General features: G+C 46.8%; 2 protein-coding genes across 2 annotated transcripts; one reads left to right on the forward strand and one right to left on the reverse strand.

The window, feature by feature from the left end:
• The first annotated feature begins 17690 nt into the window (after positions 1 to 17690).
• On the forward strand, positions 17691 to 24727 carry LOC130132877 (kelch-like protein 10). The gene is made up of 4 exons (XM_056301885.1): positions 17691 to 18125; positions 20327 to 20944; positions 22244 to 22393; positions 24356 to 24727. The coding sequence occupies exons 1-4, from the start codon at positions 17706 to 17708 to the stop codon at positions 24725 to 24727; spliced, it is 1560 nt and encodes a 519-aa protein (XP_056157860.1). The 5' UTR covers positions 17691 to 17705.
• An 8936-nt stretch (positions 24728 to 33663) lies between these two features.
• LOC130107697 (protein TASOR-like) lies at positions 33664 to 110523 on the reverse strand. The gene is made up of 21 exons (XM_056274413.1): positions 110275 to 110523; positions 89750 to 89895; positions 89322 to 89414; positions 82460 to 82532; positions 78294 to 78385; positions 73650 to 73784; positions 72830 to 72960; positions 72642 to 72673; positions 72342 to 72447; positions 71136 to 71239; positions 69170 to 69273; positions 67923 to 67995; positions 66617 to 66691; positions 63826 to 64013; positions 59722 to 60024; positions 58009 to 58195; positions 52884 to 53038; positions 46598 to 46745; positions 45968 to 46393; positions 41491 to 42580; positions 33664 to 33721 (listed from the first exon to the last, which is right to left on the reverse strand). Exons 1-20 carry the CDS (start codon positions 110450 to 110452, stop codon positions 41967 to 41969), a joined length of 3363 nt encoding a protein of 1120 aa, XP_056130388.1. The 5' UTR covers positions 110453 to 110523; the 3' UTR covers positions 33664 to 33721; positions 41491 to 41966.
• Between the last annotated feature and the right edge of the window lie 33656 nt (positions 110524 to 144179).

The following is a 144179-nucleotide window of genomic DNA, read 5'->3' on the forward strand; positions in this document are numbered from 1 at the left end:
GCCGGCATCAGTTGTTACCTCCTGCCTTAGTGATTTGAGTTTGTTCATGGCCCTGGTAAAATCTCCCCCTGGGTTCGTATTATTGGGAATATAAGCACAACACTGATACCCAAACATCTCACACACACCTCCTGTGCTGGCTAAAATCCAGTTCAGTGCTTGTCTGTTTTGCCAAGCCATTCTGCTTGTCGTATGCAACTGTGTTCCTAAGGCTTCTAATGCTGCGTGGGTATAGTTTATAAACCTTTGGCGATTATAGTAGATGTCATTGGTCAAGTTGACGTTCTTATTTACAGCAACCCACCAGAAAATGGATGCTATTCCCACTCCAGCACCATCCCTGGCCTTGTAATCATTGGGGAGCTCTCTTGGAATCCCTACTGAATCTAGCTGTACAGCATCGTCCTCAGTGTACACCCTCAGCGTATGTCTTCTGAGGTGCGTTGGCATTTGGCCTGGGGGGCTGAGCATACCAGGGGTCAACTTCTGGGCCCCATATGAATAACAATACTACTTGTACTAATTGTACTCTTGCGCAGAGTCCACTCGGTTCCTCAGGTAGAGTCGCCCGCAGCCTGGATCCCCCGCAGATCCAAAAATAATTGGCCACTGTTTCAGTTTGATCTAAGTAAGGCTCGAGTAGCGGGAGCACTAGACTACGCGTGGAACAATTTCCTGGAATATAATTAGTATGGGTTGCTGCTCTCTGATAGGTTGCTCTGTCTTGAGTATCGCTTTGGAATGTAGTGTCCTTCATGAGGTGCCAGGTTACTTGACACCCACCTTTGAATTGCCCTAAGTCGTGTTGCCCTCCTGTTTAATGAAAACATTGGAAGTCTTGGTCCCCGGTCTCGTCAGATCCAACTATGGCCGGAGTCGATGAAGCAGCAATCATTGGCAACGCTGTCTTCGGGAGGGGGGCGGAGTCGGCTTATGTTCATCATATGAATGCGTCTCTGTGTGTGTGGGGAAAAAGCAGTGGTTCGGTCTGGATTCGCCTTGTCACGAAAGCGACGAGGCATCTCCTTCGAGACTGCCGGCCGGAGAGATGCAGCTGCGAACGCATGCAGTACGAGGGTGGATGTCTGAACTAAAATAGGGATCGACTGGCCACTAAATTGGGAGGAAAAAAAAGGGAAAAATCAGAAATAAAAATGATGAAAAAAAAAAAAAACCTCAACTCAGACACACTCTGGGATCTACTGGTGGTGCAGCTGTCATCTCCTGAGATCAGGGGGTATGACCCAACCAGTGCTGCTGATCCGTGGCACCAAGACTCTGTCAGGAGCAGGAGGCCAGACTTCATGGACGGTGCAGAGAGAGCGGCTGCTGTAGAGTGAGAAGAAGTCTGGGACTAGGGACGGGCATGTGGAGCACTCATACTTGTAACATTTTATCTTTTAACCATTGACTGATTTTACATAAAATATTTTTGCCTGAAATCTGCACATTTTGAAAAGCTCTTATTCAACACAATACCTTATTCTCTCATTGATATGTACTGAAAACGTTTCTATGGCACAAAAAAGGTTACTAATTATTTAGGCCGGTAAAAAATATGCTAGATTTTTTCATCTACCAGTCCCCTTGGCCGGTAAGGCAAAAAGTTAATTTCGGACCCTGCATGAAACCATACTGCTGCTCGCTGATCATCACCTCACCTAGCTTCTATTACTCTTTCCCATATCTTCATGCTGTGGCTGATCAACTTTACACCTCTGTAGTTGCTACAGTTCTGCACATCACCCTTGTGCTTGAAAATCGGTACCGGTATGCTTCTTCTCCGCTCCTCAGGCATCCTCTCGACTGACCCTTATAAACAATACAGTTGCATAACGAACGAAACCAACAATCAGTTTCATATGTAAATAGGCGTGACCGTTAACTAGAGTTTCACTGGTCATGTGTACTATTCCCAGAGGACTGGGGAATGTTCGCAATCACAGCGTTGTAAGAAGGCGACAGATGTAGTCTTGGGCCCGGCCCCTCGGTTCAAGGATGGTTGTTCCCTCTTCACATAGATGGCCCCTTTCACTCCCCGTTCAATGTTAGTTGTGTGTAACATGGGCAACAACCCGTCCCCTATGTTAAGAGGGAACGACCATCGCTGAACCGAGAGTGGGGGGGGGGGGCCCTAAGAGTACATCTGTCGCCATTTTACAAAGCTGTGACTGCAACTCTTCCCCAATCCTCTGTGAATAGTACACATGACCACTGTAACTCTAGTTAATGGTCACACCCATATTTGCATATGAAACTGATCACTGCTTTCAGTCGTGAAGTCACTGTATTGTTTATAAGGGTGGGGGTACCTGCAGTCACTGTATTGTTTATAAGGGTGGGGGTACCTGCAGTCACTGTATTGTTTATAAGGGTGGGGGTACCTGCAGTCACTGCATTGTTTATAAGGGTGGGGGTACCTTGCAGTCACTGCATTGTTTATAAGGGTGGGGGTACCTTGCAGTCACTGCATTGTTTATAAGGGTGGGGGTACCTTGCAGTCACTGTATTGTTTATAAGGGTGGGGGTACCTGCAGTCACTGCATTGTTTATAAGGGTGGGGGTACCTGCAGTCACTGTATTGTTTATAAGGGTGGGGGTACCTGCAGTCACTGTATTGTTTATAAGGGTGGGGGTACCTGCAGTCACTGCATTGTTTATAAGGGTGGGGGTACCTTGCAGTCACTGCATTGTTTATAAGGGTGGGGGTACCTGCAGTCACTGTATTGTTTATAAGGGTGGGGGTACCTGCAGTCACTGTATTGTTTATAAGGGTGGGGGTACCTACATATATTCCCTCCTGTGCTAAATAGCAATAAACTTTATTCATATCGCCCCTTTCTAAACAGCGTTACAAGGCGCCTAAACAGCTGTTCTGGGGGGTTGGGGTTCGGGTCTGAGGGGGGAACTTGTGGGTGGTACACAAAGATACTTGGAGGCCAACTTGCTCAGTGGTGGAAAGTGGATCTTGTGCATGCAGCTTCCACCGGGGCCAGGGGATCTTCTCCATCGATGGCAGGGGTCATCAGGTAACTATTCAACTCAGCCTCCACGACATCTCCAGGTTGCACATGCAGAGAAGGAGATGCCACACTGGTCTTGAAAAAGCTGCCGGGAGACTTCGTCGCCTTTTCTGCAGAGCGCTTCGCACTTTGAGGCTTCAAAACGTTTTCAGTACGCGACCTCTTCTGCCAGATTAAAACAAATAATAAATAACAGCCATTAGTCTTGCAATGAGGTATATGATATATAATATGTGTGTGTGTGTGTGTGTGTGTGTGTGTAAGAATAACATTGTCAGTATCATGTTCAAAAACATTAGGTAACACTTTAGTATGGGGAACGTAGTTACCATTAATTAGGTGCTTATTAGCATGCAAATTAGCAACATATTGGCTCTTAATTGGTCATTATTACGTACTCATTTATGCCTTCTTCTGCATGGCCTTATTATACAACCAGTAAGCCATTAACTATGACTTTTCCCTCTATAACCTCAGAAGTATTGCTTATTAGTAGTACCATCTCACTATGCTTTGCTTAGTATGGACTTTATAAGGTGGTAGTACCACAAGAAGAGTTATTCTCCCTTACTAACACTTAATGAATATGGTCTGTTCTTACATAACAACACACACAACTACACGTGTTCATAGTGTTAAATTACTCTAAATTAAGGTTTTGTTACTTAGAATATGTTCCCCATACTAAAGTGACATCTTGATGATTACTAATTCACTAGTAATTAAGTTTTTCTTACTTAGAATATGTTCCCCATACTAAAGTGACATCTTGATCATTACTAATTCACTAGTAATTAAGGTTTTGTTACTTAGAATATGTTCCCCATACTAAAGTGACATCTTGATCATTACTAATTCACTAGTAATTAAGGTTTTGTTACTTAGAATATGTTCCCCATAATAAAGTGACATCTTGATCATTACTAATTCACTAGTAATTAAGTTTTTCTTACTTAGAATATGTTCCCCATACTAAAGTGACATCTTGATCATTACTAATTCACTAGTAATTAAGGTTTTGTTACTTAGAATATGTTCCCCATACTAAAGTGACATCTTGATCATTACTAATTCACTAGTAATTAAGGTTTTGTTACTTAGAATATGTTCCCCATACTAAAGTGACATCCTGATCATTACTAATTCACTAGTAATTAAGTTTTTGTTACTTAGAATATGTTCCCCATACTAAAGTGACATCTTGATCATTACTAATTCACTAGTAATTAAGTTTTGTTACTTAGAATATGTTCCCCATACTAAAGTGACATCTTGATCATTACTAATTCACTAGTAATTAAGTTTTTGTTACTTAGAATATGTTCCCCATACTAAAGTGACATCCTGATCATTACTAATTCACTAGTAATTAAGTTTTGTTACTTAGAATATGTTCCCCATACTAAAGTGACATCTTGATCATTACTAATTCACTAGTAATTAAGTTTTGTTACTTAGAATATGTTCCCCATACTAAAGTGTTACCAAACATTAGTATTATCCATTACCCCAACTGTTTATCCTGATCTCTGGGTCACGGGGATGCTGGAGCCTATCCCAGCAGTCATTGGGCGGCAGGTGGGGAGACACCCTGGACAGGCTGCCAGGGCAATTTATCATTAGTATTATTAGTATTATTCTTATTAGTAGTAGTAGTAGTAGTATTAGACATTATCTTAATTTGGTTATTGCTGACTGTTCCATTTCAGTCTTCAGTCGGGTCTCAATGGTACGGAAGTGGTCTGCACTAAAGTACTGTGTTCTGAACCTCGGGTCCACAAATGACGCGGCGTCCAAAAACTCCGTGGTGTCAGGGTCTCTACATTGTCATTGAGGTATGCAAGGACCTTGGTTTTAATCGACCTAGACAGGTCAGTGTCCTCATCACCATCAGCCAGGACTGATGTGGCCAGAAGATGGACACCTGGCTTGGGGTAGGAGATGCTGACGTACTCCTCTCCAGAAAGAGCATCAGCAAGTTCCTGCAGAGGATGTGGCGCCTTGTTAATGGACTCTAACACGTCAATATCCTGCCAAGCCCGGATGAGGGGGTGTGCATTTCCATCGCCTGACAACAGTGGTGGATCTAGAGATTTTTTCCTTGGGTGGCAAAGGGGTGGCAAGACTGAGTCCCAGAGGTGGCAGCTGCCACCCCTTGCCACCCTGTAGATCCGCGCCTGTGAGGGGGAGGGGGATTCTAAATCGGCGACTTCTGTTTGAGATGAGTTTGGGGCGGGTCTCATCGACCTTCACCATGCATGTACATAAAATATACTTAAAAAACATATTATCTGATTTATAAATGGGGTGGCAACAGGGGTGGCAAGACTGTGTCCCAGAGGTGGCAGCTGCCACCCCTTGCCGCCCTGTAGATCCTCCCCTGCCTGACAATACCTGGGACATGGCCTTGGTCTGTTCAAGCACTCCTGTAATCATCATTTCTTTGGATCCCCACCTTGTTGGGCACTCAGTTGTGAGGCTGTGCTCAGGAAGAGCTCCCTCTGTGTCTCAGTCATTGCTGCCTTCTTCTTCTTCCAACCGTGGGGGAGGTGCCCCACCAGCTTCTTGCACAGCCCTGTTGCTCTTGACACTCATTTTCCATCGCATTTTCTGAAAGACATTTAAAAAGATTTAAATTAGTGTCCTTCATACAGTGTAAGCTGAGAGTTATTAGGGTATCACAAGCATACACACACACACAGGAAACAACTTACCAATGGCAAGTTGTAACACTGGACAACTCAGATTTTGCTTCCTGAACACTTTTGGGTGTAATTTAGGAATTTTGGGCTGCTGATCATGAAAATCACCTTAACATTTTCCCATCACATACCGGTTTGTAGAGATAACCTATTTTTGTGATTTCTCATCATATTTTAAGTCTACTAGTATCTACTACTACTACTACTACTTTCGGCTGCTCCCGTTAGGGGTCGCCACAGCGGATCGTCCGGTCTTATTTATGATCCGCATATTTGATTTGGCAAAAATTTTACGCCCTTCCTGACGCAACCCTCCCCATTTGTCCGGGCTTGGGACCGGCACTAAGGATGCACTGGCTTGTGCGTCCTCAGTGGCTGGGTTTTTAAGTCTACTAGTATACTGCCCACAAAGCAAGCTGTTTTGGTCAGTCCAAGCCTGCCTGGGTACTCGTACCCTTACCCACTCGCACCCTCGCACACTCAGTGTAGGTGCTATGCCGATGTTGTCTTCGGCATGCCTGGGCATACTGAGTCAGGTTAGATGTCTTCTGCAGGCCTGGCATGCTGAGTCAGGTTAGATGCTGTCTTCGGTAGGCCTGGGCATACTGAGTCAGGTTAGATGCTGTCTTCGGCAGGCCTGGGCATGCTGAGTCAGGTTAGATGTTGTCTTCGGTAGGCCTGGGCATGCGGAGTCAGGTTAGATGTTGTCTTCGGTAGGCCTGGGCATACTGAGTCAGGTTAGATGCTGTCTTCGGCAGGCCTGGGCATGCTGAGTCAGGTTAGATGTTGTCTTCGGTAGGCCTGGGCATGCTGAGTCAGGTTAGATGTTGTCTTCGGCAGGCCTGGGCATGCTGAGTCAGGTTAGATGCTGTCTTCGGCAGGCCTGGGCATGCTGAGTCAGGTTAGATGTTGTCTTCGGTAGGCCTGGGCATGCGGAGTCAGGTTAGATGTTGTCTTCGGCAGGCCTGGGCATACTGAGTCAGGTTAGGTGTTGTCTTCAGCAGGCCTGGGCATACTGAGTCAGGTTAGATGCTGTCTTCGGCAGGCCTGGGCATACTGAGTCAGGTTAGGTGTTGTCTTCGGCAGGCCTGGGCATGCTGAGTCAGGTTAGATGCTGTCTTCGGCAGGCCTGGGCATGCTGAGTCAGGTTAGATGTTGTCTTCTGCAGGCCTGGGCATGCTGAGTCAAGTTAGATGTTGTCTTCGGCAGGCCTGGGCATACTGAGTCAGGTTAGATGTCTTCGGTAGGCCTGGGCATACTGAGTCAGGTTAGATGCTGTCTTCGGCAGGCCTGGGCATGCTGAGTTAGGTTAGATGTTGTCTTCAGTAGGCCTGGGCATGCGGAGTCAGGTTAGATGTTGTCTTCTGCAGGCCTGGGCATGCTGAGTCAGGTTAGATGTTGTCTTCTGCAGGCCTGGGCATGCTGAGTCAGGTTAGATGCTGTCTTCGGTAGGCCTGGGCATACTGAGTCAGGTTAGATGTCTTCGGTAGGCCTGGGCATGCTGAGTCAGGTTAGATGTTGTCTTCGGTAGACCTGGGCATGCTGAGTCAGGTTAGATGCTGTCTTCAGCAGGCCTGGGCATGCTGAGTCAGGTTAGATGTTGTCTTCTGCAGGCCTGGGCATGCTGAGTCAGGTTAGATGTTGTCTTCTGCAGGCCTGGGCATGCTGAGTCAGGTTAGATGTTGTCTTCTGCAGGCCTGGGCATGCTGAGTCAGGTTAGATGTTGTCTTCGGCAGGCCTGGGCATGCTGAGTCAGGTTAGATGCTGTCTTCTGCAGGCCTGGGCATACTGAGTCAGGTTAGATGCTGTCTTCTGCAGGCCTGGGCATACTGAGTCAGGTTAGATGCTGTCTTCTGCAGGCCTGGGCATGCTGAGTCAGGTTAGATGCTGTCTTCGGCATACCTGGGCATACTGAGTCAGGTTAGATGCTGTCTTCGGCAGGCCTGGGCATACTGAGTCAGGTTAGATGCTTTCTTCTGCAGGCCTGGGCATACTGAGTAAGGTTAGATGCTGTCTTCTGCAGGCCTGGGCATGCTGAGTCAGGTTAGATGCTGTCTTCAGCAGGCCTGGGCATGCTGAGTCAGGTTAGATGTTGTCTTCGGCAGGCCTGGGCATGCCATGCTGAGACAGGTTAGATGTCTTCGGTAGGCCTGGGCATGCTGAGTCAGGTTAGATGCTGTCTTCGGTAGGCCTGGCCATGCTGAGTCAGGTTAGATGTCTTCGGTAGACCTGGGCATGCTGAGTCAGGTTAGATGCTGTCTTCGGTAGGCCTGGCCATGCTGAGTCAGGTTAGATGCTGTCTTCGGTAGACCTGGGCATGCTGAGTCAGGTTAGATGTTGTCTTCGGCAGGCCTGGGCATGCCATGCTGAGACAGGTTAGATGTCTTCGGTAGGCCTGGCCATGCTGAGTCAGGTTAGATGTCTTCGGTAGGCCTGGCCATGCTGAGTCAGGTTAGATGCTGTCTTCGGTAGACCTGGGCATGCTGAGTCAGGTTAGATGTCTTCGGTAGACCTGGGCATGCTGAGTCAGGTTAGATGCTGTCTTCGGTAGGCCTGGCCATGCTGAGTCAGGTTAGATGCTGTCTTCGGTAGGCCTGGCCATGCTGAGTCAGGTTAGATGCTGTCTTCGGTAGACCTGGGCATGCTGAGTCAGGTTAGATGCTGACAGACAGGCTATAAAAGCTGCTCACATTCACACGCATGATGATGCACATGTTCTTCAGGCAATAGCATAGTCAGTATACTTAACAACAGGATTTATTTTGTCTTCAGGAAGATTGAATACAGCAGAAATGTCTTGTCAAGGGCATTCGGATGGCGTAGCAGTCTATTCCATTGCCTACCAACACGGGGATCGCCGGTTCGAATCCCCGCGTTACCTCCGGCTTGGTAAGGCATCCCTTCAGACACAATTGGCCATATCTGCGGGTGGGAACCCGGATGTGGGTATGCATCCTGGTCGCTGAGCTGGCACCCCCTCTGGTTGGTCGAGGCGCCTGTTCAGGGGGGAGGGGGAACTGGGGGGAATAGCATGATCCTCCGACGTGCTACGTCCCCCTGGTGAAACGCCTCACTGTCAGGTGAAAAGAAGCAGCTGGCGACTCCAAATGTATCAAAGGAGGCATGTTGTAGTCTGCAGCCCCCCCCCCCCCCCCGGATCGGCAGAGGTGGTGGAGCAGCGACCGAGAGGGTTTGGAAGAGTGGGGTAATTGGCCAAGTACAATTGGGGAGAAAAAGGGAGAAAAAGCCCCGCCCCCCAAAAAAGAAATGTCTCGTCAATGTCACAACAGCTGGAATTAAGGAGAAATTAAGGAGATCAGACAGGTAAGATGGGGCAAGGCCCTTTTAGGGTTTTATAAGTCAGCAGAAGCACCTTGAAGATGATCCAACATGATAGGAAGCCAATGAAGGAGGCAAGAATTGGCGTAATATGGTCAAATTACATATGCGTGAATGACAGGGAGGACAGCGGAATGGTGAGGATGCAAGAAGTAAAGGTGATGAAGGTGGATGAGTTGAAATACTTGGGGTCAACTGTCCAAAGTAACGGGGAGTGCAGAAGAGAGGAGTGTCAGGAGTGATGTGTGACAGAAGGGTACCAGCAAGAGTTAAAGGGAAGGTTTACAAGATGGTAGTGAGACCAGCTATGTTGTATGGTTTGGAGACAGTGGTACTGATGAAAAGACAGGAGGTGGAGGTGGAGGTGGCAGAGATGAAGATGATAAGATTTCCATTGGGAGTGATGAAGAAGGACAGGATTAGGAACGAGTATATTAGAGGGACAACTCAGGTTGGACGGTTTGGAGACAAAGCAAGAGAGACAAGATTGAGATGGTTTGGACATGTGTGGAGGAGAGATGCTGGGTATACTGGGAGAAGGATGCTGAATATGGAGCTGCCAGGGAAGAGGAGAAGAGGAAGGTCAAAGAGGAGGTTTATGGATGTGGTGAGGGAGGATATGCAGGTGGCTGGTGTGACAGAGGAAGATGCAGAGGACAGGAAGAGATGGAAACGGATGATCCGCTGTGGCGCCCCCTAAAGGCAGCACCAAAAGGTAGAAGTAGCAGTAGTAGTAGTAACAGTAACAGCAGTAGTAGTATTAGTAACAGTAGTAGTAGTAACAGTAGTAGTAACAGTAGTAGTAGTAGTAGTAACAGTAGTAGTAGTAGTAGTAGTAACAGTAGTAGCAGTAACAGTAGTGGTGGTAGTAGTAGTAGTAGTAACAGCAGTAGTAGCGGTAGTAGTAGTAGTAACATTAGTAGTAGCAGTACTACTAACAGTAGTAGCAGTAGTAGTAGTAACAGTAACAGCAGTAGTAGTAGTAGCAGTAGTAACAGTAGTAGTAGTAGTCGTAGTAAAGGTGGTAGTAGTCGTAGTAGTAGTAACAGTAGTAGTAGTAGTAGTAGTAGTAACAGCAGCAGTAGTAGTAGTAGTAGTAGTAGTAACAGTAGTAATAGTAGTAGTAGTAGTAGTAACAGTAGTGGTAGTAGTGGTGGTAGTAGTAGTAGTAACAGCAGTAGTAGCTGCAGTAGTAGTAGTAGTAGTAGTAACAGTAGTAGTAGTAGTAACATTAGTAGTAGCAGTACTACTAACAGTAGTAGCAGCAGTAGTAGTAATAGTAGTAGTAGTCGTAGTAAAGGTGGTAGTAGTCGTAGTGGTAGTAACAGTAGTAGTAGTAGTAGTAGTAACGGCAGTAGTAGCAGTAGTAGTAGTAGTAGTAGTAGCAGTGGTAGTAGTAGTGGTAGTAGTGGTAGTGGTAGTAGTAGTAGTAGTGGTAGTAGTGGTAGTAGTAGTAGCAGCAGTAGTAGTGGTAGTAGTGGTAGTAGCAGTAGTAGTAGTAGTAGTAGTAACGATAGTAGTAGCAGTAGTAGTAGTGGTAGTAGTAGTAGTGGTAGTGGTAGTAGTGGTAGTAGTGGTAGTAGTAGTGGTAGTAGTAGTGGTGGTAGTAGTAGTGGTAGTGGTAGTAGTGGTAGTAGTGGTAGTAGTAGTGGTAGTAGCAGTAGTGGTAGTAGTATTAGTAGTAGTAGTGGTAGTAGTAGTAGTAGTAGTAGTGGTAGTAGTGGTGGTAGTAGTAGTAGTAGTAGTAGTGGTAGTAGTAGTAGTAGTAGTGGTGGTGGTAGTAGTAGTAGTGGTGGTAGTAGTAGTAGTAGTACTAGTAGTAGTAGTGGTGGTAGTAGTAGTAGTAGTAGTGGTAGTAGTGGTAGTAGCAGTAGTAGTAGTAGTAGTGGTAGTAGTAGTAGTAGTAGTAGTGGTAGTAGTAGTAGTAGTAGTAGTGGTAGTAGTAGTAGTAGTAGTGGTGGTAGTAGTAGTAGTGGTAGTAGTAGTAGTAGTAGTGGTAGTAGTAGTAGTAGTGGTAGTAGTGGTAGTAGCAGTAGTAGTGGTAGTAGTGGTATTAGTGGTAGTGGTAGTAGTAGTAGTAGTGGTAGTAGTGGTAGTAGTAGTAGTGGTAGTAGTGGTAGTAGTAGTGGTAGTAGTGGTAGTAGTGGTAGTAGTAGTGGTAGTAGTGGTAGTAGTAGTAGTAGTAGTGGTAGTAGTAGTGGTAGTAGTAGTGGTAGTAGTAGCAGTAGTAGTGGTAGTAGTAGTAGTAGTGGTAGTAGTGGTAGTAGTAGTAGTAGTAGTGGTAGTAGTAGTAGTGGTAATAGTAGTAGTGGTAGTAGTGGTAGTAGTAGTAGTAGTAGTGGTAGTAGTGGTAGTAGTAGTAGTAGTAGTGGTAGTAGTAGTAGTAGTAGTAGTAGTGGTAGTAGTGGTAGTAGTAGTAGTAGTGGTAGTAGTAGTAGTGGTAGTAGTAGTAGTGGTAGTAGTGGTAGTAGTAGTAGTAGTAGTGGTAGTAGTAGTAGTAGTAGTAGTGGTAGTAGTAGCAGTAGTAGTGGTAGTAGTAGTGGTAGTAGTGGTAGTAGTAGTGGTAGTAGTAGTGGTAGTAGTGGTAGTAGTAGTAGTGGTAGTAGTAGTAGCAGCAGTAGTAGTGGTAGTAGTGGTAGTAGCAGTAGTAGTAGTAGTAATAGTAACGATAGTAGTAGCAGTAGTAGTAGTGGTAGTAGTAGTAGTGGTAGTAGTGGTAGTAGTAGTGGTAGTAGTAGTGGTGGTAGTAGTAACAGTAGTAGTAGTAGCATTAGTGGTAGTAGTAGTAGTAGTAGTAGTGGTAGTAGTAGTAGTAGTAGTGGTAGTAGTGGTGGTAGTAGTAGTAGTAGTAGTAGTAGTGGTAGTAGTAGTAGTAGTAGTGGTGGTGGTAGTAGTAGTAGTGGTGGTAGTAGTAGTAGTAGTACTAGTAGTAGTAGTGGTGGTAGTAGTAGTAGTAGTAGTGGTAGTAGTGGTAGTAGCAGTAGTAGTGGTAGTAGTAGTAGTAGTAGTAGCGGTAGTAGTAGTAGTAGTAGTAGTGGTATTAGTAGTAGTAGTAGTAGTAGTGGTCGTAGTAGTAGTAGTAGTAGTGGTGGTAGTAGTAGAAGTGGTAGTAGTAGTAGTAGTAGTGGTAGTAGCAGTAGTAGTGGTAGTAGTGGTAGTAGTGGTAGTGGTAGTAGTAGTGGTAGTAGTAGTAGTGGCAGTAGTGGTAGTAGTAGTAGTGGTAGTAGTGGTAGTAGTAGTGGTAGTAGTGGTAGTAGTAGTGGTAGTAGTGGTAGTAGTAGTAGTAGTAGTAGTAGTGGTAGTAGTAGTGGTAGTAGTAGTAGTAGTAGTAGTGGTAGTAGTAGCAGTAGTAGTGGTAGTAGTAGTAGTAGTGGTAGTAGTGGTAGTAGTAGTAGTAGTAGTGGTAGTAGTAGTAGTGGTAGTAGTAGTAGTGGTAGTAGTGGTAGTAGTAGTAGTGGTAGTAGTGGTAGTAGTAGTAGTAGTAGTAGTGGTAGTAGTGGTAGTAGTAGTAGTAGTAGTGGTAGTAGTAGTAGTAGTAGTAGTAGTGGTAGTAGTGGTAGTAGTAGTAGTGGTAGTAGTAGTAGTGATAGTAGTAGTAGTAGTGGTAGTAGTGGTAGTAGTAGTAGTAGTAGTAGTGGTGGTAGTAGTAGTAGTAGTAGTAGTGGTAGTAGTGGTAGTAGTAGTAGTGGTAGTAGTAGTAGTGATAGTAGTAGTAGTAGTGGTAGTAGTGGTAGTAGTAGTAGTAGTAGTAGTGGTGGTAGTAGTAGTAGTAGTGGTAGTAGTGGTAGTAGTAGTGGCAGTAGTGGCAGTAGTGGTAGTAGTAGTAGTGGTAGTAGTGGTAGTAGTAGTAGTAGTGGTAGTAGTAGTAGTAGTAGTAGTAGTAGTGGTGGCAGTAGTGGCAGTAGTGGTAGTAGTAGTAGTAGTGGTAGTAGTGGTAGTAGTAGTGGTAGTAGTGGTAGTAGTAGTAGTAGTAGTGGTGGTAGTAGTAGTAGTAGTGGCAGTAGTGGCAGTAGTGGTAGTAGTAGTAGTGGTAGTAGTGGTAGTAGTGGTAGTAGTAGTAGTGGTAGTAGTAGTAGTAGTAGTAGTGGTGGCAGTAGTGGCAGTAGTGGTAGTAGTAGTAGTAGTGGTAGTAGTGGTAGTAGTAGTAGTAGTAGTGGTAGTAGTAGCAGTAGTAGTGGTAGTAGTAGTGGTAGTAGTGGTAGTAGTAGTGGTAGTAGTGGTAGGAGTAGTAGTAGTGGTAGTAGTGGTAGTAGTGGTAGGAGTAGTAGTAGTAGTAGTAGTGGTAGTAGTAGTAGTGGTAGTAGTGGTAGTAGTAGTAGTAGTGGTGGTAGTAGTAGTAGTAGTGGTAGTAGTGGTAGTAGTAGTAGTGGTAGTAGTGGTAGTAGTTAGGATTACAGCTGCAGCATTCTGAACCATGTGAACTGACCACTCAAGTTGACCTGACAAGTTATATTTTATATGCTGATATTTTTCAGGCATCATTAAAGCCAGGTGGGTTGTGTAGGGGGTCAAAAGTCTCAAACAGGTTCAACATTTACAGTGAAATTACTTTCTCTCTAAATCTTTGCTGTAACGCGGTCATCTGTCAATCTCGGCGAGCTCAAACATTCTAGAATTCTACAAACATTCTAGAATTCCGGCTAAAAAGATATAAGCGGCTGAATCTCAGATCGTCTCAGTTCATCTGGAGAGCTGTCCGGGTAAGAAGCCAACACGGTTTGAGACTGGCGGAGAGCAAAATGAGCACCATGACGCTGTTTGAGGAGTTGCGACTGGAAGGAAAACTGTGTGACGCTGTCATCAGAATCGACGAGGTGGAGTTCAACATCCACAAGATCGTTCTCTGCCGCTGTAGTGAATACTTTAGGTGAGTTCAGGCCGTCTTGGTGAGGGCCAAGCCTCTCGTGACAAGACATTAAAAAAATCACCAACTAAAACCAACTGAATCTAAAAACATCCTCAAATAGGCCCGAGAATCTCTTTAATCTCATAAACTGGTCTGACAAAACTATAAATATATCGATGACCGTTACTGATGTGGCACTTTGATGAAACTAGCTTAGAGAATGCTGAAAACTGAATGGAAATGAAACAACTGACATCGATCAATAACACAGACACACAAAATAACGGGACAAACCAACACAAGTCCTGTAAGATAAATAACAAAAAAGGTAAGGCTCAAATTAACCAAAGACAACAATTTCACAAGAGCCTCATGAGAAAATACATGACCAGGAAGTGGTTTTAAAGGTGGACTTGTTTGGGTGGACCTGAGCTCTTCGGGTAAATCCCTCCAAAGCCACGACGGCAAAACCCTCAACACTTCACTTTCAGTCTGGGCCATGGAAAAGCCACAGGGCCTTGCCGGGACATTTTTAAGAGGTGAACTAAGAGATCACGAACTCAGAGGTAATGGGGGCTATGCCGTGAAAAGGTTTGCAAATTGAAAATAAGAGACATGGACTCTAAAATACAGCAAAATGACTTCATTGTACTGCACCTGCACCGGCACAGTACCTGTACGGGTGACAATAAAGAAAATAAAAATAAAATAAAACGGTACATGGTGAAAAAGGGGAATATAGTCCCTCTCTTCACTTGGTTGAAGGCCTTGCTGCTCGGCCGCTCTCCTCTTTTTAGTTTAGGTAGGTTACCAGAGGGGGGAAAGTACATGTAAAATTAAACTAACTTTTGCAGCGTCCCAAAAGTGAAAACAATGCAAATGCACACAGTTTTAATATGTTATTCATTCAGTTCTTGGAGGGAGCTTGTACATAATATATAATGTACCAGGGGAGGAGAGCAGGAGCTTTACACAATCTGGCTAGAAATGCTAGAAATGTGCTGTAACAGAGTGAGAAAGTACATTAAGTCAAACAATTCTTTTTATATATATATAAACTTAGCACAAAAAGTAAGGAAATGTGTGTTTGGTAGATTATTTCTTTGTTGTAACAATGTTTCTTGGCAATAAATCTTATATCAGGCAGCTGATTGTCAGCACCTGGGGGACCAGAAGCTCAAAACAAGAGTCGATAACAACAGCAAAATAAGCTGTTTGGCATTGGCAGGAAAGATTTGGCAAATTTTTCATGGGTGCAACCCACATGCTCATACTCATACTCAGCTCTGCTGCTCATCCCACAAGTGCATGTTCCTTACACATGTGGCCCCATTTAAAAGGGAAATAAACAGGCTTTCCAATGGTATAAGATTTACTGCCAAGAAGCATTGTTCCAACAAAGAAATACTCTACCAAACACACATTTCCTTACTTTTTGTGCTAAGTATATATATATATATATATATATATATATATATATATATATATCTTGAAGCCGTTAAATTTGGTCATTGGCACACAGAAACATTAATTATTCAACCACCTGGCATATTCAACCAACAGTAAAATGTGCAATCTGTGTCTAACTGAAAAATATTTTATCATTTGCAAACCACAAATGTCCACACTGAATAATAGGAATGAGTTGGCCAGCAGTTGCAGACATAGATATAAGCACATATTTTGTAATTACAAATAAATCAGCACAATAGAGAAATACCAACCGCCCATTGGGCCATTACCAATCACGACTTTTTTAATTTTTGAATGTTGCACCTCTCCCTTCCCCATTGGACGATGTGCATGTGATGTGCATGATGAGGCAGTAAATTGCATGTTCTCTCATCGTAGCGTTATCGACAGCTGATGATTGCTTATGGCATGAAACAGGATTGTACTGTCTCATAAAGAATTTACCTGACTCACTGGATCATATATATATATATATATATATATATATATATATATATATATATATATATCCCTCCTCACCCCTTTTCAGGTGGTGTGTGTCTTCCTCAAGCTCGGGTCCTCTACCAGAGGCCTGGCAGTTTGAGGGTTCTGTGCAGTATCTTAGCTGTCCCTAGGACTGCACTCTTCTGGACAGAGACCTCAGATATTGTTCCTGGAATCTGCTGGAGCCACTCTCCCAGTTTGGGGGTTACAGCCCCTAGCGCAACTGTTACCAGTGGGACTACCGTGGATTTCACCTTCCACATCCGATCTAGTTCTTCTTCCAGCCCTTGGTATTTCTCTAGCTTCTCATGCTCTTTCTTCCTGGTGTTGCCCTCGCGCAGGATTGCTACATCCATCACTACTGCTGTCTTCTGTTCCTTGTTAACCACCACAATGTCTGGTTGGTTAGCCAGCACCTGCTTGTCAGCTGGAACTTGAAGTCCCACAGGATCTTAGCTCTGCCATTCTCAACCACCTTTGGCAGTGTCTCCCATTTGCACCTGGGGACTTCCAGCCTGTATTCAGTACAGATGTTCCTGTACACTATCCCAGCCCCTGGATTATGCCTTTCAGTGTACACTTTCCCAGCTAGCATTTTACACCCTGCTACTAAGTGCTGGACTGTCTCAGGGGCATCTTTGCACAGCCTGCATCTTGGGTCTTGTCTGGTGCGGTAGACCCCTGCCTCAACCAAACTGGTCCTGAGTGCCTGTTCTTGTGCTGCTACGGTCAGAGCCTCTGTGCTGTCCTTCAGTCCAGCCTTTTCTAGCCACTGGTAGGATTTCGCAATATCAGCCAAGTCTTCTATCTGTCGTATACACGTCCTCTGTGTGGAGTTTGCATGTTCTCCCCGTGTCTGCATGGGTTTCCTCCAGGTGCTCCAGTTTCCTCCCACAGTCCAAACACATGTAGGTCAGGTGAATCAGCCGTACTGAATTGTCCCTAGGTGTAAATGAATGTGTGTGTGTGTGTGTGTGTGTGTGTGTGTGTGTGTGTGTGTGTGTGTGTGTGTGTGTGTGTGTGTGTGTGTGTGTGTGTGTGTGTGTGTGTGTGTCGGCCCTGTGATGGAATGGGGGGCCTGTACAGAGGGGGGCTCCCTGCCTGCCACCCAATGACTGCTGGGATAGGCTCCAGCATCCCCGCGACCCCGGTTGGAATAAGCGGCTTGGATAATGGATGGATGGATGGATATATATATGCGTATCTTGTCAGTGTGCATAGTCAACCCGTGTATGTGAATGTGTGTGAATGTGATTTTGGCTGTGGACACGTGTGTTGGCGTGTGCTCATGAGTGTGACTACATGAGGTGACCATGTAGCACTAGCACTGTGGACTAACATGTTAGCACTCCAGCAGTGAGGCTTATGGGCCAACCCTGGTGTTGTTGGTGTTGCTGAGAGCATAACTGGCAGCACTGGGTGGGGGGCCGGCAAGTTGAAATGTGACCATTTTAATGGTGGCACAGCTGGTAGGTGGAAAGAAGTGGTTGTTGGCTACACATATTGAAGGACACATATGGAGTCCAAACCCTCTGCAACCAACAGAGGGGTAGTGCCTTAAGGACAATAGGAACTGGACATGGAGACTGGAAAAGGGGAGACAAAGTAGTATGCATACATGATGAGTACATGTGTATATTTCTGTAAGTTTGAGTATCTGCATGTGTGCTAAATGCGTTGATGTAAATATATGTGTGTGCTTATCTAATTGTGGGTGTTTGTACAGATCTGGACATCTAACTGTACACGTCTGATTTCTATCTGCACAGAATTCTCTTCACAAGTGACTGGAGTGTCCCAGAGAGGCAGGTCTATAGCTCACTTGACATCTCTCCAGAGATGATGCACCTCATCATACAGTACGCATACACGGACTCTGTGCCAGTAACAGTGTCCAATGTAGAGGAGCTGCTGGTGACTGCAGACCACTTCAGAGTGACGGGCCTCATACGCGGCTGCTGTGACTTCCTACAAGACCAGCTGTGTCTGGAGAACTGCGTTGGCATCTGGAGACTGACAGACTTCTACTACTGCCCCGATCTGAAGCAAAAAGCCTTCCGCTTCATCCTACATCACTTTGAGGAGATGGTTCAGGTCTCTGAGGAGTTCCTGGAGCTCCCCTTGTCCCAGCTGGCGGAGATCCTGGAGCAGGATGAGCTCAATGTCAAAAAGGAGAGCGCCGTGTTTGAGGTCATCCTCCGCTGGATTGCTCACATGCCAGAGGAGCGCAAAGGAGAAATCTCTGTGCTGCTGCCCAAGGTAAGGAGAAGGGAGGGCAAACCGGCTGCAGCGTCCCCAGTTTACATTTACCCGCCTGATGCTGCGCTCACATAGGCTGCACAAAAACAGCCATTCTGGCTGCTATTGCAGAGGTCTGTCACCAGCAGTGGCAGGTGATGATGGCATATGGCAGAGGTGGGATCAAGTCAAAATTAAGTCTCCAAGTCTCAAGCCTTGGCAGTAACGTCCCAAGTTCTAAACCATGAGTTTCAAGTCACAAGTCATTATGTAAACCATGAGTTTCAAGTCACAAGTCATTATGTAAACCATGAGTTTCAAGTCACAAGTCATTATGTAAACTATGAGTTTCAAGTCAAAAGTCATTATGTAAACTATGAGTTTCAAGTCACAAGTCATTATGTAAACCATGAGTTTCAAGTCACAAGTCATTATGTGCTCTTGTCAAATTTACTGCCATTTCAGAATATTAACAACAGACTGATAAATTTACATAAACCATGGGGTTTTTAATTGGTTTTTATTACGGGTTGATTCAAAGTTGATTGGGCGGCATGGTGGCGCAGTGGTTATCGCGGTCGCCTCACAGCAAGAAGGGCCTGGGTTCGAGCCCCGGGGTAGTCCAACCTTGGGGGGGGTCGTCCCGGGTCATCCTCTGTGTGGAGTTTGCATGTTCTCCCCGTGCCTGCGTGGGTTTCCTCCGGGTGCTCCGGTCTCCTCCCACAGTCCAAACACATGTAGGTCAGGGGAATCAGCCGTACTACATTGTCCCTAGGTGTGAATGTGTGTGATGGCCTGGCGGTCTGTCCAGGGTGTCTCCCCGCCTGCCGCCCAATGACTGCTGGGATAGGCTCCAGTGTCCCTGCGGCCCTGAGTAAGGATAAGTGGTTTGGATAATGGATGGATGACTCAAAGTGGATCTGTAATTGTGAAAATGAGGAGTTGATTGGCTGCACACTTGTTAAAAGCATTTTATCTTTGGGCTTGTAGGAGGCACCAAGAATTTCAAGTTAGGAGGTTCAATTCCAAGTCATGAGTTACAGGTGTTAAAGTCAAGGTCAAGTCATAAGTCTTTTTCAGTTTTGTCCAGTCTAAATTCATCATATTTGTGACATGACTCACACACAAGTCATGTGACTTGGGTCCACACCTCTGGTATATGGACAAACATTACCGTGGTGATGAGGCCCAAATACTGGAGAAGGGTTATATGTCACTGAGTCACAAGTAAACGTGAGGCTCATATATATTTATATACTATTTCTATATATTTCTGTACTATCAGTGTGACTGGACATACTGTCATTAACTGAAACAAGAAACCACTAGCTTGGAACGTTAAGGTCAGTGCTCATCAGCCTCCAAGCATCCTTTCTTTTTGTTACGTGTCATGAAAACCAGTGTCCACGTGGCGTGGCGGTCTATTCCATTGACCACCAACACAGGGAGCTCAGGTTCGAATCCCCGCGTTACCTCCGGCTTGGTCGGGCGTCCCTACAGACACAACTGGCCGTGTCTGTGGGCGGGAAGCCGGATGTGGGTATGTGTCCTGGTCGCTGCACTAGCGCCTCCTCTGGTCGGTCGGGGCGCCTGTTCAGGGGGGATGGGGAACTGGGGGGAATAGTGTGATCCTCCCACGCGCTACGTCCCCCTGGTGAAACTCCTCACTGTCAGGTGAAAAGAGGCGGCTGGTGACTCCACATGTATGGGAGGAGGCATGTGGTAGTCTACAGCCCTCCCTGGATCAGCAGAGGGGGTGGAGGAGAGACCAGGACGGTTCAGAAGAGTGGGGTAATTAGCCAGGTAAAAGCTCATGAGAATCTATCAACGTTTTTTTATATAAAGAACTGGGTGCAGTTGGGCCGAGAGCACAAGTCGTGCCGTGTCCATTTCCGTGTCAAACGAAGAAGAAACAACATCCGGTTTGTCTCCCCACCACCGCACAAAGCTAAAAGATGAGACAACTGAACTTTTGATGGGAGTTGTGGTGCACGGTATTCAACACTGGCGGTGGCAGAACTTTCCGTCGCCGTCTCATTGAAAAACGTGGAATATTGGGTTTTCCACTGTGCACCGTCTCCATGGGAACGCAGCACGAGGTGTTTAGCTGAGAGGACAACATGCAGGGGACGTGACGGCACCTTAAACTGCAACACCGACCACCACCACCTGCGACAGAGGTCTGTTCAGGCCATCTCAGCCTCCTTGTTTTCTGTATCCAGGTCCGTCTGGCTTTGCTGACGCCTGACTATTTCATGGCCAACGTCAACAACAACGAGCTGCTGAAGGAAAGCCGCGACTGCAAGCTCATCATCACCAGCGCGCTGAAGGCCATGTACGACCTCAACCTGAACAGACCATCCGACGGCAACCTCCAAAACCCGCTGTCTCGCCCACGCCTCCCCTATGCCCTCCTGTTCGCCATAGGAGGCTGGAGTGACGGAGGCCCGACCAATGGCATCGAGGTGTACGACACCCGAACGGACCATTGGGTCAATGTCACGCACAACGAGGAGAGTCCTCGCGCATACCACGCTGCAGCGTTCCTCAACGGGGTCATCTACTGTATCGGCGGCTTCAACGGCGCCGACTACTTCAACAGCGTGCGCAAGTTCGACCTGGCCACCCGCACCTGGCACGAGGCGGCGCCCATGCATTCACCCCGCTGCTACGTCAGCGTGACCGTGCTGGACGGCTGCATCTACGCCATGGGAGGCTTTAACGGACGCTCGCGGCTCCTGAGCGCCGAGCGCTACGAGCCGGACACCAACCAGTGGACCGTCATCGCGCCCATGCACGAGCAGCGGAGCGACGCCGGCGCTACGACACTCGGCGGCAAGGTAAGCAGGCCACAGCAGCCAACATGCAGAATGGGGCATCTGAGCCGTATCTGTAGCTCTGGATGGTGGTGGCTACCAGGGCCAAGAAGTCTGGCTGTGAATGAAGCAGTCCGAGCCGGTCCGAACCCCTCACCCGCTGTGTTCTTCTGGTACTTGCTTGGGCACCACATTAAAAAGGTGCTTTTATTATATTTGAAAGCACGGACAGATCCCTAGTCCACAGGGCCCCTGGGGCCTGAGAAGCTCACACCCTCCACCCCAGACCGAACAATGCATACACCATGTAAAAGTAGTGCACACACCAGCCAACTACCCGTCCACTTGCATTTATAAGGATCTTCATCAGGAGAGACGGTGGTTGACTGGAAAACACATCTTATAAAACGTACCAATAACTGCAGCACTCAGGGTCTGACCCGGGAGAAGCTGGACCAATGTCCTTAAGGCCCCCCCAGACCTTAGGGCCTCTGGTTCTGGGCCCCGATAGGCCCTTTTGGGGATCCATATCTGTTTAAAAGTTCCAAAGTGTAGATACGTGTAAAGGTATGATCATCAAGGAAGGAAGTTCGGGGGTTCTCGGTAAAATTCCCCAACATAAAAGGTTTAAAATGGGCGTCCGGGTGGTGTAGCGGTCTATTCCGGTGCCTACCAACACGGGGGTCGTCAGATTGAATCCCCGCGTTACCTCCGGCTTAGTCGGGTGTCCCTACAGAAGACACAATTGTCCGTGTCCTCTGGTCGGTCGGGGCACCAGTTCGGGGTGGGGAGGGGGAACTGGGGGCAATAGCGTGATCCTCCCACGCACTAGCTCCCCCTGGCGAAACTCCTCACCGTCAGGTGAAAAGAAGCGGCTGGTGACTCCACATGTATGGGAGGAGGCATGCGGTAGTCTGCAGCCCTCCCCGGATCGGCAGAGGGGGGTGGAGCAGAGACCGGGACGGCTTGGAAGAGCGGGGTAATTGGCCGGGTACAACTGGGGAGAAAAAGTGGGGGAAATAAATAAATAAATAAAGGGTTTAAAATGTGATCAGACGTGGGAGATAGAAAATAAGAGGAATTTTGGTGGGGGGGGGGTTTGCGCTCCCCTTTGTTTCCTTTACATAAACCTAAATAGAAGGTTTAGTCAGCAGTCACACGCTGACCGAGGTCAACACGCCAGCCTCGACAGCAGCATGTCCACACCACGTGGCCGTCGTCTCTCTCCTTCCTGGCGAAGCTTTGTGCAGATCCGGTCAGGGTGTGTCGCACTAAACAGTGAAACGTCCAACCAGCGGGTGTTGCTGTGGTTACTCTCTCTAGGTGTACATCTGCGGGGGCTTCACGGGTAACGACTGCCTGCAGACAGCAGAGTGCTACGACCCCGAGGCCGACCAGTGGAGTCTGACATCGCCCATGAGCAGCAGGCGCAGCGGCGTTGGAACCGTCACCTATGGCGGACGGGTCTTTGCGGTGAGCTGCAGGCTACAACTACACACCAGTATTACTAGTACTAGTACTACTATGAACACTGCAGTATCACTATTACTAGCAGTGCTATGAACACTACAGTATTACTATAGCTAGCACTACTATGAACACTGCAGTATTACTATTACTAGTACTACTATGAACACTGCAGTATCACTATTACTAGCAGTACTATGAACACTGCAATATTACTATTACTAGCACTACTATGAACACTGCAGTATTACTATCAACACTGCAGTATCACTATTACTAGCAGTGCTATGAACACTGCAATATCACTATCACTAGCACTACCACTACAGTATTACTAGTACTAGTACTACTATGAACAATAAAGTATTACTATTACTAGCACTACTATGAACACTGCAGTATTACTATTAGTAGCACTACTGTGAACACTACAGTACTACTATTACTAGTACTACTATGAACACTGCAGTATTACTATTACTAGCACTACTGTGAACACTACAGTATTACTATTACTAGTACTACTATGAACACTACAATATCACTATCACTAGGACTACCACTACAGTATTACTAGTACTAGTACTACTATGAACAATAAAGTATTACTATTACTAGCACTACTATGAACACTGCAGTATTACTATTACTAGCACTACTGTGAACACTACAGTATTACTATTACTAGCACTACTATGAACACTACAATATCACTAGCACTACCACTACAGTATTACTAGTACTACTATGAACACTACAGTATTACTATTACTACTATGAACACTACAGTATTACTATTACTAGCACTACTATGAACACTGCAGTATTACTATTACTAGCACTACTATGAAAACTGCAGTATTAATATTACTAATACTACTATGAACACTGCAGTATTACTATTACTAGCACTACTATGAACACTGCAGTATTACTATTACTAGCACTACTAGGGGCTTCCTTCACCCCTCCTTCAAACCATCTATCTTCTCTGTCCAAAATGTGTACGTTGCTGTCCTGGAAGGAGTGTGTCTAGATGGACTGCTGAGTCTTGTCCTGAGGAGTTTGGCCTTCTGTGTTGGACCATCCGTCTGCGTAGTGGTTGACGGATTCCACTTGGTTCAGCTGCTTTGGACATTAGTACAAGCCCTCCCAGAACTCGTGGAGATTGCGTTGCAGTGTCTGCAGTTCGGGAAGAAAGAGAAAGACTTATCATGAAAGTCTTTTTTTCCCTCCCTTATCTGGGCGATTTTCAACCAGACTGACACGGAACAGGACTTGACGCTGATTGGACGATGATATTCAGATGCAGGACGAACAGTCCCAGCTAGCGTAACCTCCCCAGACCACATCCGGATGTGGGCCACTTCAGGCAGTGATGCGGCACTGATGGCCTTCTTCTGGCCCTGACAAAATGGATGTGAGGCTGAAGTGGCCCACATCTATAACAGCAAATATGGCCCAAATATGCCAAATCACATGTGGGCCTTTTGTGGCAAAGAAGCGGTGCTCTGGGCAACATGTGGTCTGGATGTGGCCCTGAAGTGGCCCGTGTGGTAAATGGTGAATATGGCCCAAATATCACAACACAAATACGGGCCACCTTTGACAAATATGTGGCACATGTGGCATTGCTATGGCTTGGTTCTGGCCCAGATTTGACAAACGGGAGCGGACCGCCCAAGTGCCGTCATTCCATGTGGTATGTGGACCGGATGAAAGTGTCAGTGTGGGGCGGGTCCGGGCCACAGCAAATCTGCTATCTGTGGCGGTAAGATGTAATAGTTCTCCCTTTCCCCTTGGTAGTGTGTCACCTGACTGCCCTGAGGAACAAACCGCCGCTGTTACGGCTTCCCGTGCGTGACTTGACCCGAGACTTTCTCCGCTCATTGGCGGAAGTTTACTTTACAGCGACGGTTTGAGAGTTCGTTTGCCTTTGGCTTCATGTTCGACCCTCTCGTCCTGCAGGTGGGGGGCTTTGACGGGCTCGACCGCCTGCGCAGCGCTGAGGCCTTTGACCCAGAGACCAACAGCTGGAGCCCGGTGTCCACCATGTTGCACCCTCGCAGCAACTTTGGCATCGGGGTGGTAGACGACCTGCTGTTTGTGGTTGGGGGTTTCAACGGCATCAGCACCACCTTCGGCGCCGAGCGCTACGACAGGAACACCGACGAGTGGCGCAACGTGGAGGACATGCAGATCTGCCGCAGCGCGCTGAGCTGCTGTGTGGTGCACGGACTGCCGAACGTGGCCGAGTACGTGCCCCCCCGCGACTCTCTGCCCCTCCCCCGGATGGAGGAGGAGGAGGGGGAGGCTTCTAGTTTAGGAGGATCTCTCTGAAGAGCTCCAGTCCAGTGCCTCGCCCGATCCATCTGGGCTTGGCAATTCAACAGAGACCGTCTGTCTGTCTGTAAATAAAGACTCAAAGCATGATGTAAAAAAGTGTGTATTTTATTACAATAACACGTAAAAGTAATATTGTTTTATCTCCAAGACTTAAGATTGGAGATATGAGATTGTTTTAAAGAGTTGAGCAGCACTAACAGTCGTCTGTAGTACTGTTGACAGACCACCATCCAGCAGTTGACACGACTGCTTGAATATGCGGATCAAACGTGATTATATCTCCTCTCACGTTAGACTTGGTCATACATGACGTCATCCCGTATTTCAAACCACGACTATGTTTTACTCAGTCCTGGTTTTCCTATGAGCCGGGACCTCTTTTCCTCCTCCTCATGTTCCAGTGGCTTCGTCGTCATCCGGAATTCTTCCAAAACACCCTCATCCTCACCCCCGCCATCCTGCCTGGCACCCTCGTGTTCCTTTTTCTCCTTCCGTTCATTCATTTCCTGTTCAAGATTGGCAGCCATTCTTTGTTTACTTCCAAGTGAAGCCCTGGCATCAGACTCACGACCCGCCCAACACCCATCCTTCACCCCTCAGGCACGCCTCCTTTCCTATAGGGTGCGCCCCTGCTGCCGAGGTACCGCCCCTTTGCTCTCTTCCCGCTCCTTCTTCCCCGGCTCAGAGTCCAGCACGGAGTGGATTGTGTCCAGCTTGTGTACCCGAAGTCTCCTGGTTTTGGTTTCTTGTTGTTTTGAACGTAAACCAGCAGTTGGTCACCACCGAACCCTACACACCACCGAACCCTACTTTCCTGTCACACACACACACACACACACACACACACACACACACACACGAACGTTTCCCCCCCTTTTCTCCCCAGTTGTACTTGACCAATTACCCCACTCTTCCGAGCCGTCCCGGTCTCTGCTCCACCCCCTCTGCTGATCCGGGGAGGGCTGCAGACTACCACATGCCTCCTCCCATACACGTGGAGTCGCCAGCCGCTTCTTTTCACCTGACAGTGAGGAGTTTCACCAGGGGGACGTAGCGCGTGGGAGGATCACGCTATTCCCCCCAGTTCCTCCTCCCCCCTGAACAGGTGCCCCGACCGACCAGAGGAGGCGCTAGCCACCCGGACACATACCCAAATCCGGCTTCCCACCCGCAGACACGGCCAACTGTATCTGTACTAGGGACGCCCGACCGAGCCGGCGCTACCACGGGGATTCGAACCTTCGACCCCCGTGTAACCTCCGGCTTGGTCGGGCGTCTCTACAGACACAACTGGCTGTGTCTGCGGGGGGGAAGTCGGATGTGGGTATGTGTCCTGGTCGCTGCACTAGCGCCTCCTCTGGTCAGTCGGGGCGCCCCCCCCCGGATCAGCAGGGGGGTGGAGCAGCGACCGAGACGTCTCAGATAGAGCGGGGTAAATGGCCAGATACAACTGGGGTGAAAACAGGGGGGGGGGTTAAAAAACACAAAAACAAAACACTGTTAGCATATTGGCTTTTCTGTTAACTGTGCGAACTTTATTCATCCATCTTGTCTCCAACTCTCGCGGGACTTCCCGTAACCCAAGCCTACGGTGTCCTGTAAGGCACGTATCGGTTTGGCTTTGCAAATGAGTATCTACAGTCATTTCAACGTCAACTGCAGACGTCCAAAGGACAGCCTCACACTATTCAAAATCAAGGTTCGGATGGCGTCTTTCTTGGACTCGGTTGAGACGTCCGCGCTGCGCTCCATTTAAAGCAGCGGTAACTGTAAATGAGGCCAGAGTCCCATCCTGTCGTCACTTACTATCAGCTTTACTGGACACCACTCACACACAGCAAACAAAGCAACTCTACGCAACTAGTCGAGAAGATTATCCCAACACACGTCAACATTTGGGAAAAACATATTCATTTACAATATCTTGGTATGACTCGCTAACAGCAGCGGTATAACCATGAGGTACTAACAAGGATCCCTGTTGGATGCCGGAGAACGCTTGTTTGCAACTGGTCCATAGGACATGCGGAAGGGGTGTGTCGGTATACCCCGTAGGGCTGGGTACCGAACTTGGGTACTTCTATGGCACTGACCGAACTGTTCCGGTACTACCGAGCATCGAAAAGCTTCTTGTCGTTCGGTACCTAAGGCAGTAAGTACCTAAAGCAGACCTGTTGATTTTTCTGAAAAAGAACTGCTGAGCGACGCCTCTGTAGGATGTCCAGGTCTTACGTATGCAGCAGTGAGCATCGGACAACTGTCCTGTCACTTGCTTGCAACTGTCCGTTTTGCACTGAAGTGAAAAATAAAACCCAAGATTTTTTGTACCATAATGTGTAATGTAATTTTCCTTTTTTTATAAATTTATTTCTGATTTTCCCCTTTTGTCTCCCAATTTAGTGGGCAATCGATCCCTATTTTAGTTCAAACACCCACCCTCGTACCGCATGCGTTCGCCAGCTGCATCTCTCCGGCCGGCAGTCTCGAAGGAGTCGCCTCGCCACTTTCGGGACAAGGCGACTCCAGGCCGAACCACTGCTTTTTCCCCACACACACAGAGACGCATTCATGTGACGAACACAAGCCGACTCCACCCCCCTCCCGAAGACAGCGCTGCCAGTTATTGCTGCTTCATCGAGTCCGGCCGTCGTCGAATCTGACGAGACCGGGGCGCAAACCCCGGTCCCCAGTGGGCAACTGCATCGACAGAAAGCCGAGGCTCAGACCGCTACACCACCGCGGACCCGTAATAGTCTCTTTTTAAAAAATGGATTTTATAAAATTGGTATCGAAAAAGTACCGACAAGGAACCGGTATCGAAAGCAAAGTATTGGTATCGGTAGCAAAACATTTTGAACGATACCCAGTCCTAACTCTCAGTGTGTGTGTGTGTGTGGGTTCGGCCTTCGTAAAACAAAGCGGTTAGCCTGTTTTGCTCCGACACAAAATAAATACTCTGAGTTATAGCACGTCAAGACAAACAGTAGCTGTGAGACAGAGGATCCAGTCTGAACTGTTCTCAGTGGGTCTCCTGCCCTCAGCTATGTGCCTCTACAGAGCCTAGACAGCGAGCTAAACACATGGCTCCAGTGAGCACTCAGGAGACTGTGTTGAGTTCTTCAGAGATTTTACTGAGAAACCACATTTTGTAAAACTGTAACAGAGAAAAAATAAAGATATTTTAACCGACTATTGTGTAGACGTACATACAAGCCACTTTCTTAATAACAGGTAAGTCAAAGAGGTAGCGGTAAGATAATTCTGCTACGCGCGGCTAACATCTAACGACATGCTAGGTTACAGTAAGTTAGCAATCAGTTAGCGCATGCTATCCGAACGTGTACATGCAGTATAAAAGGATGAAACACGATTAACTTCTCTACATAAAGCTAGAATATATAATTAATAAAACTTCATTATCTAGCAGTGAACTTACAGATTATCCCGTGTCAAGGGCAGTAGACGAAGGAAAAGACAGGCGCACCCATCACTATCCATCCACTCCGAATGCTCGAATCAAAATGGCGACCAAAACACAACTTACGTGTAATGTAGGATTTCTACCACTAGGTGGGAGTATTGACCACAGAACTGGGAATAACCTCAGCGAGCGTTAAAGCAATCGTTTGCTAAATCTATCTTAACTCTATCAATAAATGAACTAACGAGTATGAAAATGTAATATGAGGGACAGAATAGTGCAAAATATTAGACTTGCCGAATACCGAGTGTCGTCCCCTTTGTTAGGATATTAACAATTTGAAAAATAAAACAAAATTGGAAATAAAATAGCATTAAAACTGTAAAGTACTCATGCAAAAGTACTTTCCCCTGTATGCCCTCCACCTCCCTCTCTCCCTCCCCGGTGCATGTTCAAGATGTTCTGCTGCATGGTGCTTGCCTGCAGCCTCTGTAGCTTCTTCATCCCACGTCATGACCACCGCTGCAGGAGTGGAACAAAAACAAAAATGATAAACATGCGAGGATAACCAGTAGAGTTACATCGCAGTATGCATGTTTACATATTTGTATGTGAAAACATACAGGTTTAACGTTCTTTGGCATGTTTCCACATTAACTACACATTCATTCATTCATTCAATCATTCATCATCAGAGGCTTCTCTGGGGTCGGGTCGCGGTGGCAGCAAGCTAAGTAGGGCACTCCAGATGTCCCTCTCCCTAGCAACGCCCTCCAGCTCCTCCTGGGGGATCCCAAGGTGTTCCCAGGCCAGATTGGACATGTAGTCCCTCCAGCGAGTTCTGGGTCTATCCCGGGGTCTCCTCCCAGTTGGACGTGCCCGGTAAACCTCCAAAGGAAGGCGCCCAGGAGGCATCCTGATCAGATGCCCAAACCACCTCAACTGGCTCCTTTCGACGCAAAGGAGCAGCGGCTCTACTCCGAGCTCCCTCCAGATGTCCGAGCTCCTCACCCTATCTCTAAGGCCAATTGCACATTAATATTAATTAATATTATTATCCACTGCTACATCTCCATCCTTGGGGAACACTGTCCATGATAACGTCATAATATCAAGTGGCCACGGCTGATTATCATCATGCATCATATAGTTTGCCGCTTGCCCCGCTGATTCCAATAGTCTCACTCAACAAGCAAGCAGACTTAATAAACTTTTATTAAATAAAATTCTATCTGAGGGGTGTCTTGGCGGCGTGGCAGTCTATTCCATTGCCTCCCAACACAGGGATCGCTGGTTCAAATCCCTGTGTCACCTCCGGCTTGGTCGGGCATCCCTACAGACACAATTGGCCGAGTCTGCGGGTGGGAAGCCGGAGGTGGGCATGTGCCCTGGTCGCCGCAGTAGCGCCTCCTCTGGTCGGTTTGGGGCGCTTGTTAAGGGGGGAGGGGGAACTGGGGGGGAATAGCGTTATCCTCCCACGTGCTATGTCCCCCTGGTGAAACTCCTCACTGTCAGGTGAAAAGAAGCGGCTGGCGACTCCACATGTATGGGAGGAGGCATGTGGTAGTCTGCAGCCCTCCCCGGATCAGCAGAGGGGGAGGAGCAGCGCTCGGAAGAGTGGGGTTATTGGCCGTATACGATTGGGGAGAAAAAGGGGGGGGGGTTTCTATCAATTGAACAAACCTCGTTCCCTTCTACAGCGAGATTTTTGGTACCACCGACCCTTCGTTTAGAAGACGTACTGTGTAGTTCAGAAAACGTTGAGGCAGTGAATATGAGTGAGAGTTGGTGTAGACAGGTACAGGTACACGATGCAGCAACAGTCGGCTGCTGTTTGTAAACACACAGTATTCAATGTTGGCCCCTCCCCCCTGGCTAACGGACACCAGAGAGCGAGAGCGAGAGGGGGGAGCGGTGGTCGAGCGAGCTAGAGAGTGAATGAAGTGAGCGAGCGGCACTGGTGAGAACAAAGCTGCTGAATGTGATGAATAAAACGTTGTTTTCTGATTGTTTCACAGTGGCTTGGTTGTAAACACGTCCACACAACCCTGCAGGAAGGTGCCGCGTTGCCGGATTTTGTGAGAATCTGGCCGAAGCAGCTTCATCCTGTCCGCCGTGGCCTCTGTGCTGTGTGTGTGTGTGTGCGCAGAGCAGAGGAGAGTCAACCGGTAGCAAGTGGAACTATACAGACAGGATTAGCGAGACAGCGATGTAACCTGGTCGCCATGCTACGAGTCCCGACCTCACACCTGCGCTGTTATCAGCTCTGTGCATAACTGTAGTCCACCGACTTCCGGTTCCTACTGCAGCGGTCATACCAGTTTCCTGTTTGTTGGCGTGTGCTGTTGACAATGGCATATTTTTGGCAATGCCTGCAAGATTTACCATGGATTCATGTCAACCACATGCACACAACTGTCCACACACTTTCACCTGCACCTACCAGCAGGCGGGGAAAGTTACGTCCACAAATATGAGGATGGACGGATGGACAGAATTGTGGACATGACTTGATATGTACAACTTGAAACTTTTCACCAGTTTGCTGGTAAATCTGGCAGGCATCGCAAAAAATATGGCCTTGTCAACAGCACACGCCAACAAACAGGAAACTGGTACGACCGCTACAGTAGAAACCCGGAAGTCAGGGGACTACAGTTGTGCATAGAGCCGATTGGCTGGAGGCTACACACCCACCGCCCAAAGGCTGACGCCCAGAAACATCCCAAACACCGCAAAATAATAAGAACACACAGGTGGAGGGCAGAGTCTCTGCAGATAAATACACCGCCACACACTTCCAGTGGGTGGTTAAGTGAAGACTGGGAGGCATTGCTTTTGTACGAGTCTACACCGCTTTTTAGGAAATCCCGGCACAGTATACCTTTAAATGACACGGGGGAAATGCCGTGTACCTCTTATTGCGTCGAAAGTTTTTGTTGTCTCCAGAGGCAGTTTCTGCTTCTTCCCCTCCCCGTTCATATTGAGTCTTGCCATCGGCTGGTTGGTGAAGAGCCTGGAGAAACAGAAATTGCCCCATTTACAAATGACGTCTGTATGTAGTAATCTCCAGACAACTGCAGCATGGGCGAGAGAGTGGACTAAAGAGGCGTGGTTCTGGGACACTGTCGTTTTGTGGAACCAGTTAAACAAAACCTCTGATGGGAGATGACCATTTAATAGCTCCATTGACATACTGCCCCTGCACCTGTCGAACCCCCTCCTCTTTACCATCCAAGTCAGGTTTCTACACAGGCAACTCACGTCAGTTAAATGTGCTTTGCTCACATGCCTGCCATGTTGGTCGACTGTGACACAATGAGGTGGTAGGACACGGAAGCCCCGGCTCACTTCAGCCAGGGTGTTTCCTGCATAGAGAATGACGAGGCGGCCGCCTCCGTCAGGCTCCGTCCCGCCTCCAGCTCTCAGTGGGTGTCTTAATGAAAAACACTGTTTTCTAATGAGCGTGCACTCGGGCTGCAGACTACCACATGCCTCCTCCGACACATGTGGACTCGCCAGCCGCCTCTTTTCACCCGACAGTGAGGAGTTTCACCAGGGGGATGTAGCGCGTGGGAGGATCACGCTATTCCCCCTATTCTCCCTACCCCCCGAACAGGCACCCCAACCGACCAGAGGAGGCGCTAGTGCAGCGACCAGGACACATACCCACATCTGGCTTCTTAACCACAGACACGGCCAACTGTGTCTGTAGGGACGCCCGATCAAGCCGGAGGTAACACGGGGATTCGACCCGGCGATCCCTGTGTTGGTAGGCAATGTAATAGACTGTCACGCTACCCGGACACCGAAAAATTATGCTATTGCTAATCTGTAAACAGCTGTACAAACTTTAACCTGCGAGTGCTAAATGTCCTGTTCTGCTCATGCTGGAGGATTTTTGATCCTGCCTCCAACACGTCAGCTCTTACTTGCTGTGGGCGTCGGAAATCTGAAGTCTTCCTCCCTCCGAGACCCTGCACGACCGGACTCGTGCAGAGGACCCGTCACTCTGCTGGGGGGAACACCTCCTGGAGGATCTTGAGATCGGCGTTTGAACACCAGAATCTGAAAGAAAACATTTGTAAAAATACCAGTTTGTTGAACGCTTGATCAACGTAGAGAGACAGGAAGTAGATCTTACACAGAACACTACTTTTTACCAGCCCGTTACTGTGAACGGCCAAAGTGGTGAGTGATTTGAAGTAGACATGAGTGAATGTTGGGGCTCTCACTTTTCCCCCAAATCAAGTTCGAAAAATCCAAAGTAAAAGAGAATTTCCTCGAAGTAATTCAAACTTGTATGTAATCAGAATCCTCCATTATAACACCCCCCTCCCCCAGTAGTCCCACGCCGTTTCATAATCACAACAATCCCAAAACGACTGTCATCAGTCTGGAGGAACCTGCGCAGCCCCACTGCCTAGTTCCTGCCTCCGCTGTGCTCAGCAGTCAGTCAAGCTCGGTCAGTGCAGAGACATCCACCTATTGTGGCCATGATGCCACTCGATAGACAATAGCTTGAGAGGTCAACCATGAGGTTGTCCGAATGTTAAACACAAAACCAGTCAAAACCAAAACCAAAACATGCACCACCTCAACACTGCCGCTACTTTAGAACATTTACACTCTTGCCACAGTGAATTGCATAAGTGTTCTGATGAATACTTACGGTCCTTGGACAAGTCGCTGTGCCTGGACCGCTTGTCTTGTCCCATCTGGTCGCTGTGTCGGGACCGGTTGCTGTGCCTGGACTGCTTGTCATGTCCCGTCTGGTCGCTGTGTCAATATCGGTTGCTGTGCTGGGACCCGTCACTGTGCCTGGACCGGTCACTGTTCTGGGACCTGTCTCTGTGGCTGGACTGGTCACTGTGCCCTGACCGGTCACTGTGCTGGGAGCCATCTCTGTGGCTGGACTGGTCACTGTGCTGGGACCGGTCTCTGTGGCTGGACCGGTCACTGTGCTAGGACCCATCTCTGTGGCTGGACTGGTCACTGTGCTGGGACCCGTCCCAGTGCCTGGACTGGTTGCTGTGCTGAAACCCATCACTGTGGCTGGACTGATGACTGGGCCCAGCACCCCTCAACTGGCTGGCTCTGTTTACATTTGAATGTCCAGAGTCTGAAAAATAAAACAGTTAATGTACAGCTAAAGGCATGTTAATGGATAAACAGAATACACAAAGAAGAAATATGTTCTGAGATTCAACTGGATTCACATCCGACGTAGTTGACTAAATGATTTGGGATTAGGGGTGACTGGTTTAATGTGATGCTTATTCACTGCCTGTGGACCTGTCCCTGTTGTCCCTAGACCCAGCATTCTCCAGCCGGTGAGACCCGGCTGGATTTGCATGTCCAGGGTGTGAAAAGAGCACATGTAAATGATTACCCATTTTCATGTTATGATTATGCAAGAACAAATTATGTACATGACAAATTAGTAGATTCAAGTGACGGATGCTTACTACCAGTGAACCTTTTGCTAGATCCAGCAGATCCCATCCGGATGGACTTTGTCACCTTTGTTGGTGGAATGGGAGAGGAGGGCGCCTTGACAACGGCACCTAAACAGATACCGTGTATAAAATAAAAGGAAGCATCAGTCATTAAAATAATCAGCACTAACCTTGTAACTCCCCCCCTCCTTTTCTCCCCAATTGTACCCAGCCAATTACCCCACTCTTCCGAGCCGTCCCGGTCGCCGCTCCACCACCTCTGCCGATCCGGGGAGGGCTGCAGACTACCACATTCCTCCTCCGATACATATGGAGTCACCAGCCGCTTCTTGTCACCTGACAGTGAGGAGTTTCACCAGGGGGACGTAGCGCGTGGGAGGATCACGTTATTCCCCCCAGTTCTGCCTCCCACCCAAACAGGCGCCCCGAGTGACCAGACAAGGCGCTAGTGCAACAACCAGGACACATACCCACGTCCGGCTTTCCACTTGCAAACACAGCCAATTGTGTCTGTAGGGACGCCCAACCAAGCCGGAGGTAACACGGGGATTCGAACCGGCGACCTCTCTGTTGGTAGACAATGGAATAGACCGCTACACTACCCGGACGCCCCCCTACAAATTCTATATTTGACAAAGAGGAATTAACCTTATTAGATCATTAATAACAACGTACCGGACGTCATTTTACGTTTCAACAAAGTGAACGTCCTCCAGTCATCCAGAGGGAGGCGTTGTCCTCCAGTCACCCAGAGGGAGGCGTTGTCCTCCAGAGGGGGGTGTTGTCCTCCAGTCATCCAGAGGGGGGTGTTGTCCTCCAGTCCTCCAGAGGGGGGTGTTGTCCTCCAGTCCTCCAGAGGGGGGTGTTGTCCTCCAGTCATCCAGAGGGGGGTGTTGTCCTCCAGTCATCCAGAGGGGGGTGTTGTCCTCCAGTCCTCCAGAGGGGGGTGTTGTCCTCCAGTCACCCAGAGGGGGGTGTTGACTGAGCAAATCTGCCTTCGCCCTCGTTTGTGGACATCCAATGGTTTTGTCGTCGACACCGGTCCAGTTGTCTGGGACAGTTCCCGCCACTTCCTTTCTATGCCCCGCCCACTCAGCCCTGGCATACACCGTGATCTGCGAAGTAAAGCACATTCATCAGGTGCTGGCATGTTTCCACACCACTTAACAAATTGGCGTCAGTGGCGCCTCCACATGGAAGTTGAGATAATAATAGCCAACCTTCCGATTCTGTGTTCTACACCACGGGGGACGGGTATGAGGACAGAAGCACCATTTGCACGAGGGAGGCGCGCCACCTTGCGGAACAGATCCGTTTCGAGCAGTGGTGGTCTGTTCGTCCTGCCGTGCCTCTCTCTTGTGGACGCTGTACTCAGACGTTTGGAGCTGCATGGCTTTTCAGACGAGGCTGATGTGTAACGGCGGTGCAGGGTGTGGCGTACCACCGCGCCGCCCCCTCCTCCTCTGTCTCTGGCGACGGCAAATCTTTCGGCTTGCAAGAGAAAACGAAACCGTCTCTTCCCTTTGTAGAAACAAGCGCTCCAAGAAGGAGCTTTGCAGAGGGAACGAGCTGGATTTGTCGGTTTGTAAACGCAACAAAGTTGGCCCCTCCTCCCCGGTTCACCGAAACCAGAGGGACACCAGAGGGACACCAGAGGGACACGCCCCCTCACCGCGGTTGCCAGGACGCATCCCCAGTGTCCGCGTCGCTCTTCATCCCCATCCTCTCCATCGGTGCTCGCCAGCAGGTGAAAGCCGAGCCCCGGATTCTCTCTCGTGCTGGAACGAGTTTTGTCCACTTGGCGTTTCGCCTCGCTGCGTTTGCGGCTTTTCGGCGCCGTGTCCGTCGTTGTCGTGGGTGGCTTCCTCTTGGTTGCAAGCTTATCATCTCCATCTGGCATCGGATCGCTACTTTATAGAGTCCCGCTGCCCAAAGGTCAACGCCCAGAAACGTCCCGTACACAGCAAAGTAAGAAACTACAGGCAGAGGACGGGGACTCTGCAGATACAGACACCACCTCACACCTCCAGGGGCTCATAAGTGATGATGGAGAGGGACTTTTTTTGGGGGGGGGGGGGCTGTTTTTCTCCCCAATTATACCCGGCCAATTACCCCACTTCTCTGAGCCATTCCGGCCGCCGCTCCACCCCCCCTGCCAATCCGGGGAGGGCTGCAGACCACCACATGCCCCCCCCCAACACATGTGGAGTCGCCAGTCGCCCAGTGGTACCCCCAAGGGGTGGCCAGGGGTGGCCACGGCCAGCCACGAGTCGCATATGCAGAACATGCTTCTGATCAGAATCAGAATCAATCAGAATCAGAATACTTCATTTATCCCCGAGGGGGAAACTGAGTTCTATTAGACACTCACGCTCTAATAACTAAAAACTAACAAGATAAGAAAACAGAAACAGAAATAAAAGCTAAATAAGAAATAGAGATATGAACAAAATATATCAACAAGCATGGTGCACATAACACCCTATCTATACTGCACTATCGCAGCACAAACAAGCAGAACTCGACAGGACCAGTACAGTGACCATTAACTCAGAGTGTCTGAGTCTGAGGGAGGAGTTGTAGAGTTTGATGGCCACAGGCAGGAATGACCTCCTGTGGCGCTCTGTGGTACATTTCGGCAGAATGAGTCTATTACTAAAGGTACTCCTGTGCCCAACCAGCACGTCATGGAGTGGGTGGGAGACATTGTTCATGATGGCACGTAATTTCAACAGCATCCTCCTCTCAGAAACTGCCGCCAGTGAACCCAGTTCCACCCCCATGTCACCAGCCTTGCGGATCAGTTTATTGAGCCTGTTTGCATCCACTACCTTCAACCTGCTGCCCCAACACACAATAACAAACAGGAGAGCATTGGCCACCAGACTCATACCACATCCTGAGCATTGTCTGGCAGATGTTCAAGGACCTCAGCCTCCTCAAAAAGTGGAGACGGCTTTGTCCCTTCTTGTAGAGGGCATCAGTGTTCTTAGCCCAGTCCACTTTAATACACCCCCAGGTACTCATTGTATTCCAGTGTCCACACTGACCCCCTGGATGGAGACAGGGGTCACTGGTGACATATCCCTCCTCAGGTCAACAACCAGCTCCTTTGTCTTACTCACGTTGAGCTGCAGATTGTTCTGCTCACACCAGGTGACAAAGTTTCCCACCACAGCCCTGTACTCAGCCTCCTCGCCCTTACTGATGCAGCTGACTACAGCAGAGTCATCAGAGAACTTCTGAAGATGGCAGGACTCTGTGTGCTAGTTTAAGTAGAGGGTGTAAATGAAGGGAGGCATGACTGTCCCCTGCGGAGCCCCAGTGTTGCTGACCACTGTCTGACCCACAGTGTTGCAAGCGCACATACTGTGGTCTACCAGTAAGGTAGTCAACAATCCAGGACACAAGGGAGGCATCTACCTGCATTGCTGTCAGCTTCTCGCCCAGTAGAGCTGGCCAGATGGCGTTCAAGGCGCTGGAAAAGTCAAAGAACATGACTCTCGCAGAGCTTGCTGACTTATCCAGGCAGGTGTAGGCATGTTTAAGCAGGAAAATTATGGCATCCTCAACTTCCCTTTGGGGTTGGTAGGCAAACTGGGGGGGAACTAAGTGTGGCTTGACCGTGGGCTGAAGCTGCTCCAGGATGAGTCTTTCCAGTCTTCATAATGTGTGAAGTCAATGCTACTGGTCTGTAGTCCTTGGAGTCCCTGGGATGTGACGTTTTAGGCACAGGAACAAGGCAGGATGTTTTCCACAGCACGGGGACCCTTTGAAGTCTAAGGCTCATGTTGAAGACATGGTGAAGCACTCCACATAACTGAGGGCACAGGCTTTGAGCACCCTGGGGCTAACACCATCCGGGCCTGCCGCCTTGCTTGCATGAAGTCTCAACAACTGTCTTCTGACATGGTCAACCGTGAAGCACGCTGTAGGTGTTACAGGTGGTGGTGGTGGTGGGGGATCGTCAGGATGGAGAGGGCCAGTAGTCCAGGAACCTGGGGGGGGGGGGGACTAGGGCCCCCACTAGAAGGCTGGAGGGATGTAAGGAGGGGGGGAGGGGCAGTGAAGTCGACCGTTGGTGAGGGCAGGCAACAGATGAGACCAGGGGAGGACGGGGAGGGGTCATTGCATTAGATCTGTTAAAAAACACATTAAGCTCATTGGCCCTGTCCAAGCGGCCCTCCACTGCTCTGCTGCCAGTCAGCCTGAAACCAGTGATGGTCTTCATGCCACTGCAGACCCCTCTCATGTTGTTCTGTTGGAGTTTTTGCTCCAACTTCCTCCTGTAGTCATCTTTAGCCTCCTTGATTCACTTTAAGGTCTCGTATTTTTCTCAACTCCTCCTTACTGCCGACTCTAAAGGCCCTCTTCTTTTCGTCCAGGGTGGCTTTGATGTCCTTCGTTACCCATGGCTTATTATTTGAATAACAATGGATAGTCTGTTCAGGGACAATGCAGTCCACACAGTAGTTTATATAGTCGGTGACGCACCCTGTGATCCCATCCAGGTCATCCCCGTGTGGCTCACAGAGAGCCTGCCAGTCTGTTACCTCAAAACAGCCCTGGAGTTTCACGCAGACCTCCTCCGACCATTTCCTCACTGTTTTTGTGGTCACAGGCTGCCGTTTTACGAGGGGCACATAGCAGGAGTTCAGATATACTAGGTTGTGATCTGACTTACCAGGGGAGGAAGGGGAGAAGAGCTGTAAGCCTCTTCATGTTAGCATACATCAAGTCCAGTGTCCTCTCCTCTCTGGTTGTACAGTTCACATACTGGGCGAAGCTGGGCAGGGTTTTCACCATGGAGACATGGTTGAAGTCACCCGAGATTATGATGAGGGCACTCGGGTGTTGTGTCTGAAGATGAGCTCTGGCGGTGTGAATGACGTCACACGCTGCCATCAGGTTGGCAGAGGGGGGGATGTAAACAGCTACCACAACAGCATGTGAGGTTTCCCTGGGCAAATAATATGGCCTGAGTCCCACGGCTAACAGTTCAATGTCCGGGCAACAAATACGTTCCTTGTGTCCAGGATTACACCATCTGTTGTTAACGAGAATAACAACTCCTCCACCCTTGCTCTCACCACTTCCTGAGCAATCCCTGTCGGCCCGAACAGTCTGAAAGCCGTCGATAGAAACGCTGTGGTGGGGGACGTCCTGGTGCAGCCATGTTTCAGTGAAACACACGAGGCGACACTCCCCAAACTCCCTCCAATTCCTGGCTAGCGCCGTTAGCTCGTCCATCTTGTTAGCTAGCGACCTGACGTTGCCCATGACGAGAGAAGGGACATAAGGTTTATGTCTCCTTCTCTCTCTCCGTGCATCGACCTTCCGCTTTCTTCATGTGTGTCCTTTACCCCGCCGTCCCCGAAAAGATCTCCTAACCGCCCTCCTAATACCCTTGGGGATTTGGCGAGGTGGTCCGTAAAGCTAGCCAGCTGAAATGCCAACAACTGACCTCTGCTTTAAACAATGGCGCCGCAGTGCTGCTGAGCACTGTCGGTACGACGCACAGGAAGTATTCCAAACATCAGATTACGCATAATATGCGTCTACCTAGCAACGGGAGAATAAAGCTGTATTCAAATTAATGTAGCTGTAAACTACTAATAAGACCCACTGGCCGATCAACTAGAGGATCTGACCCTTTAGCCGAGCGGTTAGTGATGTCGCCTTGTGGTGCAGTATACCCTGTGTCGAATCCCGCACCGGGCGAGAAAATAGCTCGGTTACATAGCCTAATGAATAGGTTGGGAGTAGGCTATAATAAAATGTATATTGTTGACCATGATTATGCTTTTTTGTTTGGTTTTTCATTTTTGGACATATACAATATAACAATGAATCGTCTAACATGTTATAATATATACAGATGCGCAACACATTAAAAGAGAATCGTTGCGGAACTCAAAATGTTAACTGTACTGGTATTAGTCTATGCACATCAGATATTTAGTAACATTAACTGTAAAAAAAGAAGAAGAAAAGAAACCCGAGTATTTCAGTATGCGATTCCTTAACTCTCATATTGGGTTTCCAACTAGCTTATACAGTACACTACAACAGCAGAATAGAATTCCTGAAATTCAGTCAGGGCTTCTGGTTTTGGTGTGCCACCCCGAGATGTTCAGTGGCCCCATTTGGTCGCCCCTATGAAACCTTTCTGGGGGCGCCACTGCAGCCGCCTCCCCGTCACCCGATAGTGAGGAGCCTCACCAGGGGAACGCAGCGTGTGGGAGGACCACGCTGTTCACCCCAGCCCCCCCCCCCCCCCCGAACAGGCGCCATTACCGACCAGAGGAGGCGCTAGCGCAGCGACCAGGACACGTACCCACATCTGGCTTCCCACCCACAGACACGGCCAGTTGTGTCTGTCGGGACGCCCGGAGAGGGGTTATTTTTGAATGAGTGTACACACTGATTTTCAGGAAAATCCTACTGGTCCCGTCTTTAACTGCGCTCTCTCTCTCTCTGGTGCCTTTCAGCACATGGAGAGCTGTTTTCTCTGCTACTCTTGTTTTCTCTGCTACTCCGCTCTACTCCGGACTGCTACTCCGCTCTACGCCGGGCTGCTACTCCGCTCTACGCCGGGCTGCTACTCCGCTCTACGCCGCGCTGCTACTCCGCTCTACTCCGGGCTGCTACTCCGCTCTACGCCGGACTGCTACTCCGCTCTACGCCGGACTGCTACTCCGCTCTACGCCGGACTGATACTCCGCTCTCCGCCGGGCTGCTACTCCGCTCTACTCCGCTCTACTCCGGGCTGCCTGCTACTCCGCTCTACGCCGGGCTGCTACTCCGCTCTACGCCGGACTGATACTCCGCTCTCCGCCGGGCTGCTACTCCGCTCTACTCCGCTCTCCGCCGGGCTGCTACTCCGCTCTACTCCGCTCTACGCCGGGCTGCCTGCTACTCCGCTCTACGCCGGGCTGCCTGCTACTCCGCTCTACTCCGCTCTACGCCGGGCGGTTCCAGTGCAGAAAGAACCAGATGTGGAAAGAGCAGGAAAACGTCCCGTGCTTAGCTTTTCAGGAGCACCCACGAGCACCAATATATTCCGCTCCTCAGCACGCGAGCGGGAACTGCTGCGCCTGCTCATGTTGACAGAGTGGCGGCCGACAGGGAAACGCCCACTTCTGTGTTTACCAGGGGCGTCGCTGGTTGGCCGAGCAATCGTGTAACTTCAGCGACGTCGCTGGTCGCTTGGATCCAGCGGCCCAGTCGTATCCAACTAACCACTCAGTCAGTCAGTCAGGGACGTTGCGTTTGTAAGGCTGGCCTGCTGGTCCGGTCCAGCCAGAAAGGACTGCAAAGTGGACATGATAGAGAAAATAGTGCTGACGTGCCGTGTTGTTGCACAACATCTGTGAAGACAACAGTGACCGCTTTGTGAAGACCTCCCAGACACGCGTGTGAGCATGCACCCCCCCAGTGCACGCTTCACCAGAGCAAGAAGCTGACGTCCAAGCTGCATTAATGGAGCGCTTCAACATCAGAGACGAGCGATGCTGCAGAACTCGAGAATGATGCAGAAAAGACCATTTAAATCTTGAACATATTGTATTTTCAGTGTTTTCGGGCGAAACATTTACACGTTTATAAAATCTGCACATGTAAAAAAAATCGTACATAAAAAAGTATTTAATTAAATATATTAAACAACAACTTGAATTTTCTTGTGAGAATATGTGTGTATGGTTTTCCCATGCAAATCACCTGAACCACCATGAACACACACAACCACGTGCTCACACACACACACACACACACACACACACACACACACACACACACACACACACACACACACACGTTGCCTGAAACGGTTTGAGTGAGGTGAGTGGTCAGAAGGTGGGAATATGTGAAATCACCTGCGGTATTGAGCAGTTGGAGGGAAGTGTGCCTACTCTCGGCACGCCACGGCTCATGGGCAATTATGGATGCATTAAAGCTCAACGTTTCCTTTCTGAGGGACGCCGTTTGAGTTTTGCTTAACTGATTAGAGTCACAGCCTTCCCCCGGTCTTTGTTTGATAGTGTGTTGCTGTTGATTCTGGACATCACCGAAGTGCCCTTCCACAACATGGGGGAGGGGGGGGGGGTGAGGGGAGGTGGTGGTGCCGGTAATTGGGTGGTCAGATCAGACAAAAGGACTTTCCACTAACTGCTATGAGACAGGGTCATATAGAGAGGGACAGACAGATGCGGAGGTAGAGACAGACAGATGGCTTTTGGAGGGTGTGTGTGAGACAGTTGGGTCATCTGAAAATTGTTGGCCGGTGGTGTGGTGACGCCAGAGCTCCCCTCTTATGGGCAGCCAAGTGTTCCGACTGACCAATGCGCCACCGCTAGCTGTCACCGCTGGCGTTAGCTGCTCTGATACCAGCCACAAAATCACTGATCCTGCTGGACAGTGTGGCGTCAGCGTCCATCTGCTGGCAAAGCTCGACGTACTTGGAGTCCAGCAGTATGTCACCGATGCTGTGCCTTAGAAAGTTGACGTTGCCCTGGACCGACTGGAAGGGGCTGGACGTAGACATGTAATGGGAAAATGGCGTTGGCGGCTTCGGGGGCAGTGTGTCCGTGCCCTCGGCGCTGTAGTGTATACTCTCCCCCTGCAGGACGTGCTGAACCTCAGAGGAGAAGTCGCCCAGGTGCTGCTGCAAGATCCTGTCAATGTCTCTGAACGAAGCGTGAGGAGAATGAGGGGGGGAGTCATCTAGTATCTCTATCACTTCTATCGCCTCCTTTTTCACTTCTACCCGGTCCAATACCTGCATCCCCACCTCCTCTCTCTCCTCCACCAATTCTACTCCTCTCTCCTTCACCTCTTCCATTCCCTCTTTTGACTCCTCTTCCAGCATCTCCTCAACAGGCTGTGGAGTCGGGGACAGGGGTGAGGGTGTCGCCTCCTGGTTCCTCCTCTCCTCTTCTTTGTGTTGAGATCCCTCGTCTGTTACGCCTGTAAGAGAAAGACTTTTGTTTAAAACGGACATCTTGCATGGTCATGGTTCAGGGGAATCACTGCTATGAAGTTTACACTGGTATATGGAGTTTGTTTGAAAATGATGCTTTACACGCGTGTCCCTGCCGGAGCACTGAGCAAGTTTCGTTTGTGTGCATTTTCCAAACACAGCAGGGGGGGGAAATGGCCAGATCTGAGGAGTTGGCGAAAAGGATCGGTGCAACTTCAGCTACACAGACACGGTCTGGGTTTAAAAACACACATTACCGACAACAGAAAAACTAACGTAACTTTAATGACACTTGTGGGAAAATTAAGCTTCAGTGCGGTGGCCCGGCAACAACTCCAGTTTCAGGGTGAGTGGCTTTGTTATGGGAAGCGGCAGGAGTATGACCCTAACACGCCTCCACAGGAAACTAACGTCGACATGTGGAGAGCATGCAAACTCCACACAGAAAGGCCCGGTTGAAGAGGTGTCCGGGTGGCATGGCGGTTTATTCTGTTGCCTACCAACATGAGGATCAGCGGTTTGAATCCCTGTGTTACTTCCGGCTTGGTCGGCGTTCCTACAGACACAACTGGCCGTGTCTGTGGGTGGGAAGCCGGATGTGGGTATATGTCCCGGTCGCGGCATTAGCGCCTCCTCTGGTCGGTCGGGCTGCCTGCTCGGGGGGGGGGGGGGGACTGGGGGGAATAGCGTGATCCTCCCATGCGCTACATCCCCCTGGCGAAACTCCTCACTGTCCGGTGAAAAGAAGCGGCTGGTGACTCCACATGTATCGGAGGAGGCATGTGGTAGTCTGCAGCCCTCCCCGGAATGGCAAAGGGGGTGGAGTAGCTGAACCAGAATTGGATTTTTTTTTTTCCTCAAACAAATGACCTCATGAGCCAGTGGTTCTCAATGAGGTCCTTGGGGAACTAGAGTACCGCTGGTTTTCTATTCTACCAGGTATTTAATTGCATTCACCTGTCGTGTCAGGACATGCTCTCCTCATGTCTGTCGTGTCGGGGCATGTTCTCCCCGTGTCTGAGTGGGTTTGTGCCGGGGGCTCCGGTTTCCTCCCACAGCCCAAAGACATGAAGTCAGGGGAACTGGAGATACTACAATGCCCCTAGGTGTGAATGTGTCTGTCTTTGTCTGCCCTGCAATGGACCGGCGACCTGTCCAGGGTGTTTGTCCACCTTCCGCTCAATGAGCAAACAACACATTAGTGAGTCATCACCAAACAAAAGACAGTTAATGTCCAAACAAAATGCAAATCCTCCTTAAAAATAACCGCATCATCACAGAAGCTGTCTGTGCACTTCAACAGGATATGATGATAACAGGCCAGGGTATAAAACGCACAACAGCCACCCTCTCCTACCACACAAAACCAACAAAATGACACGTAGGCCTGCACATCATGAGAGCACACACAGCCAAGCGACCGTCAGCGACAGACACTTCAGTACCATGGACAGGGAACAGCGATCATGGCGTTTTGGGAACCCACAACCACCAACAAGTAATATTGTTAATAAATAATATTACATTGGCACAACAGCCTATTAGATATAGATGCTACAGTAAATGTGTGCATAACGACCACTGAGTCAGTAAATTTACAGACTGACCAGTAATTCTGCATAATGACCGTTTTCCCAAATAAACCGTCATGGCAGTGGTGGCCAAAGTAAAATCTGTTGGCCCGGCAGCCTATTAGATTTTAAATAACTTGCCAAATTAAGCTCTGGTGTAGATCTTCCTGTGCCCATTAACTTCAACTTTCATTAAAAGTGAATCTTGGGCATCCAGGTAGCATGGCGGACTATGCCATTGCCTACCAACACGGGGTTCGTCGGTTTGAATCCCTGTGTTACCTCCGGCTTAGTTGGGCGTCCCTACAGACACAATTGGCCGTGTCTGCGGGTGGGAAGCCGGATGTGGGTATGTGTCCTGGTCGCTGCACTAGCGCCTCCTCTGGTCGGTCGGGGCGCCTGCTCGGGGGGAGGGGGAACTGGGGGGAATAGCGTGATCCTACCACGTGCTACGTCCCCCTGGTGAAACTCCTCACTGCCAGGTGAAAAGAAGCAACTGGCGACTCCACATGTATCGGAGCAGGCATGTGGTAGTCTTCCCGGATCGGCAGAGGGGGTGGAGCAGAGACTAGGACGGCTCAGAAGAATCAGGTAATTGGCCCGATATAATTGGGGAGAAGGGGGAAAATTCCAGAAAGAAAAGTTAATCTTGAAAACGGCAGGAATAATAAATTTTGCAACAATGTCCTCCTCACTAGCGGTAAAGTTATTAACGGCTTCCATCGTGAACCAACAGTCTAACTAGCTGGCTAGTTTATCGCCTTTTTGTTTTCACTCTCTTGTGATTCATGTTCCCTGCAACAGGCGGAAGTTGTCATTAAGATCGCAATAACAAACCCCGCTCATTTAGAGGGAAGCTATAATTCGTCAGTTTTACTGCCGTTTGAAATTACTCTCTCACTGAATCACTATTGCTCGGACGAGTCGGATCTCTGTAAAATTATAGCTGGACCACCAATCACAGGGTTGAAAGCTTAGCGTTTCCTTCCCAGCAACTGCAAGGCAGCAAAATTCTGACAGGGAGACAAAAGGGCTTCTTTCATTTCATCGGCGGTCACTCGGGGTCGAGTATGACCGTCCTCCCTCTGGGTCCTCAGGAGGGTGTAGAGGCTGATCCTGGAGCCGCATAATGGAAGGACGCCTGCGCGTGACAGCTTTTTACATGGAGTGGCTGATGAGCCTGCAGCCACCACACCGTCCTTGGCAGGGGGTGGCCAGAGTCCAGTGGCATGGAGAACCAAGATGATAGGGGACCACCATCTTTTGCAGCCTTCATCCACCTTCATTTCTGTTGTGACCTGGAGACATCTTCCGCCAGTTCCGCCGTTGAGGACTTTGTTGGATCGCGCTTCATCTGGAACCTCCCCCTTGACCTATCTGCTTTGGGTGACCCTAACAGGAGCCAAGTTCCAGACGGCATAGCTCTTGGGATCATTGGTACATGCAAGCTTCTCCACCACAGCAAGGTGGTGATCCAGGAGAAGTTCTTTCATTTAACCCTTCACATTCAAACAAACTGAATAGGCAGGTTTGAAGGGTTTATTTCCTCGGAAACATTTTGTTTAGATGTTGATTGGCAAATTATGAATTAATAAAATAAAATCAGAACTGATGACTTTTTAAACTTTTCTTTTAGAATATCTTATGCCCTCTCTCAGGGCCTAGAGGGCTCTGACGGTTCCCCTGTGATTTCTACATCTGTCAGTCGTCATCAGGTCTTAAAATCTGAGTCTAGCATCAAGGTTTACAGCAGATGAAACAGCTATGAGTCCCTGAGACCAAGCTGTTGTTGCTGCAGGTTACCTGTGGACTTCGAGGGGGCCATGGAAGATCGGTGCTTCTTAGTGGAGCTGTGGTGCTCATTAGGCCTGAGTGACAGGGAGGGGTGTTTCTTGGGCCGGCACATGGTTGCAGCAGCGTGCATTGCCGTGGCGACACGGCAGCGGCGGGGATCTCTGGGGTTATCCATCTCTCTGTGGCTAGACTTCGCAGTGGTACATGTTGCTGTGGCGACGTGGCGGGGATCCCTGGGGTTATCCATCTCTCTGTGGCTAGACTTCGCTGTGGTGCATGTTGCTGTGGCGACACGTCGGCGGCGGGGATCCCTGGGGTTATCCATCTCTCTCTGGCTAGACTTCGCAGTGGTGCGTGTTGCCATGGCGACATGTCGGCAGCGGGGATCCCTGGGGTTATCAATCTCTATGTGGCTGTACCTCTCTGACGGCAGACCTGCGATAGAAAAGGGGAAAGATATTTTATCCTTAATATCACTTCACATTCTCCTCTTTTAACAGCCTAACAGCCTTTTCCACAGTGATGTCAAGAGCCTTGATCATAGATGGAAGAAACATTCCTGGGTTCCTACAATGACCACGGATGAAAGATATGTACATGTACAGACAGACAGAGAGAGGGGCTTTCAGACAGACAGACCTGTAATAGGTATGAGGACCCATGGGATCTCATCATCTTCCTCTTCTCCTCTCCTCCCAAAACCTCCTCCTCTTCTGGGGGCAGACTCCTCGTTGTGGGAGCTGGGACGTAACCCCTTCAAGCTGCTGACACGACCAATCGTCCGCTCCTGGAACCACACACACACACACAGAGCGTTTCCCCTGTGAATGTAGTAAATATAACTTTGCTTGGTGATTTTGTGAAAATTAATCACTGCTCTCTGGCCCGCTGACACAAACGGTTCTTATTCTTAAGCCTCCTACAGACTGTGTGATTTTAGCAGTCCTGTAAGTTTATTACAGCCACACGGTGCGATACGGCTCTAATAAACTTGGGTACGACATCAAGTGTGGTGTGTGTAGACTGTACGATGACAATACTACTGAGTCGCAGGCTACGACCCAAGTCCATAAAAACGCCATCAGCGTGGGCGCCACATCAACGCACATCATCAATCTACGCTGCTGGTAGAGAAACATGACGCCAAGCCTGACTCGAGTCCTTTCAATAGTCGCCCTAGCTCATTTTGTTGTTCGTTTTGCTGCTCGTTGTGTTGAATCCGTGGCATTTGGGTCACAGATGCTAACAGTGTGTTTGTTTGTGTTTAGCGCCAGCAAAGATCCTACGTGGCGTTGATCAGTGCGTCATTTCGTGCTGCATTTCTATTGGTTGTTTAGTAGACGTAGGTCGTAGCAGCAGTCACACTGTGAGATGGTCGTCCTACATTTCTGATACTGTCCTGTCAGACTTTTGTCCCAGGTTGTCTTCGCTCGCAAGACCGTAATAACGGCCGTCTTTGAACCCGTCTCACAGTCCAATGTAGGACCGCCGTTTTGGAGCCAAGACCAAAGATATCGTCACGTTTAGTCGTCTTTCGTCTGAGACGCCCACATCACACAGTCTGTAGGAGGCTTGATGCTTATTGTTCTCAGCAAGCTTAACTCAAAACAATTCCCGTTTCCGCATGGAAGATTGGAAAACATGGATCAAGTCAGCAGCGGTAGTGAAAAGAAACTGAATCAACTGGAGAACGATTTGCCATATCCCAAAAAGGGATACTTGGAAATATCAATCCAGGAGGGCCGACGTCACTGATGGTGCCCCAGAAGGAAAAAGTGAGAAGTGTCAAATAAGAAGGTACAAGCCACACTGAGAGGAGATGAAACAGAAAAAGCTCAGTGGACGGGGAGGTTTGAGGGAAGCAGACCACTGCAAATGTAGCTTTATGAATACAACCCCGTTGCCTGAAGGAGAGGAATGAGGTACAACACATACTGTATGGGATATAACGGCCCTCTTGAGTCTGGCTGAAGACACCTCTATTCATGTCTGAAAGGCAAATGATGCGTGGTGACTCATGGTGGGCTCCGTATAAGATAGGGGCTGTCCGGACATTTCCGAGGGGAGAGGGTCCTCCTGCTGCACCACAGCTCGACCCAAAATCCGTTTGATGAAAGTCAAACGCCGTTCAAGAGTCGTCCGCCTGAGCTGGCTACAGAGCGCACATGCCTCAGGCTGAGTCGGCGCTCGTCTAGCATGGACTATTCCCAAACAGACCAGGCAAGTATCATGGAGGTCCTTCTTGTGCAGAGAAAAACCACAGCCTTGAGGACAAGGACGAGTGGTAGTTTTCTTCTTGGAAGGACTGGTCTGAGTTTGATCGCTCATGTTTACAGCTGCAGCCATTAGCGAAGCTAAACTAGCGCAGCTTGACCACCGAGATGAAAAAAAAAAACCCCAAAAAAACAAAACAAACAAAACCGATATGCAAAAACTTTCAGAAATGGCGTTCGGTGGACAGCTGACGCACCAATACAAGGCTGTTGTCAGTCTAACCTGGTGGAACCCAGTCATCTCCCTCATGAAAAAACACTACTGAATCACTACTCATCACTACTACTAAATATCTACACAAAAACTACTGTTTCACTACTTGATTGCTATTGAGGTGTGAAGTGATTTATGTAGTGATTTCAATAGTAATGAGTAGAGAATTGGCTGATTTCACTACTGATCACTACTGACAATTACTACATGATGCCTATTCAAATCACTGCACGATTGCTACTTAATTACTTCTGTCTCACTAGTGGCTTTTGGGAAATTACTATATAATCACTACTCATTCCTTCACATTTATTATTGAATTACTACACAATGCTTACACATTTACTGTTGTATGCCTTCACAATCCCTATTCAGTTACTGCATCCTTCTGTGTGTGTAGTGTTTTATCACTACTCATCACTACTGAATTACTTTTCATTTCTACACAAACCCTTTTGAATCACCACTGAAACTGGACATGATTATCACTTAATTACTTCTGTCTTACTATTAAGCAATGACTACATACAAACGACTCATTCCTTGACTTTTACTCTTAAATTGCAACAATCTTCAAATTTTCTGACGATGAAATGACGAAACTGTCCAATTTATTACCATTTACCAATTCAATATCATGCTCAGGTTCAGTATTGAGGGGAGATGTGAAACCAGGGTATAAAAATATCAAAATACAATTTTATTACAAATTTCGCAATACAGTGTTACCTTACTGACTGTATAAAAGACTGGTAGTGCCGGTCTTACTCTACGGATGTGAAACATGGAAAATGAACAAGGGAGCCCAGCTAGACTACCCCCTAGGAACACCCCCCCACCTCCCAACATACACACTATAGAGGCTGTCTATTCATATAGTGATTTGCACTTATGCTTTCTTGCAGTAGATGAGATGCCTGTTTTACAAGTGCTCGTCGAAGATACAGTGTCTTACATATTTGTTCAGGAATGTGTCTTGTGCCATTGAACGCACTTAAAAGAACAGCTAGACTGACTTCCGGTTGAGCGGCAAATGGAGTAGCCGTTACTTTTTAGGGCTCCGGCAGAATCCTTGCTATTTCCATATTTAAACGTCATTTTAAATATTATACAAAACACTCAACTCTGTTATTAATAAGTCAAAGTATAGCTGAAGATCAGTAAAACCAACGCGGATGGCGTCTAATCTTCGAAAATATAAATACAACGGTCCGGTCAATGCAAGGCCCAACAACCCACCGGTGAAGAGTTCTGGTAACCCCGAACAAGCCTCGCCCACACCCGCGGTAAGTCCGACCATGGACATTGCATCGATCAAAGCTGATATCCTCTCCTCATTAAGAAAAGATATATCCTCTATAATAAGAGAAGAGCTGAAGAGGGCTTTAGCAGATGATTTCGAAGGATTGAAAAATGAAATTAAGGCGGTGAAAACTGAAATTACTAACACTACAACCGCAATCGGTGCAGAAATAGACCAGGCTAAAGCTAATGTAAAAACCGTGGAGGAAGGACCGTCAACATGGTCGGATGAAGTAGTGTCGGTACAAATCACCGTAACAAACCTCCAGAAGCAGGTCGAAGACTTAAAAGAAAAATGTGAGGACATGGAAGGGAGGCTGAGAAGAAGTAACAAGCAATTACTGGTCCTGAGCAACCAGGATTAAGCTCTCCCGCGGCAGTTTCCAAACTTCTTAAGGAAGTGTTCCAGATGGACAAAGACGTACAGATCGAGCGCTCACACCGAAGTCTGACACAGAGAAAACCAGGAGACAAGCCGCGTGTGATCATTGCAAAATGACACCATGACAGGGACGCCGTGGACATCCTGAGGAAGGCCCGTGACCGTGGCGGCCAACTCAACTGCAACGGCAATCTAATCGCCATATTCCCGGACTACACAGCCAACGCCGCTAAAGCCAGAGCGGCTTTCATGGAAGTCAGGAAGATGCTCCAAGGAAGACCAGGAGTCCGTTATGGAAAACTCTTCCCCGCTAGATTCCACATTTCCTACACCAACGAGGAGAAAGAGTTCGTGGATGCCGCCAAAGCTATGGACTATGTAAAGAAAAAGATCATTCCATCAACTGATACGGGCAAGTGACCGGAAGTAAAAGTGTCCTTGTTTTATATGATAAGTAACACATGATCATGTCTATATCGACAGCTTCCTAAATGTCAGTCCATACAGTCGATATGCGTATTTTTATTTCTTATTAATGGCAAGGTTAACAGAATATCCAAATCCCTTTGTGGTTGTCTGTACGTTTGCATGTCGATATGCCCGTACGCTATGGTACTCTGTGTGTGTGTGTGTGTGTGTGTAGAGGAATGGATTTGATGTAGGTTTGTCCTGCTGTAATGAACAAAGGGCATATCCCCACAGGATAGATTTACTTAGCTGTAATTTTTTTCAATTTTCTTTATATTTACCTTGTCGGTGACTATTTCCCAGCTTCACAATAAGCTATATATGATATATATATAATTACTTTGATAACAGAGACATGAGGTTAAGGTGTCGTTATCTTTGCTAGGTTGTATTCGTAAGTTCTGCAGGAACCTGAGTGCTAACTGATGACACTAGTTGGTATGCTTGGTTTTATATCCAAGCAAACGAACATTTTTAAAGACTGTTCGCACAGCTGCCTGTTCAGACCTGCAGCATGGGACCCTGTCCCAAAAGAATGATCGGACGCTAATGCTGGTTGAGTCCATGGTTTATCTTGTTTTATGTTCAGTTCTATTTGCACAGATCCCACTGTTGTATTAGAAAAACTGGTGTGTATCCACTCTAACTGTACAACTACGAGGTATGACTGTGAGGTGAAAACATGTGTGGTGCTTAGAAAATTGTCTCAAAAACACACAAATACCTGTAGACATTACAATATAGGGATACAGTTGGACTCTCTCATCAAAGAAGTCAAACTGAAAGATGTTTTCTTTGCCATTAGACCACGTGAGATACTCCGGAAATGGGTGCTCCTTAAAAGTGAAATGAGACTCCATGTAATTCCTCTGCCAAATCACCAAGAAACGGATTGAGTCGAAGTCAAATGTCATGTATAGTGGGACAGAATGAGTCTAAGACCATATGAGATTCTATTTATTTATTTATTTATGTTTCTCTTTTGGAATTGCATTGACTGTTTTTGTAAATTGTGTGTGCGTTTGGATAATTATAAAGCAATAAATAATTTCAATTCAAAAATTTTCTGTTGTGTTTTCAGTTATTATATCACAAATATCCTATATTTAATTTTTATTGAATTGAAAATGTATATGAATGATCAGCGGAATATCCCTAAGTGAAATCCCTGAGAAATTACCTTCGCTTCTATATTTTTTAAATATCGATTTTACAGTATCTCATTGTCTATTCTGAACACTATTGATCACTAATTAAGATGTGTATACACACAGACCCTCATGAAAAACTACTGTGTGTATACACATCAGGTATAGTATACTTGGGGACTAAAAACTCTACTTGATCACTATTTAAAATATGTGTAGTGTTGCTGTAGTGTTGTGACTACATATTCACTATATGAGCAAGTAGTAAAAACCTCTAATTGATCACTATGTAAAATATGTAGTGTTGCTGTAGTGTTGTGACTACATATTCACTGTACAAGCAAGTAGTAAAATCTCTACATAATCACTATTTAAATGCCCGTGTAGTGAAGCAGTAGTGTTTTCACAGCTTTTTCACTACTGTGCTTGATTACTACTGGAAACACTACAGTTTTACTACAAAATTCTACTGGTGTGTCATGAGTAGTGTATAAACTACAAATTTACTACACGTGACTACACAGCCACTACTACACGAATAGGTTTTGTGTAGTAATTCAATAGCAGTTTTTCATGCAAGGCTGTTGTCCGTCTAACCTGGTGGAATCCAGTCATCTAAGTCCAAAGTTTTGCTATATTTTAAGGTGTTCTTCACCAGGTGAAGAGTGACAGAACTGAGAGAAGCTTCTGGTGATGATGCTATATAGCTTAGGGAGTGGGACCAGGCCACCATGCATCACCATGCATCACTTACCTTTCAGGCATGAATAGAGGTGTCTTCAGCCAGACTCAAGGGGGCGCTATATCCCATATAATGTGTTGTACTGAGTGAACTGACTGAAAGGGCTGAAACGGCTGCAACACTGCTTCTTTTCAAAGATAAGGAAAAGATACTGTCCGGGTTAATAAACTGAAGAGAGCCAAAAGTTACACCGATGAAGACCAGTCGGATCTCAGGAGAAAAAGGATTGGGGATCCGAGAGCTGAATGGTGAAGAGGTGACTAACATTTAGAGGTTTTACGGCCATCAAATCCAAAACCAAGGGTTGACAACCCTTCAACTGGACTCTGATTGACTGATGATTCTCTAACTTTGATAACACTGTTCCAGATGTTTTTACTCGACGGATAGCATTACCTTCAGCTCCTCCCGTTTGCGTAGGTCAAGGTCACACTTGGTTGGCAGGCCAAGCTTGAGAGCCAGCCAATCAAATGGCCAGGAGTCCCTTTGCCCCTCCCCCTGCTCCTCAGGCAGGCGCTGACTGGAGGTTCCCAAGGCAGCCGGATTATGGCCTGGTGGGAGACAAAAAATAGTTTTTATCTCTATCCATTTGACCCCATACATACTCTCTCTGTGTACAGTTAATGTATGTCTCCCTTGTGTCAGTACATATATCCTAGTTGAATAGTTTTTTGTTTTTTTATTTTTATTTTAATTTCCCCCCTTTTCTCCCCAATTGTATCCGGCCAGTCACCCCCCTCTTCCGAGCTGTCCCAGTCGCTGCTCCACCCCGTCTGCTGATCCGGGGAGGGCTGCAGACTACCACATGCCTCCTCTGATACATGTGGAGTCACCAGCCGCTTCTTTTCACCTGACAGTGAGGAGTTTCGCTAAGAGGATGTAGCGCGTGGGAGGATCATGCTATTCCCCCATTCCCCCCGAACAATTGCCCTGACTGACCAGAGGAGGCACTAGTGCTGCGACCAGGACACATACCCACATCCGGCTTCCCACCCGCAGACACGGCCAATTGTGTCTGTAGGGACGCCCGACCAAGCCAGAGGCAACACGGGGATTTGAACTGGTGATCCCTGTGTTGGTAGGCAATGGAATAGACCGCTACGCCACCCGGGCGCCGCTCTACTTGAATAGTTTAAATCATGGTGAATATGTGGTCATACCAGACCAGGTGACACACACCTGTGGCATAAAGCAAAGAATAGGAATAGACTCATCTCTCGGTTGACAGAAATCCTTTAACAGACCAGATGAGGGCTGACCCAAATACTTTCAATCTTCCAACAGTAATCAAAGCCAAAATGATGAGCTGAAGTTTTTTTCCCCCTAAATAAGGCCTATTACCCCTCTGACAACAGTTCAGGAAATAATCAAACATTATTCATTATACTTCACATTTTCAATATTCCTCAAATCTTCTCATTCAAGGCTATTTTGAAATTCAGGCAAATCCATCCCACAGCCCCCATCTAACCCCAAGGCAGTGAGACCAAATAATTTCAACAAATATTTTACCAACAAAAAAAGGTAATCGGGACGGCCCCAGATCAGAACCTCCCCATTTCTCAAGGCTGATTGTTTTAACTTGAAGAAGACAAGTTTTTACCCAAAAATATATATTCTTCTTCTTCTTTCAACGTATTCCCTGTTTCTCAGGGGTCACCAGATTGGATTTTATAGTTTCCATCGGTACCCTGTGAGGACACAGCACCATTGGTAGCCGTTGTCAACCCAAGCCTTGACCGATCCGGTATGGTCTTGTCAATCCGTATACTGATTTTGCAAAATTTTACGTCGGATGCCCTTCCTGACACAACCACTAACCCCATGGACGGGGACACAGGTAAAAGTGCGACATTCAAAAATCTCTCCCTTCCCCATTGGACATTGTGCACGTGATGTGCATGACGAGGCAATAAATGGTATGTTCTTTCCAGGGTAGTTTTATTGACAGCTGATGATTGCTTATGGCATGAAACAGGCTTGTACTCTGATAAAGCATTTACTTGACTCACTGGATTATTTTACTCCTTATTTGTTGAGCACTTTCCCTACCGTTGAATGTTTCTAGTGTGTGTGTGTGTGTCTACTATTTTTGGCTGCTCCCGTTAGGGGGCGCCACAGCGGATCATCCGTTTCCATTTCTTCCTCTTCCCTGGCAGCTCCATATTCAGCATCTTTCTTCCAATATACCCAGCATCTCTCCTCCACACATGTCCAAACCATCTCAATCTTGCTTTGTCTCCAAACTGTCCAACCTGAGCTGTCCCTTTAATATACTTGTTCCTAATCCTGTCCTTCTTCTTCACTCCCAACAAAAATCTTAGCATCTTCAACTCCGCCACCTCCAGCTCCACCCCGTCTTTTCATCAGTGCCACTGTCTCCAAACCATATAACATAGCTGGTCTCACAACCATCTTGTAAACCTTCCCTTTAACTCTTGCTGGTACCCTTCTGTCGCAAATCACTCCTGACACTCTTCTCCACCCACTCCACCCTGCCTGCACTCTCTTCTTCACCTCTCTTCTGCACTCCCCGTTACTTTGAACAGTTGACTCCAAGTATTTGAATTCATCCACCTTCGTCACCTCTACTCCTTGCATCCTCACCATTCTACTGTCCTCCCTCTCATTCACGCATAGGTATTCCGTCTTGCTCCTACTGACTTTCATTCCTCTTCTCTCCAGTGCATACCTCCACCTCTCCAGGCTCTCCTCAACCTGCACCCTACTCTCACTACAGATCACAATGTCATCCGCAAACACCATAGTCCACAGAGACTCCTGCCTGATCTTGTCCATCAATCTGTCCATCACCACTGCAAACTAGAAAGGGCTCATTCCAACCACACACCTCACCACTGTCACACTGCCCTCATACATATCCTGCACCACTCCTACATACTTCTCTGCCACTCCCAACTTCCTCATACAATACCACACCTCCTCTCTCGGCACCCTGTCATATGCTTTCTCTAAATCCACAAAGACACAATGCAACTCCTTCTGGCCTCCTCTATACTTCTCCATCAACATTCTCAAAGCAAACGTCACATCTGTGGTGTTCTTTCCTGGCATGAAACCATACTGCTGCTCACTGATCATCCCCTCTCCTCTTAACTTAGCTTCTATTAGCTAGCTTCTATTATATATATAAAATACTATACATATTTTACAAGTAAAATGTCTTTATCACCCCCCCTCCCCATTAGATGATACACATGTAACATTTACTAGATGTATTTTTTTATGTCTTTATATTTTAACTGCCTGCCCTTCCAACTGTGCCCCAACACCACCCCACTATATGATATACATAAATTACCCCATTTGACGTTACCTTGCTATATTCTAAATGTATGCTATTTCAACAGTGCCCTGGCCCTTTAAATGCTTTTTCAAAACGAGCTCCAGCCCCTTACCCCATTGGTTGTAATGTTTTCTACCGCACCACTGGTTACTGTGCATCCTAACTACCTACCCCATTGGCTGTAATAGTTTAAATGTTTTCTCCTCTCATTGGTTGCTGTCCACCGAAATTAGGGGCATGACGTGGGGAAACGTATACTATGTTTTCTGTGTTGAATCACATTAACAGCTGATGAGCGCGCGACGCACGAAACAAGCTTGTACTGCTATGTATTAAAAGTTTTTTCCCCCTACATCTATACAAACTTAGCACAAAAAGTAGGGAAATTTGTGTTTGATAGATTAATTCTTTGTTGTAACAATGCTTCTTGGCAATAAATCTTATACCGTTGGAAAGCCTGTTTATTTCCCTTTTAAATGGTGCCACATTTTTAAGGAACATGCATTTGTGGGATGAGCAGCAGAGCTGAGTATGTGGGTTGCGCCCATGAAAAATTTGCCAAATCTTCTCTGCCAATGTCAAACAGCTTATTTTGCTGCTGCTATCGACTCTTGTTTTGAGCTTCTGGTACCCCAGGTGCTGACAATCAGCTGCTTGATATAAGATTTACTGCCAAGAAGCATTGTTACAACAAAGAAATAATCTACCAAACACACATTTCCTTACTTTTTGTGCTAAGTTTATATATATAAAAAGAATTGTTTGACTTAATGTACTTTCTCACTTTGTTACAGCACATTTCTAGCATTATATACACACACACACACACACACACACACACACAAACTATATGGACAAAAGTATTGGGATACCTGGCCATTACACCTACAGGAGCTTTTATGATATACCATTCTAAATCCATAGGCATTAATATGGAGTTGGTCCCCCCTTTGCAGCTATAACAACTTCCACTCTTCTGGGAAGGCTTTCAACAAGATTTTGGAGTGTGTCTGTGGATATTTTTGCCCATTCATCCAGAAGAGCATTTGTGAGGACAGGCACTAATATTGGACGAGAAGACCTGACTTGCAATCTCCGTTCTACTTCATCCCAAAGGTGTTCGATGGGGTTGAGGTCAGGGCTGTGTGCAGGCCAGTCAAGTTCTTCCACACCAAACTCACCTAACCGTGTCTTAATGGACCTTGCTTTGTGCACTGGGGCACAGTCATGCTAGAACAGAAAAGGGCCCTCCCCAAACTGTTTTCACAAAGTTGGAAGCATAGAATTGTCCAAAATGTCTTGGTATGCTGAATCCCATACCATTATCTCTCCTCCACCAAACTTTACAGTTGGCACAGTGCAGTCAGGCAGGTAACGTTCTCCTGGCATCCACCAAACCCAGACTCGTCCATCAGACAGCCAGACAAAGAAGCGTGATTCGTCACTCCACAGAACACGCTTCCACTGCTCCAGAGTCCAGTGGCAGCGTGCTTTACACCACTCTATCCGACGCTTGGCATTGTGCTTGGTGATATAAAGCTTGCATGCAGCTGCTCGGCCATGGAAACCCATTCCATGAAGCTCCTGGCACACAGTTTTTGTGCTGATGTTAATGCCAGAGGAAGTTTGGAACTATGCAGTTATTGAGTCAACAGAGCGTTGGCGACATTTACGCACTATGTGCCTCAGCACTTGTTGACCCTGCTGTGTGACTTTTCGTGGCCTGCCACTTCGTGGCCGAGTTGCTGCTGTTCCTAAATGCTTCCACTTGTCAATAATGTGACTGTGGAATATCTAGCAGGGAAGAAATTTCACAAACTGACTTACTGCAAAGGTGGCATCCTATGACAGTACCGCGCTTCAATTCTCTGAGCGCTTCAGAACGACCCAATGTTTCACAAATATTTGTAAATGCAGACTGCATGGCTAGCTGCTGGATTTTATACAACCGTGGCAATGGGTCTGAATGAAACACATGAATTCAAAGATTAAGAGGTGTGTCCCGATACTTTTGTCCATACAGTGTATAAGCATATATATTATAACTTAACCCCAAAAAATACCCCAAAAAACCCACCAAAAATATAATCAAACCCAAACTTATCAAACATACAAAAAAGATTGGAATCGATTTCCAGAACTGTGAGTCGGTTTGTATCTTAACCAGAGGATAAATTAACGGCGTCTCCTCCCTACCCGGCTGACTTCCATTACCTTCTGCTTGCAGTGAGGCCTTCCTCAGGAACTTCAGAGTCTTTTCTGACATCTCCTGCTCCAGCTTCCTCTTCCTCCCCTGTAACATCTGCTCTACTCCCTCCTCCTGCGTCTCCTTCGTCTGTCTCCTCACATCTATCTCCGCCTTCTTCTTACAGGTCGGTACTGAGTCAACCATCTGCTGTACCTGAAGGAAAAAGGAGACCAGGGTTTACTGTCAGTATGTACTGTGGTACTATGTTAAGTCTGTTAGAGGTACCGTTGTCTGTGTACAACGTGTATTAGTATGTACTGTTGTACTATGTATGTTGGTTTGTTAGGGGGCCTGCCGATTTAGCTCCATAATCTCCTCCCAATATCTTGCGCTTTGTAAAAGGTAACTCCTATAAATCCATTGCAATGAAGCTGAGGTGCAAAAATGTTGACCCACCCATTCTGACCCACCCATTCCCTCCTCTAATTTGCACAAAATGACCATTGCATCCATGAAGTTAATCTCAACAGTAGATTTTTAAAGCCGGAAGAGGGTTTACACTGGTGCAAATTAGAGCTGGCCCTTCATGTCGATCCCAATGCCTAGCATTGGCCTGAGATCATAAGTATATCCTCCTGCATTTGAAATTCCTTAAGTCATTTCAAATATATCACTCATGTTAAATACACGTTAGACAGTAGTCACTACTAGCAAAGGTTACTAACTTCTATAACCGGTTGACAAAATAAGAGTAAATGATCAATAGTCAAACTGGATAAACGAACAATCTAAGAGGGCACAGAGCACATCCCATTGTTAAATCAAATATCATTCAGCATAACACGTACTGTAACTGCATTTTAAAAAATATTTAAAACTTGCACCAGCATATCTTCTGTATTAATTTCTTAACATGTTAAGATAATTTCTCATCAGTCCCAGTATGTCTTCAATAAGGTTAACACTAAACGTGAATACTGCACAGTGGAGTACTGCTATATGCACATATTACCCATTTATGACTCTTAGTTCCTACTTACACAAAGATACCCCATAATTTCTTATTTACCTGCCAATTCGATATTTCAATAATCTGATATATAGAAATTATTTTTCAGAGATAATGCTAGATATTACTAGTATTTGGTTTTTGTTTTTTTGAGGATTTCCCCCCCTTTTTCTCCCCAATTGTACTTGTCGAATTACCCCACTCTTCCGAGCCGTCCCGGTCGCTGCTCCATCCCTTCTGCCGATCCGGGGAGGGTTGCAGACTACCACATGCCTCCTCTGATACATGTAGAGTCACCAGCCACTTCTTTTCACCTGACAGTGAGGAGTTTCACCAGGGGGACGTAACGTGTGGGAGGATCACGCTATTCCCCCCAGTTCCCCCTCCCCCCCGAACAGGCGCCCCGACTGACCAGAGGAGGCGTTAGTGCAATGACCAGGACACATACCCACATCTGGCTTCTCACCGCAGACACAGCCAATTGTGTCTGTAGGGATGCCCGACCAAGCCGGAGGTAACACGGGGATTTGAACCGGTGATCCCTGTGTTGGTAAGCAACAGAACAGACTGCCACACCAACCCGGACCCCCATTAACTAGTATTTTTCTATCTAAAAGCCTCATGTTCATGTGCTTATATCTCCCTGTAAGATAGACTCCAAATATGTATAAACGTGTAGTTGGCTGTTAAAATTACCTGCAATTGTTATCCACACATTCATTTGACTTACCTGCTGAGGGTTCATCTGGCTCTGCACCACTCCCTCACCACTGGCTGGCCGCCTACTCTTCTCCCCCAGCTCCCTGCTGCTCTCCCCGAGCCTCTTCTCCTCCATGTCTCTCTTACTCTTGGGGCCAGATAGGAGCTCCACCATCTGTTTGGCCCTGGCCAAGGTGAGCAGGTAGAAGGTGGGGTTGTACAGGTAGGAATGCAGGTAGCCCTCCATGTTCAGCTTGTGGTGTTTGGAAGCAGGGAACAGATTCCCTCCGTCATCCAGTTTGGAGTCGTACTCACCCATGGGGTAGAGGCACAACTGGAGCCCACACACACACACAGAGAAATCATATGTTTGTATCAGTTTTAAAGCGAGTGGAAGAAAGAGGTAAATCAATGAGAGCATACAGGAAGACAAAAAGATTCATAGCTAGAGATACACTGATCAGCTAAAACATTACTGTACTTGGTCTGCAACAGTGTTTAGGTTGGTGGTACAAGTCAAAGTAACATCCACATGAATGCTAGCACCCAAGGTTTCCTAGCAGAACATTGCCCAGAGTGTCACACTGCCTCCACCAGCTTGCCTTCTTCCCATAGTGCATCCTGGTGCCATCTCTTCCTCAGGTAAACAACACACATACACCTGACCATCCACATGATGTCCACCTGACCATCCACATGATTGATCAGTCCAGGCCACCTTCTTCCATTGCTCCATGGTCCAGTTCTGACACTCACGTGCCCATTGTAGTGCTTTCGGTGGCGGACAGGAATCATCATGGGCACTCTGACTGGTCTGACCCATACGCAGCAGGGCGATTTGCTGTGTGTTGTGACACCTGTCCATCATAGCCAGCATGAACTTTTTCAGCATTTTGAGTTATAGTAGCTCTCCTGTGGGACCGGAGCAGATGGGCTAGCCTTTTCTCCCTATGCGCATCAATGAGCCTTGGGCGCCCATGACCCTGTTGCCAGTTCACCAGTTGCCATTCCTTGGACCAATTTTGGTAGGTACTGACCATGGCATACCGGGAACATTCCAAAATACCTGTCGTTTTGGGGATGCTCTGACCCAGTCGTCTAGCCATCACAATTTGGCCCTTGTCAAAGTCACTCAGATCCTAACGCGTGCCCATTTTTCCTGCTTCCAACACATCAACTTCAAGAACTGACTGTTCACTTGCTGTCTAATATAGCCACTGGTGGGCTGCTAGGGCCATCAGGGCCTTCTCTGCTGGCCATCAAAATCAAATTCACAATTTGTTTTTCATAGTTAATTTGAAGTGTTCTTGAAATGTGTCTGAATTCAACTGCTTGTTTTCTCGTGGGGCTGAGCAGGGATTTCCTACGTCATCTAAACACATCACAGCTCCTTGGACCAGCACTAGTTTGTATTGCTAGCCTTTCCTTGAAGCCCGAAGCTGCAAACTGATTACAACAGTTGAGTGACCGTATCATCAGCCAATCAAATATTGATGTGTAGTGACAGAACGCCCCAGGGCCCTGTGTTGTACCGGAGTCATCATCAACTTTGAGCTTGCCCCTTTGGCGGGTTGTGAGAAAACTAAGCGCAATGGCTACTGCATTCACAGCTACTGATGATCTTGTTGCCGATCTACTTTGTGTTTTTTGCGAATCTGGTAGGATTGTCTGCATTTTTTTGCACATTCTCCCAAACAGACTAAATTACTGGATGAATTTTGTGAGAGCAGACTGTCACGAGTCTCTCAAGTGAGGTGAACCTTAACTCCAGGTTGGTATGCATATTTAAGGCAGTGCACTGATAATATTGTGGATATACTTTGTTGAATTTGCACCAGTGACCGGTGAACACTACATTAACTGTGGAAACTTGTTTGTTAACTCAGATCTCTGATGAGCTGCATCGTTTGCCCCTACATGAACGATCACTCGATTGGTGGAGGAAGGGAGTGAGTGCAGCAGCCCAGGTAGTTTATCCATGATATCAGGGACTGTGGCTCCTGGGAAACTGGGATAGTTATCGACACAGAATCTAACATAGCCGGTGACCAATTCAGCAAACTCATTCAAACTCGAGGCTGAATCCTTGAAGATTGATCATCCAAAGGAGTTGAATCAAGTGCAGCTGGACTTAGTATATATCCGTGAAGACGTTTCGCCTCTCATCCAGTCTCATCACCAGTCCAGTCTCATCACCAGCCAGTCAGACTAGCTTGGTCTAGTCAGAAAGGCATGAACTGAGGAAGCCTCTTGGATGAGAGGCGAAATGTCTTCACGGATATATACCAAGTCCAGTTGCACTTGATTCAACTCCTTTGGATAACCATGACCTGGATGAATGAGAACATTCACAGACATGAAGATTGATCAGTCTGTTGATTCAAAACATCCCTGAAGTTTGGATTCATGTTCTGTAGTTCAGCACAGTACTGTCCTCACAGTGGGCTGCATGCACTTCACTTTCCGCTTGTAGGAGGGAGCAAGGGCACTGACAGGTGGTTAGATTTCCCAGAGTGAGGTTGTGGGATAGACTGTGGAAGCTGCCTTGGCTTGGGGTTTGAACTCTGTTAGATCCTTTAAATCCAAACTTAAAACTCATCTTTTTGCCTTAGCCTACAATTAGTTGCCTTTCAGTTGAGTGCTTCACAACCTGTACTGCATGGCGGGTCGTTTTCTGTCAATGAATTTACCAAACACTGTTCTGCTGACCACGATGGCGCAGTGGTTAGCGCGGTCGCCTCACAGCAAGAAGGTCCTGGGTTTCAGCCCTGAGATAGGTCAACCTTGGGGGTTGTCCCGGGTTGTCCTCTGTGTGGAGTTTGCATGTTCTCCGTGTCTGCGTGGGTTTCCTCCGGGGGCTCCATTTTCCTCCCACAGTCCAAAGACATGTAGGTCAGGTGAATCAGCCGTACTAGATTGTCCCTACGTATGAATGTGTGTGTGTGTGTGTCGATCCTGAAGGGCCTGTCCAGGGTGTCTCCCCGCCTGCTGCCCAATGACTGCTGGGATAGGCTCCAGCATCCCCGCGATCCTGAGAGCAGGATAAGTGGTTCAGATAATGGATGGAGGGGTGGGGTGTTCTGCTGATGAGATTATAGAGTAGATTATTGACTACTGCCAACTGTTCTCTTCTCCCTTTGTCTTTTCTCTGTCTCTGAACGATGTCTTCTCCTTTCTTTTCTGTGTTTGTGAATAGTGTGATGGGAGTCTCCCTTGTGTGCATGTGCAGTCTGTCCTCCTCCCAGGTCTCCATGGTGATGGGGTCACCACCTGGACACTGCTTGGCATCTCCCTCATCACATTTTCTTTTTATATATCTTATAAATCCATATAATTTTGTTATCCTGTTTCAATGTTATATCCTTTGCTTAGTCAGACATGTGACTAGTGTGTTTTCTTCCTTTTTTTGTCTACATGGTGATGCTGGTTGCGTGGCTTGGGTCCTGGGCTGTTCCAGTGGCGTCTGGACACTGCTTGGCATCCTGCGCATAATATTCTTCATATATTTTATAATTCCATTATAATTCTGTTTATCTTCTTTCAGTGTTGTATTGTGTAAATTGTGTAAACATGATAGCCACTGCACGTTGTCCGTCTTGGGAGAGAGACCCCTCCTCTGTTGCTCTCCCTGAGATTTCTTCCTATTTTTCCTCCCTATTAAAGGTTTTCTTTTAGGGAGTTGTTCCTTATCCGATGCAAGGGTCTAAGGACAGGATGTTGTGTCGCTGTAAAGCCCCTTGAGGCAAATTTGTAACTTGTGACATTGGGCTAGACAAATAAAATTGACTTGACTTCTTGCTGTGAGGCAACAGTGCTAACCACTGGGCCACCGTGCCGCCATACGCCATTCTTATGATGAAATAAATCCAACAAAGTGTGAGCAGGTTTGGAAGTTCTCAGAAACACAATAGGTTGTGGGCGACCCAGTGGCTCACCTGGTAGAGCGCGTACCACATAAGGCTGAGTCCTTACCGCAGTGGTCTGGGTTCAAATCCGGCCTGGGCCCTTTGCTGCATGTCATCCCCTCACTCTCCTTTGCCTTTCCTGTCTCTCTCTATTATCGCTATCAAAATAAAGGTGGAAAATGCAACAGAAAAAAACAACAACAGAGGAACACAATAGGTTCCAGACACACCTTGCTGTCTCTCTGTCCGCTGAGGTACTCCTGGGCCTGGTGTTCCACCCTGGCAGACAACTCAGTGGGGGGATTGGCCGAGGCTTTGACCAGGGCGTGATGCAGCGCAGGGAGAAAACAGTTCAGCCACGGCATCCCCAGGCTGCCAGAACCAGGTGCATCATGGGTAGAGGGGATGCATCTGGACACTATGAGGGCAGAAAAAAAAAAGACATATGGTAGGTTTAATTAAGTTTGTTTGTGTACATGCATGTGTGTGTATACTGTAAGTGTCTATGGCAGTATATGTACCTGTGTGGGAGCTAAACCCAGCTGGAATCCTTCTCTGAGCCGTTTTCTAGATGGCTTTTATTTCAGGTTTTTCTGTCATGTGCCACAGTTTCAGTCAGTGCAGTGCAATACTTACTTGTGGATGCACTTGATGGCGAAATATAAAATAGAAATACTTGTGTAAAAATATTAGCTAAAGATGAGATAAAAATGATAATATTTCCAAGGTCAAATCCTTCCATCCATTATCGAAACCACTTATCCTGGTTTCAGGATGCTGGAGCCTATCCCAGCAGTCATTGGGCAGCAGGCAGGGAGCCACTCTGGACAGGCCGGCCATCCCTCCCTCCCTCCCACACACACACACACTCAGGGACAATTTAGTACGGTCGATTCACCTGACCTACATGTCTTTGGACTGTGGGAGGAAACCGGAGCAGCCGGAGGAAACCCACGTAGACATGGGGAGAACATGCAAACTCCACACAGAGGATGACCCGAGACGACCCCCGAGGTTGGACTACCCTAGGGCTCGAACCCAGGGCCTTCTTGCTGTGAGGCGACCGTGCTAACCACTGTGCCACCTTAACGTAAGGTAAGCTAAGATCCATTTATTTTTAATCCACACGTCTATTTTTGAGTATGTGATTATGTAATTATTACAAGGTATTAATAATGAAAATAGATGTTAATGGGAAATGTAAACTCATCACAATAACAGTTGTTCTGGGAGTGCTCCTCTCTGTATCGGAGAGACGGTCTTCACCTGAACATGCTAGTTAGTCGCATGCTTGCTGCTAATTTGCAGTACGCGGTTCTATAAAAAATCTACCTAACATTTTTTGCCTGTCAAGTCTGCATGAGCAGCCTCCTAGGTGGACCCTCGCATGAATGTTACCACATCCCATATGAAATGACAGATCAGACTATCATAATTTCAAAGCCCTTATTAAAAGACTTCAAATGTGTTAACCGTCACAGTTTTCATGATGTAAATGAATGAAGGCAAATGGCTGCTCTGCTGACTGACTTTCATTCATAACACAATGGTAAGAAAACAAAGCTCAGCCATAGCAAACATAGCTCAGCCATGGGAAATTTTTTATTGTAGCCACTGAGATGATTTCCAGCTGTGAGTGTGATTAATCCAACTCTTGACATTGTATTTTTATAGCAGAGGGTTCCCCCCCCCTCCATTGTATCCAGCCAACTACCCCACTCTTCCAAGCCGTCGTGGTCGCTGCTCCACCCCCTCTGCCGACCCAGGGAGGCTGCAGACTACCACATCTCCTCCGATACATGTGGAGTCACCAGCTGCTTCTTTTCACCTGACAGTGAGGAGTTTCACCAGGGGAACATAGCATGTGGGAGGATCATGCTATTCCCCCCAGTCCCCCACCCCCAAACAGGTGGCCCGACCAACCAGAGGAGGCGCTAGTGCGGCGACCAGGACACATACCCACATCGGGCTTCCTATCCGCGGATACGGCCAAATGTGTCTGTAGGGACGCCCGACCAAGCTGGAGGTAACTCGGGGATTTGAACTGGCGATCCCCATGTTGGTAAGCAACAGAACAGACTGCTAGGCTTCCCGGATGCCCTATAGCAGAGTTTTAACATTGGAGACTATGGCACTTCTGTGTGGTGGCATGGTGATTAAGGCAAATTGGTTCATCCTGTGTTCCTACAGTTCTCCTGGGCTGAGATCAGCAGTGAATGATTTGTTGACTTACAAAATGTGATTGACTCCTCTTTTAATTTCAAGACTCATATAATATATAATGTTTTGGTTCCGACACCGTCTCTGCCCAATCCGAGTCAACCGTAGATGTGAGTCGCGCATGCGCACTGTTGACTCAGACTGGGCAGCGACAGGGAGCAGCGTTGGTCAAGCGAGCTAGAGTGAATGAGGAAAGGGAGCAGCAACAGCGAAAACAAACTTTTTCGAAGGTTCTGAATCATTGCAACCATGAGAGGGTCTTCATCATACAGTCCTAACTGTGCACAAAAGCTTTAGGTTGACAGGGCCATTATTATGTGAGATGAGCCCCATACAGAAATGCACACAAACCCACACCCACGCAACCAAATGCAATTTCCCATCTAGGCTACCGCTCGACGGAGATAATTATGGAAAGATAAAGAAAATGTAATATATTCACACAGAAACAGATATTATGTCACAGAAATGATTTGACTGGCCGCTGCCTGGAGATATTTGCTTCTCATTTACATAAATTCCATAGTGCAATAATTTGCTTCGCTTCGCCCCAATGTTATCTACACTGTAATTTTCAGGAATAAAAGTCAGAATTCTCTCAAAAAGCCAACAAAGCCGATTCCTTACGCTGACTGCCTCAGTGTGATGGGTGACATTTGGAATTATCCATCCACGCTTTTAAAATTCTTTACATGACGGAAGATTTTTGGTTAGCTACCACTGGAGAGACTCCATCGTAAGAGAATGAAAATGAGCATCTTCCCTGGTGTGTGTGCGCATCTGGACCGGTGTAATACTCACTGGATTTGGTCATGTCTTTGGTCTCAGGGAAGACGAACAGAGCCTGGAGACATCTCTTCCAGCCCTCCCCTCTATCTGTTAATAATACCAGAAAAAATCCCTATCATAACAATCCAGTATTATAGTATGACAACAATGATGGAGACATCTTTATCTGCTCTCACGTCTTTACAAATAAAATATCCAATATCTTTTAATGCACATCTTCTCTTACTTTGATTTATACTGAATGTTATTTTATTTGTCAGGTCTTTCCTCTGCCGTACGTCTGACCTACAGCTGAGTGATTATGGCTACCAGAATGTTCCTGTTATTTTACTATATACAAGGCTCAGCGTTTTCGGTTTTTATTTTCAAAGCCATCCAGCATGCCGAATTTCGCCACAAGAGGACACTGTTGCATAACCTCACACGAACAGGAACAACTTTTGGATCTGTGGAAACATAAAATCCGGGTGAAAAATCAGTTCAAAAACCAAAAATGCTGAGCCTTGACTATATATCATCATCAGGATTATGAACCGCTATTATAACTTGAACAATTTTAAGAACCAAGCTACAGGAAGTCCCCGGATTACAAACGAGTTCCGTTTGTCAGTTCATTCTTATGTCAAAGTTGTACGTAGTAAGTCGGAACAGTTACGTACAGTTCACATCTAGCGTCAATTAGCCAAATGTTTGTTTTAATATATAGTGTATATTTTACCTAAAACTTCATAAATATAAAAATGCACCTGCCACCGTCCCCAGAGTGGGACGCCAGAAACGACAGCCCGCTTGGGGCTCGCCTCCCCACCTCACTGGGTGAGTGAATAAACGATGAGCGTTCCACCTCTCTCTGAACGCTTTATTATTTCCACTTTCATTTCAGTCATGATCGTTTTCCTTTTCTTCGTTGCATCACCATCACTTGCATCGGATTTACACTGCACGCAATGATGTTTACGCGATCCGACTAAAACGGCACCGAGGGCGTGGCGTTGTTCTCCCTCAGGCCGATGAACTGCCTAGAACGCGCAGTGTTTTGAGAGTCGCGGAAAGTAGTCCGTCCATTCGTTAGTATGAACCATTGTGTGTTTAAAATAAAAGGCTTTAGGGAAGTCGGTTTGTAAATACGTGCATTCGTAAGTCGGGCGTTCGTAACTTCTGGTATTTTAGACACCAGTAGAAAACAGTCAGCGTCTTAACTGCTTTAAACTACAGCACACGCCAAATAAAACTAAATGTCTCAAGTACTGTGGTACAGGATTAATAAAAAGTTGTGTGGCCTCAGTGTTTTTGTGTGGATATGTGTGTTATGTGGTACCGTTGGCCGTGGTCATCTGGGTGCTGGACAGCAGGAAAAGGAAGCCTCGGTCAGCCAGTGAGGTCACCAGAACCTGAACAGACCAGAGGACACAGCAAAATGGCCGGTCAATACACAACAATCCCATCACTGCCATTTAAGAGAAGACTTGACAAAATGGAAGACGACGGGGGCGTCTGTGTAGTATAGTAGTCTATTCCGTTGCCTACCAACACGGGGATCGGCGGTTCAAATCCCCGTGTTACCTCCGGCTTGGTCGGGCGTCCCTACAGACACAATTGGCCGTGTCTGCAAGTTGGAAACTGGATGTGGGTATGTGTCCTGGTCGCTGCAATAGCGCCTCCTCTGGTCGGTTGGGGCGCCTGTTCGGGGGAACTGGGGGGAATAGCGTGATCCTCCCACGCGCTGTCCCCCTGGTGAAACTCCTCACTGTCAGGTGAAAAGAAGCAGCTGGTGACTCCACATGTATCGGAGGAGGCATGTGGTAGTCTGCAGCCCTCCCCGGATCGGCAGAGGGGGTGGCGCAGCGACCGGAAGGCTCGGAAGAGTGGGGTAATTGGCCAAGTACAATTGGGGAGCAAAATAAAAAAATAAATAAAAATAAAAAGACTTAAAACTCCATCCAAACTCATCTTAAGCTACAACCAGAAGTGAGGGAATATTTTTAAGGGATAAAATCTCTTGTGCAGGGTACTAATGAAGGGAATATGCTAAACAGGAAGAATACTAGAGTATTCTAAGGCTGGATTATAGATACATTTTATAGACGCAAGGCACTTTGGTTCCAGTTACTGCTTATTACGTACTGAGCTTGTAACTTCGGTAACTGCATAGTCTGTACTGAGCTTGGCAAAAAGGCATTTTCTTACTCTGCACCTTCTGCTTGAAACTCACTGTAAAAGTACCTGAAACTGCCTATTGTGTTTCCACTGGGGGACTTTAAGAAACTCTTACTTACTGATGAAGGACTCCGCTAGCTCTTACACATGCACATCTTAGCATTTAATACTGTCTTAGCTACACTGATTTGTTTATTTATTTGTTTATTTTGTGCACCCTAAATGTCTGTATGCAGCTGCTGTCTTGTTGGTCAGGACTCTTGAAAACCAGACTCCTTGTTTCAATAAGACCTTCCTGATTGAATAAAGGTTGAATAAAAATAAAAGAAATAGCTGAATAAATCAGCGCTGGTTAAAACACAAGGATGAGATATAAAAACTGATCAGAGGGCAATAAACAGTACTCACCACTCTCCTGGTCTCCAGCTCCTGAAGTAACCTGGTCACACTGGTCCCAATCCGGCTCCTGTCAATCACCTCCAGAAGGCTGCAGTACCTGCCATTTCTCACAACTACACACACACACACACATACACACACGCGCGCACACACACACATTATACAACCAATCAATCAATGAAAATTAAAGCCACTTTATTCGACAATGTATTCTTACAATGAATGTGGTAGTGGGCAGCTGCAGCACCTGGGGATCAACTCCAGTTCTTCTTTCCATTGCCTTGCTCAAGGGCACAGACAGGAGTATCAACCCTAACATACATGTGTTTTTGATGGTGGGAGGAAACCGGAGCACCCGGAGGAAACCCACGCAGACACAGGGAAAACATGCAAACTTCACACAGAAAGGACATGGGATGGCCTGGGGTTTGAACCCAGGACCTTCTTGCTTTATCCATCCATCCATTATCCAAACCGCTTATCCTGCTCTCAGGGTCACGGGGATGCTGCAGCCTATCCCAGCAGTCATTGGGCGGCAGGTGGGGAGACACCCTGGACACATTCACACCTAGGGACAATTCACCTGACCTACATGTCTTTGGATGGCCGATTCACCTGACCTACATGTCTTTGGATGGCCGATTCACCTGACCTACATGTCTTTGGACTGTGGGAAGAAACCGGAGCACCCGGAGGAAACCCGCGCAGACGCAGGGAGAACATGCAAACTCCACACAGAAAGGACCTGGGACAGCCTGGGGTTTGAACCAAAGACCTTCTTGCTTTATACAAATTATTGTTATAACCATTTCTCAGTATTTACTCTTCTCATGTGTATCTCATGTCCTCTTAAGATATCTTACGTAAATCAGAGGCTCCCTGTATACGTACAATCCATCTGCTTTCCTTTTTTAGAAGCATAGGCTACAGAATGTTTCTGTAGCTGTTGAAGGATTAGCATGCAGCCTTGACACTGTGTGTGAACAAACACTCCTTTACCCAAGGGAGGGGTGAACCACTGATGAAAGAGTAACCAGGGCTCTGCCTGTGGTCGGATTTGGCTGCTCTCATGCAGTGTGTGTGGAAGTGATAGGGTCTGTCTTTTCAGCTGAAACACTTTTTTGCCGCAACAATTATAAGATGGCGGCGCGAACTCACGTTTGCGGCGGCTTCACCCAGTGCCGACCATGCAGTGTCTTTGTCGGCGTCTAAGTTTGTGTCTTCATGTGAAGTTTTTTTTATTTTGTTCGTCGATTTTTTTTCATTTGATGGCTGGGAGAGCTGGCATTGGATCGGCTGAGCTTACAGCCCTTTCCGGAGCTGTACCCGAGAGAGAACACCGAGGCAGTCTGGCGGTGGCCTCACCTAGCGTCGACTGTGCAGTATTTTTGTCTGCGTCTGCGTCGTCATGTGGCGTGCAGGGTACATGCGTCGCGGGTGTCTGGCTGGGAGAGCTGGAGTTGGATCGGCTGGGAGAGCTTGGTCTGCTTCGTCCAATGGGCCCAGGAACCACGGCCCTGTCTGGAGCTGTGCTCGGGTAGGAAACGCCGAGGGCGGTCTGGCAGGGCGCGGAGGCGGGGCGGGCTAAGCTAACTGCTAGCCCATGCAGACCAGTACTTCCGACAGTCATCCTGGCTGGAGCGCATTCTCTGGACAGAGGAATTTTTTTGGACTGCATTGCAGGGTGGACTGTGTTGTTAACTTTTTTTTTTTTTTTTTTTTCTGCTCTTTTTTTCAATGTTTTTGGTACTGTCGTTTTTGGGAAATTTTGGATGTGTTTTTTGTGTTACACTGCTGTGGGAAACGAAATTTTATTTCTTTGTGTATGCAAGTACATCTAAGAAATGACAATAAATTCAATTCAATAAACCAACAACGGCGAAGAGGTCAAAGGTCAGAGCCACAGTACCCAGGAAGAAGATGAAATTAATATTCATGTGGCCTCAGAACTACATGAGCGTTTCTGTGATCTCACCTTCATGGCGGTCTTCGTAAAGACTCCAGGAGAACAGGGTGGAGGGAATGTGCCTGGTCACCTCATCCAGATTCATCTGACAACCAATGTCAAGCTGCTCTGGTCTGGAAGAGACAGACGGTCAAATAATATGGTGAAAACAGCTGACAAGGACTGTCGAACCATCTAAGCTTTGAGAGGCCACCAGCAGCTGGGCATCACATGACACAAGCAACATTTATTTATTTATTAATTATTTTGAGATCATTTTTTTTGCCCATTTTTATTAGATAGTGACAGGTAAGGCAAAACGGAAATGTGGAACAAAGAGAGCGGTATGACGTGCAACACAGGTCGCCGGCTGGAATCGAACTGGTGACAGTTGTGACCAGGTGGTGTGCACTGCAAGCATTCAGCTACAGAGAAGCTCACACAAACAACATTTCAATACAAAAACGCTAAATGGAAACTGTGGTTTAGAGACGCAGCTGGAGACTGCATCATTTTCACCAATACCTCTGCAAAACTCTGGGCTGAGAAAACGAGTCACTGGGAAGAATGACTTTTTTCTTTTTTATTGATATTCCCCCCCCTTTTTTTTGGCCCCAATTGTATCCGGCCAATTACCCCACTCTCCCGAGCTGTCCCGGTCACTGCCCCCCCCCCGCCCCGCCAATCTGGGGAGGGCTGCAGATGACCATGTCTCCTCTGATACATGTGGAGTCGCCAGCCGCTTCTTTTCACCTGACAGTGAGGAGTTTCACCAGGGGGACGTAGCGCATGGGAGGATCACGCTATTCCACCCCAGTTCCCCCCCCCCCGAACAGGCGCCCCGATCGACCAGAGGAGGTGCTAGTGTGGCGACCAGGACACACCGACATCCGGCTTCCCACCCGCAGACACGGCCAATTGTGTCTGTAGGGATGCCCGACCAAGCTGGAGGTAACAGGGGATTCGAACCGCCGATTCTTGTGTTGGTAGGCAATGGAATAGACTGCCACACCACCCGGACGCCCGCGTCTTTATTAAGCCTAACACAAGGTCAAAGGTTATTGACTCTGCTACGTCCCTATACACATTTTAATAGAACAGGTTATATTCATTTTGAAACCTGTTGAGTTGGTGTGTAGACAACACACTGGAATGGAAACTTGAAGAGAAAATAACCCCCCCCCCCCGAATAATAAGACGAGCTGGTTTTCAACGACAGAATATGTAAGAACTCACAGTCTACAAGGCAGGATGGGAGGAGAGAAGGAGTGCAGAGAGGCCTGGAACAGAAGTCTGTCTCCTTTCACAAGATCTCCACTCCACACCGTGAACTGATTACGCTCTGAGACAGACAGACAGACACACACACACACACACATGCAAAAAGAAACATGTAAAGACAAATGCCAGGGAGAAAGACAGGAAAAAAGACAGAAGACAATTCTGTTACAGCACACGAAGCTTTTCACAGTTCCTTTATAGTATGTTGGAGTATTGCAAGAAGCACAGGTAGATCAACAAAAAAGCAGAGCTTACGTTTGCTTCCCTCTGCTGATTGGCTGTTCAATCTGTCAGTCAAAAGAACAGAGCGTGAAATGGTTAATCCTGGCATGGAAGATTCTCAAACCAAAGTACTGGTTGGATATACAGTCAACAGCCCTTATTCGGAGGACCTAAGTGGTGAAATAAAGGGTTGACCTTCGAGCTTGTGTGTGTGTCCATACCTGAGAGGGGGGAGGGTTTTGCTGGGAAGCTGAACATCCTTTCCTTTAAATAGGAAGGAGACGATGGCGTAGGGACACACCTGGCGAGGCCGTGTCCGCAGCTGGTCAAACAAATACTCATAGAAGTATTGCTGACAGGATGGAGGAGGGAATCAGACGATGGTCATGCTCAAACCAAACTTCATCACACAACGATCAACACAGAATCCCATCAAAACAAAAACACTATAAACCCCAAGATACAAGGCCAATGTGTGCATTTAAATGTGTCTGTGTGGGCGTCCGGGTAGCATGGCGGTCTATTCCGTTGCCTACCAACACGGGGATCGCTGGTTCAAATCCCCTTGTTACCTCCGGCTTGGTCGGGTGTCCCTACAGACACAATTGGCCGTGTCTGCGGGCGGGAAGCCGGATTTGGGTATGTGTCGTGGTCGCTGCACTAGCGCCTCCTCTGGCCGGTTGGGGCGCCTGTTCAGGGGGAGAGGGGGAACTGGGGGGAATAGCGTGATCCTCCCATTCGCTACACCCCTCTGGTGAAACTCCTCACTGTCAGGTGAAAAGAAGCGGCTGGCGACTCCGCATGTATCTGAGGAGGCATGTGGTAGTCTGCAGCCCTCCCTGGATCGGCAGAGGGGGTGGAGCAGCGACCAGGACAGCTCAGAAGAATGGGGTAATTGGCTGAGTACAATTGGGGGGAAAATCCAAAAAAAAAAAAAAAAAAAGTGTCTGTGTGTGTTGTGTGTGTTTAATATAGTTTTGTATGTGTATGCTGTGTGTGTTCGGTGTGCATTTGTTATGTATTTGGTGTGTGTTTTAATACCTGTGTGAGCTCAAAGGCTTTGTAGGAGGTGGTTGAGGTGACCTTGCTGATGTTTTTGGAGAGGTGACTGTCAAAGCACGGTGTTGGATCTAGAAGATTCTTTGTCATGTTCTCATAAATGCCCTTTACTTTCCCCTGGACACAAAACAACAGAGAACAAGAGTTACAGTTAATACTACCACTATTACCAACACTACCACTACTACTAACACTACCACTACTACCAACACTACCACTATTACTAACACTACCACTACTACCACCATTACCACTACTACTAACACTACCACTACTACTAATACTACCACTACTACTAACACTACCACTACTACTAATACTGCTACTGGATATTGTTGTGCTTCCAACAAGAATCTACTTAAGACCTGCTTGCAGATAAACCCCCCCATGTATATTTCAGTGACCAGCTAAATGAACTGAAGGCTATTGCTCCTATTGACGTAGCCCTACTATCTCCCTTCACCATCAAGAGTGGGTAGGGGGCGGGGTGTCCGGGTAGCGTAGCTGTCTATTCCAACACAGGGATCGCCGGTTCGAATTCCTGTGTTACCTCCGGCTTAGTCGGGCATCCCTACAGACATAGTTGGCCATGTCTGCGGGTGGGAAGTCGGATGTGGGTATGTGTCCTGGTCACTGCACTAGCACCTCCTCTGGTCGGTCGGGGCGCCTGTTCAGGGGGGAGGGGGAACTGGGAGGAACAGCGTGATCCTCCCACGTGCTACATCCCCCTGGCGAAACCCCTCAATGTCAGGTGAAAAGAAGCGGCTGGCGACTCCACATGTATCGGATGAGGCATGTGGTAGTCTGCAGCCCTCCCCGGATCGGCTGAGGGGTGGAGCAGAGACCAGGACTGCTCGGAAGAGTAGGGTAATTGGCCAGATACAACTGGGGAGAAAAAAGGGGGGAATTAAAACAAGAAAACAAAAAATGGGTGGATAGGGCGCGATCAACACAGCTCTGTTCACTTCTTAGGGACAATACAGAGGATTACTATTTCGACAGCACACTGGTACTTAGATTCAATAGTGTGGTTTCACATTTGGGATCATTAAAAATCGGTGAGACCTGTAAGTGGTCTACCTTACTCTAGTGAGGGATTTTCAAGAATCCAAGACGAGGGCAGCAGTTAAAAGTTTACTGAAACTACTCTGGATATCCATCAAAAAGGAAAAACGAGTTTTACAATGGAAGTATCATGTTATAACGGCAGTATACCTTGTGGTGAACTCGAGTCTACAGACCTCCTCGGGCAATCAAGACTTGAACTACCCCAGAATTGCAGTTTCAGAGTCAAAGTAATGAATTTAGGCTTCCAAGACAATGTTGACTAAAATATCATTCTCACTACATAAACATTACTGTGAAACACTATCTGACGTTTATCAGCGGCCACGTTGTCTACCTTACACGTCCACAGAAAATAGTGTGTGGACAACCTAAGTGAAATATACGGCAGTAGCAGCATAAATGTCAGTAGTTACATACTGTTTTAGTCTAATTTCACAGATTCATTGAATGAAATACTTATCAAGTTCAGGTGTGCGGGAAGATGTTTCAAGTAGGGGGGCTGCCAACCAAAACGGAAAATGTTGCGGAGAGCCGGTGTGGAAGAATGAGTCGAGAAGCACACTTCTCTTTTTAATCGCAACTTCCGTGCCCCATACACTGCATGACCCCAGGAGTGCTCTTTTATTCACACCGGCCAGAACTGACAACAACATAACGAGTGCCCCCTCCCCCAGTCCATCGCAGGTGTGTGTGTGTGTGTGTGTGTGTGTGTGTGTGTGTGTGTGTGTGTGTGTGTGTGTGTGTGTGTCCACGGCTAAACTACTGGACCTGGCAGCATGGTGGCGCAGTGGTTAGTGCTGTCGCCTCACAGCAAGAAGGTCCTGGGTTCAAACCCCGCGGTTCTCCAACCTTGGGGGTCATCCCGGGTCGTTCTCTGTGTGGAGTTTGCATGTTCTCCCCGTGTCTGCGGTGGGTTTCCCCCAGGTGCTCCGGTTTCCCCCACCATCAAAAAGACATGCATGTTACGGTTAATACTCCTGTCTGTGCCCCTGACCGAGGCATGGCAAGACAAACTGGAGTTGGTCACCGGGCACTGCACGGCGGCTGCCCACTGCTCCTAGCTACACAGCTAGGATGGCTTAAAGGCAGAGGAAGAATTGCCCCACAGGGATCAATAAAGTAGTAAGAAGAAGAAAAAAAAAGAAGACCTGTCAGCCTAAAAAATGTTGTGCACAGTTATGACTGTATGATGAAGAACTCCTTGTGGTTGCAGTGATTAAAAACCTTTGAAAAACGTTTGTTCTCGATATCGCCGCTCCCTCTCTGTTCTCGATATTGCTGCTCCCTCTCTTCATTCACTCTCTAGCTCGCTTGATCAATGCTAATGTCTGTCGCCGCCCAATTTGATTCACATGTACGCATGCTTGTGCATGCACGAGGGTGCGCCCAGGAGGCTGTGCATCCAAAGACTGACAGGCAAAATGTTTTTATTATCTAGATTTTTTAGCTTGAGCGCTGCATATTAACACTTTTAACCCCATTCATTTCCCATTCAACTGACTTGGGCACTGCACAAAAGTCTTATAATGGCAGGAAAAACACTGGTTTCTCTGCCCAGGTGCGCGCACTCAGTTTCCGGTTCTGACACACTAGTGTCCAATTGGAGCCCTTGGTAATCAACAGGAAGGATGGCAAAAGCAGAAAAGGGGGAATCAATTGCCAACTTACAAAAAAATAACAACCGCTTTAAACACAATAAGAACAAAGAAAAAAAAACACTTTTGTGTACTGAACTCTCTATCTATAAAGTCATATCTCACAAACAGACAATAGTTCATCACCATCAACAACTGTCCCAAGGCACCCCTCAGGGTTCAGTGCTTGGCCCTGTCCTGTTCATCCTTTACACGCTCCCCCTTGGTAACATCATGGTCTCCAATTTCACTCCTACGCTTATGATGTCCCGCTCTACAGCTCAACTAAATCCATCACCACTACAAACTTATTCCAGTCTGACAAACTGTCTCACTGAAATTAAATCACAGATGCAACCCAATCATCATGCAAGCCACATGATCATCACTGATCCCAAATCCCTTACCAAAACCACACACAACTTCTGTCTCACCATCGGCAACTCCACTTTGTCTCCCTCCCCACACACCAGCAACCTCGGAATCATTTTCGACTGCAAGCTCTCCTTTGAACACCATGTCAATCAAATTACCAGAACTACCTTTTTCCATCTAAAAATCATAGCTCGTCTCTGCCCATCACTCTTCTTCTTTACTGCCGAAACTTTGATCCACGCCTTCATCACACCCAGAACTGGCTACTGCAACAGCATTCTTTACAGCTCATCATCCAAAGTCCTAAACAAACTCCAGTACATCCAGAACTCCGCTGCTCACCTGCTCACCCACTCCTGCTCCCGTGACCACATCACCCCTGTCCTCCAGAACCTCCACTGGCTCCATGTCTCACAATTGGTTCAATTGAAAGTCCTCCTCCTCACTCACAAAGCCCTCCATAACCAGGCCCCCTCCTACCCAACTGACCTGCTCCACTACCATACTCCTTCCCGCAGCCTTCGCTCCTGCGATGCCAACCTCCTGTCTCCACCACACAGGGCCAAGCACTGGACCTAGGGTGACAGAGCATTCTCCATAGCTGCCCCTCCCTCTGGAACTCTCTGCCCAAAAACACTAGTGACTGCACCAATTTGTCCACGTTCAAATCATTACTCAAACTCACCATTTTAGAATTGCTTTTAATTTATGATAATTGTTGTGTGTTACATGTTTTTGGTGTTGCATTTATGTTGATTTTATCTTATGTAAAGCGTCATTGTGTGCCTTAAAAAGCGTTATACAAATAAAACGTATTATTATTATCATCATCATCTTGGGCTACTGTAGAATGCTGGTAACAATAACATTAAAATATCGTTGGTATCATCCATACTTCACTATTGCGTAAGGTAAGACCAAGGTTATCTTTAAATCATATCATTAATTTTATGCTTTGCTCCATGTGCTGAGACCAGCCCCATCATAGTTGCATAGTCTTTTAATTGATACAAGACACCTCCCGCATTACGGCCCTGCACCCCCCCATGACTACCCAAGATCTAGAGTTGGTCAGGAAAGGAGTACTCTAGGTGTATAATTATGCACTTGTGCAACCCCTAGTCCGCTGTTAATCTCGCATACTTCTGGGCCTGTCAGCCTAATAATTTTTGTGCGGTTATCAATATGTTTGAGGACCTGTCGTGGTTACGCTGATTCAAAACCTTTGAAAAATCTGTTTTACACCGCATTTGAGTGCTAACACCTCAGCTGGTTTTTCACCTAAGTCCCAACACTGAAGAAGGGAAGATAGGAAGGCAGTCCCGCTGTATTTTCCCTTCTCCCGGTAGGCGAAAAAAGGGGTGGTTTGTTGCCAAGTCCGAGCACCAGAGAAGGGGAGAAATGCCTGGGGGGGGGGGTATGCACTCTACTGAGTGCAATCTTCTTTTTTTTGTCAGGCAGTGTTGTAGTGAACCAACCACAGAGATTCTATTCATTTCTATTGTCTGTGTGTCAGGAACCTTTGGTGCTGCATTGTGTTTTGTCTCACCTTCATCACTTTGAAGATGAGGATCTCTCCTGCAGCTCCAGGAGTCAAAGTGTTAACCTGAAGGATGTCCGAGTATTTAGACAAATACACTCCTGCAGAACAACACACACACACACACACACACACACACACACACACACACACACACACACACACACACACACACACACACACAAACACGCACACACGTCATAAATTAATCTCCTTTGAAATAACACGTAAAATCTTTGGTTATATGAAGCCAGCAACTTGGTGTGCATTTGAGTGACTGATCAATGGGATTCACTGTTTATGCCCTGCTGCTACACCAGAAAAAACAGTTACACTACAAGATGGTGACTGATAGCTTTATATACCTTTGCCAGCTGGTATTTGTCAGCTGGTATTTTCTTGGGTTTTTTTGTTTTTTGCCGCCTTTTTCTCCCAGTTGTTCTTGGCCAATTACCCCACTCTTCCGAGCCGTCCCGGTCGCTGCTCCACCCCCTCTGCCAATCCGGGGAGGGCTGCAGACTCCCACATGCCTCCTCCCATACATGTGGAGTCGCCAGCCGCTTCTTTTCACCTGAAAGTGAGGAGTTTCACCAGGGGGACGTAGCATGTGGGAGGATCATGCTATTCCCCCCAGTTCCCCCCCCCCCCCAAACAGGCGCCCCAACCGGCCAGAGGAGGTGCTAGTGCAGCGAATCCGGCTTCCTACACGCAGACATGGCCAATTGTGTCTGTAGTGACGTCCGACCAAGCCGGAAGTAACAAGAGGATTTGAACCGGCGATCCCTGTGTTGGTAGGCAACGGAATAGACGTCCACGCCACCCGGAGGCCCTGGTATTTTCTTGGTTAAGAGCATTTACCAATACACAGGATGAGATGTAACCATCCTTTTGTGCTACATTTCAAGGTGAGTGTTCACACTTAAGACCAACTCGGACAACTGACTCATGTATTAAAATATGTCCTGGCCAGACGTACTAACCTGTCAGTGGTTACCAGAGGTCATCAGGTGATTCCATCATGAATCTGGTGGTACCATTTCACAGGCAGCATCACTGACTAAACTATGTACATCAGCTGAGGGCTGAGTCAATGTAGTCAAGGTGTACTGGTTTGTTGTTGGGTTATAAAGTTGGCCGCTTCCTTCCCTGATTTAGAGTTATTAAAGAGACACTACATGGGCTCCCGGTTCTGCCCCCTGCATGATGGCTGCTTAACAACTGAGCTGCCGACTTTGCGGACGGTAAACCCACATTTATCATTTAAAGTGGTTTCTGAATAGAATAATAGCAGTTTGTCATGATAGTCGTAAAAATGATCCAATGTGGCGTCCGGGTGGCGTGGCAGTCTATTCTATTCTGATCTTGTCCTTCCCTCCCTCTGACACACAAGTAAGGACACGCATTGCTGCGTGCTTGACTGACATCTCGGAGTGGATGGCGACACACCACCCGAAGCTCAATCTGGACAAGACAGAGCTGATGTTCCTCCCAGGGGAAAGGTTGCCCACACCGAGACCTGGCCATCATCATTGACAACACTGTGGTGACGCCAAATCGGACTGTGAGGAATCTGGGTGTGATCCGGGATGACCAACTGTCGTTTGCTGAAAACGTTGCATCGGTTGCTCGCTCCTGCAGATTTCTCCTCTATAACATCAGGAGGATTCGCCCATTCCTCACCGACGAGATGGCACAGGTGCTCATCCAGGCTCTGGTCATCTCCCAGCTGGACTACCGCAACTTCCTCCTTGCTGGCGCCCCGGCGTCAGCCATCAGACCTCTGGAGCTTGTTCAGAAAGCTGCAGCTTGTCTGGTGTTCAACCGCCCTAAGTTCTCCCACACAATAACTCCCCTTCTCATGTCCCTACACTGGCTCCCAGTAGCTGCTCGCATCCAGTTTAAGACTCTGGTGCTAGCCTACAGGGCAGTGAAAGGAACAGCGCCTTCCTATCTCCAGGCCATGGTCAAGCCCTACACCCCCGCCCGACCACTTCATTCTGCCACCTCGGGACGCCTGGTTGCCCCGTCGCTCAGAGGCCCCTGCTGCCGATCGACCCGGTCACGGCTCTTTTCTGTCCTAGCCCGACAGTGGTGGAATGAACTCCCCACTGATGTCAGGACAGCGGAGTCGCTGCCCATCTTTCAGCACAGGATGAAAACTCACCTCTTTAAGAACTACTACCCTGTTACTTGCTCTTAGCACTTATTGTATTCACTCATAAAAAAAAATTAAAAAAATAATAATAATCTTTATTGCGCTTTTACTTTAGCACTGGTTTTGCTTTTAGATGCTTGTTTAGATGCACTTATGACCTCTGATGACTAGTAGTTCTCCTGATTTCCTGCGTTAAATGATGCACTTATTGTAAGTCGCTTTGGATAAAAGCGTCGGCTAAATGACTGTAATGTAATGTATTCCGTTGCCTACCAACACGGGGATCGCCGGTTCGAATCCCCGTGTTACTCCCGGCTTGGTCGGGCATCCCAACGGACACAATTGGCCGTGTCTGCGGATGGGAAGCCGGATGTGGGTGTGGGTCCTGGTTGCTGCACTAGCGCCTCTTCTGGTCGGTCGGGGCGCCTGTTCGGAAGGGAGGGGGAACTGGGGGAAACAGCGTGATCCTTCCACGCGCTACATCCTCCTGGTGAAACTCCTCATTGTCAGGTGAAAAGAAGCACCTGGCGAATCCACATGTATCAGAGGAGACATGTGGTAGTCTGCAGCCGTCCCCGGAGCAGCAGAGGGGGTGGAGCAGCAACTGGGACGGCTCAAGAGTGAGGTAATTGGCCAAGTACAATTGGGGAGAACAAGGGGTAAACAATAAAGAAAAAAAATAAACCAATGTAGATACAACAGAGACGAAGGTTCAAGTAAACCCATGACCACCCTGGAAGCTAGCTTGGGCACAGCTAACAAAGTAACAGGTGTTGCTAGCAACCTGATTGTCGAGGTTTTGGTTGAGATGAAAGAGATGACAAAGGACTTGGAAAGGCTGGGGAAAATGGAATATTCTCTAAAAGGTGTACCGATACTGCTGATAGCATATATTATATGTTAACAACTCTGTTTAGAAGCGCACAGTGAAGACAATGAAAACCGCTCAAGGAGAACCAACCTATGGATCTATGTAGGGAAGAAAAGGACTGAGGGTAATGAGAATATGCTCAAATTCGCAGCAAAACTACTGAAAGTAGCACTCAAACTACCCGAAGAGGAAGACCTAGGCATTGACTGAGCGCACAGGTCACTTGCGTCAAAACTCACCAACACCAATATCTCCAGATCGATTGTGGTGAAAGTCCTTCATTTTCAAACAAAGCAATGGGTCCTATACAAAAGGTGGAGCACAAAAGGCTGCTCTTTGACTGACTATGTGATCCAGTAACTCGGTATTTAACCCGGTTTTTAATTTCTTCCTTCCTGCGCCACGTTTCGACAGTTCTTTTTTATGATCTCTACAATCCTTCTTTACCTTCTTCAGTTTGTTTGTGATTTATTCCGTTGCTCTACTGAAGCTTTCACTCTGCTTTCACTCATATTTTCTCAAAATGGCGACGGATTTCTTATTTTTACTGTGAAACGAAACATCAATAGACATGCGCCAACGGTTAAGGGGCGGTGAATTTCTTGCGGTAGCCCCTCCCACAGCCGCTGACATCAGGTTCCAACTTCTGGTCCACTAATTTTGCGGTGCCAAGGTGGTGCCAGTTTTTGGCACCTGCACCTGTCTTTTTTCGGTGGAAAAGCGTGGAAGCGGTTCTAGATTAGGCACCGACACCAGCACCAGGGCAGTGGAAAAGGGCCTAGTGAATGATTTAAATCTTCAGTCAAGCAAGGCTGACCTTCCCCCATTATAAAGAATGAATATTGTGTGGAAATTTCTTAAGTGTAAGGCAGATGAAATCAACATCCTGTCACCCGTTTGTCCCAAAACCTCCTGCACGTGAAACTCGAGACTCAAAACCGCAGACAACATAGTTCCCAAATGGTTTGACATGTATGATGAATATCCAGATATGACAGATGACATGCTCTACTTGTGTGTATGAAACAGAAATGATCATGTTGTCTTTTATCGTCCCTGTTTTTCACAAGAGCTTTTTGAGGACTCCAGTCAGGTGTATGTTTCATGTGTGTTTCTTGTGTGATGGCATGTAACTGTAATCATTCTTACCTTTCTTAGGGTTACCCAACGCTGTGATCCAGCTGTGACCCACCGTCAGGCCCTTCTCACAGATCAACTGCAGCTGCAGATGGAAATATATAATAAATAATAATTAAACTCTTAACCTAGTATCTTTATCCATGCCCAATAATCCAGGTAAGGAAATCACAGAAAGCTGAATCAGTTCATCTGGACACAACGTTTATTGACAGATATGTTTCATCACTCATCTAAGTGACCTCTTCAGTCTCAACTGACTGCAGGTATCCCCACCCTTATATATAATACAGTCACATAGATGATTCTGTATGTGGCGGGAGTGTCGGAACAGTTGAAACATGACAAGTATGGCGTCATGTTTGCTTTCAAACCCCAAAACACGCTACGCCAGAAATTGGTCCACCCCAAGGATCGAATCCCCTAGCAAAAACAGAGCAATATAGTGTACGCTGTGAAGTGCCGGGAGGATTGCCGTGACTTTTACACCGGGGAAACTAAACAGATGCTGGCCAAGGAGATGGCATAACACAGGACAGCTAACACGTCAGACCATGACTCCACAGTCTACACCATCTACAGGCCAGTGATCACTCTTTCAAGGATGAGGATGTGCACATCCTCGATAAGGAGGAATGCTGGTTTGAATGGGGAGTCAAAGAGGCCATCTATGAGAAGAGAGAATGGCCATCCCTGAACCGAGGGGGAGGCCTAAGAGTACATCTGTCACCATCTTACATGCTGTGATTGCAACTATTCCCCAATCCTCTGTGAATATGGCCATTGTAACTCTAGTTAATGGTCACACCTATTTGCATATGAAAGTGATCGTTGGTTTGGGTCGTTATGCCACTGTATTGTTTATAAGGGTGGGGATACCTGCAGTCAGTTGAGACTGAAGAGGTCACTTAGATGAATGATGAAACGTTTCTATCAATAAACGTCACGTCCAGATGAACTGATTCAACTTTCTGTGACCATAACCTGGTACTAAACAATAATTACATACAGGAACATTCTGTTCATACACATCAAATTACAAAACAAACATAAAATATCAGTTTACATATCAAGTTCAAATCGATACACACAAAAACTCAAATATCTCCATTCAAAATATTGCGGCAGCATGACTTCGCCAGCACACACACACACACACACACACACACACACACACACACACAGAAGGACCAAATAATTGAAAGAACTGATCAACCCTCCTTGACCAAATTGCTGCAGCACGTATCGAGCTGTGCTCAACTCGCCACAGAGCCTGGTTGGGGTGAACCCCTCCCCCTTCCGCAGAACTGAGCAACACTTACGACTGTCACGATCATGACATTTTAGTTGAAGATTAATTGTCATACAAATAATTGCGATTAATGATTTGTCTTTTTCTGATCATTTTATGCCACCATCACAGCATAAGCCTAATCATAGTTTGATAATACACGTTTGATATCACAGTTTGATAATACTATGATAATACTATGGGTTGTAGGTAAATGCAATGGTGTGATGCTTAATAATGATGATTACAACGTATTGATTGGAATAAGGGATATAAGGATAGATTAATCATTGGGAAATCATATGCATAAGGAACAAGGCTTGCTACAAGGACATGAGGGGCTATAGGGGCAGTTGAAAAGTATTGAGTATGTCAGCAGACAGAGAAATGCAGAGTAAGCCATAGGAAGAGAAGTGGGTGACAATAACAGGATAAGATGTCCCAAGAGGAAGATTGTGTCTATCCCCATAGAGGGTAAAAGATTGAGGGGCACTGAGGGGCACTAACCGTTAGAAAGAAGCGGCTACAATAATGTCTGAGTAGTAAGAGGAACAACAAGGGTGCTGTTGCCCTGGGGGAGTAGATACAGGATGTGTCGTGCTCTGTGGCTTCAGAAACAGCAAAGCGACAACAGCTGCAGAGGGAGATCACTTGGAGTCCGGATATCATCGAGGCAGAAATGGAGTCAGATCAACGGACCAATCACAAAGAAGACCACACATTCATGTTTAGTCAACACTTTGCATAGTGTAAAAGACTGGGTCAGGGAAAGAATAGTCAGTCAGACTTCGTGAACTGACACACTCTGTTGTTTGTCAGGGATAGGAAGATCTAGACCCAGAGCTCTGTATGCTTTATCCATTTACTGCTAAATAAAACGGATAGTTTGAGACCGAACATCTTCTCCTATTGCTTTATCAACAAACACGCAGGACTACGCTCTCACATAGACGAAAATGAGTTGGTAGAATGAGCCGCAGTCCAACAGGGTATAATACTGTGGGTTGATAATACTATGGTTTGATAATCATAGTTTGATAATACACATGCTCTTCTTAAGAACAGACATTTATTGGCACTGAACACTGGCATATATGAATAAAAATTAAATTTCTGTTTGCCTTTTTACACTTTGTAAACAAAAATTGCACGGGGCAGATATGACATAAATAACAACTTAAATTTATAAGAACTCCCTCATTCAGGTCTACACTTGCTCCCGCTCACTAAACTCTGCCGATGAAAGGCGCCCGGTACGACCACCACAATGGGGCCCCAAGTTGCCCCAAGTTGCCAGCTAGACTCTCCTCTTCGGTAGCTCCGCAGTGTTGGAACGAGTTACTAAACTCTGTTCGATTGGCGAAGTCCCTCTCAATCTATAAGACTTGAGTCCCTGCTCTTTCACGAACACCTCTGCACCTGATGGTCTAAAGCAGTGTTTCTCAACCGGGGGTCCGCGGACCCCTAGTGGTCCGTGGTGTAATTGCAAGGGGTCCGTGAAAATAAAATATCTTTAAAAAAAAGATCCTATGACATTTATAGAAATAGGATTATTTTACTCAAATGTGACTGAGACCTTTATCTACCTAAACTATAAAGGGTAACAGGACTTTTTTCTCTAATTACATCTGTTTCACAAGTGTAATTTATTGTATTTTAATAAGAGATCTCGCTCCCGTTTGCATTGTTAAAAGTTACTGCATGACGCTGTTAATACAAACTTAACACGATCTGCATCCGTTTCCAAATTATGAGCCTCCTAGTGTTTCAGTGGGCGTACACCATTCATTTCTTAATAATGATTTTATTGTGAAACATCTGCAGGAAGGTGTTGTGGGAAAACTCAGCAACTTGCAAGATTCAGGTTAGCACTTGAAATTAAGCTAATGTTATAAACAAACAAAGAAGAAGATGATAAGCCCAGTTACACAAAGAGGAAGAAGAAGAAGAAGAAAAAGAAGCAGAAAAAGGAGTCGTGACAACATGGAGAGATGGCTCAAATTTTAAAAAAACGGACGAAGGAGACTCGGGGCCACCCGAAAAGAAAACCAAAACAGACAGCAAAAAGATACTTTACAAAGAAGATGACATATTATTTGGATTTACGGCAACTGATTCGGAACCTCAGCAGCCTCTGTGTTTTTTATGTGGAGAGGTACCGTCAAACCACGCCATGACACCGGCACACCTGCAGCGGCACCTAAGCACCAGGCACCAGTCATCAGTGGGCAAGACTGCTGACTTCTTCAAACGAAAATTGTCGGAGTTCAGGGGAGCGCAAAATCACATGCGTGCCGCAAGTCAGACTTCAGCAACTTCCCTTCAAGCATCTTACCAGATAGCTTTGCTAATCGCTAAAGCTAAAAAGCCGTATACAATAGCAGAGGAGCTAATTGCACCAGCAGCAGCTATCCTAGCTGAAACTATGGTGGATAAAAAAGCAGCAGATGCAATCCAGTCAGCACCGCTGTCTAACGACACAATATGCCGCCGCAGAGTGGATGAGATGGCTGGTGACATTGTTCAGCAGGTGACCGATAAACTGAAAAGAGCGGGGGCTTTTTTTCAGTACAGCTAGACAAGTCTACTGATGTGAATGGAGAAGCCCAGTTGGTCATGTTTGCTCGTTTCAAAGATGACACAGTCAACGATATAGTTGAACACATCGTCTTCTGCAAGCCACTACCTGAAAAAACTACGGGTGAGGACATTTTTAATTTGATTGACTGTTTTTTCACTGAGCACGCGTTGGACTGGAAGCGCTGCTCGCATGTATGCACAGACGGGGCAGCGTCTATGACAGGTTTCATTTTTAATACGTGCCTGCACATTGTTTTTAATGACAAACTGAATTGAACTGATTTGAATGTAATTGAATTGAAAACTCACTACAATGGTCTACAGGGTTTACACCAGAACCACCAAGCTGGTCATCGTTACCATTTTGGATTTTCAAAGTTTAATAACTTTGAGAGAAAAAAAAAAAGATATAGACCTGCCACTTCCTGAATTCTCCTAAAATTGAATATATTTGCACTAAAATGAGTTTTAGATCAATTGCACAAAAAAACAAGTGATGGTAAGATCTATCTAAAATGACCATCTCATCTCATCTTCAGCCGCTTTTCCGGGGTCGGGTCGCGTTGGCAGCAAGCTAAGTTGGGCACTCCAGACGTTCCTCTCCCCAGCAACGCCCGCCAGCTCCTCCTGGGGGATCCCAAGGTGTTCCCAGGCCAGATTGGACATGTAGTCCCTCCACCAAGTTCTGGGTCTGCCCTGGGGTCTCCTCCCAATTGGCCATGCCCGGTAGACCTCCAAACTCCCATGCCCCCCTCAGCACATCCGCAAGGGTAAAAAGTTGGTCCGTTGTTCCACAGCCAGGACGGAATCCGCATTGTTCCTCCTGCATCTGAGGTTCGACAATCGGTTGGAGCCTCCTTTCGAGCACCCTAGAGTAGACTTTCCCTGGGTGGCTGAGCAATATGATGCCCCAACAATTGGAGCACACCCTCCAGTCCCCTTTTTTGAATATGGGAACCACCACCCCAGTCTGCCACTCCACAGGTACTGTCCCCAACCTCCATGCGACACTGAAGAGGCGTGTCAACCAAGACAGCCAAACAATGTCCAGAGCCTTCAGCATCTCAGGGCGAATCTCATCCACACCCGGCGCCTTGCCACTGAGGAGCTTTTTAACTACCTCAGAGACCTCTGCCAGGGATATGGTTGGGGCTTCCCCTGAGTCTTCAGACTCTACCTACTCCACTGAGGACGGGTTCAGGAGCTCCTCAAAGTGTTCTTTCCACCGCTCGACAAGATCCCCAGTCCGGGTCAAAAGTTCCCCTGATGAAAATGACCATGAGCGGTCAAAATGACCGTCTCGTAATTTGCGCGTCATGTCACTATTTATGACGTGTGTTGGTCACATCATTTCCTTCGTGAAGTTCATTGTTCCGTCCTAGAAACACACTAGCGTTTTCCAGTGCAGACAAATACTCTAAACTTGATTTTTGATTATTGCCAACATGTCTGGTTACAGACGCACCATGACTACCACCGAGGCGTTGCAGTATTTACAGACGCTGGACAGCGGCCATTTTAAATTGTTTGAAAAATAGTTTTAGAAGTTGTCAAATTTTAATTTTGGTGTCAGTTAGTTTCTTAACAGACATACTAACATATGTAATGCATTAATATCTCAATTCGGTATTTATCTTGACATCCGTGATCTTGACAAACCGTAGGCGGTCATTTTAGTAGTTTTTAAGTTCCGGTCGTTGTTTGGGACGGTTTCAAGATTTATTTTCAGATCTTTTTTAACATTTCACATTTTATAGGCCTTGTTACATTTGTTCAATTAGCAATATGTGTTTTCCGTTTTGTTTTCCAGGTAATTTTTCCACTTTTTAAATTTTGCTATTAAAGTTCGACCATGTCTCTCTGAAGTTTAAACTGTTTAAAAATAGTATTATACTTCTCTACTGGAAAATGGTGGCTTGCTCCCTCCAAGTTGGGGATGAGTTGTCGCCTCAAGTGAAGGAGTTCAAGTATCTTGGGGTCTTATTCCCGAGTGAGGGTAGGATGGAGCGGGAGACTGACAGGAGGATTGGTGCAGCATCAGCAGTAATGTGGACATTGCACCAGACCGTTGTGGTGAAGAGGGAGCTGGGCCGGAAGGCAAAGCTCTCAATTTAACAGTCCATCTTCGTTCCAACCCTCACCTATAATCATGAGCTTTGGGTAGTGACCGAAAGGGTGAGATTGCGGATACAAGTGGCTGAAATGAGTTTCCGCCATAGGGTGTCTGGGCTCAGCCTTAGAGATAGGGTGAGGAGCTCGGACATCCGGAGGGAGGTCAGAGTAGAGCTGCTGCTACTTCGCATCGAAAGGAGACAGTTGAGGTGGTTAAGCCATCTGATTAGGATGCCTCCTGGGCACCTTTCTTTGGTGCTTTATCGGGCATGGCCAACTGGGAGGAGACCCCGGGGTAGACCCAGAACTCACTGGAGGGACTACATGTCCAATCTAGCCTGGGAACACCTTGGGACCCCCCAGGAAGAGCTGGAGGACGCTGCTGGGGAGAGGGACGTCTGGAGTGCCCTACTGAGCTTGCTGCCACTGCAACCTGACCTCGGAGAAGCGGCTGAAGATGAGATGAATGAATAGTATTAAAGTTGTTAAAACGCTAATTTTGGTGTCAATCGTTTCCTAACAGACATACTAACATAAGCAATGCACTAATATCTCAATTGGGTATTTTTCTTGACAGACTATAGAGCTTAAAAACTGGCGGTAATTTTGACCCCCCATGGTTGTTTTAGGTAGGAGCGAAATCCCAGTCGTTCATGAGTTTCCCGTTTTGTAGGAAGAATCCAGAGCTATGTTGTGCATTCTTTGGGGCAACATGGACATCAACACACTCCCAGCTGGTAAATCTTGATATCTCCGCACCAATTCAACTCGAAGGAAGTAAACTCTTAACACATGCATTCTGAGTGATCAGGAGGCAATCTAATCGCTGTTAACGTGCATCATCTCTCTACTCCCCCCAAAATAAGTAAATATATATAGTGTCCATGTCACCTTAACAGAGTCAGTCAATAGAAAGTAGTAGCTCTCTTCCAACTCCTTGTCTGTTCTACCCGCCGTCTTCATCTCCTTCTTCTTCTCTACAAACTAAAACACACACATACACAAACAAACAAAAAGTACAGATGATCATCAGTCATTTAAACAAAACAAGGTTTGTAATTGAATAAAGGGATTCAATGTGGTATCACTCTCATGACCTAAAGTTTGTACTTAATTTGCGTTACTTACATTCATGCTGCAAGTCAATGCACTGAAATTTATCAGACTCTGAGAACAATTATTACACCTTTTGACTGCTGTAATATATCATTTATGTAGATCAATTTGATCTCCTTTGTAAAACGTTTAGGCTCTCTCTCTTTGATCAGAGGAGGCAATGCTCATCTATCCATCTCTCATCTATTTCATCGGTCTCTCACCTCTTTCTCCTGCACTTCACTGTACACCAGTTGTGGGTTGGAGTAGGTGAAGCAGCCTGCAGAGCCTGCGTCTATGTAGCTAGAGGTCAGGATGTTCAACATGTCCTCATACTCCCTGGATTCTGTGGCTACATACTGGAACAGAGCTGGAGAGAAAAACAAGCAGAGAAACAGACAGTCAGGCAGGGAGAGAGAGACAGGTGGATAGATATATTAGGGATTGATTGCTCTTAATCGAAATATATTTATCAATAAGAACTTGTTCTCAAGTTTTCCGTTGAGTCTATTCCATCACAAGAAGTCAAAATTAATCAGGAACACTCGCGTACATGAAATGAAACGAAATGCCGTTACCCCCAGCCCACAGCGGTACAACACAAAGACATCCAAACGCTACAAGAACACACATAACCAAACTAACACATATATCAAAACTAAAAAACAATCACTGTCGAAGCGAACGAACGCCAGCCAGGACGACTGTCGGAACCGCCGGTCTGCATGGGCTTAGCAGTTAGCTTAGCCCGCCCTCGGCGAACTCAGCAGTTAGCTTAGCCGGCCCTCGGCGAACTCAGCAGTTAGCTTAGCCCGCCCTCGGTTAGCTTAGCCCGCCCTCGGCGAACTTAGCAGTTAGCTTAGCCCGCCCTCGGCGTTTCGCTTCGTGCGTAGCTCCAGGCAGGGGCCGTGGTCCCCGGGCCCACCGGACGAAGCAGACCAAGCTCTCCCTGCCAGACACCCTCGACACACCACCTCGCACTCCTCACGACCACATCAGAAAATACCAGTTAGTGCCGGGTGAAGCCGCCGCCAGGCCGCCCTCGGTGTTGTCGGAACTGCCGGTCTGCATGGGCTTAGCCCGCCCTCGGCGAACTCAGCAGTTAGCTTAGCCCGCCCTCGGTAACTTAGCAGTTAGCTTAGCCCGCCCCGCTCTCCCAGCGCCGGCCATCAAACCGAGCGAGACGCCGCGACGCACGCTACTGGGCGAGGCTGCCGTAAATGCGAATTCGCGCCGCCGTCTTGCGACACCGGTAGCGGAATTAAACGTGCATTGTTGAAACACGAAGAAAGTCAGGCTGGCAAAATGAAAGAGGCAAAAACACCCGAAAAGACAACAATGTCCGCTGTAAACACCGCAGTACAACGTTGAAATCTACTCCTGTATCTTCGTAATGTGTGTGTGTGTGTGTGTGTGTGTGTGTGTGTGTGTGTGTGTGTTAGTTAGTGTAGATAGCGGGACCGAAAACTAAAGCACTTCTGATCCTAATTCTTTTTGGAGGTGGTAGGTATTGTCTCAGAGAGTAAGGGAAAAATCCCAGAAAATTAAAATTATGCATAATTATGCATAAATATGCATTTTCCTAAAAATGGCTAAAAACTACTTTTCTCAGCATTTCAGGTGATTCTGAGCATCTTTGATTTTTTCACCTACATAAAAAAAAAGTCGAACTTAGAAATGTTTTGGCATTATGCAAAATAAATGCATTTTTGCAAAAATGCACTTATGATCCTAATTTTTTTTTTGGAGGTGGTAGGTATTGTTCCAGAGAGGACCAGAAAAATAGCAGAAAATTAAAATGTAATTATAATAATTATGCAAAATATGCATTTTCTAAAAATGGCCAAAAACCACTTTTCTTGGCATTTCAGATGATTCTGAGCATTTGGGGGAGGGAGTTGGAGTGGGGGGGGGGTTTAGGGGCAGGGGGAAGGCGGTTAGCTGGCAGGATGAAGAGGAGGGAGATTTCAACGGGTGGAGAACCAAACCGCTACATTGTAGCGGGGTTCTTCTAGTACACTATATGATATCAACTTTGGAGGGGGGCAATTACGTGAAATTTTCTCAAAAGCAATTCCTGGGGGGGGGGGGCACAAAAAATAGTGCACTGCCAGCTTCTCTCAATGACTCGAATTCAAACAGCTGCAGATGCTGATGAAAGGTACCGTGGCTAGCTAGCAAACATCCGCTAACCGCTCGTCAGCGTCCGAATCAGAACCGGCTTTAGCGGTAGTGAGTAGAAATCTACTCACATCAGACTTGTAAGTACTGGACATTGACTGATTGACTCTTGAACCTTGATTGGTTGACTCTGACCCACAGTGTGTCGAGAAGAAATTCCCTCACATTTAAACGGCGAGCCGACCAGGAGGGGTTCAGGGACGCTGGACATATGGACAGTGCTAGCTGTAGCTCAGAACAACAGGGCCCAGCAAAAAGCAGTAAAGCACAACCTAGTTACAGAATCTGCATTACTGGTCATTTCTGAGAAGCAGTGAGTGGCCGCTCAGATTAAAGCATTACTTGGCCTCTCCTCTTAAGAACCTAGAACTGCTAGAGTCTGATGTCATAATGTGCACAATAGGGGGAGAGAGCGTCAAGGCCAGAGCAAGCTCGGGTAAAGGGGGGGGCGAAGAGATAGATGACTGAGCAAGCGCTGAAGGTGAAGAGTTGGATGGTTGATTCTCTGTGCTGGGTTTGCTGGAGAACGTACATTTGGCCTTGAAGTATTACTGGCAGTAAGATTAGTGTGGCTAGATTGGTTGTGTTATTCTACATTGTCCTGTGTTTTCTTGCAAATATGGAAAAATGCAGATATCTGCTTTTAGCCAGTGCAGCCCCTGCCAACACTGTTCTCTCTGTGTTGGGGGAGCCCTGGCTTGGATTCGAGCAGACTCTCTCTCTGAGTCGGGGAGTGTGATTCCCTGACCAGGATTCGAGCGAATGTCTCTCTTTGAGTCGGAAGGCGTAACTCCCTGACCGGGATTGAACGGGCAGGTGGCATAGAGAATATACCTCCTGTGGATACCGCTTTTTCTGTGTGTCAGAAAGAGGCCTGAATGGGCAGGTAGTTATTAATAAGCAGAAAGAAGTTGGATTTGGTGTGTGTATGGGAGAAAAGCTAAATTCTTGTGTGGGCAACCAAAAAGATAAGGATGACTGGGCAAAGAGCCGAGTGTACAGTCACGATATGTACATTTGGCCTTAGAGCAGTGTAGTCAGAGACAGGGGAAAAAATAGAGGGAAAATAGGGCTTTGTTGTCCCTAGTCTGTGTGGAAAAGTGGTTGTTTCGTGTTTAAGTGATTGTTGTTGTGTTCGTGGACAAATGTTTATATGTAAAGAAGAAGAAAAAGAAACTGCAGAAATACTACTCCACCTGTGTCGAGGAAGACATCAAGTGGGTGCCAGAGAGCTGGTAATCAATAAAGTCATTAGGAGTACTAGTAAAACTGGCCAGAAATCCGAGGAGTACTCCAGAAAAGTGTGCATGTGGTGCGAATGTGCTAGCAATTGTATGAATGGAAAGTGAGTCTTATGTGTTGAACAAGCTGCCTACTTGGATATTTGAGACAGGAAAAAAGCCTTCATTTGGAGTCATAATACTAAGCTAATAATACATGAGAGGGAAGATTTCGAGATTGGGCTTATTTCGGTTGCAAGTAAAAGGCTTGAATTTAGACTAATTTGGGAAGCAATAGCGAAAAAATCACGAAGAAGGAGAAAATATAGACAGAAAAGAGGCATAGTTGGTGAGGTAGTAAACAATGTAAGGATTAGTGTGGGACATTGTACAATTTGGAAAACTCGTGGAAAACGGGTGGAGAAGGAGCCGATTCTATCGAAAGAAGGACACGCCAATAAACTTTTATTCTATACGGACGACATACCGTGGACGCCATTTAGTGAGATTAAATACGAAAAGTGTGTGGCCCCACTGGTAGGATTGAAATGTCTGCATTGTAGTACAAAACACAGCTACTGTTATGTGCCTGAATGGGCAGAAGAAAAGTTACATGAATGGTTAAAGGAACAGGCATATGAACGGTAGAAGGGGAAAATCGAACAACAAAAACTAAAACGGGGAAATTATATTTATAACTGCTTTTGCCATTGCGGCAGCAATCGACTGTAGATGGGAGATATAGACACTTAAGGGATTAGGACACACTTTTGGTTAGAACGAACATACAAAAATTCAGCAGGGGAAGAAGACTGGCTGGACGAATTCTTAATCAGGTTGAAACTGTGGCAGATCCCCCGGTGGGTTCATTTAAAACATTCAAACCCGAATTCCCTTGACATACGGTGGGAACACCTGTTGCGACAACTGTGGACAGTTGAAACACTGTGGAAAATTTTAGAACGCCTTTGCCAGAACCCAGAGGAGGAGGTAATGCTCCCATTGGATCCGTTTCTTGGAGTTCCTGAGGAATACGCGATAGACATAGTCCGTAGAAGAGTTAAGTGGGAAACAGGAAAGTGGGGAGACATTATTAAGTGGAAAAGACCTGACGGCTTAAAGGATTTCACATTAGATTTTCATAACAGCAGAAAATATAAAACCGGTGTCACAGCAGAGAAGATAATAGCGTTGATCAGGACATGAAAATCAGACAAAGAGCAGGACATGGCTGCAAAGGAGCAAACAAGAGTAGAATGCCCCACTGAGGCGAGGGGCACAGTAATGACCACCCTGAAGGAGGTGGTGATAAAATGCAACCCGGAAGGTAAGAAACAAATTGAGAAATGCATGACAAAATGGAACAAGAGAACTAAAGGGGCATCACAATGGCCGTGGCAGGGCACCTTTGATCTAGCCTGCTGTGAGGAGGTGGAAGCTATAGCACCAAATACCTCAAAAGCCAAGATACCAGTGATAAGCGTGAAGGAAAAAGGGCAAAAGAAAGAGAGGTGTTGGGCTGGTTTAGAAAGGAGGGGGAACAATACAGGCAGACACGCAGAGCAATAAGGAGTGCACTGGATGAAAAACTGTGATGGTCTGGCAGCCTGTCCAGGGTATCACCCCACCTGCCGCCCAATGACTGCTGGGATAGGCTCCAGCATCCCCGTGACCCTGACAGCAGGATAAGCAGTTTGGATAATGGACGGATGGATGGATGGACAAAAAACAAGACAAGGAAATAAAGTCAGAACCAAAGTCAGAACCAGAATGGTTGGAACCTCTACCGAACCCTCCACAATATTCAAAAATAGGGACTCCACAAAGTACAGATACATGCCCAGCTGTGAGCCAAGGCACAAGCAAACATGATGAGAGTGAAGGTAAGATAGAGATAAAATGGTCAACTTGAACCAGTGAGAGGAAAGGTCAAAATGACAGTGACAACAGCAGAGGTGGAATCGGGGTTAACACCAGAACGACCTAGCCAGTCATTATGACCGTTGTGGATTTTCAAAGTTTAATAACTTTTTTTGGGGGGGGTGGGGTGGAATACAAACCTGCCGCTTCCCTGAATGCTCCTAAAATTGCATATATTTACATTAAAATTAGTTTTAGATCAATTGCACACAAAAAAAGTTATTAACATATAACATCCAAAGAAAGCTTCTTTTTTTTAAACCTGCAATTGAGGAGTTTTATTTCTTTATGCAAAAGCAGTCATTGGTAATTCCTGAGCTTTCATCCTTAGAAGAAATTATTACCAAAAATTGCAACAGTAAAGGTTTGATTTCATTAATATACAACTGGCTTGCATCTGGCTCTAAGGAGACCTCAGTATCCAGACTTGATGCATGCGGGGTAGATCTAAAAGAGGACATTTCAAATACCGACTGGAACATATCCCGCGAGAAGGCTCAGACATGAACAGCCAGCCCTAATATAAAGCTACTTCAATATAACTGGTTGACGCGGCCTTATATAACCCCTGTCAAATTGAATAAATATAACAGCAACATACCTGACACGTTCTAAATGTAATGAGGCTCAAGGAACATTTATACATTGTATTTGGGAGTGTGACAAAATTAAGAAATTCTGGAGGGAGGCGATCCTCCCAATCATGACCATTTTGTCTGTAAACATCCCGCCAGACTCCAAGATGACGTTGTCACACATGTACCCAACACATCTCAACTTGAGAATTAAAGAATATAAATGTATTGATTTTGCTATACTGCAGGCAAAATGATCCGATAGCTTTGAACTGGAAAAACACTGTTGCGCCTACAGTTGGTACTTGGATTAAGAATATGGCGCACTGCACGTCAACAGACAGAATAACACATACCTTGAAAAATAAAATGGGTGTTTATGAAGGAATCTGGAAACCATTCACTGAGTTTCTAAAAAACGGAGATATAGGGGAGCTCTTAGAGGTGGAAAACTTAGGACAGGGTACTTAAATAATGTAGGCCACAAAGGTAAAGGGTAGACTCCAGAAGGGTAAGGAGGCAGGTTTTGAAATTTTGTTGCAATGATGTAATTTTTTTTGTCTTTGTATAGCTTTATTTTGTTAGGGGTACCATTGAATTGTATGACTGATTTTGCCATATGTTCTATACTCATTTTGTCTCTAAATGCAAGGGAGATGTTAAGAGAGAACAAGTGAGTGTTGGGGGTGGGGGGTGGGAGCATGTTTTGCTTGTTTGTGAAAGTTAAAAATCAATAAAGACACTGTAAAAAAAGAAATAGTTATGATAAGATCTACCTAAAACGACCATGAGTGGTCGAAATGACCGCCTCGTAATTTGCGCGTGATCGCGTGCGTCATGTCACTATTTATGATGTGTGTTGGTGGCGTCATTTCCTTCGTGAAGTTCGTTGCTCTGTCCTAGAAACACACCAGCGTTCTCCAGTGCAGAGAAATAGTCTAAACTTGATTTGTGATTATTGCCAACATGTCTGGTTACAGACGCCGCTACAGACGCACCATGACTACCACCGAGGTGTTCGAGTATTTACAGGCATTGGACAGTGGCCATTTTAAGTTGTTTGAAAAATAGTATTAAAGTTGTTAAAATTTTAATTTTGGTGTCAGTTAGTTTCATAACAGACATACTAACATATGTAATGCATTAATATCTCAACTGAGTATTTATCTTGACAGAATATAGAGTTTAGAAACCGTGGCGGTCATTTTCCGCGGCTGTTCCTAAGAGCTTTTAAGTTCCGGTCGTTGTTTGGGACTTTTCAATATTTATTTTCAGTTCTTTTTTTACATTCCACGTTTTATAGGCCTTGTTATGTTTGCTAGATTAACAATATGTGTTTTCTGTTTTGTTTTTCAGGTAATATTTTCACTTTTTCCAATTTTGCTATTCAAGTTCGACCATGTCTCTCTGAAGTTTAAACTGTCTAAAAATAGTATTATAGTTGCTACTATAATAGTTGTTAGTATAATACTATTGCATACTAACATATGCAATGCATTAATATCTCAACTGGGTATTTATCTTGACAGAATATAGAGTTTAAAAACCGTGGCGGTCATTTTCCACGGCTGTTCCTAAGAGTTTTTAAGTTCCGGTCGTTGTTTGGGACTGTTTCAATATTTATTTTCAGTTCTTTTTTTACATTCCACGTTTTATAGGCCTTGTTATGTTTGTTAGATTAACAATATGTGTTTTCTGTTTCGTTTTTCAGGTCATATTTTCACTTTTTCAATTTTGCTATTCAAGTTCGACCATGTCTCTCTGAAGTTTAAACTGTTTAAAAACAGTATTATAGTTGCTACTATAATAGTTGTTACTATAATACTGTTGCATACTAACATATGCAATGCATTAATATCTCAATTGGGTATTTATCTTGACAGAATATAGAGTTTAGAAACTGGCGGTCATTTTGACTGCCCATGGTCGTTTTAGGTAGGAGTGAAATCCCGGTCGTTCTAGTGTTAAGAAAAAGGGAACAAAGCAGGAATGTTCACAAAGATGCACTGTATGGGCCGGGAAATGCATCATATGTGCCGAGTGATGCTTCATGTGGGGAGAGACGGAGAAAATATAAAGAGGTATTGTATTGAAAGCAATGAAGAAGGATTTGCAGGAAAGAGCCAATCATGACAGGCTTTCAACTAGATGCAGAACCCCCGGCCCCAGGACAGGAATGTACAGTCACTGTGAAAGCAAGGGGGAGGTTCATCGGTTCCCGAACAGCAGATAAAAAGGAAGGGCGTACACAGAGAGTCGGGCAAAGGCACGGAGAGGGAGAAGAAATAAGAAATGCAGGAGCACGACAGACTTAGCAAAACCAAGGGAAGATAAAGAGGGGCTGGGTGAAGGCCACAGTAGCTCATATCAAAGCATGGCCTGTAGCAAGTGGCTAGGCTGTCGGACATCATACCAAGGAAACGCTAGCAGAGCATAGCATGGAAGAGGATGAAATGAGACGAGTGCTAGAAGAGACAGCACAAGGGAAGTCAGAAACACTGATAGATAGGCAGGGTGAGGGAGAACTGGGAGTGCCGCAAGATGAGGGAGGCACGTTGCTGAGGAGTGGTAAAACAGTGCATTCCACACATCACCCCATGTTGCCCCTGACTGCCAAAGCAGCATAAGTCCCATATGTTCCATGGTCCTTCATGGACATGATGGGGCTTGCGGCAAGACTGCCGGACATCACAGAAGGGGCAGGCAAATGGATCACAGCCCTGGAAGAAAGTACAGGGGGCGTGAGAGTGGCATTAGGGCAGCGGTCGGGAACCTATGGCTCGCGAGCCATATATGGCTCTTCCGGTGACGGCATCTGGCTCCCAGACAATTTTGAGTTGAAAAAAAATCCGTTTGGAACCGATTTTAAAATACTTGTGATATTTCTTAATAATACTGTGTTATTTTAAAGTAAACAGAAATTAGTTTTGAAGATAAATTTCACGGGTCACGGGTCACCCGTGGGTCGGGTCGGGAACCAATGGCTCGCGAGCATGTCCGGGTCATTGTAAAGGTGAAGAAATCGATTTTATTAGATAGCCAACTAGTTTATCCGCTTCAACCCTTGTAACGGAAAAGATGGCGAAAAGAAAAAAAGACGATGATTACCGTGCATTCCAGGCTGCGTGGACAGAGGAATTTGCATTTGTGGAGAGAGCAGGATCTGCGGTATGTCTAATATGCAATGATAAAATTGCATCGATGAAACGGTCAAATATAAAGCAGCACTTCGATACGCACCATGCTTCATTTGCATCGAAATATCCAGCGGGGGACGGCAGGAAAAGGGCATGCGAGGAGCTACAGCGGAGAGTGCAGACGAGTCAGCAGCAACTACGTGTGTGGACCAAGCAAGGTGACGGGAATTCCGCTAGCTTTGCGGGGGCTTTGGCAATAGTAAGGAATGGAAAGTCATTCACAGATGGCGAGTATGCCAAAACATTCATGCTTGATGTGGCCAGTGACCTGTTTGATGACTTCCCAAATAAAGACAAAATAATTAAACGAATAAAAGACATGCCCCTGTCAGCAAGAACTGTGCACGATCGTAGCATCATGATGGCAAATCAAGTCGAGGAAACACAAATTAAGGACATAAACGCCGGGACATACTTTTCTCTCGCGTTAGATGAGTCAACAGACGTTAGCCATCTATCTCAGTGCAGTATCATTGCCAGGTATGCTGCAGGTGACACACTGCGTGAGGAAAGCTTGGCTGTTTTGCCAATGAAAGGGACAACAAGAGGAGAGGATTTATTCACGTCTTTCATGGAGTTTGCTAAAGGAAAACAAACTACCGATGGATAAACTTATTTCTGTCTGTACTGATGGTGCACCCTGTATGTTGGGGAAGAACAAAGGATTTGTAGCGCTTCTCCGTGAACATGAAAAGAGAGCCATCCTAAGTTTTCATTGCATCCTGCACCAGGAGGCGCTTTGCGCTCAGACGTGTGGCCAGGAGCTTGGTGAGGTGATGTCGCTGGTCATTCGAGTGGTCAACTTTATTGTTGCCCGAGCTTTAAATGATCGCCAGTTTAAAGCTCTGTTAGAAGAAGTTGGGAATCATTATCCCGGTCTGCTTTTACACAGCAACGTGCGTTGGTTGTCAAGGGGGAAGGTGCTCAGCCGTTTTGCAGCTTGCCTGAGTGAAATCCGGACTTTTCTTGAAATGAAAGGCGTCAAGCATCCTGAGCTAGACAACACTGACTGGCTCCTGCAGTTTCACTATCTCGTGGACATAACTGGCCATCTGAACCAGCTCAATGTGAAAATGCAAGGTATTGGAAATACAATCTCATCCCTTCAACAAGCAGTGTTTGCATTTGAAAGCAAGCCGGAAGTCTTTCTCAGGGACATTGAAACAGGTCGTCTTCTGCACTTTGAAAGACTGCAACAATTTAGAGATGCATGCTTAGCAAGTGACTCCACTCAACATCTGGATCTCCAGCAGCTAGCTGGCTTTACGTCCAATCTCCTGCAGTCATTCAAAGCACGTTTTGGAGAATTTCGTGCGCGAACTGGTCTTTTCAAGTTCATCACTCATCCACATGAGTGTGCAGTGGACAAAATCGACCTGACATGCATCCCCGGGGTCTCTATCGGAGACTTTGAGCTGGAAGTTGCTGACCTGAAGGCATCAGACATGTGGATGAGTAAGTTCAAGTCACTTAACGGAGAGTTGGAAAGTCTTGCGCGACAGCGAGCAGAGCTGGCGAGGGAACACAAGTGGACAGAAATGAAAAATCTTCAACCTGAAGACCAGCTGATTCTTAAAACTTGGAACGAGCTTCCTGTGACATACCACACAATGCAGCGTGTGAGTATGGCCGTATTGACCATGTTTGGCTCTACATATGCATGTGAGCAGTCATTCTCGCATATGAGGAACATTAAGACCAACCTACGCTCACGTTTAACTGATGGAAGCCTCAACGCCTGCATGAAGCTCAACCTCACCACGTATGAACCAGACTACAAGGCCATCAGCAAAACCATGCAGCACCAGAAGTCGCATTAAAAGTAAGACATATTTAATATATTATACGTTAAAAATACTATATGGCTCTCAATGAAATATATTTAGAAATATTTGGTTTTTATGGCTCTCCCAGTCAAAAAGGTTCCTGACCCCTGCATTAGGGGACATTAAAGCCCTGTTGATGCACGTGGCAGGCAAGTCCTCAACTTAAGAGATGTTCACGGCAGCACAGTTGCCAGAAGTGATACAGGGGCATATCTACGACAGGGTGGGGTTCAACAGCGTGATGGAAAAATACAAACTTATACAGATTCTGCTGAAACCTTGGTAGTGAGACAAATGTAGTGGAAAGGTACAGAGCCAATCGTTTCTCGTTAGATGTCACGTACTGCTCACATGTTTTGCCCACAACTTATGTTTGGCCTACAGCTGACGCTTCCGCTGCTGTCGGCGCGTCCTTTGTGCTGAGACAGTGGCTGCTTTCTCCATGTCTACCTTGGTAACCGCTATTTCTTGAGTCTAGAAGTGCTTTTTTCACCACAACATGGATGGCTGGTATGTGGCCATCCCATGGCAGAAGGGGAAGTAGCTTGCACCTACAGACGGAGTGGGGCTGCACCCTTTGTCTGGTGTCATCAGAAAACCACATTCCATCCTGATGTGCAAGTTGTTTGTCTCATTCTATTAAAAAAAAATCATGAAACTAATGCTCTGGGTTCATTCTGGCCCTGGCGAGACTGAGACCACATACGTGCAATTTTCTGTGAATTAAACTTACTCAGAATCAGAATGAGAATACTTTTTTCTTCCTCGAGGGGAAATTGGGTTCTACTACAGACACTCACGCGCTAGTAAGAAAAACTAAAAACTAACAAGATACAAGGTAACAAGAAAAACAGAAATAGAAATAAAAGATAAAATAAGAACAAAATATATCAGCAAGCATGGTGCACATAACACCCTAGCTATACTGCACTGCCGCAGCACAAAACAACAGCAAAAACAAACCCGCCAGGGTAAAACAAGTGGAAGGGCCAGTCCAATGACCATTAACTCCGAGAGCCTGACACTCTGAGGGAGGAGTTGTAAAGTTTGATGGCCACAGGCAGGAATGACCTCCTGTGGCGCTCTGTGGTGCATTTTGCCAGAATAAGTCTATTAATAACAGTACTCCTGTGCCTGACCAGCACGTCATGGAGTGGGTGGGAGACATTGTCCACGATGGCACATAACTTCAACAGTGTCCTCCTCTCAGAAACCGCCACCAGAGAATCCAGTTCCACCCCCACAACGTCACCGGCCTTGCGGATCAGTTTATTGAATCTGTTTGCATCCGCTACCCTCAACCTGCTGCCCCAACACACGACAGCAAACAGGAGAGCACTGGCCACCACAGACTCATACCACATCTATTTCCTTCTTTGAGGTTATTACATCTGGTTACGCCAGATGTAATAACCTCAAAGAATGAAATAGTGAGACCAAGGTAATGGGTAAACTAGGAATATGTTTACTTTGGTAACCGGCAGACACATACAGGGCATGATCTTACTCTTCGCTGGCCTAGAGTGTTGAGTAATGAATGCCTGCCGAGATGGCTGGCTGTGTTGTGCTCCTGAAGTTTTCATCAATATACAAGTAAACAAATCCTGTGTGTGTGCTTGTTTCATGTAGTCAAGGTACTACATATTTGGCTAACCCATGACTAATGTAGTGCACATTCAGTGCACTACATTAGTCATGGGTTTAAATAGTGTCCAAACATCTAGTGTATTTCATTGTGGCCTATTATTTGTATTTCCTCCATTATTTATTGTTTTACCACATAATCCACAGAAAGTGTTAGTTTTGTATGAGAGCTGCTACAGAATTCTATGTTGTTTTTGATTTTAATATACAGCAAAATGTTGTTGTTGGGAGTTTTTTTTTTGTGGCTCTTTTCTCCCTTTTTCTCCCCAGTTGTACTTGGCCAATTACCCCACTCTTCCAAGCTGTCCCGGTCGCTCACGTGCACACTCAATTTTTCACGGTTTTGAGTCGATAGAGCACAAGACTCTTAATCCCACGGTCATGGGTTCAAGCACCACATTGGGCGGCAATTAAATTTGGGGGATTCAAAACCTGGAAAAAATGGACTCTAGAGCGTGGTAAATGGAAAATGCAAAACACGAACTAATTCTTTTCAAAGTATTTACTGAACGTTGTACAACTACACATGAAATTGGTACCAGCTGGAAGGCCCTACTAGACAGAGATTCAACGATGCTTTGTCTGAATCAGGGGTGGGCAGTCTTATCCAGAAAGGGCCGGTGTGGGTCCAGGTTTTTGTTCCAACCAAGCAGTTACAAACCTGTGTCTCCTAATCAAGTTCCTCAGCAAAGACTCAACTAGATGATTAGTGGGATCAGGTGTGTAACTGCTCGTTGGAACAACAACCTCCACCCACACTGGCCCTTTCTGGATAAGATTGCCTACCCCTGTGTGTATTGTAGTGGACATTTAGTGCGTGTGAGTGTCACTAGAAGAAGATAGCCCATGATTTAAGACCCCAGTCTAAGTACAAATATCTGGAACATTTCAAGGGTCCCGTTGTCTTCAAGTCATGTGTATGTGTATATGCGTGTGTGTGCATGTGAGTATACGTGTATGTACGTGTGCATGTGTATGTGTGTACATGAGAATCCTGGTACAAGCTGATGCAGGAATGTGCAACGTATGTGTATGTGTGTATGTATGTGTGTATGTGTCTTTGTAGATGTGTTTGTGCATGTGTATGTGTCTACGTAGGTGTGCATGTGCATGTGCGTAGTAGGTGTGTATTTCAAAGAGCAGGACAGAAAGCGAAGAAAGAAGATTAGAACTTATATATGTATCATACAATACATTAAATGAAACTTATAAATCCTCTTCAACAGCCAACATAATGTAACACCACCACCTTACGAGTTGGCTTAATATAGCTTAAAAAAATAACAACGAATATGCAGCACCAGATAAACTCGCCAGTTAAAACAACACCAATGCCCAATGCTGGGCCAAATTAACTCGATCAAAATGAATATTCTCCCTAAATTTTTACATCTTTTTCAGTCTATGCTAACCTTCATCCCTAAATCCTTTTTTGACTCGTTAAGATTCAATTATATCATCCTGGGTACGACGTTAAACTGCAACCGTCGGGTCATCGGCGACTAAACTGGCCCCCCCCCCACTTCAACCCTTGGGTTGTCGTGAGGAGGGTGTGTCGACACCCAGCAGGACTAAAAACAAAACCTGTTAAAGGGTGGACGAGTTCCTCTGTGAACCAACGGCCATCCATACCTGGAGACGGGATAGGGACCACCAGGTATTCCCCCTACTGAAACATAATTATGACTCAGCCTGACTTGGTGAGGCATCAGCTGTGCTCCTACGACCTCCATAGGCTACGGAACATGATGATGATGTCATCCTATATATGGAAGGGTAAGCACCCTCGGCTAAACAAAGCCCATCTTCAAAAATCAAACAGAGATGGAGGTTGGCACTGCCCAATTTCCACTTCTATTGCTGGGCGGCTAATATAGCACACTGTCTTGCGATTTGGTCGCACTTTCATAACCGAGCTGACTGTCCATCATGGGTGGCAATGGAGTTGAACTTTGGCAAAAACCTTTCCATCCCAGCGCTGCTTGGGTCCTCCCTCCCTCTTCCCCCAAATAAATTGATTGATAATCCAGTCACTAGACCCACCATGAGAGTATGGGCTCAGTTCAGAAGACATTTTGGTTTCCCTGTGTTTCATCTCTCTAGTCCCATTTCATCAAACCACCTCTTTCAACCCTCCTTACTTGATTCTGCATTTCAGGACTGGCACTGAAGAGGTACTGAGAGCTTCAAAGATCTTTTTATCGACAATATCTTTGCGTCATTTGAAAAACTCTCTGCAATGTTCAATTCACCAAATAAGTATTTTTCCCCCCAGATATCTGCAAATTAGACGCTTTTGCCCCTTGTCCACTCCATGGTACCGGTTCAACTCGACCTGACTTTTTCGTTTTCCATTAATGCAAAGTACTGGCATTTTGGTAACTGTTACCACTTTTCTGGTACAACTTCTGTCAAGGTTCCAAAAAACTGGAGCGGGTACCAAAATCAATGCAGACCAGCTACACTGAGCGGGTACTGTTACGGTAAGGGAAAACAACACTCTGTGAGTCAAGTCAAGTTGAGTTGAGCCGATACCATGTAGTGGAAAAGGGGCATTTGTCCGCTCTCAGATAACAAATTTCCCTGAGGCACCTCATACGACCACCGCCGATGCATTCCTTAGTCTACACCCGTCACGTAGAGGTTTAACATCCACAATATATGACAAGCTCGCAGGTATAAGACATGCCCCTCTTGACAAGATTAAAACTGCCTGGGAGCAGGACGTAAGCCTTTCGGACGATACACGGAACTCAATCTTCAGGCTGGTTAATTCAACATCCCTCTGTGCCCATCATTGTTACAATTTAAGGTGGTGCACAGAGCCCGTGTGTCCAGAGTCAAACTATCCCATAAGGACCCGGATGTGAGTCCCATCTGTAACAAATGTAGGGGGGATGACGCTTCCCTTTTCCACATGTTCTGGGCGTGTCCTAGATTTGAAAAATACTGGAAAGATGTCTTCCAAACTTTATCCCTAATCCTCAATTTTAGACTAGAACCTAACCCTCTGGTTGCCCTGTTTGGCACCACTGGCAAGGATGATGTACACCTGACCCCATCCAAATGCTGCATATTGTCCTTCGCTTCTCTGTTGGCCATCCATCCATCCATTATCCAAGCCGCTTATCCCAACTGGGGTCACAGGATGCTGGAGTCTATCCCAGCAGCCATTGGGCAGCAGGCGGGGAGACACCCTGGATAGGCTGCCAGTCCATCACAGGGATATTATCCATCCATTATCCAAGCTGCTTATCCTAATTAGGGTCGCAGGGATGCTGCAGCCTATTCCATCAGTCACTGGGCGGCGAGGACTTTGATTGAAATATCAAAAATCCTGAAGGCGTGCAATATTGCTGAGATGGAAGGATGCTGCCCTGCCCACTCACGCTCAGTGGCTGAACGACATTATGTCCTGTCTAAACCTCGAAAAGATCCGCTACTCAGTCTGTAACTCCAAGGATAAGTTTCAAAAGATGTGCGGACCTTTCCTGGGAATACTTCAAGAATCTCCGGCCAAACTTAAGAATTATTGCCTCATTCTCCTCTGCTTTCTGTTTTTGTTAATTTCTGTCAGTAATATAACCTGTGAAAGTCTACCAGTTTCTAAACCCCCCCCCTCGTATTCTATTTACTGACTTACCTATTTTTCTTTCTTTTCTGAATCCTAAACCCAACCTCCAGCACTTTCCTGTTTCACTCCAGGGACGAAATACCCTCTTACATAGCGCATCCCGGCTTGTAGATGGGGCTAGTGGGGTGAGGTGGGTGAGGGGGGGTTATTGGGGTTAAGATTATATGTCATGTTCCTCTATCTTTTTTATATTATGTAAATCTGACATACACTATATGGACAAAAGTATTGGGACACACCTCTTAATAATTGAATTCAGGTGTTTCATTCAGACCCATTGCCACAGGTGTATAAAATCCAGCAGCTAGCCATGCAGTCTGCATTTACAAACATTTGTGAAAGAATGGGTCGTTTTGAAGAGCTCAGTGAATTCAAGCGTGGTGCTGACATAGGATGCCACCTTTGCAATAAGTCAGCTCGTGAAATTTCTTCTCTGCTAGATATTTCAAGGTCACGTTATTGAAAAGTGGAAGCGTTTAGGAACAGCAGCAACTCAGCCACGAAGTGGCAGACCACGTAAAGCCACACAGCAGGGTCAGCGAGTGCTGAGGCACATAGTGCGTAAATGTCGCCAACGCTCTGTTGACTCAATAACTGCAGAGTTCCAAACTTCCTCTAACATTAACATCAGCACAAAAACTGTGCGTCGGGAGCTTCATGGAATGGGTTTCCATGGCCGAGCAGCTACATGCGAGCTTTCTATCACCAAGCACAACGCCAAGCGTCGGATGGAGTGGTGTAAATCACGCTGCCACTGGACTCTGGAGCAGTGGAAACGTGTTCTGTGGAGTGACGAATCACGCTTCTCTGTCTGGCAGTCTGATGGACGAGTCTGGGTGTGGTGGATGCCAGGAGAACGTTACCTGCCTGACTGCACTGTGCCAACTGTAAAGTTTGGTGGAGGAGAGATAATGGTATGGGGTTGTTTTTCAGGGGTTGGGCGAGGCCCCTTAGTTCCAGTGAAGGGAAATCTGAATGCTTCAGCATACCAAGACATTTTGGACAATTCTATGCTTCCAACATTGTGGGAACAGTTTGGGGAGGGCCCTTTTCTGTTCCAGCATGACTGTGCCCCAGTGCACAAAGCAAGGTCCATTAAGACACGGTTGGGTGAGTTTGGTGTGGAAGAACTTGACTGACCCACACACAACCCTGACCTCAACCCCATCGAACACCTTTGGGATGAAGTTGAATGGCGATTGCGAGCCAGGTCTTCTTGTCCAACATCTGTGCCTGACCTCACAAATGCTCTTCTGGATGAATGGGCAAAAATTCCCCACAGACACACTCCAAAATCGTGTGGAAAGCCTTCCCAGAAGAGTGGAAGCTGTTATAGCTGCAAAACGGGGACCAACTCCATATTAATGCCAATGGATTTAGAATGGGAGGTGTAATGGCAAATTTTAGACTTGCACTTTTGTTGAACTTCTGCTATTAGAGACCATCTGTTTGTCCTGTTGAACTTCTGTTATTAGAAACCACTTTGGGCCACGACCTATATCCAAACGCAAATGAAGAACTGGTCTGGACTGGCTTTCTACCTAAGGTGTAACCACGAAACATTGTTTCCCTTTCTCCCTTCCTGTTTTCTGTTTATTAACATGGCTGCAGGACTAACCCTCTTTGAGCTTCTCTGACAGACTGCGTAGCACTCTGTCACGACGTTGCTCCTTCTTGCAAGAATTCAGAAAGACAACTCTGCCTCATTTGTCTGTTATTTCAATTCCCACCAGAGACCTTGCAAAGACAATACATTTTTTTCCACAACAGATGTCATAAAAGCTCCTGTAGCTGTAATGGCCAGGTGTCCCAATACTTTTGTACATATAGTGTACATCATGCAATTGTTTTAAAATCTTTGTGTATGTATTGCTTTTCGTTTAAAATCAAATAAAAATGGCATCCAGGTAGCGTAGCGATCTATTCCTTTGCCTACAACACAGGGATCTCCGGTTCGAATCTGTGTTACCTCCGGCTTGGTCGGGCGTCCCTACAGACAAAATTGGCCATGTCTGCTGGGTGGGAAGCCGGATGTGGGTATGTGTCCTGGTCACTGCACTAGCGCCTCCTCTGGTCGGTCCGGGCACCTGCTCAGGGGGGGAGGGGGAAACAGGGTGATCCTCCCACGCGGCGACTCTACATGTATCGGAGGAGGCATGTGGTAGTCTGCAGCCCTCCCTGGATCGCAGAGGGGGTGGAGCAGCGACCGGGACGGTTCAGGAAGCGGGGCGATTGGCCAGGTACAATTGGGAAGAAAAGAGGGGGGGGGCGGAATCCAAAAAAAAAAATCCAATAAAAATATCTTGGGGTGGGGTGGGGGGGGGACAATACTAATGGCAATTTAAATCACTTTTGCTCCACTGAAGTTTTTGCAGGCTACTTCTTTCGTTGTCTTCTGTCTGACATTGTTTGACGCCGCACATGTCAATTAATGTCACATCATCCTCTGATCTCTGATTCAGGAAACATTCATGACATCGTCACGACACAATGTTCAACCAGAAAACAAACCTAGTGCTCCTACAAGCAAGGGGTGACGAAAAAAGGACGTCTCCCCGCCTGCCGCCCAATGACTGCTGGGATAGGCTCCAGCATCCCCGCGACCCTGAGAGCAGGATAAGCAGTTTGGATACTGGATGGATGGATATAGTCACAACTGGCGTTTAAAGACGTTGGTACCATCTCGTCGTGGAAGAAAAGGTGGTTGGCGAACATATTTAGTCATGGTTTTGGTTAGCTAAATGAACACCAGTTTTAACTACTTACTGGAGGTCAGCCACCAACCACTCATCAGATTCCCACACAGGCACTGTACCCGTCATCATGTGCCACAGCTGAGGGCTGGGAGGTAGTGGATCAAACTGTTGTGAGGCAAAGGGTGAGGCGGGGGTCATAATCTTTTCAACTTAAAAAGGCCCCATTAGTGTCTACAATAAGCACAGGTGTTTTCATTGTGTATCCCCCCCCCCCCCCCAATTTTACTTGGCCCATTACCCCCCCCTCTTCCGAGCCGTCCCGGTCGCTGCTCCACCCCCTCTGCCGATCCGGGGAGGGCTGCAGAGGGGTTGCCCCCTCCTATACATGTAGATTCGCCAGCCACTTCTTCAGCTGACAGTAAGGAGTTTCACCAGGAGGACGTCGCGCGTGGGAGGATCACGCTATTCGCCCCCTCCCCCCGGGAAAAGGCGCCCCCACCCAATCCCTCATCTCATTTTTAACTTGTGCCTGCACGTTGTTTTTAACGACAATAAACTGAAATGAATTGAACCAACCAGAGGAGGCGCTAGTGCAGCGACCGGGACACATGCCCCACGTGCGGTTCCCCACCTGCAGACACGGCCAATAGCGTCGGTAGGGACGCCCGACCGAGCCGGAGGCAACGCGGGGACTCGAACTGACGACCCCCGTGTCGGAAGCCGACGGACCGCTACGCCACCCGGACGCCATTGTGTGTCGTTCATCCCTCCATTATCCAAACCGCTTATCCTGCTCCCAGGGCTGCAGGAGCCAACCCAGCAGTCACTGGGCGGCAGGCGGGGAGACACAACGATCTACTGGGGGGGGGGTCGTCATGTCCCCCCCTGTCCCCCTCAGAAAGTGTGACGGAAGCAGGGGCGAAGGCCGTCGCTGCCAACGAGCCGCCGGCCGGAAACACGCGCGGAAGGAGGAAGGAGAGAGCCAGCAACGCGGCTACTTTCAACGGACAAGGTGGCTCCCACAACCCGCTGCGAGAACCGCCGAGATCCACATGACGGCTAGGAGCCGCGACGTCGACCAGGACCGGCGGCTGAAATCAGCAGTCCCATCGGGGCGGGCTGGAGCTCGGTCCGTGTTTGGCGCACACGTTGCGCCTCGCCGAGCACATGGTACACCAGCGTCACGTCTTCCAAGAAGCCACCGGTACCCCAACAGCCTGCCAGCGGTACCCCCAACAGGTCTGCCACCGGTACCCCCAACAGCCTGCCACCGGTACCCCCAACAGGTTTGCCACCGGTACCCCCAACAGTCTGCCACCGGTACCCCAACAGCCTGCCACCGGTACCCCCAACAGGTCTGCCACCGGTACCCCCAACAGGTCTGCCAGCGGTACCCCCAACAGCCTGCCACCGGTTCCCCCAACAGTTCTGCCAGCGGTACACCCAACAGCCTGCCACCGGTACCCCCAACAGCCTGCCACCGGTACCCCCAACAGGTTTGCCACCGGTACCCCCAACAGTCTGCCACCGGTACCCCAACAGCCTGCCACCGGTACCCCCAACAGGTTTGCCACCGGTACCCCCAACAGCCTGCCACCGGTACCCCCAACAGGTCTGCCAGCGGTACACCCAACAGCCTGCCACCGGTACCCCCAACAGCCTGCCACCGGTACCCCCAACAGGTCTGCCACCGGTACCCCCAACAGGTTTGCCACCGGTACCCCCAACAGTCTGCCGCGGGCACGACACTGCGTCAAATGTCGGCAAAAGCGGAAAAACAACGAGTCGGTGGCGGAGTTGGACTACAACGAACGGCCGTCGCCGGATCCTACAAGTCTAGCTCCGCAAAAGCCCACCTCTCTTCTCTTTGTCTTTCTTCGGGATGGGGACCATCAGCGGCTGCATCGGCATGTGTCTGCGGTGGACCACGGTCGGCGCCGCGGTACTCCTCTCGTTCGCCCCGGTCGGACTCGCCGGCTTGTCCATACCGACGTCCAGCGACGCCGTCTCGCCGACCCGCCGCTCCACCGGCATCGGCCGCTGTCCGGGACCAAAGCACCGGTGGCGGCGTTACCGAAGCTCCGGCGCTCCTCAGGTACCGGGTACGCCTCCTCAGAAACCCCGCGCGGCCCTTCTCCCTCCTCGTGTTTATTGTCGGATCGCAAACCGACTTTAAAGGCGCACGTCGCCCCCTAGTGCATGGGGGGAGTATTTAGCCTCATGGCTTTGGATGGGAGCGCTGATTTGTTTGTAGGCGGGGGGGGGGGGGGCAAAATCATACCGCCTCATTTCATAATCCTGCCTGGATTTTTTATACCTTTATATTATATAAACAACATCTGGCCATAACAATTTAGCAAATAGTACAACCCAGACTGAGCTATTACACATTTTTTTTTGCATTTCACAAAACAAAAAATAAGGAAAAAAAATAAAAAGACAGAGCTAATCAGAAATCAACATATTTGTTTTTGTAAATATGCAAAGCTTGTTTTGGTTTGTATACCTTTCATTTCTATATTTCTTAAAATGTATTAAGTCATTCATGAAGACTAAGAATAGTGGCCTGGCCTTAATAAATCTACATCTATGGATACATTGTTTAGCCGTAATAATCAGGCTATTGTACAACATTTCCGTATTTTCATCCTCCATTTTAACTCCAAATTTAATATCCTGATAATCTAAATTGGGCAAATGAAAGTGCTTTTCAGATATCCAATTTTGAAATAATTCCCAAAAGGCTCTAGTACAGTGTTTCTCAACCCAGTCCTCAAGGAACCCCTATCCTGCAGATTTTCATTATAACCCTGCATAGGCAGCCCTGCTTGTACTTACTCGACCAATCATCTCGCAGCACTTAATTATGCAAGGTGTGCGACATCTGACAAAACTCATTGCTGATTGGTTGAATAACTACAAACAGGTACCTATTCAGGGTTGGAAAGAAAATATGCAGGATAGGGGGTCCTTGAGGACTGGGTTGAGAAACACTGCTCTAGTATAAATTACAAGTTTAAAAAAAAAACAGGTGTTCTAACGTTTCGATAACAGAATCACAAAACATACAGTTGTTTTTATCAATGTTAAATCTTTGTCTCAGAAACTCAATACATGAATAAATATCATTTACCATTTTAAAATGAGTTTCTTTCGCTTTTGATCCTGCCTGTACTATATATATACCTATCAACCGCTCTTCTGATGTCCTTTAGGTCCTGTCCTGTGCTCAGTAGGGATTTGTAACGGCCTGTCTCGTGTACTATATCTGAGACCCAGAAACAAAATTTTTTTAATTCCTATTTTTGACATGAAAAAAAAGTTAAAACTTAATTTTATTAAAATTTTACATGTCCACTGCAGGATTGTTTTCAAATTTGAAACAACTGAAATAAATAAATCCAAATCTCACCAAGCATATTTGTTTCTTTTCAAGTCAAAATATCATTACGCTTTATGCAAGACACGGTCACCCAACAAGCAAAATGTCCTCGAGCTATAGGGACTTGTTTTTAGACGGTGCATCTGGAATATCTTGTATTTCTGGCGGGGGTTTTTTTCACTTATTACTGGCAAAAAAACACCTTGTATTTTTTACCTTATTTCTTATTTTTGAAGGGCCCTTTTGGAAAGACCCACTGGAATCATCCTGTGCAATACAACACACAGTAAAACAAATAGAACATGTAAGTTTTCCATTCCTTTGTATTAACTTCACCAAGTCACCTGAACTGTTTGTGAATCTTGTGTGATTTCTTCATTAGATGTTTGACTCTAGCTGGGATTTCATGAAGCATTCCGACTGTTTGGAGACACAGAGGGTCATGTTGCACTTTGTGCATCTCACAAAGGTTTCGCTTTTGCATCCAGGCATTCTGCATTGTAGTGGAAAAATACAGTTTGCTCTGTCGCCTACCTGTCTCACATGTCTTAATACAGGTGTGCAGCATGTGAGGCCCGTTGGGGACACGACCCGACTTTGCAAAACACAAAACATCGCAACCACAAAACTGGTTTGAACTTGTCCGAAGTGTTGTTGAGTAATTGTCAGCCGCAATCTAATTAGGCCTTCGTGGGAGTAATCATTGTACTTGTGCATAAATGTCTGCTCAGCCTGTCCTTCAGGGCTTCTCACGCCGCTGAAAGCCCACATGTGTGTGATATTCTCTGTTCTGTGAAACCTGCTCTCAAGCAGACACTTGTCTTCTCACTCATTTAGATACGAACTAGGTGACTTTTCCACCACGGTTCTGGTGACGAGCATGGGATGTCACGACTGAGTTGACCTAAACCGGAGCCGAAGCAAGTCTGCGCGCAGCACTAAGACCCCGTTTACACCTGGTTTCAAAAGGCATTTCTTTGTGATCGGACCACAAGTGGACGGCGCTAAATACAAGTGTAAACGACAGCAAGCTGGCAAGGTCACAAACCCCCCCACACACACACACACACGTGATGTAATTGTAAAGCCTCGGTTGTCCTCTTTAAGGAACAACAGGACTTAATAGAGTGGCATGTATAGTATGAGAGATATGAGCCAAAACGTAACGTCCACTATAGTGGACAGAAATGAACTGCCGGGTCTCAGGAGGTTGCATTTGTCAAAGAAAGTTGAATCAGTTCATGTGGACACAACGTTTGTCGTGAGATACGTTTCATCACTCATCTAAGTGACCTCTTCAGTCGCAACTAACTGCAGGTATCCCCACCCTTATAAACAATACAGTGCAATACACGGCCTAATGACCAAAAACAACAATCGGTTTCATATGCAAATTACCGGGACCATTAACTGGAGTTACAATGGCCATGTATTCTATTCACAGAGGACTGGGGAATAGTTGCAATCCCAGCATTGTAACATGGTGGCAGATGTACTCTTAGCCCCCCCCCCACCCATTGGTTCAGGGATGGTCGTTCACTCGTCACATAGATGGCCTCTTTGACTCCCCGTTCAAACTAGCGTTCCTCCCTATCAAGGATGTGCACATCCTCATCCTTGAAAGAGTGGCCACTGGCCTGTAGGTGATGTAGACTGTGGAGTCCTGGCCTGACGTGTTAGCTCTCCTGTGTTGTGCCATCCTCTTGGCCAGCGTCTGTTTAGTTTCCCCAATGTACAAGTCGCAAGTTGCAAACATTCCCCAATCCTCTGCGAATAGTACACATGGCCATTGTAGCTCTAGTTAATGGTCACGCCCATATTTGCATATGAAACAGATCGTTGTTTTCGGTCGTTATGCCACTGTATTGTTTATAAGGGTGGGAATAGTCATGAATTCATCCACTGGGTACATTCGACAGGCTGAGCCTGTACATCCTGGACACCAAGAAGTCGTTCAAAAAGGTTCGTTCGTTCATTTTTGCCCATCACAATTCGTGTCCCTGCCTGATCTGAGTCAACTGTAGAAGGGAGTCGTGCATGCGGGAGTGTAAATGGTTTATCCAGCTGGAAAGTGCAAGTTCATATCAGACTTGGTCGCATTCGTGCAAGGGTCCGTCTAGGAGGCTCCACATCCACAGACTGACAGGCAAAACATTTTTATTAGGTAGATGTTTTAGCTTGAGCGCTGCATATTAAAAAAAAATTTCCCATATTTCCCATTCAATCGAATTGGGCGCTGCACAAAAGTCTTATAATGGCAGGAAAATCACTGGTTTTTCTGTCCGTGTGTGTGTGTGTATCTGTCCACTGCTAATCTCCATACTACTGGGCCTGTCAGCCTAATAATTTTGTGCACGGTTATAACTGTAAGATGAAGGACCACTCACGGTTGCTGTGATTCAAAAACTCTGAAAAACCTGTTTTATACTGCAATTGAGTCCTAACTCCTTGGCTGGTTTGTCGCCCAAATCCGAGCACCGGAGAAGGGGAGCTACGTCTGGCGGAGATCGGCACTCGACTGAGTGCACTCTTCTAGTTCTTAATGTCTCCCTCTCTGAATTATATTCACTACTGGCGGCCTGTCCAGGGTGTCTCCCCACCTGCCGCCCAATGACTGCTGGGATAGGCTCCAGCATCCCGTGACCCAAATTCAGATGAGCGGCTTGGATAAAGGATGGATGGATGGAGGGGTGATAATGTAGTCTACATCTTCCAGTTTATTATACCACTAACACAGATTTGATTGACTTTCGCCATTATATATATACGTATATATATATATATATATAATATATATATATATATATATATATATATATTGTGGTGGCCGGTGATCAGAGAAACTGCCCAACTGAGGCCGATCTTCCTAATTTAAACACCTGTATCATGTACACACCTTTCCTTATGCAACTGGGTGCTACATACTTATGTTCATGCCAATATTATGTTCTCACCTTTCACTTCGTATCCATGTTTTTTCCCCTCAGGATATATTTGTGGGGAGAAGCACTCCCCTGTCTCCTGCAGAATGTTCGATGTTTGTTCTGTTATCAGGTCTTTGACCTTTTTCATGGTTGCTTTGACATTTGAAAACACGCACAACAAGAGTCCTGCCAACCCCATGAAAGGTTCATACAGTGATCTCCTACATAAGATATCGTCCACCTGTGTGCACTTTCCTCCACTCTTGTACGTCACCCTGTGGTCCTCCCTCGTCTTGAAATATGTATTCACCACAGCCATTTCCGTCCTTTTCGCAAAATCCACCACCGTCTTGTCTTTCCACATTCCTCTCCTTGACACCATACCTGCCCATCACCTCCACCCCTATTTATGGCTGCTACTTAATATCTTTGGGCAGCACGGTGGCGCAGTGGTTAGCGCGGTCGCCTCACAGCAAGAAGGTCCTGGGTTCGAGCCCCGGGGTAGTCCAACCTTGGGGGTCAACCGGAGTCGTCCTCTGTGTGGAGTTTGCATGTTCTCCCCATGTCAGCATGGGTTTCCTCCAGGTGCTCCGGTTTCCTCCCACAGTCCAAAGACATGTAGGTCAGGTGATTCAGCCATACTAAATTGTCCCTAGGTATGAATGTGTGTGGGCCCTGTGATGGACTGTCTCCCCGTCTGCTGCCCAACAACTGCTGGGATAGGCTCCAGCGTCCCTGCAACCCTGAGAGCAGGGTAAGCGGTTGGGATAATGGAATGGAACTTAATATCTTTGTGTTTACATGTGTGGTGGCCAGTGATACAGAGAAACTGCAATAAAAAGGAAATGAGACGAGGATCCCTCAAAATAAGACTTTTATTGACGTATCAACCAAGTCTGAGTCAGGTCTGCAGAGTGACTGAAAATCAGACAAAAGCCTCCCTGTATTTATACCATTTACAAATCTAGTGAACAATCTACTTGCGTCAGTCAATGTCCTGCTGTTAATCAGTGACCATGTTGATCAGGACATGTTGGCGGAGCAGGAGCCTTTCTATCGATGTAAGGATGACGTTAGGATGTCTTCAGTCATCGCCCTTTGACAGTCTATTGGTTGTCTTGATATGCTACTACTACTGCTACTACTGTTTTCTGCGTAATAATGGTTACACTTACATGATGGAATGTTACTTATCATACTTTTGGGCATAAACAAGTTTATCTTCTGACTAGCTTAGTCTAGTCAGAAAGGCACGAACTGATGAAGCCTCTTGGATGAGAGGCGAAACGTCTTCACGGATATATACCAAGTCCAGTTGCACTTGATTCAATTCCTTTGGATAACTATGACCTGGATGAATGAGAACATTCACAGAAATGAGAACATTCACAGACATCTTCTACTAACGTTATGTCCTGGTTATATGGCCTTGTGCTACTTGCCACACTTGTTTGTCACTCTAGTCACATGCAACGACAGATACCCACATGTGCCCTTACGTACTACCATACGTGTTTGTGTATGTTTCTGCTCCTGTGTTTTGGCTACCAGAACTTTTCAAATGGCTTTTTGACCAATGGCGTCATCGAATCCATTAAAGATGTTTGACATTTAAGCAAAGTGTTGCACAGCGGGCATCCCGACTTAAGTGCAATACATCTGACAGGGTGTGAAGAGTAATTTACATGTTAATCAATATCCCTTAATCAAATACGCTATTGATCAAACATATAGGTGGAGCAGGAGCTTCCCTATCTCATTCCCTTTTGACATCTAATGGTCGCGTTGACATTCTAATGGTCACACTGACATTTTTGTAAACTCACTTTTTCTGCTTTTTTGGCATAAACAAGTTCATCTTCTCATAACCTTGTGCTTTTAACCTTGCTATAATTGCTTGTTACTCAAGTCTTATGAAGTGACAGTTCCACATATATGTTAATATATGGAAGAATATACCTGTGAGTGCAATTCATATTTGATGTTTGCTTACTTTTAATCTTTCACCATGTATGACCTATACCATGTTTAACCTTATTTTATATTGCTTAGATAGATGCTTAAAGTCCATGTGTGATAGGACAGAGATCGTCTTATAAGGCATCTTCCCCAGGCGCACAAATAGAGGCCCATTGTCAACTGTTGGCCCCGAGACCCTGAACCCCTGAGAGTCCCATGACTCTGAGACCCTGTGGGCTGGATGTGTGGTTTGGACAATGAAATGAATGGATGGCTGCCAAACTTGTTAGTTGATGGCAGAGGAACATCTGGGAAGTTTGCCTATAAAAACAACAGGTGCAGAGACGATGCCATCTCCAACCTCTTGCACACCACCTTAACCCGCCTGGATGGGGGGAGAGGGAACTACGTACGTATGCTGTTCATTGACTACAGTTCAGCGTTTAATACTATAGTCCCCCTCAATCTCGTCACGAAGATGAGGTCGCTAGGAATCAACACCCTGTTGTGCAATTGGGTGTACAACCTTCCCACTGACCAGCCCCAGGTGATTAGGGTGGGTGGCCTAACCTCCGGAAAATTGATCCTCAACACAGGTGCTCCTCAGGGTTGTGTGCTGAGCCCTCTGCTGTACAACATCTACACACATGACTGCAAAGCCACGGACAGTTCCACCTCCATCATCAAATTTGCAGACGACAGTGGTAATAGGCCTGATTTCCCACAACAACACACAGGCCTATCTGAACCAAGTAGATGACCTGGCACAGTGGTGCCAGTCCTACAACCTGTCCCTGAACATCAGCAAGACCAAAGAAATGGGGGTGGACTTCAGGAGACAGCAGGGGAAAGGATACAACCCACTAAAGATCAACAGGGAACCTGTGGAGAGGGTCTCCAGCTTTAAATACCTCAGCGTACACATTGCTGAGGACCTCACCTGGGCTCTTAACACTTAGCACACTCTAAAGAAGTCCAGACAGAGACTCTACTTCCTCCGAAGGCTGAGGAAATTCAAGGTCTCACCCTCCATCCTGAAGACATTCTATTCCTCGGCTGTGGAGAGCGTCCTAACAGGTTGCATCACCGCCTGGTATGGAAACTGTTCTGCCCATGACCGAGTTGACCTGCAGAGAGTGGTGCGTTCAGAACATCCCTCCCCATCCTGCAGGACACTTACACCAGAAGGGTGAGAACGAGAGCCAAGAAGATCATGAGCGACACTTCTCACCCTAACAACGGACTGTTCAGGTTATTGGGGTCTGGTAGACACCTCTGTAGTCTTAGGGCCAAAACAGAGAGACTAAAGAGAAGTTTCTATCCACAGGCCATAAGAACTCTCACCATATGTATATGACCTTTCACATACTTGAGACAGCTAGGTTTTTTATTTTTTATTAATTGTTTATTTTGACTTAAGAATGCACTGATCTTTTGTCCTTTATCTCTATACTATACTAGGCCTATGTCTTTCTTCACAGTGACAGACGGAGTACCCCCCTTCATTTCACTGCATGTTTTACTTTGTATTTCTGTGCATGTGACAGATAAAGTACTTGAACTTGAACTTGAAGTTCATTCGAGGTTCGCAAGGCCCGAAGGGACAGTTCTGGAGAATTACGACCTGGAAGAGAAGGACGAGGGGAGACCTGACCTATGAACTCTCTGAGCAAGCTCTGATATCGATTAGGATGACAGTCCAGCAATAAAAATGAGCTACTTCCAACCAGGATGAGGGAGAAACTCTTGAGTACACGCCATTATGATCAAAACAATGGGCATGTTTGGGCTGCATGGTATAAAGGGGGTGGGCTTTGTGATCAGGGTGTGGGTTCAAGCCCCTGGATTTGAATGCGTCTGTTTATTGAACATATATTAAAATAATGTGACAATACTGTAAGAGATTTTTGTCTCACTCCTCATTTAATGTCAGAGTGGAATTAAATAATTGCCACGACAATACCATAGTACATATATTCATTACCTTTAACACCCACATGAGCAGGGACCCAACAAAACCACACTTCTATACCCATCCTTTGTAATCTTAAAAGCATGTGAGTTTCTATCATGAGATATTCTGTGACTACTACTACTACTACTTTCGGCTGCTACCGTTAGGGGTCGCCACAGCAGATCATCCATTTCCATTTCTTCCTGTCTTCTGCGTCTTCCTCTGTCACACCAGCCACGTATATGTCTTCCCTCACCACATCCATAAACTTCCTCTTTGGCCTTCCTCTCTTCCTCTTCCCTGGCAGCTCCATATTCAGTATCCTTCTCCCAATATACCCAGCATCTCTCCTCCACACATGTCCAAGCCATCTCAATCTTGCCTCTCTTGCTTTGTCTCCAAACCGTCCAACCTGAGCTGTCCTTCTAGTATACTCGTTCCTAATCCTGTCCTTCTTCGTTACTCCCAGTGAAAATCTTAGCATCTTCATCTCTGCCACCTCCAGCTCCACCTCCTGTCTTTTCGTCAGGGCCACTGTCTCCAAACCATACAACATAGCTGGTCTCACAACCATCTTGTAAACCTTCCCTTTAGCTCTTGCTGGTACCCTTCTGTAACAAATCACTCCTGACACTCTTCTCCACCCACTCCACCCTGCCTGCACTCTCTTCTTCACCTCTCTACTGCACTCCCCATTTCTTTGGACAGTTGACCCCAAGTATTTAAACTCAAATGCCTTCGTCACCTCTACTCCTTGCATCCTGACCATTCCACTGTCCTCCCTCTCAGTCACACATTGGTATTCTGTCTTGCTCCTACTGACTTTCATTCCTCTTCTCTTGCACACTCTTCTTTCCATCATGTCAGCCAGCTCTCTCCCTTTACCAGTCATAATGCCAACATTCAAAGTTCCAACTCTTACCTCCACACACCTACCCTTCCTCCTCTCTAGCTGCCTCTGGACATGCTTTCCCCCTCTCTTTCTCCTTCGCCAAACAGTAGCATAGTTTCCACCGGCACCCTGCTGGTTAACAGTACCGGTGGCGGTCGTTGGTAACCCGGGCCTCGACCGATCCGGTATGGAAATCTTATTTATGATCCACATATTTGATTTGGCAAAGATTTTACGCCGGATACCCTTCCTGACGCAACCTTCCCCCATTTGTCCGGGCTTGGGACTGGCACTAAGAATGCACTGGCTTGTGCATCCTCAGTGGCTGGGTTCATGAGATATTCTGTGACTGCTTTGTTGATAAACCTCTGAGAGCTACTGCTGAATCTGAGCAAATGACTGTTTTTGGTTTTTTGTGGATTTTTTCCCCCATTTTCTCCCCAGTTGTACTTTTTGCCAATTACCCCACTCTTCCGAGCCGTCCCGATCGCTGCTCCACCCACTCTGCTGATCTGGGGAGGGCTGCAGACTACCACATGCCTCCTCCGATACATGTGGAGACGCCACCCGCTTCTTTTCACCTGATGGTGAGGAGTTTCACCAGGGGGGACGTAGAGCATGGGAAGATCACGCTATTCTCCCTCAGTTTCCCCCTCCCCCCTTGAACAGGCACCCCGACCGACCAGAGGAGGCGCTAGTGCAGTGACCAGGACACATACCCACATCCGGCTTCCCACCTGAAGACACGGCCAATTGCGTCTGTAGGGACACCCGACCAAGCCGCAGGTAACACGGGGATTCAAACTGGCGATCCCTGTGTTGATAGGCAATGAAATAGACCGCCACGCTACCCGGACGCCCACATACCATTCTAACACAGGTTCCGTCGAACTCCTGTTGGTTTTTGGGTAATTGATTTGGCGAACGCATTTTTCAGTGTCAAAGTTGATTCCGCCAGTCGGTACTGGTTTGCATTCTCATTTAAAGGGAAAAGCTGGATGTAGACTAGAATGTCACAAGGATACGCAGAATCACCAGTGGTGTATAATGCTGCATTAAGGGATAATTCTGAGAACCTAATCCTCCCAGAAGGGTCCGCATTGATACGATATGTAGATGATCTAATGATTTGTTCTACGAGGCGTCTGACGAAAGTACAGTATGGACAAGTACAGTATTTAGGACATGTCATAACAGCAGCAGGTAAATCCCTCTCATCTAAGAGGGTGGCTGCAGTTAAGAAGGTACCAAAACCGTGCATGAAGCAAAAAATGATGAGCTTCCCAGGAATGACATCCTACTGGAGATAATGGATACCTAACTATGCTGAAATGGAGGCACCGTCATCCAATATGATCCATGGAAAAGGCCTATTGCCACATGACCATGGACAGAAGAGGCACTTACAGAGCTGAGCACAGTGTTGCAGATATCACCTACGTCAGGATTGCCTGATCCTGAAAAAACCATTCACACAGACAGTAGGTGAGAATGGGGCTGTATGTCATCTGCGCTACTCCAGGAACACGGTGGAAAGCAACATCCAGTTACATATTTCTGCACCAAAATGGACTCAGTAGCAGCAGGGTTGCCAGGATGTTTGAGATCAGTAGCTGCAGTGGGAAAAGCAGTCCTGGCCTCTAGGGACATTGTGAGTTATGCACCGCTCACCCTCTTAGTCCCTCATGCGGTATCATTCATTCTGCTAGAACAAAAGACATCACATTTGTCAGCAGCCAGGTGGCTCAGGTACAACACGGTGTTATTAGAAATGCCCAGTATTACAGTTAAACGATGTACTTTGCTTAACCCGGCTTCTTTGTTCCCAACAGCAGAAGATGGAGAACCACACCATTAATAACCTTTGTCTGCTCCCCTAGTTCAGACATGAAGGAGCAACCAATACCAAACTCGGATCTAGAAATATTTGATGACGGATTCGCCTCTTGCAATCCTGACACTGGAGAGAATCAAGTGGGCTATGCAGTAGTATCACATCATGCCACTTTGAAATCAGGATCCTTGCCATCTCATTGGTTGGCACAGGCAGCAGAGTTAAAGGCTCTGACTAAGGCCTGCACATTGGCAAAAGATAAAACAGTCAACATCTGCACCGATTCCAGGTATGCACTCGGTGTGGTGCACGATTTTGGCACTCTGTGGAAACACAGAAATTTTTTAAGAGCATTAGGCAAACCTATAGCCCACCACGAACCAGTTTCAGATCTGCTAGATGCGTTGTTGTTACCGAAAGCAATCGCAGTCATGAACTGTGATGCTCACAGCAACGAAAAAGACTCTGTCTCGGTAGGAAGTGTGCAGGCGGATGTGGCTGCTAAGATGGATGTGGCTGCGAAGGCAGCTGCGCAAAATTCTTCATCTGAGACTCAGATGGTGGCCACCGCTGTACAAACTCAAACAGCGGACCTAAAGGACATGCAAAGTAGAGCAGGAAACTCAGAAATAGTACAATGGAAAAAAGCAGGGTGCGGAAAGCTAGACGGCATCTGGCACAGGCCAGATGACAAGCCCTCTTTAGCTAAATGTTTTTCCCCTTACTGTGCTAAGTTGACACATGGAAAAGACCATTATCAAAAGGGGTGTGTGTGTGTGTGTGTGTGTGTGTGTGTGTGTGTGTGTGTGTGTGTGTGTGTGAACTACATTAAACAAAGTGTGGTGTACAAAAGGCTTCTCAAATTACTCACAAAAATTTTGTCAAAATTGAGTCATTTGCGCTACAAACAATGTAGGTTGAGGTCTCCAGGTAGACCAAGGTGCACACCCTCAACCAAATAAACCATTTGATCACCTACAAATGGATTTTGTTGAATTAACACCAAGTGAGGGGGGGGGAAGTATTGTTTGACGTGGACATGTTCTCTAAGTGGGTAGAGGCTTTCCCTACTGCGAAACAGGATGCTAGCACGGTGTCAAAAGCCTTAATTAGGGAAATCATTCCCAGATAGGGAATACCAAGCAAAATTAGTAGTGACAATGGTACCCCATTTGTGAATACAGCATTCAAGAGTGTAGGTGAATATGTAGAGATAGACCTAAGACAGCGCTGTGCTTACCACCCCGCAAGCGGAGGGGCAGTAAAAAGAGAGAATGCCACCTTGAAAAATAAACTGGTCAGGACATCCGGGTAGCATAGCAGTCTATTCCATTGCCTACCAACAATGAGATCGGTGGTTGGAATCCCCGTTAGCAGTAACACCGTACACAAAGGCAGACATAGCAAATGCGCTTACCAGGAGGACTCAAGAAAATGAATAGATGGTATAGGTATACCTCTCTTTGTGGATTTAGAGAAAGCATATGACAGGGTGCCGAGAGAGGAGGTGTGGTATTGTATGCGGAAGTCGGGAGTTGCAGAGAGGTATGTAGGAGTGGTGCAGGATATGTATGAGGGAAGTGTGACAGTGGTGAGGTGTGTGGTTGGAATGACAGATGGGTTCAAGGTGGAGGTGGGATTACATCAAGGATCGGCTGTGAGCCCTTTCTTGTTTGCAATGGTGATGGACAGGCTGACGGATGAGATCAGGCAGGAGTCTCAGTGGACTATGATGTTTGCAGATGACATTGTGATCTGTAGTGAGAGTAGGGAGCAGGTTGAGGAGAGCCTGGAGAGGTGGAGGTATGCACTGGAGAGAAGAGGAATGAAAGTCAGGAGGAGCAAGACGGAATACCTATGCGTGAATAAGAGGGAGGACAGTGGAATGGTGAGGATACAAGGAGTAGAGGTGAAGAAGGCGTATGAGTTTAAATACTTGGGGTCAACTGTCCAAAGCAACAGGGAGTGCAGAAGAGAAGTGAAGAAGAGAGTGCAGGCAGGGTGGAGTGGGTGGAGAAGAGTGTCAGGAGTGATTTGTGACAGAAGGGTACCAGCAAGAGTTAAAGGGAAGGTTTACAAGATGGTAGTGAGACCAGCTATGTTATATGGTTTGGAGACAGTGGCGATGAAAAGACAGGAGGTGGAGCTGGAGGTGGCAGAGATGAAGATGATAAGATTTTCATTGGGAGTGATGAAGGAGGACAGGATTAGGAAGGAGTATATTAGAGGGACCGCTCAGGTTGGACGGTTTGGAGACAAAGCAAGAGAGGCAAGATTGAGATGGCTTGGACATGTGTGGAGGAGAGATGCTGGGTATACTGGGAGAAGGATGCTGAATATGGAGCTGCCAGGGAAGAGGAGAAGAGGAAGGCCAAAGAGGAGGTTTATGGATGTGGTGAGGGAGGACATGCAGGTGGCTGATGGGACAGAGGAAGATGCAGAGGACAGGAAGAGATGGAAATGGATGATCTGCTGTGGCGCCCCCTAACGGGAGCAGCTGAAAGTAGCAGTAGTAGTAGTATAGGTATACCTCGTGGGGTACCAAACAAATTCAAAGCTTACGATCAAACAGCGGCAGGGTTTGAACGGCTCCTCCCAGGGTTCCTAAATCCGTCAGCATCGAAGAATGTTGATTGGATAAATTACATTTACTACAACCAACAAAGGTTTATTAACCATACCAGTGCTGCTCTCACAGCTCTAGGAGAACAGGTGCATGCCACGTCTCCAATGGCCTGGACATCTTGTTAGCAGAGAAGGGGGGGGGTTGTGCGACGTTTTGGCGGTTCATGTTGCACATTATCACCAATAACACTGCCCCAGATGGATCTTTTACTAAAGCAATGACAAGCTTACAAGCGCTCCAAATTGAAATGAGCGAAAATGGGGGGCATGGTCAATGGAGGTATGGCTTGGCTTGAAGGCACGTTTGGTAAATGGGGAAGTCTCTTAGCCAGAATTGGTACTGGATGTGGTGTAGTTCCGACTGTGATGGGATTAATATTTTGTTGGTGTATTCCCTGCCTCTGTGTGGTGGTAGCATCAATGATCACCAAATCCGTTGCTCAGAATGTGGCGATACCCCAAAACTCTCCCGATGAGGATCCAGTTTATCCAGATCTCTATCCGATCCCTGGCCGGGTTCCTCCCTAACCTCATGACGATGAAGAAGGTGATGATAAATTGTAATATGAAACGGTTTTCATGATGTCAAACAATCAAACCTAGTTCCGTTAGAGGTTGTTAAACTGGTGCGTCTGGGTGGCGTAGCGGTCTATTCCGTTGCCTACCAACACAGGGATCGCTGGTTCAAATCCCTGTGTTACCTCCGGTTTGGTAGGGCGTCCCTAAAGACACAATTGGTCGTGTCTGCGGGTGGGAAGTTGGATGTGGGTGTGTGTCCTGGTCGCTGCAGTAGCACCTCCTCTGGTCGGTCGGGGCACCTGTTCAGGGGGGGAACTGGGGGGAACAGCGTGATCCTCCCATGCGCTACGTCCCCCTGGTGAAACTCCTCACTGTCAGGTGAAAAGAAGCGGCTGGCGACTCCACGTGTACGGGAGGAGGCATGTGGTAGTCTGCAGCCCTCCCCGGATCAGCAGAGGGGGTGGAGCAGCGACCAGGACGGCTCTGAGAGTGGGGTAATTGGCCAAGTACAATTGGGGAGAAAAGGGGTGAAAAAGAAAGAAAAAGGAAGTGGTCAAACTGATAAAACTAAGTGATTTCTGAAATGAGCTGTACATACATACATTTTAAGCTATTGTGATGTCTTGAAATACGGGTATATGGTTATATTAAGTGAACACTTTATGTTCAAAGGAGGGAAATGTGATGGAAAATTGTCCTATAACCATTGCTGTTGCCATATAAGGGCATGCTTACTGTGTTCATCTCTTACCGGCATGCTATAAGTACAAAGAATAGAGTGTGCATAGGACAAAGTGCCCTCAGCAGGAGAACACCGAGACACACTCCATACTTGCACAGCAACTCTGCATGCAACACATATGACTGCACTCTCACCGCCGAGTGGGTTAGAACCACGCAACAGGAAGCGTCTGCACCCGACAGACTTCCAGGGCGGTTATGCGAGCATGTTTCCACATGAGCTATATGAGAAATGTGATACGGACACTCGGGGCTCACTCTTGCCACGGCGAGCTTGAGTCTACTTGCAGCTTGGTTGCGCAGTGGTTAGCACCGTCGCCTCATAGCAAGAAGGCCCTGGGTTCGAACCCCGGGGTTGTCCAACCTTGAGGTCGTCCCAGGTCGTCCTCTGTGTGGAGTTTGGACGTTCTCCCCGTGTCTGTGGCGGGTTTTCTCTGGGTGCTCCGGTTTCCCCCACCATCAAAAAGACATGCATGTTAGGGTTAGTACTCCTGTCTGTTCCCCTGACCGAGGCGTGGCGGTGCTGCATGGCGGCTGCCCACTGCTCCTAGCTACACAGCTAGGATGGCTTAAAAGCACAGCATAATTTCCCTATGGGGATCATTAAGGTATATCAAATGAAATATATATATACATATACACACCAGTTCCCACATACCCATCATCAGGATTCTTCGAATCATCTGTATCATATGTGACGGCCTTATTGGGATGGTTTTGCTGCTCTGCTCGCTGCCGTTCTTTCTGTGCCGGTGATTGCTGGGCGGAGCTGTCACCTGCTCTCATGCAGCCCACCTGAGCTGGCTGAGCTCAGGAGGCTTTATAAGGGCCCTGCAGGCTTACCTCACTCTCTCTTCCCCTGGCCTTCCTGACCGTCGTTGGGCTGCATTCTGTGCTATATCCACACCCACTCACACCTCTGCATCATTCATTTCCACACACCCAGGCAATGCAGACACACTGACTGACTGATGGACATGCGCTATTCTTCCCCTCTAATAAATCTTGTAAATTATCCAGACCATGTGTGACCTCCCTACTTTGTCACATTCAGTGAGCCGGTTTGTGGCACATAGAAGAATTTTCCTACAGTAAAATAAATTCTCAAAGTCAGCACTTGTAGACGAAGGAGCCGATTGTGGACTTCAGGAGGTCTAGAAGCTGCGGCCACTCCCCCATACACATCAATGGGGTGGAAGTGGACCGTGTCTCCAGCTTCAAATTCCTTGGAGTCCACATCAGCGAGGACCTCTCCTGGACATCAAACACCCAGGCCCTTGCGACAAAGGCCCAACAACGCCTGCATTTCCTGAGGAGCGCCCGTCTATCCCCCAAAATTCTCCCCAACTTCTACCACTGCACCATAGAGAGCATCCTGACCATCTGCATCTCAGTGTGGTACGGCAACTGCACCTCAGTAGACCAGAAAGCTCTGCAGCGGGTCGTCAAGGTGGCCCAGCATATCACCGGTACCCAGCTCCCAGCCATAAAAGATATTTATCACAAACGCTGCCTTCGAAGGGGTCTGAGCATCAGCAGAGATTCCACCCACCCCAACCATGGACTGTTCTCCCCCCTGCCCTCTGGGAGGCGCTACAGGAGCCTCAGAGCCTGCACTACCAGGCTCAAGAACAGCTTCTTTCCCCAAGCTGTTGCCCCCTGAACCTGGCCACCCACTGAATGTCTGTGGATATCTTATATTGTGTTTGCTGTGTCTGTCTTGCACTGTTTGGTGAAGCCACAGCCCTCATTTCCTTTTTAATATGCGCCTGCACATTGTTTTCAATGACAATAAATTGAATTGAATTGTGGAGCAAAAAGTTCAGTTCGCTTTAATCTGCAACTGTGGGCAAGGCAGACCAGTGGCGTGGCTGCAGTGGTTCGGATGGACTGGCTCCCCCGAATGTAAAAAAAGCAACTCTTTTTATATAGTGAATAGCAATACACACAGGGTGTAGTTTTAAAATCACGGGCTTGCATCAGTTCCCTTCACAATAGCGTGATGAAAGCAATGTAAATGAATTACCGTTGCGTTACCATCGGGTCCGGCCCGGCACGTGGACCAGTGTTCTTTGCATAAACAAGACTAGCTAGCAAATGGACGACCTCACTGGGTGGGGACACAGAGCGATGTTGTTTGCATATAGAAAGGGCGCTCGTCTCTCAGGGTGAGAGAGAGAGAATCCTCCAGGGAGTAATTATCAAGTGACAGATCACCCAACAAGGCTCAGATTAAGCAAGCGGCTGTGAAACTTGATGCCTCCTTGTGTGGAGGAAAGCCCTCCTAGATAATAACAAAAGGGGAAAATGTGCTTCCATGGTATATATCTGGGAGCGTCCATGGAGGAACATTACTTCTTTTTTTTAATTCCCCCCCCCCCTTTTCTCCCAGCTGTAATTGGCCAATTTACTCCACTCTTCCGAGCCATCCCAGTCACTGATCCATCCCCTGTGCCGATCCAGGGAGGGCTGCAGACTGCCACATGCCTCCTCCCATACATGTGGAGTGGCCAGCCGCTTCTTTTCACCTGACAGTGAGGCGTTTCACCAGGGGGACGTAGCACATGAGTATCACGCTATTCCCCCCAGTCCCCCCCCCCAACAGGCGCCCCGACCGACCAGAGGAGGCGCTAGTGCGGCGACCAGGACATATACCCACATGCGGCTTCACACCTGCAGACACGGCCAATTGTGTCTGTGTAGGGACCCCGGCTAAGCCGAAGGTAAAACGGGGATTCGAACTGGCGATCCCCGTGTTGGTATTACCCGGATGCTCATCTGTAAGGACTTTTAATCACATGATTAACATTTCTCCCTCTTTTGCCCCTTCATCTGCATATAGTGAAGCACTTATATATCTCTAATCATCACATCATCAGCCGCTTCTCCAGGGTCGGGTCGCGGTGGCAGCAAGCTAAGTAGACTCTGAATCGGCTGTGTCTGGTGGACTAGACTCTGAATCTGCTGTGTCTGGTGGACTAGACTCTGAATCTGCTGTGCCTGGTGGACTAGACTCTGAATCTGCTGTGCCTGGTGGACTAGACTCTGAATCTGCTGTGCCTGGTGGACTAGACTCTGAATCTGCTGTGCCTGGTGGACTAGACTCTGAATCTGCTGTGCCTGGTGGACTAGACTCTGAATCTGCTGTGTCTGGTGGACTAGACTCTGAATCTGCTGTGCCTGATGGACTAGACTCTGAATCTGCTGTATCTGGTTGACCCAGGGACCACGGCCCTGCCGGAGCTGCGCCCGAAGAGGAAACACGGAGGGTGGTCTGACAGGAAGCGGAAGCGGGGCATGCTAAGCTAACTGCTAGTCCCTGCAGACCGGCAGTTCTGACAGTCATCCGGGCTGGCGTCTGTTCTCTGGACGGTGGTATTTTGGACTGTGTTTCACTGAGTGGACTGTGTCGTTAACTGTTTGTGTTAATGGGGGACACTTGCTTGTTGATGTTTACCGCAAACCAACACATACTGATCAGTACTTAAGGTCTGACTCCCATCATCCACTGGAGCACAAACTAGGAGTCATCAGGACGCTGTATATGGTATTACGTAAGGGCACATGTGGGCATCTGTCGTTTCATGTGATTAGAGGGACAAGCAATTCTGGCAAGTAGCACAAGGCCATATAACCAGGACAGAACGATCGGCATATCAAGACAAGCATTAGACTGTCAGAGGGGGATGACTGAAGACATCCTAACGTCATCCTTGCGTCGATAGAGAGGCTCCTGCTCCACCGACATGGCCTGATCACCAAGGTCCCTGATTAAAAGCAGGACATTGACTGACGCAAGTATATTGTTCACTAGATTTGTAAATGGTATAAAGACCGGGAGGCTTTTGTCTGAACTTCAGTCACTCTGCAGACCTGACTCACTTTGTCGATACGTCAATAAAAGTCTTATTTTGAAGGAGCCTCGTCTCATTGATTTTTTTTGGCAATTTCTCTGTATCACTGGCCACCACAGTCCACCGAGCTGACAACGTCCCCACCGACACAGCGGCCGGGGAAGGGGAGAAACCCCACATTAAACAGGCCCTGGCTAAGTGTGGTCATCCTAACTGGGCGTTTGTCAAAGCCAGGAAGATGCCCAGACAGTGCAGCAGCCGATCCAAGAGAGGAGAAGGACAACAGCCGTCTAAGGGTAACCAGTGGAGATTCTGTATGTGGTGGGAGTGTCAGAAAAGCTGAGACGTGCATTTTCAAAACACTGCATCTCAGTTGCTTTCAAACCCCAAAACACGCTGTACCACAGGTTGGTCCACCCCAAGGATCAGGTCAAGTCAAAGTACCTTTATCGTCCCTTACAGGGAAATTAGTCGGATCCCCCGGGGGATCCGGGGTGAGAAGGTCATCGTGCCAGGGGATCGGGTCCCCTGGCACAAACAGAGCACTTAACGCTGTTAAGTGCCAGGAGGATTGCAGTGACTTGTACACTGGGGAAACTAACGGACAAGCCAAGAGGATGACACAACACAGGAGAGCTAACACGTCAGACCAGGACTCCACAGTCTACACCATCTGCACAGTCTACACCATCTGCACAGTCTACACCATCTACACAGTCTACACCATCTACAGGCCGGTGGCCACTCTTTCAGGGATGAGGATGTGCACATCGTTGATAGGGAGGAACGCTGGTTTGAACAGGGAGTCAAAGAAGCCGTCTATGTGAAGAGGGAACGACCATCCCTGAACCGCGGGATGATCAGTGATCACACCCATATTTGCATATGAACATGGTCGTTGGTTTCGGTCGTTAGGCCCCGTATTGTACTGTATTGTTTATAAGGGTCGGATACCTGCAGTCAGTTGAGACTGAAGAGGTCACTTAGTTGAGTGATGAAACGCTTCTGTCAATAAATGTTGTGTCCACATGAACTGATTCAACCTCCTTTGATTTTCTTTCCTGGGTTATTGAGCATGCATCAAGACTTTCTTTTTTTGTTGCTTTGCTCTATCTGTTTTTGTATGTTTTTGGTGGTGTGGTTTTTGGGAAATTTAGGATGTGTGTTTTTGTCTTTTGTGTGGCACTGCTGTTTGAGAGGGAAACGTTTCATCATCATCTAAGTGACCTCTTCAGTCTCAGTTGACTGCAGGTATCCCCTCCCTTATAAACAATACAGTGGCATAACGACCGAAAACAATGATCAGTTCGTATGCAAATTGCCGTGACCATTAACTAGAGTTACAGTGGCCATGTGTACTATTCACAGAGGTCTTTCGCTTAGTCCGAGTCAAACCCCCAACCAAACAACACGACAATAACCAAAAGCAAACAACAGTTAAACACATTTTACAGCCATTTTACAGCATGGCGACGCTAATCATTCACTAGCCACCTTCTTTTTTAATCTGTGCACGTTCACACAATGTGCAGTGGCGTGTGCAGACTTTTTTGAGTGGGGTGGCCCAAGTGGGGCACTGAATTATGCAGGGGTGGCCTGAAGCGGGGGGTCTGGGGGTCCTCCCCCAGGAAATTCCAAGCGTCGAACACGTCATTTCCTGCATTCTGGTGAATTTTTATGCACCAATTTGTGCCTTTTCTGCATCAATTTATGACCATTTTTATCTCCACTACCCATATCTTCTTTAATTACTAACATTACAATTCCTGTGTGTATAGATAAATAGACCTACTAATCACAACACAACAGAGTGTGTTACAGGTATGTTAAGTGTGTTAACCAGGTTGCCATGATATATATATATGTCTGGTATTTGGGGAGTTCTGGGATTTTTTCAATAAAAAACTTTGAGCTGAAACAAGGTGTTGTGAGAAGCGGTTTAGCTACCAACTAAACTAGTAAATCCACGGGGTCCACGGTGGTATAGCGGTCTAAGCATCGGCTTTGTGCCGATGCAGTTGCCCACTGGGCACCGGGGTTCGCTCCTCGGTCTCGTCAGATCCGACTATGGCCGGACTGGGTGAAGCAGCAACAACTGGCAACGCTGTCTTCGGGAGGGGGGCGGAGTCAGCTTGTGTTCATCACGTGAATGCGTCTCTGTGTGTGTGGGGAAAAAGCAGTGGTTCGGCCTGGATTGACCTTGTCACGAAAGTGGTGAGGCGTCTCCTTCGAGACTGCCGGCCTTAGAGATGCAGTTGGCGAACGCATGCAGTATGAGGGTGGGTGTTTGAGCTAAAATAGGGATCGATTGGCCACTAAATTGGGAGAAAAAGGGAAAAATCAGAAATAAATGAATTTAAAACTAGTAAACCCACACCATGGCGAGTAATAGCATTCCGACGCCCGAGGGCGTGCAAATGTTCGGGGATTTAGCAAAGAATTGGGAAGTTTTTCAAGTGGAATTCGAGGATTTTTTGCTAGCAACGGGTCTACATGAGAAGCCGAAAGACGTACAGGGCAGCCTTGCTGAGACAGCTAATGGGTAACAAGTGCTGTCATATTTACATGCACAACCTCACAGTGACCGAGGATCAAAAGAAAGACCTAACTGCTATCTTGGATGCTTTGGGGGGATTACTTCGAGCCTGCGAAAAATATCATCTACGAGAGGTAGGTGTTCGGGTGTTGCAAACAAGAAATGGATGACCCGATAAGACAGTTTTCTGACGAGGCTAAGGGAAAGAGCAGCGTCATGCGAGTTCACAGGGCTGAAGGACAAACTGATTCGAGACAGGCTCGTGCTCGGTGTTGCAAGTGAGGACGTCAGGGGGCGCTTGGTGCGTGGACGAGACCTGACGCTAACCGCGGCAGCCGAAATCTGTCGGCTTGCGGAACTGACAGAGAAACACATGACAATTATGGAGGGCCCACAAGTGCACTCAGACAGTGTGAATGCCGTGGACAAAACGCGAGGAAAAATGGTGGGGGAGAGACCCACATTGGACCTGTAAATATTGTGGAAACAGTCACAAGCGGGGCAGAGCGATGCCCAGCCTATGGTAAGACATGCCCAGTATGCGGCGTTCAAATCACTTTGGTATAGTATGTCAGGCTAGAAGCAAGTCCTGCAAAATAAAACAAGTGAATGTGCTTGAAGATGTTGAACAAGGGGAAGGGGGCTCAGATACTGATGATAGACTGTTCCTAGCCACTGAATGCATTAGCACTGTGAAATCCCAGGGGCTCAAATGGTTTGTGCACCTGCGTCTGAATAAGAAAAGGCAGGCATGTCCGATACATACAGGCGCCACTTGCAATGTTATGAGCAGTAAGATCAAAGAGAAGCTGTCACCCGGAACAGCGTTACACCCGAGCACAACCAAGCTGAAACTGTATTCTGGGCAAATTCTGCCATCACAAGGGGACATTCCACACAGATGGTGTCATTCGAGGAGAAAAGCAAAGCCTCGTCTTTGAGATAGTTGAAACCAAGCAAGAGCCTCCCCTCTCCGGGGCCACATGCGAACATCTGGGCCTCGTGAGCTTCACAATTCCAGATGAGCTGAATAAAGTAGAAGCAAGTCAGGGTGGGCCTCTTACAAAAGAACAGCTGTTAAAAGACTACAATGATGTCTTTAATGACCCAATCGAGTCAGTCCCAGGCGAAACACACTTTGAGCTGGACCCTAATGTAACTCCAGTACAATGCACACCTCGAAAGGTTCCTGTAGCTTTGAGGGCAAGAGTCAAGGAAGAATTAGACAAACACATCAGAGTTGGCAACATCACACCGGTGACCGAGCCTACTGCATGGATAAGTAATATGGTGACTGTTGCAAAACCAGAAAAAATAAGACTTTGCATTGACCCAAAACCCCTAAATCGAGCACTGCTGAGGTCTCACTACCACAGGCCAACACTGGAAGACGTGTTGTACAAGCTGCCCAAAGCTCGCTTATTCACACTGGTGATGCTCACGATGCCTTTCTACAGTGCAAGCTTAATGACGAAAGTAGCCGCCTGACGACCTTCTGGACACCATGGGGCCGAATGAGATGGCTCAAACTCCCGTTCAGAGTCTCAGTAGCCCCAGAGATCTATCAACGCAAGCAACATGAACTGTTATCAGGCCTGGCTGGCATTGAACCAATAGCTGATGACATTCTGGTGGTCGGGTGTGGCGACACGGACGCAGAAGCGGAACTGGACCATGACAACAACTTGTGTGCTCTCATGGAGCGATGCAGGGCCGTGAAGTTCAGGTTGAGTGAGCGCAAGCTGCAATTCAAACTCCAAGCTGTCCACTTCCACGGCCAAATACTGCCCTCGGAAGGACTGGAAATCAACCCAGAGAAAACACGGGCTGTGTTGGGGATGCCAACGCTTCATTGGATTTGTGATGTACCTTGCCAAAGCTCTCAGAGGTCTGTGAGCCACTCTACAGGCTCCTGAATAAGGACACTGAATGGCATTGGTTGCCCAAGCACGAGGATGCAGTGCTTGAAATAAAGCGGATGGGCTCTAGCGCTCCTGTTCTCAAGTACTATGCCATCACAAAGGCTGTTACGACCCAGAGCGACGCTAGCATGACTGGACTGGGGTGCTGCTTGTTGCAAGGGGGGCAGCCTGCGGCCTTTGCCTCAAGAGTGCTGACACAGACGGAGCAAAACTACGCTCAAATAGAGAAAGAGTGCTTGAGCATAGTTTTCGCTTGCCAGAGATTCCACCAATACTTACATGGCAGGGAAACAGCCACTGCGGAAACGGACCACAAATCATTGATCACCATCTTCAAAAAGCCCCTCCTGAGCACACCGATATGTTTCCAGGGCATGTTGATGCAGCTGCAATGTTACAACCTCGATGTTGTGTACAAGCCTGGGCCTGAAATATACATTAGCGATGCTTTGAGCAGGGCTACACTGCTGTGCTGCGGGTCGGACACCCCATACGTGCGACATGCAGTGTGTACCATGGACAGCACTCAGATAGAGTACTCACAGCTAGACCGAGCACAGCACCTGGATGTTACTGCCTTCAGATTCCGCCAAACAGCACAGCACACAGAAACGGATGATGTACTTCAAGAGCTGAAATCGGTGATCCTTGGCGGGTGGCCTGACTTCAAGGAGGACACTCCATTGGCAGTGCGGGAATACTGGCCCATTAGGGATGAGTTGAATGTGCAAAACGGGGTGCTGTAGCTATACAGAGGGGCAGTGCATCGTTATTCCAAAGGCCTTGAGAGCCAAACTGCTCAAACGCATACACACTAGCCACATTGGTAGGAGAGGCTTGTTACAGACAGGCCAGGGATACGCTCTACTGGCCAAACATGAAAGCTGAAATAAAGGACTTTGTGGCGAACTGCTCCGCATGCATTGAGTACGCACGGACCCAGCAGAAGGAATCTATGATGTCACATGAGATACCAGCACATCCATGGCAAACGGTGAGCATGGATATCTACTCATATGCTGGCAAAGTCTTTCTTATCCTTGTTGACCATTACTCAGATTACTGGGAAATCGACCAGCTGCCAGATCTATCAGCCAACGTGCTCATGACACACTGCAAAGCCCAGTTTGTGTGTTATGGACAGCCAGAGAGAGTGATCGCTGATAACGGCCCGCATTTAGCTTGTGAGCGATTCCGGAGGGTTGCAGCGAGCTGGGGTTTTAATGTGACACATCCTCACCCCGACATCCAAAATAGAACGGTAAGGCCGAGACGGCCGTGAAAATAGTAGTCTCTCTGCAAGCGAGCAAAAGTGGATGGTACAGATGCATGGATGGCCATCCTCCACCGGTGCAACACACCCACAGAGGGGTTAGACAGCAGCCCAGCCCAACGCTTAATGTCACGTAGGCTCAAAACTTCTCTGCCAGTCGCGGACAGCTTGCTTCTACCACATGTAGTGGTCGGAGTGACAGAGAAGTTGCGGTGGAAACGGTGGATGGCAAAATCAACCTACGACAGATCTGCCCGGGACCTCCCAGCACTGAATGTGGGAGATCATATAAGAATGAGGCCTCTACCTGTTGAGCACATGGGACGATGGCCTCTGGGACAGTGCCTCCAGAAAGTCGCTCCTCGTTCATTCATGGTGGATGTTGACAGCACACTCAACAGACACAACCATGTAGATCTGCGCATAGCAGAGCGCTCAGCCCAAACACAGCACTATGCCTGAGCATAGCAGTCCTGAACAGGGACATGTCACCGGAAAGACCGCCTCAGCCGAGACAAGGAATGCCTCAAGTCAGGGCGAACCAAGTGAGGTGGTACCTCCTCACACGCCAAGTGCACCAGTGCAAGGACAGTGCTCGACACTGGGAAAACCCAGTGGTACAACAGGCCAGGCCGTCTACTGATGTAGTGGCCGCCTGTCACGGCCACCACAAAGACTGAACTTGTGACTTTGAGGTGGCATTGAGAGAACATGGGCACTAGGGTGTAAGCGGAAAGCCCACTCACAAACACACATACACATTTACAGTACATACACAAAGAAACTGTTCACAAGACTGTTGGACTGCTCCGTGTTCATTGTTAAAAAAACAAACAAAAAAACCAAACGTGATTGTGGAGACAATGCATTATGTAATGCTATGTACAAATATGCTAAATGTGTAAGTTCAAAGTTTATTCACAGAATTGCCTTGCCTGTTATTAGTGTGAAATGCAATACAACTGGTGGGGTGTTTACATGCACCTTGGAGGAGTTGGAGGGAATTGTTACACTGCGCATTTGATTGCATTTATGTTCCTGAGCTACAGGAAAGGAGATGTTACAGGCACGTTGAGTGTGTCAACCAGGTTGCCACGACGATATATCCAGTATATATATATAGATGTCTGGTATGTGGGGAGTTCTGGGATTTTTTTCAATAAATGTTGAGCTGAAACAGAGTGGTGCTTCCATACTTTATTCTTTAAAGAAATTGTACCTCCAAAAGTAGGATACATACAAAAGAAAACAACACACATTAAAAAATACAGTCACGGTATACAGTATAAAGTGCCGACAAAATTAAAATAAATCAGCCTGTGTGGACGAAGTACGTATTTACTTGAGAAAATTGTGCACAACTTCCAATGTGCTACAGTGTGGTTGGTTAGAAGAACAGACCCTGTAGTAATCTTACCAAAAGAGAGACTTGAACTCACGCTAGCTAACTTGACAAAAAAGAAAAACGAAAAAAAGAAGACTCACACCCCCCCCCCCTCACATTTCTCCTTCCCAGCAAATCTTGCTTCAACACTGTAACACGCAGGCACTTCGGTTGTTTAAAAGCTTAATTCGGGTTTGAGGCCAGTGATCTAAACGTAACCTCAGACGGTACAGTTACGAGGAAAAAACAATTACACCAGCTTATAAACACAATTCTGTGTACAGTTAATGGAAAAACAACAATCCCTACACATACGTCACATTGTGCGTTTATACCGCCATAATCAAAAAGTTTCAGCTACAGACAGGTGTCTTTGCCTTTGTCACATTGTTCAGATCACTCCGAAGATGTTGGTGAAATGTTATATAAATGGTGTGGTTGGACCCAACAACAGGCAGCACTGAGGCCAGACACACTGTGATTACAACATCTTTGTCGCAGTTTGCCATCTCAGCACCCTGTTTTGATAAAGCAACACTTCCAGCACAAACTTCTATCTTGACATGTACCCTGTTTGCTGCAAAAGATGCTAGCTGCCTCTTGCAACACAGCCCAGGACACATTTAAAACACATGGATTCGCCTGTTCTTGTGTTGCAAACACTTTTATAAAGTCATCCATGTTCAATGCCTTAGCTCTTCTTGACTCAATGCTTAGCACACCCACATGGCTTAGCCTGCTATCTACCACGGTTGTCCGCAACTGAGTTTTAGTGAGCTTTAGAGATGAAAAGCTCCGCTCACAGGCAGCACTGCTGATTGGAAGGGCCACGGCTATTTAGCACAGCCTGAAGAGCTCATGAAACACCTCTTGGTACGGTTCTAAAAACACAGTCAAGTCTAGAACACTTGCCAACTGCGCCGCCCCACTCTCAGCCTTCGTTTGCAAAATTCTCCTAGCCTGGTGAAGCTCATGAGTAAGATCTTCATGATTGCAACCATACATTTCATCCAAGCCAAATACCTGGTCGTCTTGAAGGAAGATACTGCTTTTAGGGTTTAGGGCCTGTATACCTTTCATTATTAAACAGTTAGGTTTCGAGAACCCTCTTTCCATTTCACCAATTATGGAGTCAAGGATGGGGTAGAGTAGTCTCTGTCTGAATGTATCTTTGTCATCATTACCCTTGTGCAGGCCTATAGTACATGTCACATAAGACCCACCAAGTCTGGAGCTAACTTTTTGTGATCTCTTCTTCTCACCATTCTCAACAGCTATATTGCACTGTTTGGCTGTCTCTACTATGTCGTGCCACAGTTGATCACTAAATGTCGCAGTCCTGTACTCCTGAAATGTATCGTGAAGTGACTCCACCATGTCTACTGCCATAGCTAAATCAACTGAGGGTGACTGTAGCAGGTCAGACAGCAGCTTTGTGTTTCCGAACAGTTTTCGGAAGGTTGCAAAGAGGCCTATGAATGTAAGGTCAATCTGTGCAAGCAAACCTCGAGCATCAATGGATCTGTCTCCATGATTTTCGGTGCTTATATTTTGAAGAACACAGAATACAGCTGGTAACCTATCCATCAAGTTCCTGCAAGCCAACGCTCTAGATGCCCATCTTGTGTCACTAAGTTTTTGTAACTTCCTAGGCTGGCCACCATACATCTCCTTTTGAACATCTAGCTATTTCTGGTGCACATAAGACCCTGACATGTACACATAGCGCTTCTCAAACAGTGAGAAGAAGCAATAAGCCTGTGGAACTGACTTCACAGTGTCAACTAAGACCAGGTTCAGGCAGTGCGCATTACAGTGGACATAAAACGCATTTTTAGCCTCCGTCTTAATTCTGGCTGCCACACCTGAGTGTTTGCCACTCATCACCGAGGCCCCATTATAACCTTATCCAACAAGATTTGATTTGTACTGTAGGCCACAGCTTTCTAAACACCGGATGATCATTTCGCTGAGCCCCTTAGCATCTAGATGTTGGGCATGTTGGAAATCAAGAAAGCGTTCATACACAGCCCCATTGAAGTAATACCTAACTACTAATAACAGCTGCTCCTTCTTTTGCAGATCTTTGCTTTCATCAGCAATGACAGAGAATACCTTACTCTCCTTCACTTCCTTCACAATGGAATCACGCACCATACTTGCTAAGCACCACAGAATTTCATTCTGTATAGTATGGCTTGTGTATTTTGCATTGCCTTGTGCCTTCATTTTTTTGGCTACCATAGGATTGTGTTTAGCGATCATTTCTAGAATTTCTAAGAAATTCCCTTTGTTGTCAGATTCTTCAGCTTCACAGTGACCTCTTTGTGCTATATTCTGTGTCGCTGTCACAAGCAGTACATCTGCAACTGTTGTAATGTAACTGCGATTCTCTTCAACTTTCTTTCTGTACCTTTTGTTATACCACAATGGACTGAACGACCTCCTCTTCTGACCTTGGATGGTTTTTGGAAAAGTCTTTAAACGAGGTTGAGTGGGTCCTGCTGCTCTTGACTGTGAAATATCTGAAAGTGACAAAAGCATGCGATCAGATCCTGCATTAAGTGTTGTTGGGACAGAAGTGCTCATTGGGGCATTAATACAGATGAAAGAATTGAATGAAGTACACTATATTAATTAAGTACAATATATTTCATATGAAAAATGAAATATTAAGGCATACCATGAGGTCCAGGTGGGGCAACAAGGACTGCCACATCACTATCCCTACGTGACACTGCATGGCCTGCAGGTACTGCTGGATGGTTCTCATTGTTGGCATCATGGTCTGAGAGTGGCTGATTTGACACACCTGAAGCAATACAGGGATTTTAACAGTTGTGTCAATTTATTTGTATGTCAAATCCTGGCCATTTTAGCTTTTTCACACTTTATTTCCTTTCTCTCACTCACAAAAATTGGGCTTTGCCCTGAATGACAGTATAAGCCACTGTATATAAATACAGCAAAAGGGAAACATCCCCATCCCAAGTCAAAGCAGATAAAGTTGCAAAGAATGCATATGCATACATACCCTGATGTGCAGGTGAAGCTGAAGGGCCTTCATCGCCAGTATGCTTGTCTGAGTCTACAAAAACACATAAGTTGTCATCAGAATGATAAAAAAAAAATCAGCCTTTTTCTAAGTAAGCTAGCCTAAGTGGTAAGTTACCGAACCCAGATGACTAAACTGAAATAATGGCTATTGCACGTCTACAGTGTAAAAAGGCCCTGACATTTATAGGTGCCTGCCCCTTTAAGACTCTGGCCAGATTCTCCGGTTGTGAGTGACGCAGCCTATGTTCAGTTGTAGTTCGAAGCTAGATGCCTTGCCTAGCGCACGTTGAGACTGTGTTCGTGTTATAAGTAGTGCTGCAGCTAACAGCTATTCCGATAGTCGACTAGTCGTCGATTATTGAAACGATTAATCGACTAGTCAGATGAGGAATCGCACAAAACAGCAGCTCATGTCATTGACCATCGTGTTTAGTATTGGTTCGGTGAGGGCGGTCGCTTGCTGCGGTGTACACGCCTGCTTCTTTTGCATGAAGCCACCCATGGTACCTTTACTCTTCTTCACAGTCGGGCTGCATAAATTTGATTAAAATCAAGCAATCAATCAAGTTGCATTTTAAAGACATTTGTCAGGCAAAAGGGGGACATCACTCTTTTAAACTCTTAGAATCCTGCATGGACGGAGTTGTATTGGCTTTATGCTAATGTTAGAACTAGCTAGCTGTGTATAGACAGAGTTGTCTTGGCTTTATGTTAATGTTAGAACTAGCTAGCTGTGTATAGACAGAGTTGTCTTGGCTTTATGTTAATGTTAGAACTAGCTAGCTGTGTATAGACGGAGTTGTCTTGGCTTTATGTTAATGTTAGAACTAGCTAGCTGTGTATGGACGGAGTTGTCTTGGCTTTATGTTAATGTTAGAACTAGCTAGCTGTGTATAGACGGAGTTGTCTTGGATTTATGTTAATGTTAGAACTAGCTAGCTGTGTATAGACGGAGTTGTCTTGGCTTTATGTTAATGTTAGAACTAGCTAGCTGTGTATAGACGGAGTTGTCTTGGCTTTATGTTAATGTTAGAACTAGCTAGCTAGCTGTGTATAGACGGAGTTGTCTTGGCTTTATGTTAATGTTAGAACTAGCTAGCTGTGTATAGACGGAGTTGTCTTGGCTTTATGTAAATGTTAGAACTAGCTAGCTGTGTATAGACGGAGTTGTCTTGGCTTTATGTTAATGTTAGAACTAGCTAGCTGTGTATAGACGGAGTTGTCTTGGCTTTATTTTAATGTTAGAACTAGCTAGCTAGCTGTGTATAGACGGAGTTGTCTTGGCTTTATTTTAATGTTAGAACTAGCTAGCTAGCTGTGTATAGACGGAGTTGTCTTGGCTTTATGTTAATGTTAGAACTAGCTAGCTGTGTATAGACGGAATTGTCTTGGCTTTATTTTAATGTTAGAACTAGCTAGCTAGCTGTGTATAGACGGAGTTGTCTTGGCTTTATGTTAATGTTAGAACTAGCTAGCTGTGTATAGACGGAGTTGTCTTGGCTTTATGTTAATGTTAGAAGCCAAGACAACTCCGTCCATACACAGCTAGCTAGCTAGCTAACAAGCTAACTATCTCACCGAGGCGCGTCCGCATCGTCCAGACGTCCAACGTGCCTCCTCTTCACATGTTCGTGCGTTACTGAGGCGCTCCCATGATAAGCAAGGTCCGCCTTACACACCTGGCAGGTCACCCTTTCCTTTGCCAAGTTGAGGGTGAAATCCTCCCAGACTTCACATGTTTTAGGATGCGATGGTGTTGCGCCGGCCGTGGCCGTTTTGCCGTTTTGTTTACCCGTCCCGTAGCCTCCGCTTCCGGTCTCGGTCGCTTTTGCGCATGCGCAACTGTCAGCGCGTTTGACAGGAAGTGAGACGCCTCAGTCTTTAGCTACTTCCGTCGCCAGCTCCGGTGAAACCACGTGTAGTTCGTTCAGTTCCGCAGCGTGAAATACATGCGCGATGACGTAACCGACGAATTGTCCGCCATTAAATTCGTCGGCATCTAATTTTGTCATCGATTTTTGTCGACTACGTCGATTAATCGTTGCACCCCTCGTTATAAGTGCACACTACATGTAGTTTCCCCCTGCAACACTCGTGTCTGGGTGTACAGTGAAGTTATCCTCATTTGTCCTTCGTTGCGATCCAACTTGTTTGAGCCCCTGACGAAAAGTAAGTGTTTCAGACTGAGTTGCCTCGTCATGTTTAGCTAGGCTATGTAGCAGTAGCTAGCTCACTGCGCACCCATAGGTTCTAAAATGTGAGAGGATATATTCCATGTTAGAATATCTGTCATAATTCCTTGATTTAAATGCAAAATTAGCGAAGGTGATGCCTTATAAGTTGTTATAGGCTAACGTACAGTTTATGCCGTCGTGTGTTAGTTTGGTCGTTTGTGTCGATCGTCCAACGCGGACGCCATTTTGTTATTCTTCGTCTCTCCAGCAGATGTCGCCATTGTATCGTATATTATGGTAATAGGCCTACTCTAAACGTATGTAGCTTGAGGCCACCGTTTCTGATATTGTGAAGCTATTGCTATGTTGAATAACTCAGAACCACTGAATGTATGGGCATACCTTTATTATGTTTATTGGTAGCCTAACTCATATCCTGTAATGATGCAATGCTAGTGCCTGATGGCAATTCCCTTTTTGTTGTTGCAGAACTCGCTATAATTTATGCTGGATTTCAATACAGTTCAGACAAACGAAGTTCACGTCTCCTCTTCATTCCTGTGTTCTGGCCGACACACCGACACACCGCTGTACAGAGACAGAACAGCGCTGGCACAAGCCACGGACGATGGTGAGTCTGTGAGCGCACCTGCACCATCCAATGGTTTAAGTACATACATGCATACATACATAATTTAACTAAATAAATAATTTAACTAACTAACATGTTCATACTATTAGGGTGTGAAGCCAGGTGGGGTCAGCGATATGGTGGTGCTATCAACCAAGCCGAAGCAGAGGGCCGTTGGCAATGGTGTCAGGTATTTATGTTTCATTATAAACTGGAATGCAACACATCGATTTACTTCCAGTGTGAAGTTATTATTTCTAACTCCAATGCCCAAATTACGTATATTCAACACAGGAGCACACTTTATAAAGCAGTGCGGGGGGGAGCTGCCTGATCCCGACGTCCTTAAAGTAGCAGAGGCTTATAAGGACTTTCCAGCCGACATCGCACCACTGATCACCACCATGTCAATCAGTGCTGAAGTCCCACTGGTCAGCTCAGAATTTGGTGATGTTCAGGAGGGGAGTCCAATCTCTTACCAACACCCGGTGCCTGTGAGCCGTGTGATTCTGATCCACCCAGATGCCCCTCCACCGCCACCTCGACCATTGGATAATTATAGGCCAGTATCAGAGTAGTCTTTAAGAGCAGCTACATCTGCGATCACTATGTATGCATGTATGTATGTATGCATGTATGTATGTATGTATGTATGTATGTGTAGTAGCGATAGAGTACAGCATAGTGTAAGGCTACACCCCTGCACATGCACTGAAATCACTTTTAAACTCTCATTTTATCTCATTATTATTATTATTATTCTGTGTGTTTTTGTACTACTATTACTAGCACCTTGGGACTGCGTCCAATTTCAATGTACTCATACATATACTTGTTCAGTGACAATTAAAGATCTTATCTTATCTCACTAGCAATCGATCTTGATATGGCGAGGAAAATAGAGGCTGCTACGAGGGAGCAGAGTGCATGTGTGGAGTGGCACCGAGTCAGGAGGGATAGGGTGACATCTTCCCACTTCAGAGAGGTTTGCCATGTTCGGGGTGCCAGGTCGGCAGAACACCTTGCTGAGCGGATGATCGAGGGTTAGGGTTCAAACTCCACCGATGAAACGGGGGTTGGCATTGGCGCCCTGCTGCCATACAAGACTATTGCCGGGTTAAAAATACCAATTACTGGCCATGCGGGTTCATCATCCACCCAGACGCTCCCTGGTTAGGATCCTCTCCTGATGGGGTTGTGTTTGACCCAACAGAAAATCCACCCTTTGGCCTGCTGGAGATAAAATGTCCAAATGTGAAAAGCTATGTTGACTGTAAGTACTGGAAGGTGACACCATGACATTGAAAAAGCAGCATTCCTACTTCTGGCGGACGCAAGGCCAGCTGCTGGTTTCTGGGGTGCAGTGGTGTGACTTTGTAGTGTGTGCAGAGGAGGATAATGGTGATCCAGAGGATCTACAGAGATGCTGGTGTTGCTACAACCATGAGGGAGAAAGGGGATTACTTCTTTTTCAACGTTTACATGTCTGTTTGCTTGAAGGATAAGCAGTAAGGGGTAATGTATGTAACATTTGTATGACTGCCATGTGTCCCGTCAGTGGAGAATAGAATTGCTCTTTGGTTTGTAATAGGTTTTTGCAATGAATCTGTTTTTATTCACCATTTCTGAGCGATTCCCCTGTTGAAGTTGGTCAAGCACCAACAGACCAAATACTCTCGATGATGTTGTGACCGGAGGAATAGAAAAATGAAATAATAGATAGGTATGACGTAGGACGAGTCAATTTTATTTATGAAGTGCTTTTCACAAAGTGCTTTACAGAATAAACAAGCAAGCATGGATGAACAACATTTGGTTGTCAGTAGTTATACAATAAGAACTGAATCTGTCACATAACATTTTCTCCATCACTTTAGATACCACACTGGCCAGAGCAATCGTTTGCCTGCTTTGTCCTTAATAACAGGAACAAGAGTGGCAGACATCATGGAGTATGGCAAGATGCCATGTGACAAAAAGCTTATGAAGCATATGGCTAGTATGTACTATGGACTATGTATTATGGATAGACAATATTATACAACAGGATAAGGCACTTGAGTATGGGCACTATATACAGTGGATGGACGATGAACAACA

Source organism: Lampris incognitus, chromosome 2 (genome assembly GCF_029633865.1).
Source record: "Lampris incognitus isolate fLamInc1 chromosome 2, fLamInc1.hap2, whole genome shotgun sequence".
Taxonomy (NCBI): domain Eukaryota; kingdom Metazoa; phylum Chordata; class Actinopteri; order Lampriformes; family Lampridae; genus Lampris; species Lampris incognitus.

Excerpts from the sequence above, each read along its gene's own strand:
- LOC130132877 (XM_056301885.1), top strand. The coding sequence starts at position 17,706 with ATGATGCACCTCATCATACAGTACGCATACACGGACTCTGTGCCAGTA. Across the intron at positions 18,126-20,326 it reads TCTCTGTGCTGCTGCCCAAG|GTCCGTCTGGCTTTGCTGAC; the intron begins GTAAGGAGAAGG and ends TTCTGTATCCAG. Across the intron at positions 22,394-24,355 it reads ATGGCGGACGGGTCTTTGCG|GTGGGGGGCTTTGACGGGCT; the intron begins GTGAGCTGCAGG and ends CTCGTCCTGCAG.
- LOC130107697 (XM_056274413.1), bottom strand. The coding sequence starts at position 110,452 with ATGCCGGTGGAGCGGCGGGTCGGCGAGACGGCGTCGCTGGACGTCGGT. Across the intron at positions 89,896-110,274 it reads GAAAGACAAAGAGAAGAGAG|CTCTGTTCCAGTATGTAGCC; the intron begins GTGGGCTTTTGC and ends TTTTCTCTCCAG. Across the intron at positions 72,674-72,829 it reads AAAACCCTCCCCCCTCTCAG|ATTGAACAGCCAATCAGCAG; the intron begins GTATGGACACAC and ends TTTGACTGACAG.